Here is a 144,179-nt window from a genome sequence, read left to right on the forward strand (position 1 = left end):
ACACAGCATCCTTCTATAATTAATAAAGAATTATTCTAGAAGTCCATTTCTAACTTAAAAGGGACCTAAGAGGGGCATTGAGCTGCTGGAGTGGGTCCAGAGGACAGCCATGAAAATGCCTGGAGCACCAGCCCTATGAGGAGAGGCTGAGGGAGCTGGGAGTGTGCAGCCTGGAGAAGAGGAGACTCAGGGAGGACCTCATTGCTATCTACAACTGAAGGGAGGTTGTAGCCAGGTGGGGTTGGTCTCTTCTCCCAGGCAACCAGCAAGAGAACAAGGGGATGCTATCTTAAGTTGTGCCTGGGGGACGTATAGGCTGGATGTTAGGAGGAAGTTGTTGCCAGAGAGAGTGATTGGCATTGGAATGGGCTGCCCAGGGAGGTGGTGGAGTCGCTGTCCCTGGAGGTGTTCAAGAAAACAAATGGATGAGGCACTTAGTGCCATGGTCGACTTGATTGGCTAGGGCTGAGTGATAGGTTGGACTGGATGATCTTGGAGGTCTTTTCCAACCTGGCTGATTCTATGATCAGGGGTATGGAGAACCTCCCCTGTGGGGAGGGGCTGAGAAAGTTGGGGCTTTTCAGCCTGGAGAAGAGAAGGCTCTGGGAAGACCTTCAAGCAGCCCTGCAGTACCTGAAAGGGGACTACAAGAAAGCCCATTTTCACAAGGGCCTGTAGGGATAGGATGAAAGGGAATGGATTGAGAAGGGGAGATTTAGACTGGATATTAGGGAAAAAAATTACAGCAAGGGTGGTGAGACACTGAAAAAGGTTGCCTAGGGAGATTGTGGATACTCCCTCCCTGGAAGTGTGCAAGGCTACATTGGATAAGGTCTTGAGCAACCTGGGCTAGTGGAAGGTGTCCCTGCTCAGAACTAGATGATCTTTAAGGTCCCTTCCAACCCAAACCACTCTATAAATCCATCAATCTTCTCCCTAGTATATTCCTTACAAAAATAACTCTAAAATATGTCTAACTTGTTATTAAGTGTTTGTTATTGACAACTTTCTTCTGTAACTAAAGCCACACAATTTATAGGCTTTGGCAGTACATGCCTGTGGTTAGTTTTTTTCCAATCAAGGTCAAGGGGTGCTGGAGACTTGAACACAATTTGAATTTTAGTGTGCATTGATTTTGCAAATGCTTAATTTTTCAGCTGCAATCCACCTATATAAACATGATACCTGAGCCAAAGGAGGTACAGCTGAAAAGCTTGCTGATGTTAAACTCTACCAAAATATGTTACAGCCATTTCACAAATGAGTCATCAGTTTTCCTTAACATAATTCAGCTTGAACCATGTATATGCATATGCATTGTATTAATTATCACAGCCCACTAAGAATAGGCATACATTAATCATCCATGGAGACACCATGAAAAAGGGCAAAGTTTGAACCATATCTTGAATTATTTACATACTGGAGGAAGGAATTTTGATTTAGAAGCAAAAATCATCCCTGCCCCAAAAATAATAGCAATAAAAAAAATCTTACTGAGTTAGTTTAAAATAAATAAGGTCAAGAAAAGAGGCAGACTGCTTTTATGAATGCCATAAAAATAAACTATTTTAATAGATACATAAATAAAAGGTTTAAAGTAGAATTTGCCCTCAAAAAAACCCATAAAGATGGTCTAGCTTCTGTACAGAAACCAAACAGTATTCACGTGACTCCTAAATTAAATAATCACTTTGTTACATTCAAAATAACTGGAGGCAAATACATAAGGAAATGATGCACCTGAATCACTTTCTCATCCTAGCAGTGTGTACAGTATCTTCTTGGTTTACAGTACTCTGAGGATATGGATCTGTTAAATAAAACTCTGAATGATAGAGTGGAAATAAAATTAAAAATCAAAATAAACTAAAAACCAAACCACAAACCACCAAACCCAAACAGCTCTTGCACCCAAAGGGGTACTTTGCATCACCCAGTAATTAAAGTTTTCATGGCAGAGAAATAAGTCTTGTGCTGTAAAATAAATTATGTCTTTTATATGTTGTTGGAATCTTAAAGTGTTTAAATATTACATTCACTTTGGTGATGTGTTTTTGTCTGTGCCTATAATAAATTATACGTGGCGTGTGCTGGCTGTTCATCTGTGTTCACTAACAGCCTTCTGGGTTTACTGCAAGTAGGGGGACTTAGCACATCTAGCCAACTTTCAAAATATTTCTGATTTCTGTAAGACAAAGTCTAATTCAGAGCAGCTTTCCTCCTAGCATGGGTCCCTTTCCAAGCCCCTCTAAAAAGTTACTCTGATGGCTTCATGTTTTTGCTGTGCTGTATCAAGAAATGTCATAGGTTTCAGACCTACAGAGGTTCTCAGGTTTTGTTTTTCCTTTCTCTTTGTCAGTTTGAGAACATTTGCCATTAATATCTCCACGCTCTCCAAATATTCCAACTAATTTAGGCAAGGAGTCACCATTTGTCTCAAAACAGAGTTTAGTGAAATCAGGTGTTATTGCCATTGCTCTCTGGAATGTAGCTATGATGAGTGAGCACCATCCATCCCATAGAGGTGACAGCTCGTCATGTGGACTGAAGGCAGAGTGTTGAGATACCTCATGCTGGTGACAACAAAGAAAACATTAAAAGATGACAACTTTCATCTGTAGTGCAGAGCTAGCGTTTCTAGTATGTCCTGTCAGAAGTTGAAGGCAGTTGGGCCAGGCTGACTCAGACCTGGCAGAAGAGCATGCTTCCAGCCTATCCACCAGCGAGACGTGAACGGCAGTGTGGCAATTGCCCTTTTTTCCGATTTGCCTTTTTCTTGTTCTTCTTTTGCTTGTTTGCACCTTTACTTTTATCTGATTTCTTTTTCTTTTCATCCTCCTTAAACCATGGACCCCAGACTCCTCCGTTCAGCTTGGGGTTACTCCGAGGGTCCTTTGGCGGGTATCGAACAGGAACCGCAGTCTTGTTGAACTGTGAGAGCCTGCGCAACAGCTGCTTCACCACGTCTGGGTACCTGGCAGAGAGGTCCACTCGCTCGTAGGGGTCCGCAGTGATGTTGAACAGCCACACGGTTTTGCCAGCCGACCAGGAAACGCGCTCGTTGTGCCAGCGGTTGGGGCCAGCGTTGCTGAAGGCCTGGGGAGGTACCCAGTCACTGTATCCTGGGTTCCCTGTCAGTAGTTTCCAGTGATTCACTCTGATAGCAGATTGGATGGCAGTGTTCCAGATCCCATAGCCAGCTGCCCAGGACCCGTTTTTGGCTTTGGTGTAAATGGGGTCAATGTTGTGTAAGATGTCTACCCGTGGAGAACGTCTGCCCTCACTAATGGTTTCCCATATATCATAGCCATCCAGCTGGATATCTTCATCAATCTGTCCTTCTGCCAGTGTGATCAAAGTGGGGAACCAGTCTGTGATGTGCACAAGCTCCTTACACACAGACCCTTTGTTTTTCAGAAGAGGGCTATGGACAAACCCAATAGCACGGATACCTCCTTCCCAGTAAGTCCCTTTGCTTCCTCGTAGAGGCCAGTTACTTCCTCCAGCCATTGGCTGCCCCCCATTATCTGAAGAATATATGATAATGCTGTTGTCATAGTAACCATATTTCTTCAAAGCCAGGGTTACATTGTGGATGGCTTCATCCAAACAAGCCAGCATGGCAGCGTACCTCCGCCTGTTGATGTTGTTTATCGATCGATAGTGCTCAAAATACCTGCCTGGTGCCTGCAGGGGTGAGTGAACAGCTTGGTAAGCAATATAGAGGAAAATGGGTTTCCTAGGGTTATGAGAAGCTAAGATTTGCTCTACTTTTTGTGTGTACATCTGCGTTGAATAGATGCCATTGTCGTGATCCCAGGCCGCGTTGTCGTTCTCATACAGGTCGTAGCCACAGATGCCAGGGCTGTCACATTTGAAGTGGGTGTAATAGTCACCGCTGCCCAGCAGCGAGCCAAAGAACGTGTCGAAGCCCCTCTGCGTGGGCATGCACTCCCTGCGGTAGAAGCCCAGGTGCCACTTGCCCACCATGTGCGTAGAATAACCCACCTCCTTCAGCTTCTGAGGTAGCGTGACGTTATCTAGAGGTAAGCAGTTGGGCTGGGTTGGCCGTATTATGGAGTGCTGAAGGCCAGTGTGTATCTGGTACCTGGAGGCAGGGAGGAGACAGGTGTCAGGCTGGAGGTAGAAAAAGAAATGCTCAGGCCCTTATGCATGGACACTCATGCTCACAACTGTAACAGAAAATATTCCTGTGCATGCAGCAGTTTTCTCTGGGAATATTTCAAAGTGCACTCATCAAAAACTAAGGAGGTTGTGCTGTTAAATCTGCTGAAACAGGAGAATGGCATCTGGTTTGTGTCACAAGTGGTGAGGAGCAGTTCCCCCACCTCCTTCAGCCAGTGGGCAACCACACTGAACCAGCTACATCACACAGCAGCATCACACCTCCCTCTCTCTGCCATTTAAAATGTTTTCATGTCTTAGTAGCTATGAGCAATGTCAAAGCATCTCAGAGGCAATGTGCTGCCTGTCAGCTGCTACTTGGGCACCGCTGTTTTAAAGCTCATGGTCTTGCAGACCTTTACAGTGTCCACATGCACAATACAAACCCTGAACAGCAGAACAATTGCATTGGCTTTACTGGCATCACCAAGCGCTACAACAGTGATTGGGGACCAGCTCTCATGGCATGCACAAGACTGAAAGCCAGTGGTCTTTCACCATGCCATGTTAGAAATGTTTCTGGTCTTTCATCATGCCATGTAAGAAATGTGGGGCCAGCCTTTTTAGCAGAAGCTAAAAAGCAGAGGTTGTTTGGGGCTCTGAGCAACTTGCTCTAGTAGAAGATGCCCCAGCTGATTGCAGAGGTGAAGGACTAGAGATGACCTTTAAAAGTCCCTTCCAAGTCAAATCATTCTGTGATTCAACAATATGGGCTATGACTTAGCAGAGATACTAATCAAGTGAGAACAACTGAGTCAGTTGGCAGGAGGCACTATCAGTGCCTAGCTCCACTCTCTCCTCAAACACCAAAATCTCAGCATTTATCTCCTCAGTAAGAGGCATGAGTATGTGTAGATGGCAACAACTCAAGCCAAAACTCAAGGACAGAGCTTCAGTGGAAGAGGTTTATGACCCATTGCTCAAATGGGAGAGATCATTTCATCCCTGGATCTCTTGTTCAGCACTCGTTTGTCATTGCCTAACTGTTCCATGAAATGCTTCCTTCCATGAACCAAGCTATAGTCAATCATAGAATCAATCATAGAATCAACCAGATTGGAAGAGACCCCCAAGATCATCCAGTTCAACCTATCACCCAGCCCTAACCAGTCAACTAGACCATGGAATTACAACTACACCATAAATACAGGAGCACAGCTATTTTGAGGTACCTTTTTTCCCTCTAAAGAAAACTTTTCACATGTCCCTGTTTAACAATGATTATAGAAAATTAGGTGGATAAATACAGTTTTTACAATGCCTCATAACTTTTTAGTGGTAAACACATCTAAGGAATATAAATACTCTGGACTGGGAGCATGTAACAGCAGCATATTTAAAGGGCAGGATAATAAACTCTGCAGTGCAGTACCAGTCTGTGTGTAAAGAATACATATGGCCTCCATATGATTAGAAAAAGAATTCAGCATGGCTAGTAGTGAGTATCAAAAGTCAAGGACAAGTCCATTTATATTAGTTTTACACTAAAAAATAGACTGTAACAGCACATTGTAAACCAAAGACTTCTCCCCGAGTGTGAGAATAGTTTAAATCCACAGTCATGAATAGAAGAGTGAAGTCCACCATGAACATGAATCCTCCACAAAACCACATTTTTATTATTTTGTGGCAGTAGTTGGGACTTCCTGACACATTCTGCCAGCACTGCCAATCTGATTGGCCTCCTGAGCGATCTAAAAAATCAAAACCATTAGACTCTGCCTGCTCATAAATAACTTAAAGTCTGCTTGTATATGATGTCTTCCTGGCCAAGATCTTAGGAGGCACTGTGGATGTCCTTAATGCCTGCCAATCTGTAATAATTGTGTAACTCCCATTTCATTCTTGAACTTGTTTCCACAGAACCAGAAGCTCCAGCCTAACTAATTTCTTGCAGAAGCTTTGGGTGTTGCACTCCTCTGCTTTAAGCTCGTACACTGCAGTGCTGCTGCTTTTCCTTGTCTCCCTGGCACTTTTTCAGAGCATTGTATCTGTTACCAATTTGTGGACCTGGAGCCCTGCCATCCAATTGTCCCCAGATGCACAGGGTGGTGCTGACACAATAGATACTGAGGTAGTCAAAGCATACCCAAAATCTATGGGCTTCTGGGATCTTCTGCACTTGCTTTGGCAAAAGTAATGTCATGCACATGCAAATACCCCATCTTTGCCACCATTCAGTATAATACTATCCTTTTAAAACATGTAAGGAAACCACTGTGATTAATGACAGTGCCCCTTCCTTCAGTTCACCCCACCTCTGAGAGTCCTCAGGGGACTATGTTCACAAGATATTTCATTTCCTTCCCCTCTCTTTCCTCCTCCTCCTTGTTAAAATCTGTCAGCAAATTCCCCTTATTTGATCCAACTGAAAAAGTCCTTGTCCCCACCCTGCTTTTAGTAAATAGCTTCTGTTTCCTCAATGCTGACAGCCTCCTCTATCTCCAGATCAATCCCCAGCCCTAGCCAGTTCCTCCCCCAGTAAGCTAATCGTGCTGGAAGTCAGGATTTCCCCTGAAATGATCTTGCTGTAATAGAGATCTTTCCACTCCTCACCACAGAAGCTGAGCCTGGGGGGGGAACAGGCAACAGAATTTGTGACACATTGCAAACCAATTTGCCTCTTGACAAAGCCTACAGAGGAAGTTTGATATCCATACAAAGTTAATTCTCATAAAGAATTCATGAACAACATGCAGATTCCCCAGCTAGGGCTTTGCAACGCTGTATCTAAGCACGAAATTCCTATTCTGTTGGTCTGACAAATTCCCAAGCAACAAATATCAGGAATTAGCCTGTTACACACAGGCTTCTTTAGAATATGTAGCCTACAGCAACACAGTCCCCTCAGCAGGTTATTCAGTATGCCGTCTACAATGCACAAACAGCAGCAGCCCTGCTGCAAATCTCTGCTGCTAATTCCATGAGGCTTTGGTGTGATTCCTGTATGTGTGTGTGCATAGCTTCCCAATGCACAGATAAGCACATGTACAGAGAGCTGGCCATTGAAAAAGGGCCTGAAGAAGATTCAGTTTTAAGTGAAAGTGTTTTGGCTGTAGAAATGCTTCAAAGAATATCAACCTCTAATGTTCAGAATATTCCTCACTATAGTGCGTTCACTTCTCTGTGCCACCTGCCCTCCTAACTGATTCACGGTGTGCTGATAGTATTTCTTCACTGAAAGCATTCTGTTTTCAAAGGACTTGCATATCATCCATGGGAAAATAAAGTCATCTGAGCCACTGACAGTGATTATATGGAAGTCAATGGCACTAACAGCAATAGGAAAGGTGTCTCGTGACTGCTTCAAAACTGTGCTTAGACTGAGCAAGAGAAGAAAAACTGGGACAAGGCAAACACAAAGGAAATGAGAGGCCGATGCTGATTTAGGAGAGCTCTCTAGAAGACAAACTTATGGGCTCACTCACTGCCATGAGATGTCTGTGAAATACATCCTATAGATTTCATCGCTTTCTACCACAAGAGCAGCTAATTCTTTTGTATAAATTGGTTGACTTTAATCCCAAAAGCAGAAAGCAAGTTATGAGCATGGAGACTCTGGAATTCATTATGATAATTACAGCACTAGGAACCAGTCAAATATAAGCAAATGCTGACAGGCCACGGAATCTAATCTCACTGTTTTCTTAGACTTTGACCTTCATGGGCAGTACTTAGATAAAGGTAACAGATAAAGGTAATATTTTCTATAAAGCAGAGGGCTTCAAGACTTGAGAATGCTTGACACACATGTATTCTGCTCTCTTTCTCCTTCCATTAGATACCTGAAACTTGAACTTCACAGAACAAGGAACTAAGTAAAATGTAGGTGAAATGTTCAGCTATGAAAAAGCACACTAAAAATTAGTTCCTCCTGGCTACATGGGGATGTCTCTTAGCAAGTTTTCCACTCTGATTTCTGTTCTAATAGAGTGGAAGCTGTTCCGGTGGTCACAGTAAGAACATTGTGATCACTGTTCCAGCTAAGGCAGCTGTTTCATTCTAGTTCACTGTTGCACCACTTTCTTTACTTGTTTGTAGTGGACTTGAAAGCAACAGATCCCAGTGGGAGTATCCTGATGACTTCATAGGTCCTTTGCTTCATGGATGCCAAGAGAAATATTTCAGAGGTTTCTTAAAATAAATAATAAACAAATAAATCCTCCACCCTGAGTCTGAACTCATAGCATTGCTTTCCAACACAATTCTCCTTCCTGTTTTAATCTAGAAGGACACAAGGCTAGGACAGTGGCTTTTACATTAGTCCCACCCTTCACTCTCAAGGTGCAGAGACCATTGAGTTGTTACAGGTCAACTGTACATTCAAGTGCCAAAGTCTTTGTTGATGTAAATCACCGTGGGGACACTAAAGTCAATTTAACCAGAGCTTGAGGAATGCATTAACATTTGGAGGCTTAATTTTCCCTTTCTGATGTCCTCAGTTAAGCTAAATTAGTTTCCCAGTTCTCATCTGGAGAGCAAAACTGAAGGAGAAAAGTAGATCAATGGCAGTAATCTTTGCACATTTTCACTACTACTCCCCTGAAGCAGAGAGCAAGACTGAAGGTCTGTGCAGTAGGAGAGATTCTCCTGGCATGCCTCATATCCCCAAGGCGTTTCTGCAGTCATAAACATATGTAGGCCAAACCAGTTTTCTTTAAAAGTTTCCCTAAGGAGTTTTCCATTGAGTATTTTGCCTGCCTAACTTCAGGGTTGGGTTCTGCACTCAGCAAGAAGCTGGGATGTTTCTAATTTTGCAGTGTGTATGTACAGAATGATGGGGTTTGAGCTTTTCTGATGGTAAAATATTGCTTTAATTGTCTTCAAACTGAGATTCTTTTAAGGCTCACTGAAGATTAACAAAGAAGCACAGTTTGAAGTTTCTAATTTCAGGAACTTTTGCTAGCATAGTTTGCGTTAGCATATGTGGAAAATGTATTTTTATTATGCTTACATAGCTCAGTATGTTGAAAAAATGGTCTCCATGTTTAAAAAAATAAACTCTAGCCTAGGACTAAAGGACTATTAAATTAAAAGATTATTTGCCAGGAGGATCTGCAAACAAAGTCAAAGCACTAAGGTATGCATATGACATTAATTAACAAGGTCATTAATGATGAATATGCATTTCCTTGTTAAAAATAATAAAGAACAGTAAGTAGATACCAGTTCATAAGGTAGGCTTTGACATCTTACCTGAACCTGTTGGTATAACACAAGAGCTAGAAATATGTCTATTCCAGAGGAGTACAGACAGGAATTGGTAACATTTTTTCATGGAGGTCACCAGTCCTCAGCAGTCCAAGTTACTGGGGAGATTAAAAAAACAGCACCCCACTTGCACCCAGCAAATCATAGAATCATAGAATAGCCTAGGTTGGAAGGGATCTCAGATATCATCTGCTCCAACTTCCTCTGCCATGGGCAGGGATGCATCTCAACCAGACTCAGCTGCTCATCCAACTGACCCCCAGGGAGGAAGCAGCCACAGACTCACTGGGTAACCTATTCCAGAGTCTCACCACTCGCACACTGAAGAACTTGTTCCTAAGATTCAGTCTAAACCTACTATCCCACAGCTTCAAACCATTCTCCCTTGTCCTATTGCTAGACACATTTATGTAATCATTAGAAGCAAGACTCAACAACCAGAAAGAGAAAACAGATATAATAAAGTCTTCCATAAATGCTTCAGCACGGAGCCCAAAAACCCTAATTGTTTGAAAAAGCTGTTACTGTGGCCAGATGTTTACTTTTACTCGCTTCAAAGTTGCTTTGAGTGCTATAAGATGCTCACAGGGGAAGCAGAAGTTCTCCAGAAGCTTTTCAGCTTCCAGCCCTTCAAACACACTGGTGAAGAGCATGGCAGAGATGCAAAGCTCCTGATCAGACATGGACCAAGATGAACGAATCCCTCAAGAAGGGTCTGAAGCACCCCTCCTGTGGAAACAGACTGAGTTGGGGCTGTTTGGTCTGGAGAGGAGAAGGCCCCAAGAAGACCTTATGGTGGCCTTCCAGTACCTGAAGGGGGCCTATAAGAAAGCTGGTGAGAGACATTTTAGGAAGTCAGGTAGTGATCGGACTGGGGGTAATGGAACAAAACCAGAAGTGGGCAGATTCAGATTGGATGCTAGGAAGAAGTTCTCCACCATGAGGGTAGTGAGACTGTGAAACAGGTTGCCCAGGGAGGTGGTGGAGGTCTTTAAGGTCAGGCTGGATGGGGCTCTGAGCAACCTGATCTAGTGAGAAGTGTTCCTGGCCATGGTGGAAGGGTTGGAACTGGGTGATCCTTGAGATCTCTTCCAGCCCTGACAATTCTATGATTCTACGAGTGATTTTGCACCAGAAATATTTGGTATAAAACCAAAAATGTTTGATGCTGAACCCGCTGAGGATTTGTAAGCTGGAATTAGACAGGAAAGCTGGAGAAGGGGCTGGTTGATACAGGAGGCAGGCCTCTGGAATAATATCTCTGTTCAAGTCTGCTGTCAAATGTACACCAGAAAGAATTCAATGAATCAATCATTTAACCATCTCTACCTTCCAGCTTATAACATGAAGATTGTGAGGAGGATTAAGTTATGAATGCAGATGGAACAGAGAAGCAAATGTAACATCAAGTCCCAAGCAAATTTCACTGTTGGCTCACACCAAACCAAACTGAAGCTTTCACATGCAGACATGAACACACACACACACATACATTCATTTCATCTTCAGCTCTACTCCTTGAATTTTTATGTGCTTATAAATCAGAGCAGAAAAATATCCACTTCTAAACCAAGTGCTTACATAAAAAGTCTAACTGAAATTCTTTACAGTTTTATCACTCTGGCAGTGCTACTGCAAACATTTCACTGAAAAGGTTCTGAATCTCGCCCTGCTTTCAAGTTTTTGGGGGTTGGTAGTAGGGTTTTTTTGGTGGTTTTGAATCAATTGAGGCTCTTCCATTAAATACAGGAAAAGAAGAAAAAAAGGAATTTATTTGTGGACCTTTTTATTCCCCCAATTACCTTTTCCCAAGGACCTACAAGAGTTGAGATATCCTTGTTTAACCAAATGCCACTCAGGTGTTGATGCATTAACTCAACCTCAAAATCATTTGGAAATTCTGATCTCATACGAGCCCTGACATTTGGGCATGTGACTAATGTCCTTACACCACTATACTGCTTACACTGCCAATGTGTTTTTATCATCCAGCACCCAGAAATGACACCCAGAAGTTACATGAACACACACAAACATTTATCAACAGCAACAAGTTGGGGGACTTCCAGTGAACTTCCTGGGGTGGTTCAGAAGTCCTGGTTCAGAAGTCATGGTTCAGTGTTGGACTCTGCTGCTAAAAAGCTGGAGAACCAAGTCTGAAATTGGTGGTCTTAGTGGTTCTATACTCTGACTCATTTTGTGTCTCAGGTGTATGCACCAGCTCTACTCTCTCTTGTCTTCCCAACTCCTGCTGATACTTGCACCCCAGGAATGAGACAGATCTTGGTGAACAGGGGGGAAGAAAATTGTCTCTAGAGTTGCTGGCTTTAAAGGAAAAGTAGCTGCTGTGAAACCAAGCTGAAAGAGAGAAGAAAGAGAAACCTTGATATGCATTTCCCCAGGGCCACTCTCCCTGGCTGCAAGGAGCAGTTAGTACAGGGGAACATAAAAATCATATAATGAAACTCATGTGGAAGTTTTGACTTTCAGTCACCCCAGAAATGAAGCTGTAATTAGTAATTTCATACACTAATTCCTGTTTTTTACCAAACACTGTGCAACTGTTCCTATCTGCTCCTAACCTTTCCTGTTCCTATCTGCTCCTAACCTTTCCTCTCACTGACAATTTATCTGCTGAAATGAGAGGACAAAAAGGATGAAGGAGAAAGTGGGAGTTGGCAGCAGCTGGGGTGCACATGTGGATGTGCAGCTATTGTTTTTTTTTGCTCCCAGTTCACTACAGCTGTGGAAACAGAGCAGGACGTTTCCAGCTCTAGCACCAAGTGTTACTCATCTGGAAGTGAGGGGAAGAAATGTGTGATTGTATAACCAGCGCTCCCTGTTTCATGTCTACATATAAGTGACATGAAAAGAAAACAAGTGGACTAAATGCTTCACGTGCCGACCACATAGCAGACATTGCCACCAAATTCTGGGCTCTCAGCAAAAGCAGATCCCACCAGATACTGCACCCAATCAACATGTTACAGCAAAAAGAAATGTATTGCTGTCTGTTCAAGAGTTTGCTGGAGCTACACTCACGAGAGGAGAAGCTCTCATAAACAGCCCATCCCTGCATATTTCTATGAAGCTGAGGCAAAGGAAAATCAATTCACCAGTAAAAGATTACTTCTTTTAGTCCTTCTTCAGTCATTTTTACAGGAGGAAAACCAGAAGAAAAATTAGATCAATGGAGTATAAAAGCCATAAGAAGAATTGTGCCCTTCAGTACTTTAAAGAGTGGTCTTCAGACCCTGCTACAAGCACTGTGTGAAGCTGGAGCAAACCCAGTATGTCCGAAAGGGCTATGACACATTCCAGTTTGTAATATCTGAATATTGATAGCTGGAGGAGACCTACAGTAAGGCAGGGGAGGGACTGTTTAGAAGGGCTTGTAGCAATAGAACAAGGGGCGATCGTCTCAAGGTGATAGAGGGGAGATTTTGGCTGTACATCAGCAAGAAGTTCTTTACAATGAGAGTGATAAAATACCAGAGCAGGCTGCCCAGAAATGTGGCTGAGGCCTCATCCCTGGAGACATCCAAGATCAGACTTGATGTGGCCCTGGGCAGCCTGATCTAGTTGGATGTGTCTCTGCTGACTGTAGGAGCATTGGACAAGATAACCTTTGAGGACCCTTCCAACCTGATGCAATCTGTGAATCTGTAAAGATTGTTCTCTGCTACAAAATCTATCACCTGAGCACTGTTAAGTGTCTATAAGTGCCTTCATTTTAACCTGTGCTCAATGCCACACAGGAGAGAATATGATCCCAGATACAACTAAAATCCTGGGCTAGCCACTTCAACTTGTCTCACTGAAGTATTCTGTCCCAAAGAGTACATTAGTTGCTAATGACTCAGGTATTCCTCCATAAGTAGGAAAAAAATTACTTGTCTTGTACATATGTAAAATATCCTTCAGCTAAAGATCTCAAGGTTGAAACTCACAGTTCTGTGACAGTTTAGAGAAATTAGTTCATCCTTCTATAAGAAGAATTTATTCAGTGCATGCACCCAAGAGATGTGAAAGATTTATTCTATGGTTGCCTTTGATAAGACATCCTTTATAACAATGACATTCTTGGTGGCAGTCCTTAAGGTAGCAGCCAAACAGTTATTTCCTTACCTTACAACTTTAATTAAAGTACCCATTTTACCATTTATTACTATTTCTGAAGTAATATTGTCCTTATGTATTATTCATATATCCAGTACTGAGAGTTTGTATCCATCTAAATACTGTAAAATGACCTTGAATTGCCAGCAAGGCTGACCAAGGACAAACTAACGTGACGTAAAGTACAGGTTAACAACTACCATAGCATGGCTTTATATGGTATCACTTCAGAGAGATAATTGCTTTATAATTAAAGGCCATTATGCTATTGGAAAAGAAATAGGATTAGTCAGAGCTTCAGAGGCATCTCGAGTCTTTTAGATTTCACCACATAATATGCACATTCTGTGAAAGCTCTATTTTTTTATTAACCATGGAGCAATGACATAAACATAGCATTTCTGAGTGTGACATTGGAGAATGTCAGAGTTTCATCTATTTCACTAAGCTCATAGGCCATTGAGTTTCTTTTGGAACCTTTGGTTAGTCTCCAAGGCTCTTCAATTTAAAATTAGAGATAAATTACTATTGAGAGTATGCTAATCAAGTGCTAATGGCCACAAGTTCTCTTTAGTATCTCTAATATTCCTATTAGCCTACTCAAGCACAGCTGCCTCAAAGCACCTACTACAGGGAGAACAGATTCTAGCCCCTTTTATCAATATGTAGCTACCTAAATAGAAGGATGAAGTCCATTAGTTTCAAGTGAACAATCTTTTAGATAAATCTTTGTTCAGCATTATGAAAACAAGTCCCTGGATTAAGGCATAAAACTTCTTTCCTAGAATAGAGATTCATTGTGAATCCTGATTAATGATGAAATAGAATGAAATGATTATTTCTGCTGCATCTCAACTCTCTGTTCTGTTTCTCGGAATCACAGAATAGCAGAATGTTAGGGGCTGGAGGGGACCTTGAAAGATCATCCAGTCCAACCCCCTTGCCAGAGCACAATTACCTATGGCAGGTCACACAGGAAGACATCCAGGCAGAAGTCTCCAGAGAAGGACGCTCCACAGCCTCTCCGGGCAGCCTGCTCCAGAGCTGTGTCACCCTCACACTGAAAAAGTTTCCCTTCTGTTGCTGTGGAACCTCCTCTGCTCCAGCTTGCACCCACTGCCCCTTGTCCTGTCACTGGACATCACTGAGCAGAGTCTGTCTCCGTCCTCCTGACACTGCCCTTCACATCTAGCCTTGAGCTCTGTGGTAAAGGGTTGGACTTGATGATCTGTGAGGTCTCTTCCAACCCTGATGATACTGTGATACTGTGATACTGTGAGGTTGCCCCCCAGGCTCCTCTGTTCCAAGCTAAAGAGCTCCAGCTCCCTCAAGCCTTTGCTCGCAAGGGAGATGTTACAGTTCTTTCAGCACTTTGTGACTCTGTGCTGAGCTCTTTCAAGCAGTTTCCTGAGGTCCCCCTTGAACTGAGGGACCCAGAACTCTTGATCTACTAACCACACCCCTAATACATCCCAGGATGTCACTGGCCTTCTATTTGTTCTACTTAATGTGGTCAGCCAGATAACTTTGCTGTAAAACATGGACATTGAATCCAAAGGAAATTATCATCTCATCCTCCATCTCCCATGTATCACACACCAGGATACTCACCTAAAGCAATGCAATATAGTTGAGTGTTTAAGGCTTAATTACACCTTGCTAGACCCTTGTAATTGACACTGCTGACACATCAGTTGCATATGGGATGATAAACTGTTACCCAGCTTTATCTGCACTGACACAACAAAAGGCATTTTCACCATAGATAGCCTTTTGGGCTGACATCTACTGGCAACAGTAGTGGTACTGAATCATTAGTACAAGGAATAACCTTGATTTTAAAGAGAGGGCTGGGAGCCAAGAGACACACTTCTGGGTTCTGCATAGCTTTTAGCCAGAGTGTTGCAACAGACTTCTAAGTCTTTTGTCCTTCTGATGCTTTCATAATGGTTTCTTGGCCTTTTGTGTTTCTTACTGCTTTAAGCAGAGATGGTGCTATGGCCACTGTACATCACAGCTAATGCTCAAAATGGGCTTTCTGGTCTTCTGATAAAAAACACAAAGAAGCCTCACCTAAAGCCAGTCTGTAACTGGATTCGTTAAAACACAGCACTTTTTCACCATGATCACCAGCAGTTACGTATCAGCTCTATTTCACATTGCTGGCTGCTGAACTAGATCCTACTTCCTCATTACATTCAGACTGTTGTCAGCACTCCTGGATTTTCTTTTCTGCTTCCCAGTTCAGAAATATTGAATTAAAATTATTTGTCAAAACTGACCATGACATAGAAGTCCTTTTTTTGACTGAGAAGACGGCTGGTGCTGAAGGCACCGTGCTGAGTTCCCAAAGAAATTATGAATTAAGATAATGAAGGATTTTATTAATCTGGGCTCCAGATGAAAGGTTCTTGATTGACATCATGGGGAAATGAAACATCTGTGTTTATTCACAGGGGAGGCCCAACATGGAAATGAAATGCTTTTGCTGCCATGATCTGAGTGGATGTAGATGTAGGTGTGCTTTTGCAGTAAAGGAAGGAGTGGGGAGCAGGGTGTCAGGGCTGTCAATCATTTCTGTGACAAATTTTAACTAACACATCACAAACATTACAGGCTGTATAATGTGGCATAAAAAGGAAAGGAAAATGCCTCTATTCAAAGTGAGATTTTCTCTTACTTTAGGGATTTCCACCTTCCTGTAAAGCAATAAAAGCATAAAGATATGGATCTCTTTCCCACCTATCCTCACACTTTAAGGTTGTAATTTCTTTCTCTTTTAAGAGCTCCATGTGCTGGAATTCAAAGAGAACAAAACAACTTCAGCAGGTACCATGTCCAGCTCACCACAACCCATCCCCTTGAAGAGGAGCAAATACTACACTGCTCCTGAGATTCAGCTGCCTCTGATTGTATCAAGGCAGCGTAATGCTGGCAGATGGGTACTTTGGCAGGCTGCTTTCTGCTTCTGTACCAAATGGATTTGAAATGCTGCCTTTGTATTCTGTCCAAACTGGGCAAAGGATAGGCAAAATGTAAGGCTGCTATGCAGTGAAATCAGAAAGCTCTCCACTTCAGTGATTAATAGTAGTCCACATATTTGATAGTCAGAAGATACCAGGGCATGGGGCACTATGAAGCCCCCCCATTATCTTGCTACACTTTTTCCTTCCCTTCATTCTCCTACACCACTGAAGAGAATAAGCTAGGGTTAATAAGCAACAGAGCTTAAGGCCTGTCTGGTTTTAGACCTCCAAGCCACCAAGTAATGAAGTAATTTGAAAAAATGCTTCTTTATTTCCCTACTGAAACCATCTCAGCCAAACGAGTAGGGCAACCTTGGTTACCACCACTGGACTAATCCTTCCTAACAATCAGTAATTTCTCATTATATTGCTCCTCAGCCACACCTCGCTTTACTGTTTGCACTGGGGGAGTGTCCAAAATCTTCATCAAAACTGAGGCCACAGTGCAACAGGCATGGAAATAAAATAGAGCAGAAGATAGGGACTGAATGGAAGCAGGTGCTTAAGCAGTGTTAGTCCAACAAAAATCTAGAGACCACATCTTCCCTGTCTATAGCAATTGTACCTCAAACCAGACAAAGCTTACACAAAATATTTGCTATAACTCAAGGTGTGGCCTGACTCAACACTGGTCAGACCACACCTTGAGTACTGTGTCCAGTTCTGGGCCCCTCAATTCAAGAGAAATGTTGAGGTGCTGGAACGTGTCCAGAGAAGGGCAACAAAGCTGGTGAAGGGCCTGGAACACAAACCCTATGAGGAGAGGCTGAGGGAGCTGGGGGTGTGCAGCCTGGAGAAGAGGAGGCTCAGGGGGGACCTCATTGCTATCCACAACTACGTGAAGGGAGGTTGTAGCCAGGTGGGTTGGTCTCTTCTCCCAGGCAACCAGCAATAGAACAAGGGGACACAGTCTCAAGTTGTGCTGGGGGAAGTATAGGCTGGATGTTAGGAGGAAGTTCTTCACAGAGAGAGTGATTGGCATTGGAATGGGCTGCCCAGGGAGGTGGTGGTGTCGTTGTCCCTGGAGATGTTCAAGAAAAGCCTGGATGAGGCACTTAATGCCATGGTCTAGTTGATGGGATAGGGCTGAGTGATAGGTTGGACTGGATGATCTTGGAGGTCTCTTCCAACCTGGTTGATTCTATGGTTCCATGATTCTATGTTATACATTAATGAAACTGAATTTGATAAGATGGGAAGAATACTTGTGTGTGAATGGGAAGGCCTAATATGACAGTTGGGCTCTTAGAGTAGTACTGTGGCTTTTAAAATTATTTTTATTATTAATTTATTAGAAATATGTGTCCAAAGCACTTCTTTAGACACAGAAGGTCAGTGTATATTGTTTCTCTTTGGACTTGAAATCCTCTTGCCCCAGCAGAACTGTATCTGCTCCAAGTAAATACAGAAATGTAGTCCTTTCTCCCCACTATTTTTTTTCCTTCTACAAATGGGAAATTAAAAGGTCATAATCTGTATTCCTACAGGTTCCAAACCAATATTATCATCATCATCAGTGAAAAGCAACTCCTACATATTTGATCTTTAATCTTAGGGTTTCTTGTGAGAGCCAAGCATTTGGAAAAAGACAACAGTAACACCACAACACATCACCCCTTTTCAAGTGCAATTAACAGCCTGCAACATTACTCCATCAGTGGCAAATAACTTGTGGCTCCCAAGTCACTTCTGTCCTTTCAATGCTGTGAAATTATGGATTTCAGTGGTTAATAGTCATGGCAATAACATCAAAATGAGCACAAAGCTGTAATGGAAAACAAATGAAGCATCATCATTCAGAATCTGTTCTTGTTAGTTTCAACATTCATCTCAGTGTGGGAAGAGGAATATGGGAATTGTATGGATTGTGAAAGGAAAAGAGAGAAGAAGAAAGAAGAATCAGGCACGCTCTGTATCTATCACGGATGAGAAGACAGGAGTTGAGAGAGTGAATGGAGGAGAAGATTAGCACAACTGAACGCAAGCACAGAGATTTGCTGACACTGTGTTGTACCACACCACACATTGCTGATGAGTTGTGACAGTACCACAGAGTGATCTTCTGTTGAGAGAACATGAAGATGTTAATAAAACTGCCAGATATCAGAACATCACATCTGTTCACTTCTGTTTGTGGGAGACTTCTCCATTCACTAAACAAATCTATCTTTAGCTCTGATGGGTCGCATCAGAGGGGAGCAGCTCAGAGGAAGCTGTAAACCCTTCAGGGAGCCTGTCAGCTAACTCAGCAACAGCATTCTTATCTATATTTTCCTATTAGTAGCAACAATATATAGCTCATTGGCACAGCTTTTTCTCTGCAGTCTCAAAGTGTCCCACGAAACAGATAGATCAAGATCCCTGTTTTAAATAGAGGCGCACTGAGCAAGAGCGAAATGAAGCATCTCAAGGAAGGAACTCATAGGCATAACCATAGAAAGACCTCTGCTCTTCCCAGGCTCAGCCTGAGGCTCCACAATGTCATAAGAAAAGCCCATGATTAGGTTCAATGACACAAAAGTGGAAAGCAAGAGAGCTCTTAAAAAGGCAACCTCACACAAGGGAAAGTGAGAAAAGTTAAACACTGTTGGATATGTGACCCTAGCTGATTTGCAGTTACAAACTAGATCAAGTTTGTGTCTTGACAATTTTCTCTACATAATTTTATCCATCTACATTATCCAGACCTGAAACTTCCTGTCCTTCATGTCTTTGCTATGCACAACTTGAGCTTACTGAGTCATTCCCATGCTTGCAAATGCTGAGAGCTTATCAAGGATCAATAATCAGGTTTCTCACAAGGGTGGGTGCACACTATAAAACACATTTTTATCTTGGTCTGTGAATGTCAGCCTGCAACTTAACCAAGCTGCCTAAATGCACCAGTTCTTCAATATCTGTTCCAGCTGACTTCAATATTCAGTACATAATGCATTTTGAATTCTGGTCATTTGGTAAAATTCATCCACAGTTCATTTTATGTTGAGTTTTTCATGAGTAGTGCTTTAGAAACTGCAGGCCTAACTTGGTAGTTTTTCTTTCTGCTAGAATCAAGCATCTGCTTCTCCAAAGCTGATTTATGTACACAAGTTCAAAGTCAAAACGCAAGAGAGGTGCATGAAGAGTCAGCAGGAACAAAATAGGATAGCAGCAAAGGATCAGTAAAGCCTGAGCTCACATTTCTTGGCGAGCTGAGACTCTGAGCTAAACATACTTTTTGGCTCTGCCATGGGAAAATGAAGTTTCTTTTATCTTTCTGATATAATCTATTTAACCAACAGGGTCGCTCGGGGAAACCGCATCAATCTCTCCTCGTACGCATGGCGACTGCTGCACCATATTAGGAAGAAAGGAGATGAAAGAAGGAAGGCAAAGATGAAAAATTCACAAACCCACATTAGAATCAGAGTGGAACTCAGTGATTTCATTAAGGCTTGATCCAGTTATTAACATCATCCGCTGACATCAAGCCAGTAGAGAAGTTATTGTTATATAAGTGCAGTATTTGAGAAACAAAAAGCTACTTAGCTACAATTGAATTTGGGAAGCATCTAATCTAGACATGACAATATGTAATAACAGTGTAAAGGACACCATGAGCTAGCTAACAGACAATGTAATTACTTCTCAGGCTTTTACTGCCTGGAAATGAAGATATTTCTTTTTTTCCTGTTTTGGGGACGTTGAGGGGTTTGGGGAGGCTTTTTGGTTGTCTGTTTGTTTTTAAATCTCATTCAAGTTTAAACTCCCCAGTAAATTTTCTTATGTTGCTTCTCTCCTGCTCATTCTTCATTTGCAGACTGCATTATTATGTACCAAAAAAAAAAAATCTTGTGGGAAACTAGTTTTCTGCACTTGGTGACAATGAGCATAGCTCAGAAATGATGCATTGGCTTAAGCACAAAGAGCAAAGAAGTGTATTCTTCTCTTTGGAAATGGCATATTGGGACAGTTGCAGAAAAGCCAGGGCTGGGGCACACTTTCTCCTGAAATATGAAAGTCAGGTTCAGTTGTGGGCTATGAAAGAAAGTTTTATGCTGGCTCTTCAGTTCTCTGGTGCGTTACATAAGCTCCCTTTCCCCTTTATTTTCATAACAGTACATAAATATTTTATGAACTGTGGGTCTTTGAACTGTGTTTTTCTAACCCACCGAATGATTCACATTTGTCTCTTTGCAAGGGTATCTTAAATGTTGTGAAAAATTGACTGTCAATGGTTGTCTGTCAAGAAAATCCCAAGTAAACATCTACAACAGTAATTCTGTTTGTTGCCAGTGCTGCAAGTCAACTGGACAATACATTTCCATATAATGTTGGTAACAAGGTTGCATGGATATCATTATATTCTGATAGATTAGAGACAGTAAAACTCAAACAGTTTTGAATTAATTCTTTACATACCTTAGCTTACCCACTCCCAAATATACAATTAAAAAAAGCAACAACGAAAGAAAATCCTCCCTTTCAGCATGGATGAATGTAAATCCTAATTTTCATCAGCAAACATAAACATGTGTCTTGTTGCACACCTGGAATTACAAATGAGTGATACACAGGCTGTTATGAGGCTATTCCAGACCCCATGCTTGAGATGACAGTTAATTGCAGTCCTAAAATCTAAGCTAGTATGATTGATTTGACAAGAAAATACCTACTCTCCTGCTGAGATTACCTGCATTCCCTGTACAGGATCTGAAATAGTTGTTCCAACCATTTCTCAGTTGAACTCGGAATTAAGACATTAGCTTCACTATGACTTAGAGCAGTTGCCTATGAACAAATCTCCCTTTTATTTGATTTGTGCAGGAAAAATCTCTCCTTAGTATTCCTTCTGAGCATACAAATATCCTGTGCAGCATTGAAGGATTTTATGTGCTGGAATAAAAGCCTTGCTGGGTCAGCGGTGTTCCTTACTGGGTCACTGGGACCAAACTAGTATCAGCTTCACAAATTGACCAAAGAGAAGCCCAAATTTTGCCTTCTGATCTGGTTTATATGGCTTTCTCCTGTATGAATGCCATTGCTTTGCCTGAATTCACTTATTTAGCTCTCTGTATCTTCTAGAGGTTTCCTACCTTTCCAGTATTGCATCTTCAGCAGACAGTTAGGGTGGACATTCATGCTGCTACTGTTTCCAATGCATGACAGACTTCTCCAGCACACTAAAAGCATTTTTGAGAAGTCACAGAAACTACATCTGATCAGCTTGCTGCTGAAATAATATTTCCATAAAAAAAAAAATTAGAAAACCAAGTGAAATTCAACCTTTTAGTGGAAACAATACCAAAGTGTAAACTGAGAAACGGCTTAGAAGAAACAGACCCATCAGCCTTGATTATGAGCAGCATGGCCTGAGACAAAACGAAGCCGACTCTGTATCAGCTGCTCATTGCTGTCTACAACTACCTGAGGGGAGGTTGTAGCCAGGTGGGGGTTGGTCTCTTCTCCCAGACAACCAACAACATGACAAGGGGACACAGTCTCAAGTTGTGCCGGGGGAGGCTGGATGTTAGGAGGAAGTTGTTGCCAGAGAGAGTGATTGGCATTGGAATGGGCTGCCCAGGGAGGTGGTGGAGTCACCGTCCCTGGAGATGTTCAAGAAAAGCCTGGATGAGGCACTTAGTGCCATGGTATCATTGACTGGACAGGACTGGGTGATAGGATGGACTGGATGATTTGGAGGTCTCTTCCAACCTGGTTGATGCTAAGTTTCTATGATTCACTGAACAGGGTCTCAAGCTACATTGCAAGTGAGAGCTTGAACTTGCTCTACAGATTCAGTCTCTAAGTCAAAGAACAGTGCAGCCACTTTAATGATGAAATGGAGAGACTCGTTCTTCTGACAGCAACAGGACAAGGGACATCGGACAGGGTCAAACTCCTGCATTCAGGTTCCTGATTTTGATCATAGTCTCAAAACTAGGTTCTCTAACATCAGAAGTTAAGAGTTTGCTCTGTCTTTTGCAAAAAAACACCCCAAAATTCAAGGCCACCACTATCTGAAATTAATTTTTCTCTCTCATACATCAGTACCAAGTGGGCCATATTTCAAATCTCAGAGCTCTGCTCTGAGATATAAACAGAAGCAGAAAAGCAGGACTTCAATCAAGGAGGTCACAGCTTAGAGACAATCTCTAGTATAGATGAAGATATTTGGGTGGTAAGAAACAGAACCCTGAATCCAACAAAATAACCATCACTGTATTTTGCTCACCAACCTAATTTTCATCTGCTTTTCTAGCTACTAGTTTTCTTTTCCTTTATTTTTTTCCCCTATCTTCTCTTGCAACAGGGAAAACAAAAAGGAAATTGCCTGTCTCTCCTACAATCTGCAGCTTCCAAGGTGTTCTTCTGAGACAGGAGAAATGAAACAAAACAACAATCCCACAATGTTAAAAAACTTAAGTGTGTGACTGTTCTGGAGCTCTTGATTTGCCTGGAGATGGAGCAGATAGATTTAAATGAGCTTGCTGAACAGGTGGACTCATGTGAAGCAAACTATAGCTTTTAATAAAAGCTCCCAAGAGCAGATAAACTATTTCATGCTTTCATCAGAAAGAATGATTTCTCCCACTCACTCCCTCGGGAATGTGCTTTCAAAATTTCACTGCTCCTGACTCAAAAACTCCTACTTCAAAATTCTTCCCAATTATGGCCATTTTCAGTTGCTTGTTTAAAGAGTATTTGATGGCCCTTTTATTACCTGCAGATAGTTTATTTTCTAGAAAATAAAGCATAAAAATTAAACAGTCTGCCTCCATATTGCAGTTTGCCATCATAAAATAAACTGGCAGATGAAGAAGCAAACTGTGGACTCAGGAAAGGTGGAACCTCTTGATTTGTCTCTTGGGACACATTTTGGTGGCACAAGGTTGATGGTTGGACTCAATGATCTTAGAGCTCTTTGCCAACCAAAGCAGTTCTAAGATTCCCTTGAGATGCAAAGTCCATAGGACTCCCACTCTCTAATAAACAGTGGCATCTTCTAGAGATCTTAGCCTCTCTGCTTTCCCTCAGAGGTTCCCACCCATGGTCCCAGCAGAAACCTAGCTTCAGTGACAATTTCAGCTCATTTCCCAGACTGTTTGTCAGAGCTGGCAAAGCCGAAATTACATTCCCTTTTGCTCCCTCCAGCATCTGAGCTGTAACCAATGAGTTCAGAAAGAGGACGGATTTGAGCAAGACAGAAGTATCCTAAGTCACATAGATAAGCCAAATTGAATTTGCCCATCACAGCTCTTCAGCCCAGAATACTAATTCAGTTCCCCTCTTCTTGCAGAGCACTGTGAGGCCAGCTTTATTCATGTTTCTAAAGCTGAATGAAATCCTTTGACAGAAGTAGCTATAGAGGGATGCAGCTTAAGACTGAAGTATCTGCAGTTTCCATGGTTCAGTGGCTTTCTCAGATGTCTGTAAAGATGATCACAAACAGCGGGTTTCTCATCCTTTACCCCTCTGAAAACGGCTTTCTAAAACTCCTAGCACAAGTCCGGGGTGGGAAGGTAGGTTACAGCAAAGGACAGAAAGAAGAGGAAGTCAGACCCATCTTTCCTGTGTTGTGTTGTCATTGAAGAGCAAAGCAATGCTGCTAGCGCTACTTTTGCCCTGCATGAGCACAGGCAGTGCAAGTGCAGCAGCGCAGCCTCCTTCCTAGGAGCAGTTCTGCTCTTGGCACAGTCACAGGCTGTCCTCTTGCTCACTGGCTCTTGCATTATCATCCACCTACACAAGGAGGTGGGTTCTTTCTTTCCTCACTTCCTTAAATACTGAACGGATGAGGTGCAAATTTAGAAGCAAATGGTATCAGCAAACACACGCAGCCTGTGGAAGGGTTTGGAGGGTTTTTTTTCCTTAAAGGTTAAACCAACTATTTCAGAGAAGGGAAGCAATCTGCTCTCTCCCTGTCATGTCTTCTGGCATGCCAACCTCCGCTTGCAACACACAAACACTCTGTTTTTTTCCCATCGTGATCCTCAGTCCCAGCAGGGGGCAGAAAACAGGACAGGCCACACAGTGAAGCTGCATTTATTTTTTTGTGTGTCTGTGCGTGGGCATTTCTTTGCATCTTGTGCATTACCGCTCTCAAGTTTCTACCACTTACCTAAAGAGACTGAGTTTATTTAGATTGATTTAACTAAATACTCAATTTGAGAAAATCCAGATAGTTATTTGCAAGCAACTTAAGTTATAGCTTTAAGGGAATGCCATTTTGTGTCTAACAAATCATTTCTATTTTAATAAGTCAAATCTTTTTCATGAACCATGGGAAAACTGTATGAAATCAAATCTTGTAAGTAACAGCTTCCCTAGCTCTTACATTTGGTTTCCTTAGCTAGATGAACCTAAGATATAATAATGTGAAATACACTAATGGAAAAATGCAGCTTCTGAAATGTACACCAAATACTAGGAAGAGTGCAGTCACTAACGGTTCAGAAAAGTCATGAATCATCTAATCAGGACTTCAGCTCTGAGGATAGGTGAAGTTTTATCTCAAGCTAAAGTCATTCACCTGCTGTTTCCACCATGCAAGAGGTGGCCTCATATTACATTATCAGCACTCCACATTCCATGTCTGACTCCTTAACAGCTTTGTAAGGCTGTCCTGACCATGTGAAGAGTCATGATGACTGTCGAAAAGGTAAATATCTCCTGTTTGTTTGTATATCACCTTTTAAACATCCTTTCTGAAGGCATAGAGAGGACACTGCCACAACAGGAGGTGGCATGGGCTGAGCATGTTGCATTCCTAGTGCCTGAGGCTGGCTGAACATCACTTGCTCAAAAGAATGGGAATGTGGAGGAAAGCATGAAGCATGTTTTCCCACATGAGCTGCAGCGGTTGACTCAGCATGACCCATACACGCTACACAGGGTGTACAGTCCTGGGTTGTCTTTGGCAAAGAGAATGACATAAACTTCATAAGTGGGAGAAAAAAGTACATTTTTTAACTACTGTGCCCTTGTATATAGTGATTTATATTTACAGTAAACATTTCTAGAGCTTGTTTCCAATGAAATGATAGAAATTGATGATACAAAGTCTGCAGTGTTTGTAGTATTTGCATAAAACATGTTATTATACTTTTAAAGGCTAGGAAGGCCATTCATGCTCTCTGTCTAGTTCAGTTAGACTCAGAAGCTGAATACTTTCCAGTGTGACCTCACTAACCAGTCTGCACTGTACCTCTGTGAGCCTGGAGTATTTCCATTCATGTCAATGCAATTGATGCTGTTAATTGTGAAGGACAGGAGATTTTGATGCAGTGGAGGTTTTGGGGGCAAGACAAATTGACTGCAATTAAATCATAATCATTCAAGCCCAAACTGCTGAAAGATTTCTTTGAAAAGAAAACTGTGCAGGAAGATATTTTTGGTTTGCATCAGTGTACTCCAGACACCATTCCTGTGTGCCATTAGCATCTGATAAGCCTACAGCAGACGGCAGAGGGGAAATGTTTTAGTTCCATTCTTGCCTGGCCGGTATTGTACCAGCACCAACTGTTTCAGGCACTGCTGCAGTGTGGTAACATTTGCAAGTGTTTGCTTCAAAACTGTGCAGGATTTGATTCCAAGTACACAGGACTATTTTAACACAACTTATCAACTGCTACCAAACAGCAGATTCAGACCACACTCATTCCATTCGCTAAATTCAAAGTTTCCCACGTGCAAGCCAAGGGAGTTAGGCTAGACAAGGGTGAGGGCTTTGTACACTTGTTGTTTAGAGCCAACTACTACAGCCATGTAGATCTGCTGCCAGCAGATTGAAAGTTCAAGTGAGACAGCAAATTAATTTTCCATAGAATGGTAGTAAAGAAAATGAAAACTTGTATGTCTGCCCTGCTAATCTTCTTCTAGATACCAAACCTTTCCTTGCTATTCAGCATTCCATTATAAGCCTTTTGAACCTGGACACAAGACAGTCCTTTGGAAAACTATTTCCAGTTACACACACCATCACTTGGTATGAATCATTTTAAAACTAGACTTCTTCTGTCATCATCTTCAGTTGGATGACAACTCCTAATCCAGTAGATGCACTTCACAAAAAGCAGGCCAGGCAATCCATTCAGAAGGCAAACAGACTTCTCTTCTACAGGCTGTTCTGTCAGCACTGCAGGGAAACGACAGCAATTCTTTTTAGGAGTGATGTATTTTTGAGTACAGATGTTTTTCTTCCAGGAAGCCTTTCTTAAAGGCTGAGTACTTCTTTAGCACCTCTTATTTTGAATAGTGAAGGTTTAAACACTTCAGCACTCTTCTGAAAATTCTGAGGGGCACTGAACTACAGCACTGGGCACAGAATCTGGCCATTTCACAAGGATGTTTTGCGAATGTTAAAGGTAAAAGACAACAAAACCCACTGATACACAAACCCCAGGAATCCCTGGCTGAGCACAGACTTTGCCTTCCTCAGTAATGTCAGTTTAAATGAAGTAACTGGTAGCATTTCCTTTTTTGTGTGTGTGATATAATAATGATGCTTTCAATCTAGGATTGTTTTTCCTACCTTCCTCATCATAGTTGCAATTTCAGTGCTCTTGATGAGGAATTAAGAGCACAGCATCAGTAAATTTGCAGATCACAGTATTAGGGGTTGGAAGGAACCTCTGGAGATCTTTGAGTCCCACTTCCCTGCCAGAACAGGACCATAGAATCTAGCACAGGTTGCACAGGATGCACAGGAATGCATCCAGATGGTCTCCAGAGAAGGAGACTCCACAACCTCTCTGGGGAGCCTGTTCCAATGCTCTGTCACCCTAATGGTAAAGAAGTTCTTCTTCACATTGAGGTGGAACTTCCTGTGCTGTACTTTACATCCATTGCCCCTTGTCCTATCACAGGGCACAAGTGAGCAGAGGCTGTCCCTTCCTTCTTGACACAGAGCCCTCAGATATTTATAGACATTTATTAGATTCTCTCTCAGTCTTCAGATGACAGCAAGTTAGGTGGGAGTGTTGATCTGCCAGATGGTATAAAGGCTCTACAAAGACTTAGACTGGACCCATGGGCCAAGGCCAATGGCATGTGCTTCAACAAGGCCAAGTGATAGGTCATGCCCTTGGGTCACAACAACCCCATGCAACGCTCCAGACTCAAGCAACTTCATCCTGAGCAACAAGGCTTGGAGCAGTTCTGAGATTCAAACCATGACAGCCTGGTTTCCCAGCTTGTACCAGTCTCATTCTGCCAGCATTAGGACAACAACATGGCTGCAGAGAAGGTTCTGTTCACTCCTGGTGATAATTGTTTGCCTCATTTCTTGGGAGAAATACAGAAACAAAATAAGATGGAACAATCCACCCATTCCTATCTGCATTTAATACTTGCAAATGACACACAGTAATACCCTAGCATAGCAGAATGCATTGGCACTGGCATGGTTCATTTGACGTTGTAATGGCAAACCACAAGATAATTATGTTGTTTGGTGAACCAGAAACACAGAAAAGGGAGAGCAGAAACACCTTAAAAACAAACCAAACAACACCTAAGACTCCAAAAGCCAAAGGCTGAAAAAGCATTCATGAAAAGCCTGTGTGATTTCTGTAATTAATCCTGATCATATTCTGCAAATTCAGTTTTAAGTTCTCAGATGAAGAATTTGGAATAAGTATATTTAAACTACAGGCTTGAAATACATCTGTGAGGAATAAATAATTGGGTTAATTATGTTTCTAGTGATTATTTTCATATGGATTATGAATACATTTTAATGTAAAGCTTAAACATAGTGAATGCCATTAGCTGTGCACCAGCAGAACTGCTGCATTGCCTTTTGGAGAGGAGAGTTGAAGTTCAAAATGAGCTTGAAGCAGAGGACTACCCTGAGCTAAACAGAAGGCAATTCACTTCCCACAGCTGCAAAGTAAAGCTCTTGGGAGGAATAACCAACTGCATGGACTTCCCTCACCAAAACAATACCTGGGGATTACTGATAACCCAGCTTCAAGAAGAGTCAGCAACATCTTGATTCATAGATTCAGAGAATGGTTTGGGCTGCAAGGGACCCTCACAATCATCCAGTTGCAGCCCCTCTAACATGTCATGGGCAGAGACACTCTGCGCAAGACCAGGCCACACAAGGCTTCATCCAACTGGGCCCTGAAACACCCCTAGGGAGTGGGCATCCACAACCTCCCTAGGCAGCCCATTCTAGTGTCTCATTATGAACAGGAACAACTGATTTTCTTACAAGCAAATAAATCCCTACCACAAGAAACAATCTTTGGAGATCCAACCAACACTAGGTGCTATTCAACAACCCCACAGCTCAATATTTTAGTAGAGTAAAAGGGAAAATACAGTACTCAAACCCCAAACACTCAGGTTTGAAGCAAGTCTGCTTTTTCTGGGTTTTTTTAGGACTAGAAAAAGTTGTGGGGAAAAAAAAGTGTCATCCCATTGGGATGTGTAAAAGTGAATGGCTGAGTAAAACATACAACATCTTGTTTAAAGTTGGGTAATGAAACAGCTGACAAAAGTTTTTCAGATCTGTCAGAGGAAAAGGAAAATGCATTTGCTTCACATCCATTCAGACCAGAGAGGGGACATTCTCTGTGTTTGGCTGTGATCTTGCCGTGGTTTGGGGTGGCTCAAGTGCAATTTGACCAGCGCTGCACCAGAGTGTGGGTGTTCTGACAGGAACAAACCCATAAGGATAATCATCTTGGTTTAATTTTCAGATCACAGTTTAACTGGTAAAAATAGTACAAGGTCTGTTCCTGTGAGATTTCCTACCCATCAACAGTGGAAAGAGTCATACACTCTGAGACACAGATGCTTTGGCCAGATCTTCTGCAGAGGTGAAGTCATGCCAGCAAAGGAGTTCATGCACTGCCTTCCAATTACTCAACAGAAAAAATATTTTAGAAACCCTTGGATTCAGAAGAAAATATCAAGGCAGTGCTGGTCAAATTTCAGATGTAACATTGTGTCCTGTTCTGGGCATTGCTGTTCATGACAAGCCCAAATTAAAGGAGTCCAGAGGAGAACAGTAAGAGTCATGAGAAGCATACAAACCAAGATCTCTGTGGACTGATTTGACTCAGTATAGAAAAGGGAAGAGCAGAGGCATGATAGCAGACCAAAGACACAGAGGAGATTTATCACATTTTGTGGCAAAGTTGAGTTCTTCACTTGGGAATTATCAAGAGATTACAGGTTTAAACTGCAGCAAGAAAGAGGAAAGTTAGAGTTGTAAAGCTTCTATGACTGAAATAGACTGCCTGAGGCAGGACGGAAATCTTGGTTGAAGTGTTTTAGGAACAAGTTATTCCCACATATTTTAATAACCTTTTTGTTACAATTTCCTAAAGGTAACCAAGATCCTGTTTTCTACAGGTACCTGTATGGATACAAAATGGCAAGTGCCAGTGTGTTCTCTCCATTCCTAAAAGGCCAGAAGCATCCAGCTTCAGCTCAGGAGCCAGAAAGGAAACCATCTGCAGAGCAGTACCTGTGCCTAAGCCAGTCCACCCAGCTGAGATGCTCTTAAACACAGCCCACTGCTGTGCAGCAAAAGCAAGGGGACCTGCACAGAGGAACTGTGACAAACGAGGCAGAGCAGCTCAGTGTTAATTTGTTCCTTTAGCACTAAGACAGCAACTCCATCAGAGCCTGCAGCAGCTGGGTCCAGCCAAGCCAGCCATAGCTAAGAGGGGCTGAGCCCAGGACACTGCAGTTGGAGACAAAACATCTGCTTTCTTCAAACAACTTCTTCTCCAATCAGATTGCAAAGTGGAGTGTAACAGATTTCCCTGCACTGCTGAGACAAGCTGGCAGTAACAGAGAACTAAATTTCAGGACTTGTAGTAAGTCAGTGAAGCATGGTTTGGTTCACATAAAGAAGGGTGAACTTAAAAGGTGAAGAATCCTGCCTATAGATTGTGTCACATAACATCTCATTTCTAATTAGAAACCCCTGAACTGCCTTAGGTTTGTTTTCTTTTTCAAACATTCTTTGGAGTAGCACAACCTTCCTAAAGTCCCTTCTTCTCCTTGTCAGCACATCTCCTCTCTTCCACTTTTCAAGTGCTGTGCTGATAGAAAGCTATAGGCCAAAAAAGTCAAATATTGATTAAAAAATCCCTTTCATAGCAGGCTCTGAAACTGTGTTAAAAGACTTTCTGAGCAGTGCAAGGACTATTACTTATGATACCCTTTAAAGTGTATTTACTACTGTGATCAACCATAACTAAGCCAGGGATTATTCACCATTGCTCATGTGTGATAGGCACCTTCACCCTACAGGGAGAGCTTCCAAACACATGAACCTGGGCAAATGATCCCAAGGTCAGAGAGAAAAATCTTTGCCATGTGATTCACCACTTACATTTTTTCTCTCCTGCATCTGCTTCTGACCCTATAAGGAGAGGCTGAGGGAGCTGGGGATGTTTAACCTGGAGAAGAGGAGGCTCAGGGGTGACCTTATTGCTGTCTACAACTACCTGAAGGGAGGATGTAGCCAGGTGGGGCTCGGTCTCTTCTCCCAGACAACCAGCAACAGAACAAGGGTCATAGTCTCAAGTTGTGCCAGGGGAGGTGTAAGCTTGATTTTAGGAGGAAGTTGTTGCCAGAGAGAGTGATTTGCCATTGGAATGGGCTGCCCAGGGAGGTGGTGGAGGCAGCGTCCCTGGAGGTGTTCGATAAAAGCCCAGATGAGGCACTCAGTGATAGTTTGGACTCTTCCAACCTGGTTGATTCTATGATTCTATATTGATTATGAAGATCAATAATTTTCTAAGGAGCAGAAATGACCCCCAAAGCCCTCCAAAAATGCAACTATGGCATGAAATAATTTCAAACAGAAATGCATTAGTCTGATTTTTTTTTCCCTTTAAGGAACCTGCTTTAGCAGAAAAGTTGGACTAGGGTCCCGGCCAGCCTCTGCCATTCTATGATTCTGTGATATCAGACTGTGACTTGTTTACTAAGAAAAACAAAGCAAAAGAGCCCACAAACTTAATTTTGCCTTACCTGAGCTGACTAACCATGATTAACAGTAGCAAAATACATGTTTTTGTTGCTGAAGTGAGTGGGTGTGACTCAGTTACCTAGAGAAAGCATGCTGAATGAAGTGACAGGACAGTTTTTTCAGACTCAAAAGTACTTTGAGGACTTGCACAGAAAGGCTGCAACTATACAAACAAAACCATTCCATCAGCTTACTGGTAAAGATCATGCCTGGTTTGCAAATGTTGCGTAGGAGATAACAGCAGGAATCAATGCTATTAAACTCCAGTGCACTTCAAGGTCACATTTAGAAGCAGCAGGCAAAGTATCAAAAGGCTGCTGTAGGAAGTCACTTGGCTTCTAGTAGTAACACAGATAAGAGCCTTGAGAAGACATTAAGATGCTACTTGAGCTTTGTTTCCCTAGTGGGAAACAGCCAGTGGTTGGCATGGGAGAAATAAAATGAACTATAGAGAAAGCTCTGAGCTCATGGCAAGCAGAAGCACTTCTACTAAAAATGTCTATGAAAACAGTTGACTCCTGAAAATGAAAGCTAAAAAGTCTACTGCTTCTGGGTACCTTAGCCCTGGCAGGAGTCATTGCAGCCTCATCACCACCACATAAAGCGGTCTTCAAATTTCAAATTGATGCGAGGAACACAGAATCAGAAGCTGGTAAACAAGGGGAAACCCAACAGGTGAGCCATGGAATTGTCTCAGGTGGCAAAACCATAGAGAACACTGAAAGCAGGAGCTAACTGTAGCACTTTGAGAGATGCTACGTGCAGTTTCACCGTGGGAAGCACATTACTGCCAAAGGTTACAAAATGAAATCTGTGACAGAGTAAAGACTCAACAGGGCTGTAACAGTGCCAAAGAGTATTGCCTAAGCTCTTAATTGTTACATGACTGCATCACTTACAGCAAATATAGCCGCTATTACCAAATATTCCTTGGACTATCACAGAGGCTCATTCTTCTTAATCTTAAAAGAAGGCTTAAAGGTTTTGCAATGGAAAACGGGCCAAAATGGTATAGTTATCAAGTTAAGAACCAAAGGAATGTTATCTTCCTTCTACACTGCATACAGGATCGAATTCTCACCTTCCTGTTCACATCAGAATGAATTTCAGCAGGGTAAGTACAAAAGACAAAAGCTCGGCTTTAAAAGAAATCAGTAAATGTACCAGAACACCTTTCTCTGTGGGCTCCAGAAAACTGGACCATGAAACAGTTAAGGAAGAAGCTGCCATTATGCTGTGGTCATTAACAAATTCACCAAACTAATATCATTAGTTAAAAAAAAAAAAAAAAAGAACATAAAAGAACCCATTTAAAAGAGCTGATTGGAAATTGTGGATGTAAATTTCCTTACTCTGCACTTGGCAACCTGGTAAAGCCAGGGGATACACTAACAACAGTCCAGATTCCAATTTCTTGACTATTTTGTAATATTTTCTTATTTCCAGGAGGAAACAAGCATTAAGAGAGAGTTTGTAAAGTCACTGCGGCCCTGCTGTGTAATATAAGTTGGCAGAAGGCCTAATGAGCCAAGCTCTGGAGGTCCTCCCAAACCCAGCTTTCTGTGATTCGATGAACTATGAAACATGCCAGCTAAACCCACAGATATAAATGTGATGGCAAGTATTGCTTTGACAAAGTTCAATGCAGGGAGATATGATTTGAGAGGTAACAGTAAATCTGTTAGAGTACATTTAGTCTAAGGATACTACATTGCTTCCCCTTTCCCCAGGACTAATTTTCTCCTCTCCCTCCAGCTTCACATCTTCCTCAAACTGCTTCTTCAAATGTGTAATTTTCTCCTTCTTCAAAACAGAAGGGAACCTCATTTCTTATGAGAGCTTATTATCAGAGAGATTGCCTCCACAAAAGAATCTTGGTACCCACTTGTGTTCTCTCAGTGTTAAGAAAAATTACATAACATTATGTCATAACAGTTCAATATTCCTTATCAGAGTTAAAAAAACCCTCTCTGAGTTGTGGAAATAAAGAGAATGCCTGGATCTGGAAATGGGCACAAGAGTTGTATCTAGAAAACAGCTAATATTCTGATTAATGGGTGTACTGGAATGACAATGTCCTCCAAAAAGCTGAATTAATATTTCTTTCATTTTCTCAAAAGTAACATTAAAAGGAAAAATAAAAGCCAGAGCAACTTAGAACCCTGCGTTTCTGTGTAATTGGATTAAAATATCACTGAGAAATAAGGACACTGCTTTGCTTTCAGTGCTGGATATCAGGTATTTTTAATTATTAGAAGAGAGATGTTTGATTCTTCTGAATATTGGAATAGCCAGCAATGGGAAAATTCAGTTTTGCAGTATCCATCATGGAAAGTGGCTGTATGCTATCACTCTGTGCCACTCAACACTACAAATACTACTGAAGGGGAAGAGAACTTGAGAGCATTAATAAACTGTGCTTATGTCACTTCATAGAATCATAGAATCAACCAGAGTGGAAGAGATCTCATAAGATCATCCAGTCCCACATAGCACCCAGCCCTAGCCAATCAACTAGACCATGGACCATGCCTTGTCCAGCCTTTTCTTCAGCACCTTCAGGGACAGCGACTCCACCACCTCCCTGGGCAGCCCATTCCAATGCCAATCACTCTCTCTGGCAACAACTTCCTCCTAACATCCAGCCTCTACCTCCCCCAGCACAACTTGAGACTGTGACCCTTGTTCTGTTGCTGGTTGCCTGGGAGAAGAGACCAACCCCACCTGGCTACATCCTCCCTTCAGGTAGTTGTAGATAGCAATGAGGTCATCCATGAGCCTCCTCTTCTCCAGGCTGCACACCCCCAGCTCCCTCAGCCTCTCCTCACAGGGCTGTGCTTCAGGCCTCTCACCAGCTTTGTCGCCCTTCCCCGGACACGTTCCAGTATCTCAATATCTCTCTTGAATTGAGGAGTCCAGAAATGGACACAGTACTCAAGGTGTGGCCCTACTGGCCACACTGTTCCTGATCCAGGCCAGGATGCCCTTGGCTTTCCTGGCCACCTGGGCACACTGCTGGCTCATGTTCAGCTACTATCTACCAGTACCCCCAGGTCCCTTTCCTCCTGGCTGCTCTCCAGCCACTCTGTCCCCAACCTGTAGTGCTGCTTGGGGTTGTTATGGCCGAAGTGTAGAACTCTGCACTTGGCCTTGTTAAATCTCATCCCATTGGCTTCTGTCCACCCATGAAGCCTGGCAATGTCCCTCTGCAGGGCTCTCCTACCTGCCAGCAGATCCACACCTGCTCCTAGCTTGGTGTCATCTGCAAACTTACTGATGCTGGACTCGATCCCCTCATCCAGATCATCAATAAAGACATTGAACAAGACTGGGCCCAGCACTGATCCTTGGGGAACACCACTAGTGACTTAGTGCCATGAGCAGGCTAGAGCAGGAGGAAGGAGGTTAGACCTGATTCTACACATCTGCTGGGGTTAAGATGCATGAGACTCTCTTTTATACTGTTTTTAATGTAATTTAAAGTTTCCAAATATTGGAATAAACATTTCTATGCTTAGGCTTACAAATCTTAATACCCAGTCACATTTCTATGACTTGATATATGGCTTTCAAAGGAGGCACTGGACTGGGTTTTTCCTCTAGTGCCACTTTAGCAGCCTTCCCCTTTCCCTTCACATCCCTGTCCTGCTGTTCATCTGCAGATCTTAGTCACTCACATACAAACACTAGGGACTGTAACAGTGAGAAAGTTGTTGTGGCACAAATGTCTTTATTCATCAGGTGTTTGAGGAAAAAGAGGTGTAGGTTTTGTTCCTAGCCATTGGCTTTCTGCCCCTAGGTTGAAAACAAAGGCTCTCTGCATGCTGATGATATTAATAATGTCTATTTTAATGCTTATTATCTAATACAGTCTCTCCATTTATGCTTTTTGGAAGGTCATTTTGTAGTTGAAACATTAAAAAGTATTTCATGATCCCAGCTTTGTTTTCTAGCTCTAGCAATGCCCCATCCCCCCCCAGCCTAGAGCTTGATAATATGGTGATAAGAGCCTGAATTAACAAGCAGGTGAGAGCTGACACAGTTAATTAACGTTATTACAACTGCAGTTGAACTAGACTCATGAAACATGTTTAACTTCTTATTACGAGCCAGCAGGCACAATAAAGTTCCCTATTTAAAATTTTTCAATTCCAGCACAGACCACAAAAAGTCAAAAGCAATTTTAGCCCAACCTCAATGGATAAACCATCTTTTATATCAGTATTTTAAATTTGCTACCCATTAGTGTTACCCTGATTCCCGTCTGACCTCTCCAGATTGTACTTCAGCCTACCAATTCACACTGACAGAGAAGCTGAGGCCACCAGCCAGATCTACTGGCTTTTAAGTAAGAAAACTAATAAATTGGGCAGCTATTATAAAAAGACTGATGTAAGGGAAGCAAACACATCCCACACAGGATCGCTCACACAGGCACAAACTTCTTTAACCTCGTACTATTTATATTCATCTAATGAATTAAGGCTGCTGAAATTGCCTCATTTATTCTTAAGAAAACTTTCTAAAACTAAGCAAATCCACCTCAGGATAGAAAATCTGATTATGAATCAGTACAAAAGAAGGCAAAAATTATGGGAAAACAGGGTATCTCAAAGATTTACAGCTGGGCTTTCATGGGGAAGTGCTAGCTCCTCACTGTGCTAGTTTGAGCCTAGCTAGAATGTTCTGGTGAGAAGAACTAGATTACAGGCTGTGAAAAGAAAACAATGGTGATGTCTACTTCACTCATAGGCTTGCTGAGATGTATAGAACAAGAACACAAACATAGATAAGGGAGTCAATGTCCGGGCTTTGGGCTGCACTTCTCTCTCTCTCTAACCTAACCTGCTGTCTGTGTGACTAATCCATCTGCTTCCTAACCCCCCTGGCCGACCCTCAAAACCACCTTAAACATAAGGCAAGATCTGGGGTAAGGTATTGGAGTAGGAAGAAGGTGGCTCCTTGTCCTATCCCTGTAGGCTTTGCAAACAGTCCTGCTGCAGCCTTCTTGTAGCCCCTTCAGGTACTGGAAGGCTGCTCTAAGGTCTCCCTGGAGCCTTCTCTTCTCCAAGCTAAACAACCCCAGCTCCTCAACCTGTCCTCCTAAGAGAGGTGATCATTTTCATGGCTCTACTCTGGCCCCACTCTGTCAGGTCCATGTCCTTCCTATGCTAAGGATTCAGAGCTGGACACAGTACTCCAGGTGAGGTCTTACCAGAGCAAAGTGGCAAAACCACCTCTCTCCATCTGCTGCATAAGAACACAGAGCAGTTTGGTACCTGGATTTAATTTTCTGCAGAAGAAAATAAGAAAAGGAAGCCTTTGCATTTAATTATTTACTCCTCTGTGTATGCTGCACAGATCTATCTGGACAATGTCATCCTAAGTGAAAGACATAACTAGAACATGGAAAAAAGATACCTCAACATCTTTGGCAGCAATCCCACAAATTGTCGTGAAAGAAGTCAGCAGAAATAAATAATGACATACCACAAGAGTTACGAAGGCCTAGGGGGGAAAACCTTGAAAATTCAGAGAAAATGAGGATATGGAAATGAGGAATTTCTAGGAGGAAAATGAAATGCAGCTTACACACAGACTTTCTCTGAGAATGAACACTGAAGTAATTTCTAGCATTTAAAATCCTCTACGAACACTCCTTCAGAACGCCTTCTGTAGTTGATGTGCTCCTCAAATGAGCCACAGATGAATACGAGCCAGAAGAGAAGCCTTCCAGTTCAACCCTTTTCCCCAAGACAGATTTGAGTACATTATGTCATTCTTGACATATTTGTCTTGTCTGTTCTTAATGACTGTGAATGAAGAAACTCAGCAATTTCCCAAAACCAGCCCTTTCAGTGTTTCACAATCTTTAGCACTGAAAGTTGTCCCTGTTATCTAACCTGAAGTGTTTCCGCCACTCAAGCAAGCCCTTCAGCTCCTCTACCATCCACCACAACACTGAAAGCATGATGCCCTTTATCTCTGCATAGTTCTTAAAATACTCAGCATGGCCCTTTCTCATTTTTCTCTTCTTTAGACTAAACAACTCCATCTCGTCTGATCTTTTCTCTGCCGTTATCTTCCTGAGATATCTGATCACCCTTACCTGGACACTGTCCAACTCTGCACACTGCTGTTGGAGAGCAATGCCCAAGTTTGGGCACAAGTGCTCCAGCTGTAGAGCAGAAGGGCAGCCTCACATATCTCCAAGGCCTACACAAACTGGTATGATGTTTGCCTTTCCTGTAACAGAGTGACATTGTTGACTTTATACCCAGAGCATGATTCACTATAATTCCAGCTATTCTGCTGCAGAAATGCTGTCTAAGCAGTTGAGAACCATCCTCTGCTGGGAAAGTTATTCCTGCTCAGCACAGTATCTTCTATTTATCACTGCTGACTTTAATTCTGCCTTTTTTTTTTCCTTCATATTACTTCTCTAATTTGTCAAGATTATTTCAGTGTCACTACACTCCTTTGATTCTGGCAGCCCCTTGATTCTGGCAGTCCCTCCTGTCTTGGTGACATGTTTAATCAGAACATTTTATTTAACCATCTGGGTTTTTAATGGAAACACAGATCAGAATTAAACTCAGGACTGATGCCTGCCAAGCCTCTTTACTTCAGGACAGAAAAAGTATCAGACCATCTCTTGATACTTAAGGCTGATATACTGCAGTCCTTCATATTTTGTTAACTCCAGGATGGGGAATACATATAATGGAGTGTTGCATACATTTCCCAGTATCCCCATCAAGTCTCTGAGATAACATCCCAGTCACACACCACTGCACTGGATCCTTCTCAGAAACTGCAGTTTGAACCATTACACACCCAAGAGGCAGGGAAAGAGAAGCTTTTCCATGAAGCCTGCACAAGGTATGTGTGCTTTCCATTCCTCTTTGTCAAAATAACTCTGAGTTTGCTGAGACATTGCTATTTTTCTGGTGAACAATGTACTGCTACTCCAGAGAGTACGTACAAAGGAGATATATATATATAAGTGTGCAATATTCCTATAATTAGACCTTTTATTCCTATGAAAACAACACTTAGATTATGCTTACTGCTTGTACAATCTATTTCTGTCTGATCTGGATGAGCTAATTCTCAATATTTCATTTTATCCCAGGGAACAAAAGGATTTATTTCCCCAGCCCTTCAGTATTTCTCAAAATCTTCTTTCTCCACATTCTGTCCATCATGGAAAGCTCATTCTTAGGATTAGCATAGGGCTTCCACGACTCATACATGCTCACTGCAGAAGAGAATTCAGATCCCTTGGTGATCTGTAACTCTAGATTGAGATCCCTTCTCTTGCATAGATCAGGAACCTTCCTGTGGCCCAATGGGATTCCAGTGCATGCAATAGTCCTAAAGTTACAAGTTTGATGGTCAGCAGAAAACTGGAAGCCTAGATGAGGAAGCAGTTGTTTGCTGCCTATATAATGCTGAGCAAATGCATGGCATATTACAAATAGATTCCTTCTTTTCTTATCAGTCTTTTTTTTCCTCAAATTTCTTTGGTATATTAAGTATTGTTCCAGCAAAAACAACCACACTGCATAGCACCCCTAGAGAACGGCATCAGCTACCCCAACAGATGTTCATCTAACCTTAAAGCCTTTTTGCCTGACAAGCTCAAAGGAATACTCCTCTTCCTGGTCATCATCTCTCAACATTTCTTAAGAAACTCTGGGAAAGCATCCACACACTGCCTATGCCTCACTAAGTCTTCATTTAAAAAGGAGATGACTCTTCATGATAGTGTAACTTAACAAATTATCTATACGAGCAATTCCACGTGGGACCATATCAAATCAACCCCACACTCTCTACCCCACCTCAATCCACTCTCACACAAGCAGTGCAGAAAACTTCACACACAAATACCTGCAGATTTTCCTAGTACATTGCATGACTTGTTATTGCTCCATAAATCAGGATCTTCCAAACCATCCTACCAAACAGGCCCACAAGATTATTCGTGCAATGAGCAATCACCAAGGCCGTGAAGCAGATACAAGCTCCCTCAGGAAGTGCTTGGCCACCCTAGTGCTGGGATCAGGCTCAGCATCCCTTCTTAGGTGGGGAACTTGAAGGCTGAGCCACCACCTTTTATGTTCTCTGTAAATTATGATAACGTAAACAACAGAAATGCATTGATGTGTTAAAAAATACTCTGTTAACTTTGCTGTGTTATGTACTACATTCATGTCTCTGTATCTTAAGCATGGCTGATGTGCACACAGCCCCAAATTTCTTCTCACTTAACTCAGTGTTTGTGTAAAATAAGTTTTGTCTCAGCTAAAAGTCAGGTATCCTGGGCTATTCTGCTTAAATGATTTAGTGTACTGAAGCACACCTATTCATTTCAAGAAGAAAACAATAAAAATACTGTATCACACAATACAATTGGTCTGGAGGTGGGGGGGCTACAGTCCCTACCATTTAGCAGCAGGTCAATAACCTGTTGAGTACATGCAGGCCACTGCCTTGCTCAAACCGGCACAAACCAACACGGGATGAGTCTTCACAAAGGCTCTGATGATTAAGTTTTGAACCCAGCTGTAGCAGAAGTGGGGCGGTCTCAGGGGCAGCACAAGCCAAAGCAAAGTCCCTCGCCCAGGTCACTTCTGTGACCACACTAATGCAGCTGTGGAGCAGGGCCTGAACTGCTTCCCAAGAGCCTCCTCCTCACCTCCCTGCCTTGGCCCCAGCACAGCCAGCCGGGAGAGTACATCGCATGTGGCACTCAGCCCACTGGCTCATGCTTGTCTTCTCCCTTCCCAAGGTTCAACTCAACTGCAACCCCTTCCCCACGCCCATAAATAAAGCCCAAAATAAAAAGCTGTGGAAGCCAGCCTTGCCATTAGCCTAAAAGCAAGAGCTATTGATGGAGTGAATGGGGGAAGAGGTCATACTGGTGGAAAGCAAGACACAAAAACCAGGCCAAAGCCTTAAGCACAAGACATGAGAAAGCAAACAGCAGTCATAAAGACAGGTCACCAGCTGGATGCTGTGGTATAGCATGAAGAGGAAAAATGAGCTAGTTCTACCTCTACACTTTAACATGGTGCCTCCAGCCCCCTGCCCCATGCTCACTTACCAGCACAGACAGCTACCAAAAGAAGGGTCTCTTTACTAGCACAAGCCTTAGAGGGACTGTCTGGAGACCTATGAAGAATTTGGAACATTTGAAGTCTAACTTCAACTTGGCAAGGTGAGTCAGTGCTCCCTAATGAGCCTGGTTTACACAAGTCCCTCTGTTTTTCACAGATCAATCAGGTAAATGTTTGGAACACATTTAGTGTGGTATGTCCAGGAGATCCTTCACTGGATGAGCAGGCTTTTAGCCTTGAACTAACACACATTTTGGATTCAAGAAACAGCAGCATTTCTCCTGGATTAGAAGTTTCTGAGGGCTGGCATTTTAATTAAGGTGCTAAGAAAGCACTAGAAGTGGTTACCACCAGCATTTCTCTCAAGCCAGAATCCTCAGGATCTGCCTTGTTAATACTCAGCCCAAGCCTATTAACCCCTCACCATCGCCTCCCTCATTTCTCAGTCATGCGAGGCAGTTCTTTCTCTCTGCTGCTCCTTTTCAGCGAAGTAGAACAACGTGAAAAAACCCAAATGTTCTAAGGGTTTTAGACCAGCAGACTAGGAAAATAAAAAATGAAGCATAAGCAAATTTCCTTTTTCCTATAAAAGGTTCCAAACCCAAAGTAGGCAGATTTGAAGAGCCATTTCCGCCTGGGGAGGGGATGAAAGGCACAAGGCTCAGAAGATGCCCACTGTTAACATGCATTTACACACAAACTGCTCCATACTTAATGAAGAATTAAAACGGTTGAACTGAGTTACTGTTATTCCTCACTTCTATCCTTTTCTGGGTTAGACAAGCTCAGTAGTCTCCAAGAGCCAAAGCAGCACTCTGGTTACCCTGGAACCCAGTTGTCCCATTCCTGCAGCTGCAGCGTGAGTCATTATTGTGCTGCATGACGTTCCCTTTGTAAAGCACTGCTTCCCAAACCACCATCCTCAGAAAGCTGGCTGACTGCACGTTGCTGGCCCAGCTCCTTGCTTCCAATTGCTGCGTGCTTTACAGACAACCAGGAGCTATTCAATTCTAGCCTGATATGCCTTTTCCTTGTAAGCTTCAATTGCTGCAGGGCAACTGTGTTCTTGTGAAGGACTAAGTAGGTGCCTCAAAATAACTGCTCTTCTACGACAGTCCACACAGCAGAAAAATAAAAACAAACCCCACCACACTAAAAGCCTGTGTGGAGAGGTCTTGCTCCAGATAATATGTCAGCTCTCCAGGCATGTCTCCCTAGTTCACTAAGTCTGGGAAGTAGACTGAGCCCAGGAATTATCTCCAGCTTGACCATATGGAGATGCAAGACATCAGACCAGTTGCTTGTTTTATTTAAACATGTGTTTCTTTTACCAGCAGTATTAACATTGCCTTGTTCCTGTTTATACTTAAGGAAAGGAGAAAATAAACTAAGTAACTTTTTCCCTCTCATTTTGTTTTGCTCTTTTAAGAGTGCCCTGTTCCTGTCAAAGTGAGTAAAGCTAAACAGAAACAAGGCGGGTTTGTTCCAAAGTCAATGTATCCACGCTTGGAATTACTTGGGAACCATTCCTACAGCTCAAATACATATCCCCTCCTTAATCCTTATTAACCTTCACATGTAAGAAGGTCCTTACATTGGGCAAAATTGGTTATTAGAATCACAGACTCGTTTTGTTTGGAAAAGCCCTTTAAGATCATTGATTCCAATCATTAGCTAACTCTACCAAGCCTGGTGCTAAATCATGTCCCTCAGTACCCCACGCCACTGCATCTTTCAAACTGAGCAGGCTATAACAAAGCACAATTTACCAGAGACGGCAAGGGACGCAAAGCCACCCCACTGCCTTTACCATTTCGGTGAGGCAAATACTTGAGGGGCTTACAGAAAAGTTTCTAATTGCCTGCAGAGCAGCAACTGCATCGTGACAACAGCTATATGGCAGGTCAGAGGATCCTGAGAGAGTCTGGACTCCCTGCACTCACCCACATGTGACACACTGGGCAGTCATCTCATAAGCTCAGTGTAACTCCCAGAGGGAACCCGCATCAAGTCCAGGCTCAGTGTGACCCGTGATGCAACGTGCAAACTGCCATGAGCATAGGCAACGCTTCCAGATCCCCTGCACCATCCCCTCCTGGAAGTCAGTCTGCAATGGCACGGAAAACCAAAGCTGATCACTCCCCAGTAAGAGCACCAGGACTTGACGAGTAGCACGTATGTTAGTCATGCAGCAAACGTACAGCTCCTCCGGCATGCTACAAGGGCAGCCCGCGGTGCTGAATCCTGCCTGGCTCGCCCAGCGGCAGGTTTTGTTTCACTATTTCAAACATACTCATTCATTTTGCGCTTGGTTTTAAAGTGAACCAGACTGGCATCTCTGTGCCCACAGGATAAACCTGAAGTAGACCTGGACAAGTTTGTCCCCCTGCTCTTTTTGACAGGGACAGAGGTTAAGCTAGTGAGGTGAATGATGAAGGAGTAGTAAACTTACTTTCCAGTGATAAATTGGCTTCTGGATGGTGTGCACATAGGCTGAACATAGTAGTTCTCCAGTTTAACCCCTTCAGCAGCTAGCTTGTCCAGAGTGGGTGTCCTGATCTCCGATCCGTGGTACCCTACGTCTCGGAATCCCTGATCGTCAGCCAGGATGAAGATGATGTGAGGCTGCGAGCTCAGGCCGCCGGCCCCCGGCTCCTCTCCCAGCCCGGTGCTCGTCGCCTCCGTCTGCGCGGGGCCGAGCCCGAGACTGTCCCAGGCCAGGTAGCCGTAGGTGAGGAGGCTGAGCAGCGAGAGCCCGGCCAGCACCCCCGCCGCCACCATATTCCCCCGGCAGAGGCGGTGAGGCCAGCGGCGCCCACCGCGGGCCATCCACCTTGGCTGCGGCGAGAGCGAGACCCAAGAGAAAAAGAGAAAGAAAAAGAAAACAAAAAGTCCCGAAACAAACCGAAACAGCCTCTGAGGCGGGGGCAGGGGCCGTCAGGGGTCCCGCCGCGGGGGGGAGCGAGGAGGAGCCCGGCTCATAGCAGCCACCCCCAGCTCCGGCAACCTCAGCCGCTGCTGCGGGAGAGGTGGCGGACGCCGGCCCGCACGGGACTGCTGCTGCAGCCGGTGCCGGTACTGGCCGGGTGGGCAGGGCCCCGGCGGGGCTCACAGCATCCTCGGCCCGCCTCCGGCCCCGCTCCGGGGCGCCGCTGCCTGCCCGTCCCGGGGCCGCTGCCCATGGCGGGACGGGCCGGAGCGGACCGGGACCGAACGGGCCGCCTCCCGCTCCGTGCACACCGGCCCGCCCGGCGCCCTCCGCCCGCCCCCTCCAGGGCTGCCGGGCCGGGCCGCTCCCTCTCCTTCCCGCCCCTCCTCTCCTCTCCTCTCCCTCCCCGCCGGCCCCCCGGCAGCTCCCGGAGCCGCAGGGCAGGGGGATCCCGGCCCCGTGATACAGCCGCGGCCGTGAAGCCCCCCCCGGAAACCCATCTCCTGCCAGGCCAGCGCCCTAGGCAACTTTTCTTTCCTCTCCTGGCCTCCTCCCGGTCTCCTCTCTCCACACTTCCTCTCCTTGCTCCCCCGGGCAGCAGCCCCCCGCTACCTCCCGCGTTTCGGAGGCGAAGCCCTCCGCCCCTGGTCGGTGCCTGCTGTTATCTCCCCCCTCCCGTTGCAAAGGGCAGCCCTTCCCTCCAAGAAGTCCCACGGCTCTTTCCCATAGCTAGAGGTGGTCGTTTTACCCCCCGCCCTCCCGAAAGATCGTTTCTAGCATTGCCACAAACATCTGGAAGGTATGAATGCACCGGATTTGTTTTCAGCCACAAACCAGTTCCATCAGCCCGAACCCTCCAGCTCTGGTAAGGCTGTGGCGAAGGCGAGGAATGCTCCTTTTCAAAGCACCATCACTGGCAAAAGTTTGGGTTGCAGTCTGACTGCGCTACAGTTGCAAAACACAACTTTGCCCTGGTTCTGACAGACACTAAAGCAAGCAGAAACCTACATTAATGCCTACTAGGCTCAACTGGAGTCAATGTGCAGGTCTGACCTGTCTAACATGAGTCATCATGGCAGGAACAACTTTTACTCAAAGGAGGTTTTATAAAACATTAACTCTTCCACACCTAACCTGAGGAAATCCTGCAGATTTTGTGCAGAGAGCAAGGGAGGCTTCTTTTCTCCTAGAGCTAAACTCTCCTCTTGCGCAGTGTTAGCTTGTGAAGTCAGATCGGCTGCAGGAACTGCTCTAGTAAAAAGCTCTGGATGAGGAATCATAGAATGCACTGGGTTGTACGAGACTTCTAAAGGTCATGTAGGTCAACCTCCCTGCACTGAACAGGGACATCCCCAACTAGATCGAGTGGCTCAGAGCCCTGACCTTGAATATCTTCAGGGATCCAGATCTGCAAGGATCCAGATCTGCAGGGATCCAGATCCATTGCTCCACAAGCAGATCAATGACAGAAGGATCCACGTCCTCCAGCTCCCATTGCCTGTGCTCTACATCAGCATTATCACATCAGAACCAGTTTAGTGGTGCTCAGAGTTCTAATTTTCCTCCCAGATATACCTTCCAACGGAGACTTGGAAGAAGTTTCCATGCACTAAATTAATAGTTCTGATCCTAGAAGCTGCTTCCTTACTGAGAGCCTTAGTGTGTGTATTACCTGTCACACGTTGGCTTGCATGCTTCAGTTACCTTCAGTAACACTGTCTAATGCAGGTGTCTGGGGTTTGCCTGCCCAAATGTCTTTGTCACTTTCTAATTGCACTGAGTGTCCTTGTTCTCGACACCCTTCCCCCCCCCCAAAAAAAAAACCAACCAAAACAAAAGCCCAAAAAACCAACAATACCCCCTGAAACACCACCACAAAACTAAAAACCCATCTTGATGGAACTTTAATTTGGGTCAGATCTAAGTGAGTTTGTGCAAAGAAATACAGAAATAGCCTCACTATAAAATTTCAGCTGAAAAAGAGCTGTTCAGAAATAATGAAGCATTGTGCTGCAATTTGCAATGCTGCAGCAGGGAGAAGATAGAAGTAAAACCAGATTTAGTGATTTTAATGTGCTACCTAAGGGCTTGTCCAGGCTGGAAGGTGACATTGATAGTATTACAACCGCACTGTAAAGCTTGCAAAGTTTAACTCCTGGGGTAGAACATGTTCTGAAATTAGGGGAACTTTACAGCTTGTTACCTCAAAAGAAAACCACTAAAACCCTCAAAACCTTAAACTGAAGGAGCCTTTAACATTTTCTTATACCAAAATGACATTCCCTTTAAAAGAATTCCTTATTCACATTTTTCAGTCCTGCTTTTCCTCCACGTTTACAAGACCAAAAGAATGTTTATATAAACCCAAACCCATACATGGTAAAACACAAATTGGATCAGCAGTGCTATTTTGCCTTTAACTCATCTACTGTAAAATGCCAAACAAAATATGATGTCCTTTGACCACATGCTGTAACAGCACCCAGGACCCAGACAAGTGTTAGAGTATCATACTTAATATCAGATCAAAAGGGGGTCATTCCCAATAAACAATGAACCCAGTAAGCAGAACTATGAAATCACCTGGAAAACAGTTTGGAATTGAATTTGGTCAAATAGTAAAGAATATATATGTATACACACCATTAAGCAGATGCAATAGCTAGCTGTCCTAGAGAGGGCAACAGGAGAACATCACCTTTGATATGCCCCATGGCAGTGCCCCTTTAGTCCCCCTGTAGGTCACCACTTAGCTGCAGATGGCAACACTGGAGGGCAATCTCTATCAAACATCTCTAAACTTGAGATTCTTTCTTTAGGAGCCCAGTGAAACTCCCCCCCTTTTTTTCCACTCACTTTTGTAAAAGCAAAAGGAAGCTAATGTCAGTCAAATGCTCTGCTGTCCTTTAAGCAAAAAGGCTTGGAAGATAATGTGCTATTAATATTCCACTTAAAAAAATATTTGTAGACACTCAGGAGTTGCCAGCATGGTTTCTCCAACCCATTCAGGCTAAGAGTTGCCAATGTGGTTTCTCCTACCCATTCAGGTTGCTCAGGGAAAGAAGCAGGAGAGTTGTGAAAGTTGGAGGAAGTGGTTTTCCCTTAGGGAAAAGAAATCCAGAACCTTCAGAGGTATTTAAATTTGAGTGCAGTGAATACATTGACTCAAATATACAGTAGTTACAATGACATTTATTATACCACTAGGAAATGAGATGTGTTAAGTACTTGTTAGTCTCTGCATACATTGAGACTATATAATTAACTCAAATGTGTGCAGAGGATGACTTCTGCTAGAAAAGCATCTGCAGTTGCCTTTAGTCAAGCTAGGGGTTCTTAAACTGGTTCATTTCTTCTCATTCCAGATCAGTCTGACATCTCACTTTTCCATTTCTGAGACTTCTCTATTCGACACAAATAGCAGTCCAAGAAGAACACCTTTCTGAAGTTAAGTGAAAATTTAAAGGAGATTGTTACTTCAAAGCCAATCACAGCAGAGAGCAAAGAGCCAGTACCAGCATGGACAGCAACAGACTGGTCTGGTTGAAGGTTCTTCTGTCCCATGCCTGGGTTCTGAGAATGGCCCTGGGAGTTGTGACTGTGAGGGATGTCTCTGACTTAGACACTTCTGTTCCCTCCATGCCACCAGCTTGCTGCTGGACCAGGTCAGGTTCAGGGAACAAAGAATGTAAGTGGGTTTGAGGAGGAAGAAAAACTGTTTTGAAATGAGATGGATTTGGAGGATGCAGATATAAATGCCCCAAAGTATGACATATATTATATTTTAATTTTTGGCCCAAACTAGCCTCTCCTGCCAGCAAGGAGACACTCCTGCAGTGTAGGACCCTGGCACAGAGATCCTGTGAGAGCAGCACAGCAAGGCTGGGAGGATGCAGGATCTCATTCCTTAGGTCATTATACATACCAAGAAGGAATCTCACTCTGAATTCAAGAGAAGCAGGAATGACAATGGCACATGAGGTCTTGGGAAGACAGTTTTTAGGCATAAATAAATGATAATGTTCTAACTGCTCTTCTAACACTTGATTCAGTCTCAGAAAGGCAGTTCTCACTAGCTGTAGACTACATGCTTTCCCTTACCTTCAAGTCAAAGCTATCAATAAGAAGGAAGACTGCAGCTGAGGACCTGCATTCCAGTGCTCCCTCTTTCTGCCTAAGCCCAGAAAACTTTATCTGCTTAAGGAACAGCTTTTTGAACTGTTATTTTTAGCTTACCAGCTACTACTACAGTAAGAGCAAAGCAGACTCCGGCCTACACACACACTTGATAGTCTTCATCTTTCCAAGAGCAGGAAACAACTTGGCATTTCCTTTCACCCTGGATGGTTTTTGCACACCCCTGTCCTCAGCGTACTTCCTGGTGAGGACTTCTCTGCACTCTGCTTCCCAGGTGGATGCTGTGCTTTTGCCAGGCGCTCATCATTGGAAACAGTGGGTTAGAAACATGACTGAAAACCTGGTGAGTCATGGGACTTACATCATTCCCTTTGCCTTCACTGGTGGACTTGGTCATTAACTTACAGATGTGCTACTTGTGAATATTCAGATTCCACCCGCGGCTCACTCCCTGTTTGATGATGACATAACCAGAGCTTTGCTCTTAACTCATTCTATATTTAACACAGATTTTCCTCAATTCCCTGCCGTAGTCTATAGGCAAAGGTCCAGATTCTGATCTCAGCTGCCTGCAGTGATGTAAATGTGCTGTCACTCAACTGGTGCCAGTAAGCTCATCCTGGAAATTCAGGATTTGACCTTAGCTACACCTCTCATGTCAGTAATGACCGAAGCAGTGCAGCTTTAGCAGAACTGGTGGTCACCTTCCCAGAGGACCCTCCAGTTTCCCACCACTAGTTCTCAGTTAAGGCTGCCCTTAAACTCAGTTACAAAGTCTCCTTTGAATTTTACTTTTTAATTCCTCAGTCTGGATGTCAGTGAGTAAGGACACGGACATTATTCTGGCTTTACTTTGTTTCTGAAGAGCTAAATACTCTGAATAGGTTACAGCACACATTTAGAGGCTGCCACAGCCAGCAGCAAGGCTTCAAAGCCTCTTTGCCAGAGAGTGGCTATCATCTCCAACATGGTCTCCTTGCCAGAAAGCTGTCACTTACTCCTAGATCTTTACACACACAGTCACTTGTCTTGTTCAAAACTTAGCGCAGTTAGAAAGGGCAGAGCATTAGAACTGGGGCAAGGCACGACCTTACAAAGCAACATAAATCTAGACTGTTTAAGCAGGATAGGTCTTTTCAGAGTGACTAAAGTTTTACAGTGGAAGAGAAATCTCTCTCTTTGGAAAGAAAAAAATTCTTTTCTAGTTTATGAGGGATAATAGCACAGCCAGCTGCAGGGATTTTGCCAATTGCCTGGCAGCCACAAAACAGGACTTTTTGGTTGTTTTGGTTTTTTTTTGTCCTTTCTCCTAGACAACAGTAAAGTTGATCATACAGATCGGCCAAAGGGTGAAACGGTGGCAAAAAGTGATCCTAGTATTTACTGTCAAGGTTAGAGGCACACAGCTGCAACAAAGCTGCCCCATTCTAATGAGAGCTTCAAAGGGAAGGGATGCTTTTAACCTGGAATGGTGGGTGGTTTTCAGAGGGAGGAATTCTAATGAAGTGCTTGTAAAGCTGAGGATGCCTCAGATAGTTGTTAAATGCTAGAAATGGCTTTTGGATGACTCACTACTACATCAACTAGGAGCTTCGGGTCACATATGTAGATCTTTACACATTGTCATGTCAGAGATTAATTTGGTAATAATTTTTCATTATACCTTATAATGATTGGCAATTAAAACAAATTACATGCAGTTCCAGAAGGTCTCATAGTGCAACCAGCTGTGCCTGACCAAAAGGGAGGTTATACCAAGCACATACAATTATGTTTGCATACATTCATAAGTGCTTCCTATAGACTTTTCTGTACACAGCTGGAGGGCAACGGGAAAGATATTGCACAGTTATGTCTATCACAGTCTTCATTTCTCCTTTTCACAGTCTAATATTACAGTTCTGTCAGTTCTTAATTCTTTTGAAGTCCCTTTGTCCTTAGCTCTTTAGGAAATAGAGTCAATATTAGTTTCATCCTTTCAGATATATTTAAAAATGGTGACAAATATTCTGCCACAACCCACACCTACTTTGATATTTATAGATTTATCTTGCCCCAAAAATGTTTTAGCAATTGCTGACCTCTTAGGAATCCACAAAATTTTCAGGCTATGCAACTGTTGGAACTCCTGTTACAGAAGACAGTGGCTTGAGAGCTTCTGGAAATTTCCCCTTCTCTGTGAGGAATAGCCATGGAATGTGATGAGCCCAAATTCACTGCAATTTCTGCTGTTCTAAGTGCACACTGGTGCCATGTGCTTTCATCTCTTGCTGTTTTATACTAGGCAAAGCAATACTCACTAAGCCAACTGAATCATTTTATTTGCACAGTGCCAATATCACCCTGTGTTGTGTTTTATAGAGCAGTCCTCTCCTTCTTCAGCTTCATCTTGACAGTCTGTGATATACCCACTGAACAGCATTGCTGTGCTGAATGCTAATGTTCAAGTAAAGCTTCTAAACAAATTTATAGATAGAAAATTCCTCCACATCTGGTCCAGATGGCCCATTAGACAAGTAGAGATAAAGATGGAGATGTGTAAGTTTTATTCCTATTATGCCTTTGCCTCTCTCATTCTTCCTACATCACCATCCTCAAGAACATTTCTAATAAAGATTTGATTGAACATAACAGTGCTGTACCCAACCAAAGCCCCAGTGCAGGACAAATTGCCCAGTGTGGCTGTTTTATTTGGAGAGCATTGAAAAACTTGTGCCTGAACTGAAACACTATGGTGTTAGAAACTTATTTCAGTGTCAGTGAGGAAGCGTGGGTATGTAAAAAGGCAGCGGTCATTATAAGAGATGTCTGAGCCATATCTAGTGCCTAACAAGGTCTGGCAATAGGTGCAGAGATGTCCTAGGAGGTCCTGAAGGTCTTGTGTAATAGCACAGGGAACTCAATAGACTGTTATTAAAGTCTACCAATTCATTAATTTCGTATGTGTGTGCATATATATATATATATATGGTTTCTCTGCCCATGGAAAATGACATTATAAAGAACCAGCTGGAACTATCAGAGTTGTGCTGAGCCTCATTTCATGCCATGTAGGTTCTATAAAACACAGGAATTGGGTTGATTTGCATTAATTCTAGGCTAATACTGGAAGATGCAGTGTCAGAAAATACTGAAGAGCTGGCCAAAGCAGAAGCAGTTGCCTGTGTTTACATTCAGTGTGCCAAGAAAGTATACTGCCAACCAGTAACACCTGCATGGAATCTGAAGTGTACCATTTCCAAAAGCTTACAGCAATAATAACTCTTCTTTTCTTTAGACTTGCATTCTCACAGCTATCACTCTTCACACCAGTCTGAAATCCCCTGTCTTCCTATACCATAACACTGATCAAACACTTCCTCTTGCTTATGGGCTTTTTTCGGTCTGGCAAGTCTGAAATACCAGATGGGTTCTTTGCTTCTTCCAATGTGAATCTCTGAAAAGTTCTGTTTGAGATAATCTCTTCTGTTAAATTGGTACACCTGCTTCTATAGCTCTGATAGAATGAGCATATAACAGACAAGAGTTTTCTTAACAATGGGATAGATGAACTTTTATCTACAAGGAAGATTAAGCAACAAATTCTCAGTGTGCTAAAAAAGTGTGACACAACAGTCACTGGGCTCCTGTTCCCAGGATGTATTACTCATATGAACAATACTGGACTCAGTGCTTCCTTTCATCCACTTCTCAATTCTTCTAATACACTTGGTGCAAGTGGAGGAAAAAACCCTCACAATCTTTTGCACTTAGCAGCAGTGTCTCAGGTTAGGATTTACATGGATTAGGAGGACAGTACTACTCTAACTCACTAAAGTCTTGCAGCCCTGGAGAATGTTACCTTTTGAACACACAGGAGCAATCATGGGCTGCAACAACGTGTGTAACAAAACCATCTCTTCTGCAGTTTGAGCCTCAGTTCAGTGCACAAAGGTAGAAAGTTAAAAGCAAGATGTTTCTCAGTGAGATTTTTTTGTTTTCCTCTGAGCTGATAGCAAATGGTGCAATGGAGCTGGGCAAAATGCTCACGTTTCTTGCCCTGTCTTATCCCTTCTCTTCAAGGGCAGGTGGAACAATCACCTTGCCACACTGAGGTGTCTCTCAGTGGGCTGGCAGGGGACTACATTAGGCTGCTGAATGAAATGAAGACAGATGTATTGTCCAGGACAATGCTGTTCTTTTCTAAGACCTTTGCTTATTTCAACACCAAACCACTATTACTCATCAAACTATTAGTAACTATAAATGTGGTGAGGAAAGTCAATAAAGAAGACACAAAGAGATCAGAGGTTTTACAGGAAATCTTTCTTCCTCTTTTTGCTTTTTCAGTTAAAAAATAAAAAAGGAAAGAAAAACCCAACAGCAAAAGCCCCCAAACACCAAGTCTTTCCCATCCCCCAAAAAATCCAGCAACCTCAACCCAAACCCACCCCAGCACCTCACTACTCCAGCTTTGACTATACCACTTAGTTCAGCTAGTTTCTAGGTCAGAATCATTAACTGACAGAATATAATTCCTGTAGCAAAGTGTTAGGCAATAGATCATAAAAGTCATCTAAGTATTCAGTAACTGGAGCTGCTCACAACCCAAACAATAGGACTAAACTCAAGAGCAGAGCTAAGGAGTCAGATCAGAGAAACGCCAGTGACATTCCTGCTGTGGGCACTGGAAAATGCAATAAAGCCTGAGCTGGTGTGTTCCTTGTCTATCTAGAGCTAGCAACAAATGCCTCTTGTCTAAGAACTGAGCTCCTTCCAGCAACCAGCAGTTTGGGGATTTCCTGAGCTAGAAGCTGTGTCACAATCACTAACTGAAATGGAAATGATACAGTTTTATATCCAACCTGATCATATTCTTGATCATACATTTGGTGTGAGTGTCACAGTTTGGCTAACATGCTGCAAGAAATTCTGTCTTCTAGTCGTTTTTAACCCCCTACCTGCTGGATTGCTCTGCATCCTTTCTGCTTGTATTGCAAGATAGAAAGAGTGACAGTTCAGTATACCTCTTTCCTGCAAGATCTGGGACTTCATGAATAGCCATGATATTCTTCCAGACTTTAAGAGAAAACTGCTGAGAAGTTGTTCAAGTCTATTTAGTTTCTGCTCACCCAGAAATTGTTCTATATACTAATTAAGTTGTTATAAAGTGAATTAATAAAAAAAATTAAACCCAGCCGTGTTCAGGACACATTGCCTCTTGTTATATATTCCCTGAATTTATGCTCTTATGAACACAGAATTATAGAATGGTTCTAACCCAAAGTTGGAAGGGACCTCCAAAGGTCATGCACTCCAACTCCCTTGCAGTCAGCAGGGACATCCTCCACTAGATCAGGTAGATCAGAGCCTTGCCCAGCCTGATGTTGAAGATCTAAAGGAACTCAGCTATCTCCCTGGACAACCTTTTCCAGTGTTCCACCACCCTCATGGTGCAGAACTTGTTCCAAACATCCAGTGTAAACCTTCTCTTCTCTTGTCTAATTTCAAACTATTGCCCCTTGTCCTGTCCCTATAGGCCTTTGTAAGTAGTCTCTCTGCAGCCTTCTAGTAGGCTACCTTCAAGTACTGGTAGGCAAGGCTGCTCTTAAGTCTCTCCTGAGCCTTCTCTTCTGCAGCTCCCTCATCCTGTAAGCAAAGGTTTTAGAAATTAATCCAGACTTAGTTTGAAAGTTATAATCATGGAGTATCCATAATAGGCTTGCTGAGTCACTATTCCACTTGTTAATCACTATTACTTCTGTTTCTAATCTGAATTTGATACTGTTCTGTCCATGAAGAAACTACTTGTATTCCTTACCTGTTCATAAACTCTCTGCTTACACCTTAAAAGGTGTAACCAAAACACACCTTAAAAGACAGAACATGACAGAAGAGGAAAACCCAATTGTGCTAGTTCAAAGCTAACTAGAATGTTAGGTAAGAAGGATTACATCATAGGCCATGAAAGGGAAACAATGGTGATGTCTCCTTCGCTCATAGGCTTGCTGAGCTGTATAAGAACAAGAGTTCTGCCTGGACAGATAGGCAGAGTCCAATGGGATGGCATTCAATAGCTCCAAGTGCAGGGTGCTGCACTTTGGCCACAACAACCCCATGCAGAGATACAGGCTGGGGTCGGAGTGGCTGGAGAGCAGCCAAACAGAGAGGGATCTGGGGGTACTGATTGATACCCGCCTGAACATGAGCCAGCAGTGTGCCCAGGTGGCCAAGAGAGCCAGTGGCATCCTGGCCTGCATCAGGAATGGTGTGGTCAGCAGGAGCAGGGAGGTCATTCTGCCCCTGTACTCTGCACTGGTTAGACCACACCTTGAATACTGTGTTCAGTTCTGGGCCCCCCAGTTTAGGAGGGACATTGAGATGCTTGAGTCTGTCCAGAGAAGGGCAACGAGGCTGGGGAGAGGCCTTGAGCACAGCCCTATGAGGAGAGGCCGAGGGAGCTGGGATTGTTTAGCTTGGAGAAGAGGAGGCTCAGGGGAGACCTTATTGCTGTCTACAACTACCTGGGGGGTGGTTGTGGCCAGGAGGAGGTTGCTCTCTTCTCTCAGGTGGCCAGCACCAGAACGAGAGGACACAGCCTCAAGCTGTGCCAGGGGAGATTTAGGCTGGAGGTGAGGAGAAAGTTCTTCACTGAGAGAGTCATTGGACACTGGAATGGGCTGCCCGGGGAGGTGGTGGAGTCGCCGTCCCTGGGGCTGTTCAAGGCAAGGTTGGACGTGGCACTTGGTGCCATGGTCTAGCCTTGGGCACTGTGGTAAAGGGTTGGACTCGATGATCTATGAGGTGTCTTCCAACCCTGATAATACTGTGATACTGTGAAATAAAGCAGTTTGGGCATAGCCTGAGCTCTAGGCTGCATTTTTCTCTCTAACCTCACCCTTTGTCTCTCTGATTAATCCACTTGCTTCCTAACCTCCGTGGCTGACCCTCCATTCTTCCTTGGGGCACAAGGCAATGTGTGGGATAAGGTAGAGGGGTGGGAGAAGGTGGAAGGGCAGTTGGGAGCCCCTCCTGGGGACTCAGGTTTCTGGGAGGGCTGTTGTGTTTCTGTATTACCTTTTACCTTGTCTATTTCTGTCTATAACTGTATATACTGTAGATGTCTGCCTGCATATTGTGCTAAGTTGTAAATAATAAGCTTCATTCAATTTCCAGAGCTGGCTGAGTCTAGTCTGGGCGATTTCCAAAGTGTGTGGGGAAGACCCAAACCACCACAACAACCCACAAGACTTTTAAGGTGAAGCATTCTCTAAATCTCTTTTGGATAATTAAATAAAACAGCACTTGATGAAAGTTTGGTAAAATCTCTATGTGTGAAGAGAATATATTTCAAAATAAATGCTGTTTGTTATGAATATGAAAATGTAGTTTGAGGCACAGAGCGTCAGGTAAAGGGATAACTGATTTGGCAGAAAAGAAGTGTTGCTTAGGAACCAAAAGGTAAGGAGGAAAAAGAATGCACATGTGTAATCATAGTGCAGAAGCTGGCCTGAATGAAGTTCAGTCTAACATTGCACCAAACAGAGATGTTAAATCTGTAGACAGCAGTGTGTTCTGAACACTAGGACAATCAAAAATTGCTGATTAAGTTCAATTAGTAATTAAAAAGCATAAAATGTGACCTCTTGGATTCTACAGAGTGCAATAAGTTCCAGCTGAAATGCTGTATAAGAGTATGTCATGCAAATTAGAGCCTCAGGGTACTATTACGGTGTAAGTAATAACAATGAGCTTAAGTTCTGCAGGTAGGGGGTTTCTGTGGCTTCCTCTGGGAATCTGTGAGCATTTGGAAAGTCAGAACAGCTCCAAACCTTAAACAGGATTTCAGCTGAGCTTGGCTGATTGCCAGGACTGATGAAAACATACCATCTACTTCCCCAGCTGAAAGCATAATAAATTAAGAATTTTCTGAGCCCCCTGCTTTGGTAATATCACACGTATCACTGCCTGGATTAATTACAACCCCAGCACCGTCCCAGGCTCATGGATGGAGCCCCACTGGTTCCCCCCTCCACAAACAGTGCCACCCCCTCTCCAAATTCCTGTCAGGCATGTTTAATGGCTCGCATCAGGCTGTCTTTTCAATTACACACAAGCCTTTTGAAACATCTCCACCAGCAACTGTGGGGAAAGGGGACACTTAAATCCTATTTCAGGAAGATCAGTGAAAGAAAGATTTCCTTTACTATAAAAACAAACTTGGGATTCATCACCGTGGGCTATTATCTTACCCTCTAACCTCAGCATAGATCAGTTCTTATCTAGTCTCATTAATTGCTCATTCCTTCATCCTCTTTCCAAGCAAGCAACATTGGACAAGCCTCATTTATACATTGGCCAGCTCCTGTGAGAGGACTTTAGACAGACACAGCCCTGCAATAAAACCAAGTTGCTCTCCCAGGTGGGTTAGCATTTCCTCCACCGCAGATAGGGAGTAATTGAAACGAAAACCTCCTGTCTCCTCGCCTTCCCGTTTGGGATGAATTACACAAGCAGATACTTCACTGCCAGCTCTGTACTACTGACAGTATCATTAAGCTTAGCTCCACCAGGGACAAATCTTTTTTGCACTGAACAGTAATACTTTTATGCTACCTAATGAGTTTTGTGGTGTTGCACGTTGCACAGTGAAGCAGATACCTATCCCTGTGCACAAAAAGCACATTTTGTGGAATGCCTGTGTGTGCTCTATAGAGCAAAGCCTTCCTTTTCTTTTAGCAGAGCTCACCAGATGGAACAGGCATCTTCTAGTTCTTTGCAGGTTCCTTAGCGTTCACAAGAAGTGCCCGAGCTGGTGCACAGGCTGCAGAGGAGATGATATTTTGTGCAGGTAGAATCATAGAATCAACCAAGTTGGAAGAGACCTCCAAGATCATCCAGTCCAACCTAGCACCCAGCCCTATCCAGTCAACTAGACCATGGCACCAAGTGCCTCAGCCAGGCTTTGCTTCAACATCTCCAGGGACACTGACTCCACCACCTCCCTGGGCAGCCCATTCCAATGCCAATCACTCTCTCTGGCAAGAACTTCCTCCTAATATCCAGCCTATACTTCCCCTGGCACAACTTGAGACTGTGTCCCCTTGTTCTGTTGCTGGTTGCCTGGGAGAAGAGACCAACCCCTACATAGCCACAACCTCCCTTCAGGTAGTTGTAGACAGCAATGAGGTCCCCCCTGAGCTTCCTCTTCTCCAGGCTAAACAACCCCAGTTCCCTCAGCCTCTCCTCGTAGGGTTTGTGTGAGGTATTCTTGTCAGCAGATGCAGGCACATTGACATGTGTGGGGAACTTCCCAAACACAGCCTCAGAAAAAAATCATTTACTTTGCAGTGTGTCATTAGAGACACACTATTTCACAGTGCCTACAGATAGGAGGAACTTATCTGAACTCAGCTTGTCCAGAAAAACCCTGAGGTGGAACACACTGCAGCCCGTGGAAATGGTCCTCTCTGGTGAGCTGTGGATGAAGCCTTTGAATGGCACAAGCCACTGGAGCCTCATGATTCTGCAGCTGTTAAAACAATCACCATGGCTTAAGGGCAATGTTACTGCTTTTGTTTTCCCTTTTTCCCCAGTGCTAGGCCTTAGAAATGCTGTGAAATAGAAACTATCACCACATGCAAGAGAGGAAAATGCCCCAAGAAACCGTAATTTCCTCAGCTGAGAGTCAGCAGGTTCGGTATCAACCTACAGAATCTTGAGTTGATTTACAGGTTATGTTTCTTCCCTGGAAATGGGTTTTAACTGTGTGTATTTGCCAAATAAATAATATGTAGCTGCTGGTAGGTCAATCTGTATGTATATACATTTTAAACCACATATATACAACCTATAGATAAAACCCCAACTGTTTCTGTTGGTTTTTTTTCCCTTTATTCCACAGGTTCATTCATTCACATGATATGATCAATAATTCTTGCTACCACAAAACCTTGGAATTTGGGATACACTAACAATGTGTATAGTCTAAACATCCACTAGTGCAACTGCCATAAGTTAAAAACATGTGTTTGATTTTGTGCAGCAGAACTGTGTGAAATAACAGGAACCAAGAAGGAATGTATATAAAGCTGTATGCAGAAGTCCACTGAAGCTGTATTTCTCTTGGTTTTGGGAGAAGAGATCTATAGATGCAAGAAGACCTTTTTCAGTGTTACAGCAAATTCCTTCCAATATTGTCTCTAAGCAAAACCACAGAATCAATCAGGTTGGAAGAGACCACCAAGATCATCCAGTCCAACCTAGCACCCAGCCCTATCCAGTCAACTAGACCATGGCACAGAGTGCCTCATCCAGGCTTTTCTTCAGCACCTCCAGGGATGGTGACTCTACCACCTCCCTGGGCAGCCCATTCCAATGCCAATCACTCTCTCTGGGAAGAAATTCCTCCTAACATCCAACATCCAGCATATATCAATTATTAATGTATTTGTAGACACTCATAATATTGCCAAAGCTCTATGCCTTCAGCTCATGGGTCAAGCATGAGCATAATCTCCATGGCATTAAAAAAAATATATATTCTTCTTTAATACATTTTGGATCCTCTATGCCCTCAGAATTTGCAGGTTATAGTGCAGTGTATTTTCAGCTTTTTGTTTGTTAAGAAGAAAAGCAAGAACACACCCTCCCCATTTTTTTACCACAAATAATGTCAAGTGATGTTTCTTTCTTCTCTCACCCACAGGTGTGGGTCCATAAGTAAATTTTCAGATAGTGATAAGACCATAAAAGCCAGCAGCCCAGCATTTAGCTGTGCTTCACCTTCTGTTTGCATGCCTCTCCCTGGAGTTTTGTTAATAGAAATACTTATCAGAAGCAAAACCCCAGTGTGATAGCCCAGCATTGATGATAAAAAAGGACATCTGTTTCACACAGAAGCAAAATACTGAGTTTAGAACAACCAAAGAGGGAACTCTGTAGGTGACCTATGGCTGAGATACACAATGGCAACCTTAAATTTTGATTATTTGCATACTCACCCCAGAATGTATTTTTATTTGACTAGTAGAATGCATTGATTACAATGAGATTTTCAAATTATTTGGTTACCTAAACTCATCCATAGCAACCTTAGTCTATGTACAGGTGAACCACACAAGCTGCTACCTGAAAAGTAGAGAGCCCGTGTTTGCTTAATACACAGGCTGCCACTGATAAAGGATTTACTTGGCAACAGCCTAAATGTGACTCAAAAATGCAATTGCCTATTATGGCAGAAACCTGGAGCCAGAAAACCTAAGAGTTCTCTTCCAGATGGTCTTGGTTGCAAGCACCTCCTCTTTTTCCCCTTGTCTAGTTCTAACTGTACTGAAGAAGACACTCATGTCAAGGTCTTGGCTTACAGTAAAGCAGACTAATCTCCTGGTTAGAGCAGACCTTCCTCAAAGATTAACAATAAATATCAAATCTCCTGTTCTGTTCTTAGATGGCTCATTTCAAATACACCAAACAAATGGTTGCAGGCCTTAATTCCACAGATACAGGAACTTGGATCTGCTTGGTAGCATGAAACAGGAAACTTGGTTATCTTCCATATTCTATGACCTATACTGTGCCTGTATTAACTCTTGTGTGGAAGGTGTTGTGCTGATCAGGCTTTGATCTGGAGCCTTGATCCAGGTCTACTGTTTTCAGTGTGCCAACTAATACCCAGAAAGAGAGTTCCCTGAGTAAAATCTGGAGGTAAAAATATTGAAGCATCCAAGGCTGGATCTAACTCACGATAATGAGTACTATACTGTCAGTGGAGACTCATGTCACTTAACACAGAGTTGCTGGAGGTTTAACTCCTGTGTAACTCCTATGGTTTCCAAACTACCGGACTTCCTCTTCACCTGTTGGTTACCACAGACTGCTGAACCACAGAATTCCAGTGCCTCACACAGAGAGAGCTGTCTGCTTAGGGATACACAAGAAATTTCAGAGTTAGCCACAGCTGGGAATGCTAACATGGATTAAACTCCCCATGAGGTCACTTGCAGTCAAAGTTAAAATGACTTTAATTTGATTTAGATTGCTCCAAGGCATTTTTAGATGCATCCTGACATCTGAAAACTGCCAAGATACCCTAGTGGAACCAGTTTGTAATTGCTCGCACCAGAGAGCCTGTCTCTGCTTTTCCTCCTTTGTAGCTCCTTAACATCATTCAAACAGATTATGCTGACTTGGCAAGTCAGGCTACTTCAACAAGAAAACAATTATAGGTTGGGTTTTTTTAATTAGAAGTGACAGGACCCCAAACATTTTCTGCTGCAATCATTTCGACACCTTGTAAAGAACCATTACTCACCAATTTGGAACCCTGCCTAATTAGGAAGGTGGGAAATGCAAACCCAAACAAGCTGTGGTTCAGAAAGCTATGTACTGGGGACATGATGCTGTGACAAAGGTTTTGGGTTGGAAGGGACCTTGGAAGGTTTTTGTCTGACGACCCTTAATGCTGAGATTCCAAACTGTTTTCTCACACTTTGCTTATCCAGGTTGCAGCCAACTGCGTGTCATGAATAGCTTTGTTCCAAGGCACAGGAAAAGCACTGAGAATTCCTATTTTTTGAGATACACTTGGCCCCACCTCTCTAACCTGATTTATCATTGGCTCTGGAACACTGTAGACAAGAAAGATGACATTCCCAGTGGGACTTCACAGAGCCTGGAGATTATCCCACTGACTCTGATATCACTCAGGGTGGCCTCTCGGATCCAGATTATTTTGCATTTTGAAGAACCCAGTGAGGTCATTACTACAGCTTTAAGATACCCAAATATGTTTTCTATTTATGACTTTTTTCCACATTTTGCATTTTAAGCGTTGCTTAATGATTTTTTTGCCAGCTGTTCACCCCTAAGGATGAACTATAAAACCAGTTTCAAACTGTGGATGGTTTTGTAATCCTACAAAGTTATGGGCCTCAGCTAGGGACAGTAGCACTCAATAAAATTTAACTAGTTAAAGTAAAACTGGCACCAGTGTTTTCTCTGTTAATATGATTAGCCCTTTGGCAATTACTGCACGACACATCGTGCTTCAAGCAATCTGCCTCCTTTTTTTAATGGCTTCACTGATGGTAAAGATTTGCTCTAAGATGTATTTATTTGCTTTAGAAATTCTTCAGGAAGGAAGAAGAAAATGTAACTGAACACTGATGCAAATTGCTGTAATATCACATACCAAAAGGATTTTAGTGTATGTCTGAAAATTGCTGTTTCTATGGTAATTGAGCACCAGTTTCTGGTTGTGAAAACTAAACTCACATAGGCAAACCCCAAGCACAAACATGCTCATAACACACACAACTCGCTGAATGCTCTTGGAACCCGCTCAGGATTATTTCTTTTCCAATACTAAATTACTGATGCATGTAACATTCTCTAAACACTGTGAGCACTACATACAACACTTTATAGGCTGAGCTACACCCTGGGAAGCTTTTTTAATGCCAGGATAGAAGAATGTCAGCCAAAAGGTAAAATTGGAGGAAAAATCCCCACCCTTATTCCTGTGTTCAGGCATTGAAAGAGGGGGAAATAAAAGAAGAATGCCTAGAAATAACTGCTTATTGCTGACAAATAAGCAATCTGAAGAGAACAGCTAGGAAATGCACTTAAGGTCTAAGAGAAATCTGCTTGCAGAGCAGTGCAGCTATGTGCAGTCATGTACTTTCTGATGGTCTCTCTAGTGACACATACTGTGATCATTATAATTCTATACAAAACAGGCATGATTTTGCTAATGCTCTTTTTAAATTTAACTGAGCTGTGCAATGGCAAACGGTGAGGATGCACTCGAGGGAGTGGTTCTAGCATATCTAGTGGGAGATTTAACAGCAGAACTGGATTTTCCTTACACTAGAAGTGGAAAAGTTGCACAAGAGGTTATGAAAACAGGTAAGCTTGAAGCTGGCTCCTTAGTGACCTTAAGGAATTGGATTTCTGGTTTTGCATTTCTCAGGCAGCAGCAGTGTTTTATGGCCATCCAATGCATTATGTGGTTTATGATTGAGACACATCACAGATCTATTACCCACTATGACAAGTAATGTGAGCAGAATTTGCTTTATTGCCTCAGCTTATTTGAGCTGGCAAATGGATTGCGGATATGTCTTAATTCCATGAAGACAAACAATTTTATAGTCATCATTAACACAGGTTTTAAATGCTATACATGGAATTCTGTGGAAATCCTTACAGGCATGGAAGAAAGCCATTACAGCTTACATGGAATACAATACACAAATGTAAGCTCCTCAGAGTGCCATCCACAAAAAGGGAAACAGCAAACACATTTCGGATCTGCAGCAATGTAGCAAGTTCATGTAACTCAGTACATGTGTAACCCTGGGGTAAGTCTCTCAGCATAATGAGGATTTTCACAGCATCTGAGTGCTGCCTCAAGGCATTTGGAAACACCTTCTCCGTGCTGATTCCTAACAGTGCTGAGGAGTGTAATGAAATGGAAGCTGTGTTCTGCACGATCTCTTCTACCATACACTGCCTGTGACCCTGATCCTGAAATGCTTGCATACATGCTCAGAATTTCTGTCATAAATAGTCCCACTACTCATGTGAAGCAAGTAAAACACATATGCAATTCCTGGCAGAAGTGGAAATCCCTCTTTAGGGTTACCACCTAACTGCTGATGGGTTAGAAATGGGTCAGGTCCTTGAACATGTTATAGTACAGGAGAAAATAATATGAGGTAAAAATCAAATTGCAGAATCTGTATTTTAATCACAAAAAAATACTACCAGCCTCAATGCCCTCACTAAGAGATAAAGATCTGTCAGAAAAATATTTACTAAAAGGGAAAGAAGAAATAAGATTTAACTAGTCCTGCCTAATTGAAACAGAGCAGGTCACACTTTCTCCTGTCTCTTTACGTCTCTTATGTGATTTGCAAAGCTGGATGAGGCAAGCAGAACTAAACAGTGGACATTCATTGGTCTTATTCTTCACTCTTGTTTCTGGCAGACCCAAACCATTGCAGCATGATCTCCTTCTGCTTCTCTGAACACAGTCATGGGCTTGGAGACCATATTTGGGAAAGGTGAGAAAGAAAGGAATGTAAAAAAAGTGCAAAGGGCATGGCTTGCCTTATAAAGCAGTTACATTTCTTCTCCTTCCTTTTACAGAGTCTCCAGCCCACAGTGCTGAATGAAAAGATGTGGCTGAAAAACTGCAGTGGAGTTGAGGGTTCACTTCCATGTTCTGGTACAGATTACTTCTACGATGGTGAGCCATTAGATATTACAACAGTATAAGCCAGTCAAGTGTCACCATGTGAATCATTTTGTTCCCATGGATAGAATTATAGAATCAACCAGGTTGGAAGAGACCTCCAAGGTCATCCAGCCCAACCTAAAACCCAGCCCTATCCAGTCAACTAGACCATGGCACTAAATGCCTTATCCAGTCTTTTCTTGAACACCTCCACGGATGGTGACTCCACCACCTCCCTGGGCAGCCCATTCCGACAGCAAATCACTCTCTCTGTGAAGAACTTCCTCCTAACATCCAGTCTATACTTCCCCTGGCACAACTTGAGACAAAACCAGCCTAAATGTGGAGCAAATCCAGTTATTGCCTTTAAAAAAAAAAATTGAGTAATGAAAGAATGATTGGAAGTAATTAGCAGCATCATGTAAGAGGAAAGAGCAACTTGGGCACACATTCTGATGCTCAAATGTGATACAAGGTGAGCAGATGTGCAAAACAAAGGAAAGACAAAAAAATGGCAAAGTTTCTCTAGTAAGAAGTTGTATTAATGGACAAAAAGAAGAATTAATAACCAGACAACATTTTCAGATGGTAAGAAAGTCTTATGGCAGAGATGAAGAGAAAAACAGGCTTAATGACTACATAAGGAGGAAGATCAGATCAATGAAAGGAAGTTTCGAGTTGATACAGTTCAATTACTGGAAACAGTGAAAGTATTTTAGTTGGCCAAATGAAGTAGTAAATGAATATAGAATTGCAGAGGTTTTCTGGGCCTCTAGAGATAAATTAGTGGCACTGGCTGGTACTGCCATTTGTTAAAATTTGTTTGTTGATTCTGTTAGAAAACACAACTAATTGCCTTCCATTTTCAAGAGTAAGCAAAAGTGGAATAGGCTGAGTTCATAGATGTCAAGCATTACCTCCACTCTGTCCCACTTTTCCTCTATACTTAATATTCTGTATGAGATCCAGTGAGTTCCACTGGGCCTTTTGAACCTACAGTCTGTCATGGGTGGGCTGCAGCACAGGGATTACTGACCTGGAGGAGATGTTTTGAAGAAGGATAATTTCTTTTTTATGAGAGTTGCTGTAGTACTCTGTAACAACCAGGGAATCAGAGCATTCTTCTGAATCAGCAGGTACTGTTTGAGCAGTGTTTTCTGAATCCTCTCCTCCATTTGGGAACAGGGGTCTTGGGCACTTCACACCAAATTGCCCTTTGCTTTTAACAGTCTTAGTAGTGATCATGTGGGTTTTTGAGGAAAAGAAAAAAGAGAAAAGACCAGGTGGTTCTGTTGGTGGCATTCTGTGTGTTTGAAACTGCAAGTGGGCTCAGACTAAAGTTTCAATGCACGTGTAAGGAAGGAGACTGCGGTAACTGCTGGAAAGGGAGTCTCAGTTAGACTAGGAACAACAAGATCTCCAGAAACAAGCAGAGAGAGAAATGGGAAGGTTCGTTGGGCATCATCCAGAAACAGCAAATTCTCCTTTCAACTGCAATAACTTCCATGTAGTTTGTGGGGCTTGCCCTCCTGACATAATTTGTTCCTGTAGACTACAAATTTCCTTACTTACGTCACTGTGCACAGGCCCTCATACGTAACAGCTTCATCACCAAGCTGTCAAACCCCTCTCTACTTCTATGTAACATTACCAGCCTATATTCCTCTGGAGGAGATAAATCACTGTCCCCTGACAACTCCTTACTCACTGCAGTACCTATTTTCAGTTTCATATTCTCCTGAAAGTAAGGCTGAGGAAAAAAAGGTCTTCTGTTTTTGTGGTGATTAACTTTGGGAGCAGAAACCCACAAGAATTGAATCTGTGATAATTCTTTTCTTTACAGCAGTCACTTAATAGCAGCACATTTCATTCCCCCATGAGCAACAAGGAAGCTTTGGCCTCTACCTGTTGATGCATGAAGACAGGAAATTTTGGAAAGAAGAGGAACTACTGAAGCTAAGGCACTCAAGTACAACAATGAATGCCACATGGGTTCTGTGATGCAAAGCCTTATTAGGCTGAGAATGTGAAGGTCTTACTCACTTTGCAAAGCAGCATTTGAGGAGCTCCTCCCTGGATTTCTTTCATTCCAGACCTCTTGGTAAATGTGGGGGAGGGTGCAGGAGTTAGATGCAGATACTGTGTCATTGCACTGCTCTAACATGGTCTGCAATTAATGTGATTTGCAATTGCTGAGGAAACACAGTGGGATCTTGTACTAACAGTGAGAAGAGAATTGGCAGCAAGAATCCAAAAAGCAGAACTGGTTGCTTATGCAAACTGATACAGTGATTTAGAGGAATCTTTTATGCAACAAGTGACAAGAATTTAGAACATTTTTTACTCTCTGAGGAGAAAAAGAATGAATGTAGAAATCCTATTTAAAAAATCCAATAAAGATGGGATTATTTTTAAAAGTAACGAATTAGGTTATCATTGCAGCTTTTCTATTCCAAAACAATTTTCAAAACAAGACAGAGAAAACTCCATCTATTATTAATTCATTTTTTCAATGGAATACCACAACCATTAAAAACATTATGATTGACAACTTCCCCAAATGAGAACAGAGGGACATGGCCTAGGGAGAGATAAGGGGAGGGGAGGGGGGAACCTCACAAAAACAAAGAAATAAATGAACAAACCAGAAGCTTTAAGCTCAAGTCCAGTTACCTGGCTGTGCAACTCCTGGGCCTTAAGTGAGATGTCCAATATCCCTTTGCAAAAAATGGCTCAGGCATGGAGAAAGCACCTGGAGGAAATTATTTGCTTTGTGGTGAAAGAGAAGAGACCCTTCTCTCCCTCTCTGCTTGTTTTCCTTTTGCCATTTGCCTTTAAATAACATAGAGGTTGACTACTCACACAGAGAAGGAATGTAATCTAAGTAGCCCATGTCTTGTTCTAGCCCCAGAGCTCCTGGATCATGTCAGAATACATCTCGTCTTCCAGGGACATTTGAAAAGAAGGCATTTCAGCTGCCATACTATGAAAAAAGCCATTAGGCCTAACCTATTGGAGTTACTGCACAAGATTATGATAACCTGTTCCAGGATAATCACAACCAAGGTGCCTGTGGCCTTTGTGCTTCTAGTTGTTTGCAGTTTACATAGCAAATATACCTACATTTCTGTCAGTTTATAGCAGAACCTTTTAGTAACTTCCCACGTGCTTCTGTCATTCCTTTTTCATAGAATCAGTTAGGGTTGGAAGGGAACATCCAGTTCCAATCCCCCTGCCACGGGCAGGGACACCCTACCCGAGATCAGACTGGCCAGAGCCCCATCCAGCCTGGCCTTAAACACCTCCAGAGACGTGGCCTCAACCACCTCCCTGGGCAACCCGTTCCAGCCTCTCACCACTCTCATGATGAACAACTTCCTCATGTCCAGTCTGAATCTCCCCACCTCCAGCTTTGCTCCATTCCCCAGTCCTGTCACTCCTTGATATCCCAAAAAGTCCTTCCCCAGCTTTTTTGTAGGCCCCCTTCAGATACTGGAAGGCCACAATAAGGTCACCTCAGAGCCTCCTCTTCTCCAGACTGAACAGCCCAAACTCTTTCAGTCTGTCCTCATAGCACAGCTGCTTCAGCCCTCATGGCCCCTCTCTGGACACACTCCAGCATCTCCACATCCCTCTTGTAATGGGGGCTCCAGAGCTGGATGCAGTATTCCAGGTGGGGTCTCACCAGAGCAGAGTAGAGGGGGAGAATCACCTCTCTTGACCTGCTGGCCACACTTCTCCTGATGCAGCCCAGGCTCTGCTTGGCTTTCTGGGCTGCAAGTGCACACTGCTGGCTCATGTTGAGCTTCTCATCCACCAGCACCCCCAAGTCCCTCTCCTCAGGGCTGCTCTCCAGCCACTCACTGCCCAGCCTGGATTTGTGCTTGGGATTGCCTCGACCCAGATGCAGGACCCTGCACATGGTCTTGTTGAACCTCATGAAGTTGGCTTGTGCCCACCTCCCCAGCCTGTCCATGTCCCTCTGGATGCCGTCCCTGCCCTCCAGCCTGTCTGCTGCACCACACAGCTTGGTGTTGTCAGCAAACTTGCTGAGGGTGCACTCAGTGCCTCTGCCCATGGCACCCACAAAGATGTTGAACAAGACTGGTCCCAGGACTGATCCCTGAGGGACTCCATTTGTCACTGGCCTCCACTTGGCCATGGAGCCATTGACAGCCACTCTTTGGGTGTGGCCATCAAGCCAGTTCTTTATCCATCTGGTGGTCCATTCATCAAACCCATGTGTCACCAGCTTGGAGACCAGGATGTGGTGCAGGACAGTGTCAAAGGCCTTGCTCAAGTCCAGGTAAATGACATCAGTTGCTGGCCTCTCATCTATTAATGTTGTGACCTGTTCACAGAAGGCCACCAGGTTTGTCAGGCAGGATTTGCCCTTGGTGAAGCCATGCTGATTGTATCCTAAAGTCTAGGGTTGTAAGCTTAGAATATCTCCTCCTTGTTGTCCTTAGGATCTTAAATTCAGCTGCTTCATGGTCACTGCAGCCAAGCCTGTCCCCGAGCCTCACACTGATCACCAGCCCTTCCCTACTGGTGAGAACATGGTCCAGCATAGCACCTTTTCTTGTTAGGTCCTCTGCCATTTGGAGGAGGAAGTTGTCATCATGTAACCCAGGAACATGCTGGAGTGCTGATGCCTTGCTGTGTTGTCCCTCCTCTCCCTCCAGTGATCATTTTGAAATGATCACTGTGGACAGGAAAAGAAAATTCACCCTCTTACCCCCTGTTCTGCTCCAACAAAAGGTAAAGTTTTAAAACATGATCGACTAACAGACTCTGAAGGTCTCCTCAGCTAGGATGTCATAAACCTGGTGCAACAGAACTATGGATTCTCCTCAGGGAGAATCATCTCAGGGCAGTTTTATAAGCCCACAGTCTCTGGCCAATGGAGCATTATGTGAAAGCTGTTTCAGTCAAAAGGAATGCTGCTGGATCTGATACTGCTCTAAATTTTGCTGTGCAGGAATTATGATATGAGATAACATCCAACATCACCTACCCAGAAGCCTAAACCAGACACAACTGTGGATTTAATTTGTGAGTTACCTTTGATCACATGAAGTTGAAAACACTGAATTATTTCATCTCCACTTACAATGTAAAATCTTTGGTAAAACCCACTAACAAGGAGCAATGGAAATGAAAAAGTAAATGCAAAGAAAATATTCAATCACTACACTAAGAGAAACCTTGGCACAGCCTAAGATAAAATAAGGAATGGTGTTTTAATTATGGGTTGGATTTGGTTTTTCAAAGCAACAATGACAGCTATGTGCAGTGATAGAATGTGGTGTAAAAACTCGCCTGATGAACTGGCAGGCATCTTCAAGCACAATCCTATTTACAGAGCAAACCAGCATATGCAGCTCCAGGCTGCATTTTCATCTTACAAAGGGTTTGGTGACAATTCCCACCTTTCCTCCTGGCACTGATTTTTTCACTTTAAGTTCCAGGGCACCTTTTCTGTGACAATTTGAAAGGCTGCACTCTGAATTGTCTTAGAGAAGTGTTGGAGGAAAGACAATAGAGATTTTAAGTCACATCAGCCCATCTATATCACAAAAAGAGCCTGCAGACAAATTAGATTGCGTTGGCATGAGTTAGGAGTAGTGAGCTACAGCAACGAGGGCACAATGCCACGAAGCCAAATCACCGCCAAACTCTGGGCATCGTGAAACCAGGTCCTCAGCTAGGAGAAATGAACTAGTGTAAATTCAGCTGTCAGCCACTGGAATTGCTGCACCTCTTTGCTCAGACAGCACCATGACTTAATTAAGTGTTGATGTGTTTTGGGTGGAAGCCCCTGGGCAGCACTGTTCCTGAATAAGCCATTTCATTTTTAAAAGGGTATGGGAACAGGGGCCTCTCCCATATTAGACAACTATTTTGGAACTGAATTTGCATTCCACTTATCATTGTTTTCATAGTAGCTGGATTTATACTCCAAAGGAAAAAAAAATGACATCACAAATTATATTCCTATAACTCATTAAAGGTGATCATGAAATCAGTGGAAAACTATTACCAAATCTCCCAGTATTGAGGGATCGTTAATATGTTTTGCCTCTCCTGTACTGGTTTAGGGAAGGGCCAATGTGCCTTGGTCTTTGCATGCTGCATAGACAAAGGTGTCCAGTTGGCAGAGAGAGAATAATAAAGAGTTGCTGTAGGATATGTCCATTTTCCTCATTAAAAATGTTGTGGTTTACATCAGCAAGCCTCTGGAGCAGATTAAAAATTAGCACAAACAACTCAAGGTGGAGATTTACAGCTACCTCATTATGTGTTTCTTCCCCTAAACCACAGAAACCACCCCTCTCTCCTCCCTGCATATATCCTAGAATCTTTATGGTATCTCATGCAGGCCAAACGAACATATGGCAGTCAGATTTCTTCTGGATGAGGTCATTTTGAAGCGAGGGTCTTTTTTCTACCACTCTGTCCTCTGAATTTGCCCATGACATTCCAGATAAAATTATCACTTTCCTGGTCCTTAGCATCTTCTCAATTTTCTTTTTTAAGTCAGCACTGGAAGGATCACCATATCACTGCAGAATAGCTAACAGATTTCTGGATTCTGGCCAAAATACTGTTTTAAAACTGCCCTTTTCTTTTTTTTTCCCCTGTATTCTGGATGCATTTCATTCCTTGAGCTGCCAACGTAGTTGGAGTTTTGGGGGGCTTTTCAGGAATCATATAAAATGACCTCTACACTGGAGTTACTCCTAGTTTTGAGACAATTTAGGCAGCTCATGTTAGAAAAAAAGAATTCAGGTAGCATTGCAGGAATTTGGGTCAAGACTTCAATGTATCCCCAACAGTAGAAACAGCGAACATCAATACAGGTTCCTCAGCCATACATCATGTGAACCTTGCTTTGGTCAGGCTGCTCTAATAAGAGGGCAGGTTGGTCTATATGATCTACAGCATACAGAAATATGAAATTGCATATTAAGAGGGATTGTACTGGTATGTATGTTGTGACACATCCCAGCTGTACCAAAAATACCAGTAACTGTGCAGAGGGAACAAAGAACTGTAAGAAACAGGTTTTTGTGCACACACTAATCACACAGATTGGATTAGAACTAGAATTGGCAAGCAAAAAGAGGCTATCAGCAAAGATGAAGTTACTCTGATTAAAAAAGAGTGTAAAAGGAGAGAAGACCAATCTACTAATAACATACCTTGAATGATTTCTTTTCTCTCATTAGAAGACATCCTCTGTTTTCACGTTTCTGTAACCAGAAATGAATAGTCAATGTAGACAAAAACCTCAGATATTATTACTCTTAATAAAACAATAAACCCAAGTGATCAGCAGTAAAAGACATTATTACTTAAATCCAGCTTCTAGCTCATGAAGTCTTCTACTGAACTGCACATTAGCTCACATTCATGGGGAAAGGTGTGCCACAAGGGCAGATACAAGAGACTGGGACTCCTCTCTATGAAGAGTGTTATCTGTGAATTTAGAGAACTCATTTAGCTCTCTCTACTTTATCACTCCCACTTGTGAAGCCCTGAGCTGCCCCACAGGTGCTGTGAGGCTCAGTTAGATTTGGTTAGAAATGCTGAGGTTTTCAGCTGAAAGGCACTACTAAAAATATTGTGGTTGCCATAGAAACAGAGTGTGCAATACAATAGTGTGGCTCTTTGCAGGATATTGCCAAAAGATCACAGATGAGAAACTCTTGCTTCGACTGCCACAGCTCAAACAGACCCACAAAGCCCTCATTATTTATATAACCTTGTCTTGCTCTGGTTTGTACCTTTGTGAAAATCTCTTTCTTCTTTCAATGTAAAATTCCAAAGGTAAGTTTTGCCGTCACCAAATACTCCATGTACCAAGTATCAACTGTAGCTAATGCACTAACTAGTTTTCTGTTTCCAGAGGTTTCATATTAGTTACCAAAATGCTTTCTAATTAATTTTAGTACAATTCCCAGCACCTTTAGAGTCATGTCAATATTGATATTTTTGAGGGGCTGGTCTGACAGACTTTATAGAATCATAGAATCAACCAGGTTGGAAGAGACCTCCAAGATCATCCAGGCCAACCTAGCACCTAGCCCTGTCCAGTCAACTAGACCATGGCACCAAGTGCCTCAGCCAGGCTTTTCTTCAACACCTCCAAGGACGGTGACTCCACCACCTCCCTGGGCAGCCCATTCCAATGCCAATCACTCTCCCTGGCAAGAACTTCCTCCTAACATCCAGACTATACTTTCCCCGCCACAACTTGAGACTGTGTCCCCTTGTTCTGTTGCTGGTTGTCTGGCAGAAGAGACCAACCCCCACCTGGTTACGTCCTCCCTTCAAGTAGTTGTAGACAGCAATGACGTCAGCCCTGAGCCTCCTCTTCTCCAGGCTAAGCACCCCCAGCTCCCTCAGCCTCTCCTCATAGGGTTTGTGTTCCAGGCCTTTCACCAGCTTTGTTGCCCTTCTCTGGACACCTTCCAGCACCTCAACATCTCTCTTGAATTGAGGAGCCCAGAACTGGACACAGTACTCAAGGTGTGGCTTGACCAATAACATTACCACCAAGATTTTGTATGTGCCTGCAGACAGGCTTCAAAATTCATAATCTGCCTCCTAAATAGAAGTTGAATATTTTAAAACTGCTGAGCACTGGGTAGCTCTTAAGATTGTGACTGGGGTTTACTGAGAATTAGTAGAAAAGTCATTACTGCAACTAGAGCATTGTCAGTTGACAGCCTGAGTGGATGTTAGAACTAAATTTCCATCCTGTTCTTGAAAATCATTGCACAAAAAGTGGAAGTAAACTGGGAAATCTATAATAATCTTGGCATTTGTGAGAGCTAGGCTTGCTCATTATCTCTGTCTAACTTGAATAAACATAGGCTTTGATTTGTTGTTTCTGAGCAAATAGCCTATCTAGGCGAGAATTTAAGGAAGCTGCCTTCAAGTCCTTTGCTCTGAGTTATCCAATTCTCTTACCTACAACTGGTCAAGCTGCCAAAGCTTCATACAAAAATACAACTAAATGAGAACATTTCTGGGGATTTTATCTTTTGTAATGATTAAAGTAAGAGACCATTTGAATCAAAGTGCATCCACTGTTTATTCTTCATGTGCAGCAACTACATGCAGAAAGAGATTTGGTTTATGTTATTGTCAGTCTGGCTGGAGTTGAGTAACTGCTGGCCAATGAGCCTTGTGCAGCTATTCAAGAAACAGCATCCAGCAAAATCTTCCTACAAATATCTAATTGGCATCTCATGCTAATGTAATTAAATCAGCCTCAAACATTCATGTAATTGGCAAATTGTTCGAAGTATAGTAGAACACAGAGAGGTTGCCAGGGAGAAAATGTGGATTAGCAGAAGAAAGAAATATAAAACTTCAGGACTGAAAATAGCAGAATCATAGAAACACAGAATCACTTTGGTTGGAAAAGTCCTTTTCGATCATTGAGTGCAACCATTATCTAGCTACCAAGTCTGGTGCTAAACTACGTCCCTTAGAGCCATGAAGCATTGCACTGAAATAAAAGAACAGTTGTCAGTGAAGAATCATATCAACCTTGGTGATACTGTGATACTGTGATATCATCACAGGATGGCTTAGGTTAGAAGGGATGTTAGAGATCATCTACTCCAACCTCCCTGCCATGGGCAAAGACACGTCTCAACTAGACTCAGCTGCTCAAAGCCTCATACAACCTGATCTTGAACACCCCCAGGGAGGAGGCATCACTGACTTCCCATGGCAACTAATTCTAGACTCTTACCACCTTGTACTGAAGAACTTCTTCCTAAGATGCAGCCTAACCCTGCTATCCCTCACATTAAAAACATTCCCCTTTATCCTGTTGATGGGCACCATTATGACAAGTCCCTCTTCAGCCTTCCTGTATCACCCCTTTAGTTACTGGAAGGCAGAATTGAGACTTTATCACTTAACAGCTGATTTCATGATAACATGAAAGCTCTGTGGCTCTACTGGCACAGAGAGGGTAAAACTGAAGAGGAATCATATGGGGACAGTAAATGCATAATCTGTAATCTACCAGTAATTTTCTGGTCTGGCAAAATGCTATCTATTGGTTGTCCCACTGTAGTTCTGAGTCATCAAAGCACTTCATCATGTGATTTCAATGGGATGTAAGCACGTACTTAAAACTAAGCCCATGTAAGTCCTTTGGTGGGAAGGGATAAACTTCAGCATATGCTTAAATGCTTATTGAATTGTGACCGACGCTCCCCTGGCATTCTGCCTACCCTGCGGGGTTAATCTCATAGTTTGTTTCCTTCCTCTACAAGGGATTCAGTGTTTATCTGTGTAAAATACTCCTCTGCTTAATATGGATAGACCAACATCAGGGATTAAAGAAAAAAGTAAAAAGAGTTAAAATAATGTTTTAAAAACCTTTTCAAGCTTGCCATCACCTAAGGCAGAAGCCCCACAAATCCATTTGCTCCTTGTAAATCTGTAAACAAGGATTATTTGTGACCACATGTCACTGGGAAGAGAACCTTCCCCCACCTTCACTTTCCTTGCACATTAATCACCACTGTTATTTTGCTGTCTGGCAACAGAGAAGACCTCCCTCAACGTCTGACCTAAACTGAGTCTTGATCCCAAGGTGAACACTTTAAGGTGCATCCCTCCTGTCCTTCACATCTGACAGATTCTGGGGAAGGAATTACTGGGTAAAATCTGGCAGAAGACCAGGCTGCAGTAAGAACTCTTAACCATAAAAACAAAGAGTCAGTGAAGTTATTGCTGTCCCACTTCTCTGTAGCAGTTATCTGTCAGTTGGGACAGCACTAGTTATGATCCAATACAAAGAATCCTGAACTATTTTATTTAAGGACTGAACAAAGAATGCTGAACTATTTCCTTGCTGTCTACAACTACCCGAAGGGAGCTTCTAGCCAGGTGTGTGTTGGTCTCTCCTCCCAGGAAACCAGCAACAGAACAAGGGGACACAGTCTCAAGTTGTGCTGGGGGAGGAAGAGGCTGGATGTTAGGAGGAAGTTCTTGGCAGAGAGAGTGATTGGCATTGGAATGGGCTGCCCAGGGAGGTGGTGGAGTTGCCATCCCTGGAGGTGTTGAAGCAAAGCCTGGATGAGGCATTTAGTGCCATGGTCTGGTTGACTGGCTAGGGCTGGGTGCTAGGTTGGCCTGGATGATCTTGGAGCTCTCTTCCAACCTGGTTGATTCTGTGATTTATTATATAGGAACAGAAGTGGATATGAATTATTGTGTGCCCATAATACAAATACAGGAAGAAACTATTTTTTAGAAACTGTTGTAGGGGGATCAACACAGCAAAAATTAAAACCAGAAGAACAAAATATTTCAGAAAAATAATGAAAATTCAAATTTCAGCAATTGCAGCAATCTGAGAGCTAAAACCACTCAGAATCCCTGAAAACTGATCTTGCAAGTATATACAGAGCATTCTAAGTGTAGCTTGACAGGTCTTTCAGGGGCTTTGGAAACACAATCAAATGCAGGTTTTAAATATTTTTATTAAGAGTAACACATCCCATGCAAAGACTTAATCTGCCAGTTCCCAGCCTAGACTGAATTTTTACAGCTGAATTTGAGACTCTTCGAAAGACGGGTTTATATAATGGAAAGGCTGACACAAGCTTGACTTTGGTGATGAGAACCATACCGTCACATTTTCCTCTCCTGCTGGAGAAATTAGGAATGGTTTCAAATGAAATAGTGGTAAAGATAAAAAATGATCAGGAGCTCTTTTTTGATGTATCATAAAGAAAAAAAAAATCTGAGTGGCAAGATTTTTAAACAGAATATAGGAATCATAGAATCAATCAGGTTGGAAGAGACCTCCAAGATCATCCAGGCCAACCTAGCACCCAGCCCTACCCAGCCAACCAGACCATGGCACTAAGTGCCTCAGCCAGGCTTTTTTTGAACACCTCCAGGGACAGTGCCTCCACCACCTCCCTGGGCAGCCCATTCCAATGCCAATCACTCTCTCTGGGAAGAACTTCCTCCTAAAATCCAGCCTATACTTCCCCTAGCACAACTTGAGACTGTGTCCCCTTGTTCTGTTGCTGGTTGTCTGGGAGAAGAGACCAACCCCCACCTGGCTACAGCCTCCCAAAAGAGATGTTTGCCAGCATCCTAGGAAATAGCAGAAAAGAATTATGCTTTTCCCTGATGGAGACCTTTGGAGATACTCTGTGAAGGTAATTGAGCTTGATCCCAGTCAAGTTGCCCCCCAAAAAGCAGTAATAGGTGATTGTCATACCAGAGAAAGAAGAGACATACTCTTTCAATCATCTTTTGAGAAAGATGGTGCATGGTATCAACCAGAAATCAGTCATCCTGTAACATAACCTCTGCTTTCAGCAAACATCTCTTGGCTTCCCTGCAGATGTTTGCAAGACCAGAAATAGGGCAATGCTTCAGCACCTCAATTTCTGCAACATTATAGGAAGATGAGGTATTATTTCTAAGCTTTAATCTTCTAGTCTGGATGATTGGATGAGGTACTTAGTGCCATGGTTTAGTTGACTGGATAGGGCTAGGGGATGGGTTGGACTGGATGAGCTTGGAGGTCTCTTCCAACCTGGTTGATTCTATGATTCTATTCTAGTCTAGTCTAGTCTAGTCTGTGCTTACAAAGAGTTAATTTTCTTATGAAAAACAGCCTGGCAAACATTAAAAAAAAAAAACCCAAACAACACAACTGTTTTAAAAACTGTTCCATTGTGTTCACCATTGTATAAGGATACAACTGGATCAGATGTTTTTTTCTGAGGGAGAAACTACTTATGCAGGTGGGCTACACGACCATGCTTGAGGAGAAAAGGTTCAAACCACAGGGTAAATGAGGCACAAGCAGAAGCAAACGTGTGATAAAGAAGCTTCTGAGGGACTTGGTGTAGTGCTGCCAGTCAGAAAGTTTCTGAGTCCACTCAAGTTCACAAGCTAGGACTTGCTTAGTAAGGCTTGGTGGGCAGTGTGAGGCTTGTGTATAAACTATTCTTTTTTATCTGCTGAGTTTATATTCAATCTATGTAAAATAATTTCTACTTTTATATTTAATAAATATTTTGGGAGTTGGATTGTAAAATCATCTTTTTCTCCTTTTAGAGAATTCACTACAGCAGACATCCTAGGATGTTCTACTGCAAAGTTCTGGCTGGTTTTGGATACTCAGCATCTCAGCCTGTGAGTTTTACTTGTCCCAGTGACTTGGGGTGACAATAAGAAATACAAGAAATCCACACAAACACAGGGATTTTAACTGTTACCTCATTCCACACATCCACGATGGTGATTTTCAGAAAAGCAACTGACTGAATGGAAACTGAGAGTTTGTTTTGGAAATCCATGACAGGAGCTAAGCAAATAAACAAATGCTGTAGACCATAACATTTGAACTGGTGCCAAAACAAACTCAGACCAAAACTGTAGCAACTCAGCTCAGGAACTGTATATACAAGAGTGCTCACGAATATTCTTACTCTCACAAGAGTAACACCAGAAAGTTTCCTCAAGCCTTGTATGCCTTATCTCAGTTAATTCTCTAAAGCAGCACAGGTCATGGCTGTGCTGTGGTGAGGAGATTCCAGGACACACTGCTGCAGCACAAACCATTCTGTAAGTGCAGCAGCCCCACAGTTAAGCTGGAATTTTCTGCAAAGCTGCCTATGCACACCTTAGCTTCAAAGCCTAGAGCTCCTTGTGTTCCATCCCCTAATCTCTTTGATAGCTACAAAATAACTGGAGAACAAACAAAAAAAGATATAAAGATGCATTTCTAAGATTAAACTGGACAGTTCTTATAAGTATATTCTATTTTTGTTTCATTTTACACTGCTTTAAAGGAAAGCTTCTGTGCACAGCTATCTAGAGATGAACAGGTTGCTGAGGGGAAGGGCCAGGACAAGAGGTGAGATATTCTGAAATGAAATCAAATTGGGTTGGATAAAATCAAAACTCAAAGCTTATATAAATGACACTGTTGTATGTCCATGAACTTCACTGGAGATGCACTGGGTTTTGTCCAAATGGAACTGCCACAAACCCTCCCTGTGAGGAAACTCCCCCAAGTTCTCTCCAAACCCTAGGCGTGCAGCAACCATTTGACATTTTGCACATTTGGACTTGTGAATTTTTGGAAGGAACTAGATAGAATGATCATTGTTAAAAGCCTCTTTTCTGGTTTTTTTTTGGTCTGAGGCTAGAGGTCCACTTCATACTGTGCCTTTTCTGCTTGTTTGGAGTGAAGTGTGGAACAGTAGAGGCCACCTAGGAATCACAATGTGAGCAAACACACAAGCTGGGGGAGACAGCCACACTTTAAATTAAGAAATTGTGCTAGCTTGAAGCAGGCTAGAATGTTTTGGTGAAAAGAACTAGATAATTGGCTGAAAAAGGAAAACAATGGTTGTGTCTCCTCTCACAGTCTCGCTGAGATGTATGGGAACAAGAAGGGTAAACATTAGATAACTTTTGCCATTTTCTCACTCTGCTTCTGGCTTTAGACGAAGCTACATCTCCTTAACCTCACTGCCACTAACCTTGCTCCTTAACCTCTTTTCTTTCGCAGGATTGGGGTAAGGTTGAGAGGGGCAGGGGGAGGTGCAGGGGTGGTTGAGAGCCCCTCCTGGGGACTCAGGTTTCTGGGAGGGGAGTTGTGTTTCTGTATTTTAACTTGTCTATTTCTGTCTCTAACGGTATATACTGTAAATAGCTGCTTGTATATTGTGTTGCTGTAAATAAACAGCTTCATTTATATTCCCAGAGCCTGTCTGAGTTAGCTGGGGCATGTCCTAAAGTGTGGGGGGGCAGATAGAAGCCAAACCACCACAGAAATCCCCAAACTACTGTAAGGTAAAATAAAAACCAGTCTAAACAATCCAGAAAGCAAGCAGCAAATTCTTCTCAGATTCAAAACCTGCATTGCCTTTTTCCTCTCCTGTTTATTTCTTTATTTGTTTATTTTTCTGCACCTCCTTATTAGGTCTGGAAGCAAAATGCTGACTTTTGCCAAAAAACCCTGTTGTCACAGGATTTCCAGTATATTTTGGCAGGTGCATAAGGTAGTTGACTGCCTGTGAATATCTGTCTGTTCATCCAGTTAAATTGAAAACTCCAAGCCTGTAGAGATCCCTCCAGTGTGAGCTAGAATATGAGGCTAAAGCAATTTCCATGCTTTTATGGAAGAGTCAGGGTCACCTTTGAGTTGAACAGAATCCAGAGGGATTTTCAGCATAGGTTTATTTCTTGTCATTCCTATTTCCTTTCTGTGATTAATGATCACAAAAGTCGCTGGATTTTAGCCCAGCAGGAGGATGCCATCAAAAATAGGAACCTATGTTAATAATGCTAAATATTAGAATGATCTGCTCTTGCTTTTTTAGTTGAGGTTTCTGAGAAAATCAGTTTTCTAACTCTTCTCTGTGAGATGCTCATTAATCATAGTTATTTTGCTAATCATGGTAATGTTTACTTTTCTAAAGACTAAACCTCTCATACTGCTTTTGAGTATATGTACCAGTTCCTTACTTTTTTAAAAGCAGCATAATGTGCCCAGTTTTCTGTCCTGTGTTACTGCTATAGGCTGGATTAGCACCTGCATACAGAAATACTCTTGAAAAAATGCCAAGATGAGTGAAAAAAATTAAAGCAGCTCACAAAGTACATAATTTTCTGGGAAAACCACCAAGCCTACAGATCTCGCTTCAAATCATTTATAGAACATTCTTTTGAAGAAGATTCTCCAGGCCATCATTTACTTTAAGGTTTTGGTTGACTTTTTTTTTTCTTACACTTTATTTTCAGTAGCACAGAAATCCTTCAGAAATGTCCTATGAAGTTGTAGCAGATGACAAAAATGTATATGAGATGCATGGTTTTTCATGTTTCAGTGTCTCTCTCCTACTTCAAAGTGTTCTCTCAGCAACCTTTGAAAATATTCACTGCAGTAATCAATTTGCTGAGATGATCTTATACTGAAAAATAAATGACTCAGTGTTGTTGTCCTTGTTTTCTGTTGCTAAGAAGCTGGATTTTAGATCTAATTTCTGGCTTTATGTTTAGCGCTTCACTGACTCCTTTGCTCAAAAAAGAGTTTTTAAATATATTATTAAGGGAAGAGGTGAAGTGTAAGAAGATTATATCTGGTCTACTTTGTTATCAAACAGGGCCTCACTTACCCCCAGGAGTCTCACAATCTGTTTATCATTTGAATTATAGGTATTTATAGCATATAAAGTCCATCCACATACAAAAGGTGCATACAAAACAGTAAGGGAAGCAGATTAGTATGTTTAAGACTTGCTAAGTAATATGTTCATGTCTACAGTGGCAGAAAACACTGTTCTAATTGTACCACTAAGACACAAACCTGATCTATCTTTTAAAATGCATGTTGATTAAAAAGGTAACTCATAACTCTGTTTTTCACACTGCTTCCTAATATTGCCCATTTGGAATTCATTGCCTATCCTAGACAATGTAGAGACCCAACATCAGTTTTATTGTGAAGCAGAACTTCAGTGTGCATTAGATTTCTTTCACTTCTTAAAGCAAGTTTCACAACTGTGCTAGTTTGAAGCAGGCTAGAATGTTTTGGTGAGAGAAAGTAGATAATTGGCTATGAAAGGAAAACATGGTTGTGTCTCTTCTCTCACAGTCCCTCTGAGAAGTATGGGAACAAGAAGTAAACATTAGATAACATTCTCCATTTTGTCTCTCACTTTGCTTTTGGCTTCAGTCTGAGCAACATCTCATTAACCTCGCTGCCTCTAACCTTCCTTCTTAACCTCTTGGCTGCACCTCTATTCTTTCTCAGGATTGGGGTAAGGTTGAGAGGGGTAGGGGGAGGTGCTGGGGTGGTTAAGAGCCCCTCCTGGGGACTTAGGTTTCTGGGAGGGGAGTTGTGCTTCTGTATTACTTTTCCTTTGTCTATTTCTGTCTCTAACTGTATATACTGTAAATAGCTGCTTGTATATTGTGCTGCTGTAAATAAACAGCTTCATTTATATTCCCAGAGCCCGTCTGAGTTAGCTGGGGCAATTTCTAAAGTGTGGAGGGGTGGGTTACAGCCAAACCACCACAACAACAAAATGCATTTAAGTGAGCCTAAAATGCTTTTACTGACCTTTATGGGTGGTACCCAGTTATAGCTGCTGACTATAATGTAACACTATTTCAAGTGCTACTTCCACTGTATGTAAAGTCATTTGACAGATGTAAATGTAATTCCTGGTGGGGTTGTGACAAAGTGCAAGTGTTTTGCTTATTGTTATTTGAAGCATAGAGGTTATGCAAGGAATGAAGTGGGGAGCACTATTTGGTAGTCTCTGTGAATGAGGACTACAGCAAAGCAAGGAAATATCAAGGACCATGCTGGTTATTACACTGCTTTTATTCTGTGAATAATGATAGCTGTTTTATCTCCAGAGTTAGTAGCTACTTGAGTGCCTGAAAAGTACAGATCACTTGGGATGACTTACACAGAATTATGTCACAGGGCAAAGAGAATCATTTCACTGCAGTGGCTAGAGCAAGAAATAGCTTGTTTGTACCATAAATGTGTAAAAGCGACGGAAAGTGAAGCTGCAGAGCTGAGGAAACCTTTCATAGCAGTCCTGAAAGTGGCACACAATTTGCAAGTGTCAAAAATCTCTCAGAGTTTTAGAGCCTGACACTTTGACTCTGAGCTTCACATTTTTCATTCCTCTATGCTATCTCTTCCAGTTACCATGTTTGACTGGAAAAGCAACCTGAGCCTTAATTGCTCTTTGCACACACATCACAACCAAAAAGCTTTTTTACCCTAATGGAAAACCTTGAGTAAAATCTGTGTTGCACTTGTGAACTACATCTTTTGGATCCACAAGGATCATAAACTGCATTCATCTCCTTGGGCCCATCCAAGGTGCAGTCTCTGTGGTTACTCACACATGCAATATCTCCATAACTGGCCTAAATTTTTGCTACTTCTTTTCTAAGTCCAGCAAAGATGCTTCTCACCAAACACCATTTTCTCTGTATTCCAGCTTCCTTGTACTCTGTTTTGTGTTCTCCCAGTCCTGCCTTCTCTCAGACTTCCATTCCGTTTCTGCACCCTTTTTAGATCACCCATTTCTATCAGATCATCAGCAGTACAGCACCCTCCCTGTGGCAGAAGCCACAGAGAGGCAGAAGCACATCCCTTCAAACAAAAGGAAAACTCCTGGTGTCTTGCAAACTATTAGGGAAGCTTTGAATTATTCTGAAAGATTCCAGAAGTACCCTGGAAATTAAATGACTGGGTTAATGAACTCATAAAAATAACAGGAACCTGCACTGGAAATGTGATCCTTATTAAAGGCAACACACTGCTCAGTAAAAGAGCCTCTCATTGTGAGTTGCAAGTTCCTAAAACAAACTGGCTACCAAAATCCAGCCAACAGGAATGTCACTCAGGCAGCTCTCTTATCCTGAAGTTGATTCTCCAGTGAAACATTACCCAGGAAGCTACCAGCATTCATTGCTGTGAGTTAAAGCAAATTGCCAAAGCAAATTGCCAGCCCCAACTAATCTTTCCAAAATGACAGTGAACCTACAAGTGCATCTCAACCCACCCTTCCCACTGAGCACAGATGGGTGGAGGCTTTTCCATTCAGACGTGATCTTTGCCACTGTGCATCCAGCAGTTTTTGCTAAAAGGCAGGAAGAGAGAAGAAAATGGAAGGGGTGGAACTTCTTTGGAAAGGATTTGCCATTTGTTTAGGTGGTAAAAAGCTGAGGACAAAGCATGGACAATTGAAAGTGAAACAGAAAGCTCAGCCAGGCTGTTCCTCTGGATTAAAGAGAAGAGAAAAGGGAAGGCTTGACTTTATGCAACTGGTATGAAGCCAAATTGCTTGAAGAGTTTGGTGGTTCTACTGAAAGGGATTTGAGGAAGGTCTCTGAAATGGCTGAGGCAGTGTGGACTTCTGCCATCACAAAGGGTGGCTTTGACATTGCTACATGGTCCCACCTTTTCCTAGGCCAATTCTGGTCAAATTGGATGATTGTGACAGTGCAAGGTAAAGAGGAAGGGTGTACAGTGGTGAGGGTAGGGGATATTTCCCTTTGAACAGCAATAAATTTACCATCCACGTACAGAATTCCTGCCTTCATTGAAATACTCAGAGATGTGCCTACCTGCCTTTGAGAATGCAGACCAAGAGCCTTAGCTAGCTCCTGAAAAGCCAGTTTAAAAAAGCATTAAGCACAGCTGAAATCAGAAGAAAATCTGCCTCAGAAACACAAGGGGCTCTGATCCACATACAGCCATGGAAACCTCCCATTAAAAATGTGATTTGACTTACATACCAGTTCAATAAATCATCTCTGGCTCCAGTGTCTAACTTATAACAGCTGCCTGTTTTGTGAGCAGTAAGTAACACTTAGTCCTACACCTCTTTACTGGTATCCTTCTCCACTGGAGAAGGTTCAGGACATGTGCACCTATTCAAAGGGATTTTGTTTTACTTCAGGAGCAGGACATGTAGTAATTCTGGAGAGGAAATGAATGTTAGATATTCAGTCTTGGCCAGGAAACATCAATTCAATGGAAGGAACGTGGGGTGAGAATAAACAAGGATGTTTAATATACCTCCTTCTACATTCTCCTCTATCCAGTTTCATTCTTGTTTTTTGCCTGACTTACACAAAATGGTGTGTTGTGGTTGGTGGTTGGCGTTTATATTTTTACCAAGCACACATTCTTCAGTGCTTCCAGTGGGAATCAGATTACTCTGAAATTCTTGGAAAGTCTCACAGACCACATACAGACGAGTGACTTCAAATAAGAATTGACTTCAAGAAATACATTGCCATACTAGCATGAGAAAGCAAAGAACTTTTCTTCAGCGGGCACATCACATCTTGATTTAGCCAATAATTTAACAAGTGTTTTGGAATTCTCCTTCCCTTAAGAATCTAAACTGCTCTTATTCCCTAAGGGCCCAACGATCATGACCCAGCATCTAGTGGTCCTTGGCAAAGTGAAGCATCTAGGTGGCTTCTGAGCAAATCTTTGATGTGGCGTGCTGGAAGAAGTCGGGGGTTTAATTATTTAGCAATAAACCACAAGGCATCCTGCTTTTGCAGACAGCAATTTGTTCACTTTGTAACAATATCCTGGTTCTGGTGCACCAAACCAAACATTGTCCCAGGTTTTTACTGAGTAATTTGAGCACAAGACACATTGTCTGGTTTGTAAAGGCAAAATATGTGGCATGCCTGTGAAGGGCAAAACTGAAGCTAGTGTCCAATTTCTGTTAACATAGAATGGCTGCTGTTAGGTCAAATAGAAAAGGTTTAATTATTTTAATATTGAATTAACATTGTGCTTTTTCACCACACAGTAAATCCACAGGCATTTAGATTCATGCAGTGGCAAAAATTGTATGTGTTTTGAGTAATGGGGGAAAGAGGAGCCAGAATTTAATGGCAGGAGTATTTTTGGAATGTTCACAGTGGCAAGACAGTCAAGAAAAAGCAAACCACACTTTTCACAAGTTATTAAGTCTTTGACTTTGTCTTAGCAAATTGGATTAGCTTGGATTTGGAGCAATATGGCCTAACCCCCAGGAGATTTTCCAAAAAAAGAGAATAATAATTCAAAATCACCAGCACAAGCACAGGAAAGTGATTTTGGCTTAAATACTGACTGCATGAGGTAGCAGCAATTTGCTTACAGTCTCATAATGACATCATTAGAATGTCATAGAATCACAGAATCAACCAGGTTGGAAGAGACCTCCAAGATCATCCAGTCCAACCTAGCATCCAGCCCTAGCCAATCATCTAGACCATGGCACTAAGTGCCCCATCCAGGCTTTCCTTGAACACCTCCAGGGATGGCGACTCCACCACCTCCCTGGGCAGCCCATTCCAATGCCAATCACTCTCCCTGGCAAGAACTTCCTCCTAACATCCAGCCTATACCTCCCCTACCACAACTTGAGACTGTGTCCCCTTATTCTGTTGCTGGTTGCCTGGGAGGAGAGACCAACCCCCACCTGGCTACAGCCTCCCCTCAGGTAGTTGTAGACAGCAATGAAGTCTGCCCTGAGCCTCCTCTTCACTAGACTAAACAACCTCAGCTCCCTCAGCCTCTCCTCATATGACAAGCTTCACGTTTCTCCTGCTCTGACAAGGAAGCTCAAACACAAAAATGTCACAACCATATTTCCAGGTTTGTTTCACCAACTCTATATTCATGGGTACAGTGGAGTCCTAGGTGAAAATATGTCAGAAGATGAACAAAAAAATGGGTTTTGTTTGAATAATCTTTACCAATTAATATGGTTTCTGGTTCTTTTACTCAGACTGAGAAACTCTTCTGCAAGTTTTTGAAAGGTTTTGAAACTCAAACATACCAAATTGATGTTTTATAAAGTGTATTTGTTTTTCTCTCAAATCACCCCTGTTATGTATTCATCTTTAACAATCCATCAGACAAAAAGAAACTGTTCATGCCAACCTGTTGCCCATGAACATCCAAGAGTCAGATATTGAACTGGAAGTTCAGACTATGGAGGAAGGTATTGCTAGAAGTGAGGAAAAGGCTGAGGTCCTGAATAGCTTCTTTGCCTCAATTTTCAACAGTGAGGAGAGAGGAGTTCAGGGCAAGTGGCCTCTTGAACTGGGGGATGGGGCTGGGGAGTGGTGTGTTGCCCTGGAAATCCATGAGGAATTAGTTCAGGACCTGCTGAGCTATCTGGACACCCACAAGTCCATGGGACCAGATGGGATCCACCCCAGGGTGCTGAGAGAGCTGGCAGCTGAGCTGGCCAAGCCACTCTCCATCATTTTCCAGCAGTCCTGGCTCACTGGAGAGGTCCCAGAAGACTGGAAAATGGCCAACGTGGTCCCCATCCACAAGAAGGGTCAGATGGAGGAACCTGGGAACTACAGACCTGTCAGCCTGACCTCAGTGCCAGGGAAACTGATGGAGCAGGTTATCTTGGGGGTGATAAGAGCTCACCTGAGGGATGGCCAAGGTCTCTGGTCCAGCCAACATGGATTTAGGAAGGGCATATCCTGTCTCTCCAATCTGATCTCCTTCTATGATCAGGTGACCCACTTGGTGGATGTGGGGAGGCCTGTGGATGTGGTCTATCTGGACTTCAGCAAGGTCTTTGACACTGTCCCCCACAGCAAACTGCTGGCTAAGCTGTCAGCCCGTGGCTTGGATGGCAACATTCTGTGCTGGGTTAGGAACTGGCTGGAGGGATGAGCCCAGAGAGTGGTGGTGAATGGCGCCACATCCAACTGGCAGCTGTCACTAGTGGTGTCCCTCAGGGATCTATGCTGGGCCCCATCCTCTTTAACATCTTCATAGATGATCTGGATGAGGGCATGGAGTCAGTCATCAGCAAGTTTGCAGATGACACTAAGCTGGGGGCAGATGTGACTGGGTTGGAGGGCAGAAGGGCTCTGCAGCGGGACCTTGACCGCCTGGACAGATGGGCAGAGTCCAATGGGATGGGGTTCAATAGCTCCAAGTGCAGGGTGCTGCACTTTGGCCACAACAACCCCATGCAGAGATACAGGCTGGGGTCGGAGTGGCTGGAGAGCAGCCAAACAGAGAGGGATCTGGGGGTACTGATTGATACCTGCCTGAACATGAGCCAGCAGTGTGCCCAGGTGGCCAAGAGAGCCAATGGCATCCTGGCCTGCATCAGGAATGGTGTGGTCAGCAGCAGCAGGGAGGTCATTCTGCCCCTGTGCTCTGCACTGGTTAGACCACACCTTGAGTATTGTGTTCAGTTCTGGGCCCCCCAGTTTAGGAGGGACATTGAGATGCTTGAGCATGTCCAGAGAAGGGCGACGAGGCTGGGGAGAGGCCTTGAGCACAGCCCCACGAGGAGAGGCTGAGGGAGCTGGGATTGTTTAGCCTGGAGAAGAGGAGGCTCAGGGGAGACCTTATTGCTGTCTACAACTACCTGAGGGGTGGTTGTGGCCAGGAGGAGGTTGCTCTCTTCTCTCAGGTGGCCAGCACCAGAACAAGAGGACACAGCCTCAAGCTATGCCAGGGGAAATTTAGGCTCGAGGTGAGGAGAAAGTTCTTCACTGAGAGAGTCATTGGACACTGGAATGGGCTGCCTGGGGAGGTAGTGGAGTCGCCGTCCCTGGAGCTGTTCAAGGCAGGATTGGACATGGCACTTGGTGCCATGGTCTAGCCTTGAGCCCTGTGGTAAAGGGTTGGACTTGATGATCTATGAGGTCTCTTCCAACCTTGGTGATACTGTGATACTGTGAATATTTATGAAACCTTGCTCAGAGAATCTACCCTGTTCTTTACAGGATGTCCTTGCTCAGATTTTTAAATGAGATTTTTGCTAAGATGTTTTTGTTGTTCATATTATGGAACTTTGTTGCAATCATGTTTCTTACAGCCTTAGCTATTTTCCACTTCATGAGTCAAGCAGCTGAACTGCTTTTCAGACAGATAGTTAAGACATTATCCAGCTTGGGTATTTCTGTAGGAGAGACTTTTCACTAGAAAGATTTACTTTCCTGAGACAGCATTCAGTTAAAAAACATCATCATGTAACTTACATTAACCAACTTTTTTCTTTATTACCAGTGGCAGAAAGCAGCAGCATCTTCTATACATCAGAAGGCATTGTGAGGAAATAAATCTACCATTTGTGTGTTAAAAGGTGGCAAGGAAGGCAAAACTGAAGAACAGGGCAAACACAGTGCAGGGAAAAAATGTATTTAAAAGTTTTGTGAGACTTTACAGGCTGACGACTTAAAAGAGAATGGCCATAGATTATAATCCTTCCTTAACTGTAGATGACAGAATATGTGAAAGTAAGAGAAATTTTCAGTGTCAGAAAATGTTCTCTAATACTCTTTCATCTGAGGCTGATCTAGCTTCAAACAGGTTCTGCTGCAGAGTAAACCATGGGAATGAACCAGTTCTTGGAATCTCTGCTTGAGAAATGCAGATAGGAACACTCTGAAGAAATCTAATGTGCCTACACATCTACAACTTTTGAAAGATGAACCAGAATTAGAAGAGTTAAGGATAGAATGGACCTATGGAGAGCAGGGTGAGCTTCTCACTGATTCAACTATGAGTTTACTGTGAAAAAAAAAAAAAACAGACAGTGGGATACAGTAAGGCATTGGAAGTATTCTATAGCAAAATTGCAAAGGGAAAAAAGAGTTATAAATTAAACCTCCAGCTCCAATCAGCAACAGTCAATAGTTCCTCCCAGAACCAATTTGCAGATTTTAGCACAAACATACATTTCATCTCATCTCCTGAACTGGATGACTTATGTACATAATTTCCAGCTAGATGTAAATGGTCCAAATCATGCTGCTGGACTAGGTACAGAGTGGACTGGCAGCAGAAACAGAGATCTGGGGTAAGACTGCTGAGAAAGTTGGTCTCTCCACATCAGAATTAAGGAAATTGGCAAACCGCTGGTGGGAAGTTAATCGTTGTGGCTACCCACATTTGGTTGAAATACTGTGGAGGTTTTGGGTTTGCTTCTCCAGACTTTCTTGCCAGGTATGTGACTGTGAAGGAGGGTTAGCACATTCCTGGACTCCTAACTCCAGAGGCAGAGCAGGGAAGGCAGTGTAAAGTGAATTCACCTCGTACTGATTAGCACTCTCAACCTGTGAATCCTCTATACGCAAGGAAGACAAGGCTTGGACATACAACCACTTTGAAATAAAATGCAAAAAAACCAAACCAAACCAAACAAAAAAACAATGGTGAGAGCAGAGTCAAATTACCTCTAGATGTCTACCTACTACTCTTAAAAAGAATCTAGGGTAAGCCCTCACTCTGTAGAAATCACAGTGACTGATGGCTTTTGGTGCTAGCTGAGCAGCTTGGGATCTGACAGCAGTAAATCATACTTTTTGCCCATGGATCCAGCTTCCCAAAGTTCCAGAGAGCACAAGATGACTGTCTTGTCCCCATCACTATTTTTCACTCCATGAGTCTTTATGTCACTGGCCAATTTTATCAGCAGTGACTCAGTGTTTGCTTCTAAATCATGGCAGAGAATGTAGCTTTGCCTGGTGACTGTCTCTTCTCCTTAAACCACACTTAAACAAACAATTACATTGCTTGAGTAGCTAAGCTGGAAGCTCTTTCTTGTCATTGTGTTTGTTTATTGGGCCCAGGTTTCATTAGCATTTCTAGAAGACAGAAACTCCATCAACAGATTGAAAGGCTGCCAAACTCATAAAATCCAAAGGAGGAATGGACCCCTAAGGGGTAGAATTCAGTGCCTATAAAGGTACCAAGTTCTGTTACCCAGCTGGATTTCTTTTATGGAATTCTGCTCTATAAACCGCTTATGGTGTAATACTGGTGTCACTGGGTGAGACCTCATTAGCTGGGAGATAACTGGGCTCTTTGACAAAGAGAGAGTGAGACCTTAGGGCTACTGAGTATGTTAGAAAAGTGCTTCAATTAAGAACTCTCAGGTCGAATTGTTCCCACTTGTTACGTTATCCAGCTGTGACAAATACTACTATGTGTGCTAGGAAGAACAACAGGCTACATAAATAATAATTAAAAAGTTATCTTTCAACCTTTGGGGTTTTCTCCAGTATTTGTGTTCAGTAAGACAAGACACCTGCTAGGAGAACCCTTCTCATTAAAGAACAGCACTGACAGCAAAGTTTGAGTGACTGCAGTAAACAATATCCAGTGCTGCCAGCCACTCTACACAATCCAGTGTGTTTGCAGAGTGGAGGCAAATGGAGGGGAAAACAAAGGGAATATTCTTGGTAGCACTGTAAATATTTGTGTTATACCAAAGTATCCTCCATAGTTTAGGTAGAGATTCATAAAACATGAAGAGAGAAAAGCCCTACCTTCTGCCAGTCTGGGTTTGGCAGAACGTGACCAAATAATTTGTGGATTATGTAAAGAGATTTCTTCACTCATCCTTGAAATACAACAATCTCTGGACTGAAGAGAGGCAGCCCTACAGATGATGCAGTTACTTAAGAAGGGAAGAAAGATTCACTTAGGGTAAAAATATGCCTGGTTAGCTACACTGCTCTTCTGTGAAAGATGTATTTTAGTCTCTATTAATTCAGATTCCTCTGCAGAGCATGAAGGAGGGAAATTCCAGACAAATATGCATATTACAACTGCTACAGTTCAAGGTGCATCTTTTATGTGCTGCCCAGCATCAGTACCTAGGTTACATATTGCAAACTGGTAGGCTTAGCAAGAGATCAGCGATGGAAAGTAGCTAGAGAATGGAGAGACTCATCTTCCAATCCTCTGCATGCATTGTCACTGCCTGGGTAAGTACTAAGAGACTGGAAAGTACATGCAAAGTTCTTACTGATCCGTGTGAACAACTGTATTTAGTTCATGCTGACTTCATACATTTCCACACATGAACTGGCAAAAATCCTGAATTAATGAAAGGAGGTATTGGCCAGATGAGGCTTTTTGTTTGGTGGTTCAGGGTACTGAATTTCCCTCTCCTTAACTTCTCACCACCAAGCCAGAGCTAGCAGGCACTGCCTGGTACATTCTGCCATTCTTCAAAGGCTAACAGACAAGGATGATAACTGCAATGACTACATAATATATCTTGCTGTTCATTAACATATTTTATTAACCCTGAAAAAAAGGTTCATGTTACTCTATGTAGTTGTGTGAGAGAAGTAAGGCCACATCAATCCAAACAGCCCCATGGAGTGATAGGCAGAGAACATGAGCTTGGGCATTACATTGAGCAAATAGAACCATATGTTTGTTCACAACCAGCCTGGTTCAAGCATAGCCTGAGTTTTAAAGCCTGTTTGCAGATGCTTAGAACGGAGGAACCAACCTGACCTGAGATGAAGCAGAGAGGGAGAAACAGGAGTGGAGACTTGACTGCAGGGCAGGGCCTGAACATTACAGAGGAACAGTTGTTCTGATGGCCTCTCAAAGAAGCAGTGTGTCTTGTGCCCATGCCTGGTGACATCCACCCTGAGGATCACTGGAGAGTGTTCACAGAGTGGGGTGCAAGCCAGATGACTTAGATCCCTCCCCTTTGGAGGGGTCCCTCTGGTCTCCTCACAGCCCACTGTCTCCATCACACAGCGGGGCACGAGCAGTTCTGACCTGGGCAGTAAATCCTCCGCGGGCCAGGAATGCTAGATCCCTGCATAGGAGTGGGAAGTCTTGACATGCAGAAAGGTAAAGATAGGGAAAGGAGAACATTATTTTCTGTAATCCTTAAACTGAAAAAAGTGAAGAAATGAAGTGGTCGACAGAAAAGCCACTGTGCTGAGTGGCCAACAGACATCTCCTACTGCTGGCTCTGGGGAGGTCTGTGTGAAGTGAGCTTTGAAAACAGGCACTTCAGTGGAGGGCAGTTGTTTGCTTTTGGAATCTGGCTTACCAGGTACAGTGCAGGTTTCTTAGGCTTAAATGCAATTACCTGAGCAAGACAGTTAATAAAAATTGTCAGGAGGAAAAGGAAGGGACTGTCAGTTAAAAATCTGTTTTGGAAAGACCTATTCAGAAACCTATCTCCAAATTTACTTGGTATAACAATGGAAGATCTATAATAACCTTTGTTCTCACTCTGTGAAAATTACTGATTGTTTTTTGTGAGCAAAACTTCTCAGCTAAGCGTTGCTCCTGGGGAAGACTAACTCCTAATCTCCAGAGGAAATCAGTGCAGCAGGTAGCAAGCTGTGGCACACAGTCACAGCTCAGAGTTGCCTGTGCACGGCACGACCATGCTCTCAGAACACCTCTGTGGAGCACTGCTCATGTCACAGTGTGACAAAAATATGCACCTAAGGTTTTAATACATGCTAATTACATGCAATAAATCCACACCCTTGGTTACTGTGTGTGTGATTCTTGGATAAACAAACCCCAGCAGGAAAGTCTCTGGCTGTAAAACTCTAAGCCATTGCAAACAGGTGAGAGGAAAAACAAATTCAACAGCTGCAATTCACATGATGAACAGCATATGGCTGCCTTTAGGTGACTTCATCTGTGGTCAGATTGAGTAGGCTACAGAATAGCAAACATTCCACTCCTAGGCAAGCAATCTAGTCATGGAGAGTCTGAACAACTGGCCAAAGGCAGTAGGGTAGATCAGGGGATAAGGCAAAGCAGAGAACAATTTCTGCAGACTGTGCATATGCAGGAACAATACTCCCAAATTCTCTCCAACTGCTCACTAACACAGATTCATTGTCCATGTCATCATTACATTTATGCATCCTCTTATGTAATACATTTATACATATTGCATCCTCTTTTTTATTGATTAAGTCCCTGAGAAATGACTCAGAATACATAAACTTACATATTTTGTTTCTGGTTCTTCATAAGAATGTTAAATATTACAGAAGGTTCTGAGTTCTCATTATTATTACTCCTTTATGAATTTTCAGTTATCATTTTTTCCTTTGGTGCAATTGTGGGAGGTTGCAAAAAGGACAAATTTTGACAGCCTTGGCTCTGTTCCTTTATATTATGAAAACTAGCCCTGCAAAACAGAAATATTCTTTGTTTTGTAAATTATAATTAATATCTAGGAATGCAAATGAGCACGTGGGAACTGTGCCACTGCAACAGAAAGAACAAAAAGTTCTTTCGTTCTGAACTGAGAAGAAAGTGCCTACCTGGCAATAAGAATCAGCGCATAAACAAGTAGCAGTTTCCTTTGTGATTGCAGAGGCCACAAAATAAGCAAAATCTGAATCTTCATACTTCCAAAGTGAAGCTTATATCACAGGCACAATGCAACATCTCGCTGAAAAAGCGAGATTTTGTGTTTCTCCTTTCCAACTCAGGGAGCAATGCACTGATAATATGCTCTTTAGGACTGATGGGCCAGCTCTATGGACCACAAAGCTCTAACTTCTATGTGAGATTCTCCTATTTTTAATTCTGTAGTGTCCCACTGGACAGAAGATGCATTTTCTTTAGAAACCTTTCAAATCTGCATCATATTAGACTCTATTCTCACTTCTGTTACCCTTTGTTTTACATTTAAAAGCTTTAGAAGGCCACCCAACACTTTTGTCAGAGTGCAGACAGAGATCTACACTTTCTTTTTCCTCTACACTGGTGCAAATAAAAAGCAGTGCTGTTTAAGATAGGCATAAATAAGAGGAGAAACAAGCAGAACTTTCAAGTGAAAAAGAATGGCACACTTTATCAGGAAAAAGAATCCCAAGTCTCAGAATGGATAACCAGGGACTGTAGCCAGAAGAAGGAAATGAATAAAAGCCAGCATGAATTTGTTAGGGAGAAATCCTGCCAAGCCAATTCAATTTACTTATAGAGCAAACTAATGAGTCCTGTAGAAAGAGAACAATTTGAAAAAGCTTTCAACATTTTTTTTGCAGTGGTATTCTTGTGAATAGGTAAAAGGAGCCTGAACTAGAGAGCTCATACAGGCTGGTGGTGGAAAGGCTGTTAGAAAACTTTGCACAGAACTGTTAACAAAGATATATCAGTAAGCTCCAAAGGAACCAACACTGGGTCTGGTCCTATTCAGTACTTCCAGTGATGAATTTGTATGAGGTGACAGAGTACATGCCACATGCACTGTGAAAACTAGAAATGGGTAGATTCAGACTGGCTGTTAGGAACAAATCCTTTACTATGAGGGTGGTGAGACCCTGGAATGAGTTGCCCAGTTAGGTGATGGAAGCCCTCTCCCTGGAGGTGTTTAAGGCTTGGTTGAATGAGGCTCTAGACAGCCTGATCTAGTGTGAGGTGTCCTTGCCCATGGCAGGGAGGTTGAAACTAGATGATCCTTGTGGTCCCTTCCAACCCTGACTGATTCTATGTTTATGGGATGACATCAGACTGGGGGTGGGAAAGAGAATGGACTAAATAATCTCTTGAAGTTGCTTTCAGCCTCTAAGTTCTTGGTACATTCCTTAGTACCACAGATTTACATGTTTAACTTTTTACTGTTTAGAGCAGTTCTCTGAGGAATTATATAATTTTCTTTTATTATTTACTCTCATTATAGTGCATTCACTTCACATTCAGCGTAAATATTGTAACATTGCACTCTCCTACTTGAAGTTTTCACTTTTATTTCAACTTCTCCTTGCTTAAAAACTCTTTTCAATAAAGCATGGCAGCAATAGTAAATGACCCACAGTGAGAGGAGAACTGGACTGGGAATCATATAACAGGAGGAATTCTCTTGTTTCATAGGCATTTGATTAATTTATTTTCAAGAGGAGAACTCCATTTCCCTCTCACCAGTGTAAACCCTAGGCCTGTCCCTACAGCTGTGGTTCAGGAAACACTCTTACAGTACAGACTCAAAGAAATACTTCACAATTTCCTACTGACACTTCCTCTATAGTTAAAGTGGTTCCTCTGCCAAATGGGTAAAGGCACAGAGTTCAGATTCAATTTCACTATATCCATCAGCAACACAAAGTGGAGTTTCGACATCGTGGGGTGTTTATGGAAACCAGAAGAAATCGTGCTGAAATGTAGTGGCTGCAAGCCTAACAGGTGACACCACTTTCCTAACCCCAAGGCACCACCCACTGCTGATTCACTCCTTATTCCTTGTATATGATTAATAACACAGCATGCAGCTCTTCCAAATGCTCTTGGCATTTAGCTCTATACCTCACTTCTGAGGTGCTTCCTGTCCCCTCTTTTCAGCACACAAGTCTCAGACCCAAATGAAAAACTAATAATCAGCATGAGCTTTCAAAACTTAGCTCACGTAAGGAGTGAATACACACAGGTTTGTACAAGGCATCATTTTGGCCTTATCTTACATACATTCAGTCTTTGTTCCTTTGACAGCAGAACACTACAAACTGAGAAAGAGAACGTCCTTCAGTCTTGATCTTTTAGAATTGTAACTGCTTCAGGTCAGGAGCTGGAAAGTGCTTTACTAATATTTATGAATGAAGACTCTTAATGTTTCAGCATTTTCCCATTTTCCCCATGCACAGATCACTGACAAGAGAGCAAATCCAAGAGGAGGTAAGTGATTTTTCAGAGTTACAGAGTGAGCTTATGGGAACATAAGTTTCAACCACTCTTCACTCAGACCTTGCTGTTGCTGCTGCAGCCCTCACTAAACATCCCTGGGATGCTCAAAAGAGCTTTAGCATGTTACTCTTTTTACTTTTACTACTATTTATGTGGAGGCCATTCCCTTCTGCTGGAATACCACATATACTTATTTGTCTAGGCCATATTATCTCATCCTGTTCCTTCTTTCCTGGAGTGAGTTGTCAAGGAGAAACCTTTAACAATCCCCACTGCAGAATACCTCCTCTCAAGGACCTAGAAGTCCTGGGTCTCCACTGTCATTCTGAACAAATTCCTTCCTCCCAAATCCAATTTGGTTTCTTGCTTTTTAAAAACCACACAGATAAAATATCACTTCTATTACAATGCCAACATTTACAAAAGAAACTTGCAATTCATTTTTTCTGTCTTAAGAGAGCTTAGAGAGAAGAAAGATTTTTCAGAGGTTTCAGAAAAGTAAAAGCACAGTCTCTGCAGGAGACCCATCCATAACCATCCACTTTTGGTCTGGTTTGATAAAGTGTTCTGAAATACAATAAAGACTGTTAGAGGTTTAGGTAATTCAAGTCCCATTGCTGCAACACTCGAATGTCAAACATACTCAGAACAGAGTCCAGAGTCCTTAACTGAACACTTCTGTTCAGAGGTAAAGGCTGCCAAAGGCCACTGCCATATCAGCAAACAAGACACCAGAGCTGGTACCTTAAGGGGTTTTCCCTTGTGTGTAGGTAGCTTATGCTAGACAGACTTCTATTTCTATTGGAGTTTACCTGCCATAAAAACATTTGCTGAGGCAAGTTTTGACTTTTCCTCTCAAAAATGGTAAAAGGTTTTGCCCTTTCTGGTAAAGTTAGAGGAACAAGTGCTGGTTTTATCTTTTAACAGTTGTCAGAGCTTTTACTCAGGTGCTAGAAAAATCACTTGAATTTGCTGATAAACCCTTTATCACATTTCTCTACCAGGCTAAGAACTTATCAGTAGGTTCCTGCTGAAGTTCCATTTTGAGACTGCAGAATAACAGTTTGGGATTTCAGTTGATAGGAGAGATGCTCAAGTGCCAGTCCTTCCAGTGCATAGCTGATATTAAGCAGGCACTCTAACATAAAACACAGTGGCAGCCGTGTGCAGCCTGCATCTACTGGATAGAACCTTTCAAAGAAAATATGCAGATCACACAATGACAGGAGATGGAAGGGACCTCTGGAGATCATCTAATCTAACCCACAGAACAGGTTCATCCAGAGCAGGTTGCAAAGGGCAGTGTCCAGGTGAGTTTTGAATGACTCCATAGGTGGGGACTCCACTACCTCTCTGGGCAGCCTGTTCTAGTGCTCTGCCACCCACAAGTAAAGAAATCCCTCCTCACATTTTAGATGGAACTTCTTGTGTTACTCTAATCCTGTGGCTGGGCACTACTGAAAACATCCTGGCCCCAGCATCACATGGAAGTTCAGGCAGTTTGCTGTCAAGGCAGAGCCATTTGAGCCTTGTTTGGAAATGCAACATTAACACACAAAAAGTCAGTTAAAATTTTGTGTGCTTTTAGAGTACTGCAGCATAAACCAGAAGTGTATTTTAGGACTTGATAGCCTAAGTGGGAACTGGACAGGTCTCAGATGCACAGGTCCTTCTATACATCTACCTTAAAATCCTCTCCTTGCAGCAAGAACTTCTTTTGTGTTTCTACACAAAGATCCCTGCAATTCAGAAACTAGGTAATCTCAAAAGCAGATGAAATGAACATCTGAGGAGTGAAAAATTGGTGCCTATTCTGGAAAATGAGCTCAGAGAAGTAATGAAGATGTTTGTCTGTTTCCTCTATCAAGAGAGATTCTGTGAGCCTGTCATTTTTCCATCCACAGGGAGAAAGATAAGATCTGTGTAAGATTAGATCTTGTGATTTTTATCTACTGAAACTATGGTGCTTCTCTGATGCTTTTAAGAGTGAATGTCAGCTTTGGTATATTTTTAAAAACCAGTGAAGTGGTAAGTTCAAAGAAGCTTCCAACCATGCTGTGCTCTAGAATGCTTAAGAAAACCTAATAGACCATTGAGTCATTATTCTGATATTTATAACATTACAAATAATAACATACTGAGGGATGAGAGAACATAGAGAGCATGTAGTCATACCCTAACCAGCACAGCTTCAGCAGAGGAAGATGCTGTTAAAATAATCTCCAAGATTACACTGAAGCAAGGATATAAATTGCAGAATGCATCACATCCCTCTCAGTGCTTTGGGAAGCTGCTGAGGAATTTCACATGACGAGGCCCCAGTGAAACGTTAGCATAAGAACCCACGATAAGATAGAGTTCAAATGAACCCCCTGGTTATGCACAACACCTAGTCAGTGCTCAGACTTCAGAGTTAGCAGATTGACTAAGGATGAAGAGAAGACAAGTCAACAGCAGTGAGGGGAGAACCTCTTCAGCTTTATTTAGCCTCTGGTAATGGAGTTTCTGCTGTGGCTGTGCCCAATGGTTTCTCAGAGTCTCACCAGTTCTACAACTTCACATTTAATTCTCTACTAACTGGACAGTACAATTCTTTGTAAATGTCTTTCTTTTTTGAAGTCTCTACACTGTGTAACAACTGATCCTGATCTATAACTAGAGCTCCTAGGGGCTGGTAATGCAAATCTATAACATGAGAAACCTGTCTCAGATCTAGGAGATGTGTATTATTCCAACATTCAATAGTTTCCATCACTAAAGATGTTTTGAGACTCTCTGATAATCATACGGGTGTTTTCTTTCTAATTAGATCCAGTCACCTAACTAGTAACTGATTATCTGCACACATGCCATGTCTTTGCTCAGAAATTCCTGTTCAGTTCTTCACTCTTCTTGAAAGATGTGGCATAAAAGGACTTTTAAAGCAATGATAGAACTGTTTTGGTTGGAAAGACCCTCCAGGATCATCAAATCCAATCATCAACCCAAGACCACCATGGCCACTAAACCATGTTCAAAGTGCCACAGCCACACGTTTCTCAAACACCTCCAGAGATGGTGACTCTACCACTTCCCTGGGCAGCCTGTTCCAATGCCTGACCATTCTTTCAGTATTATTACTATACTCAGTAGTTAATATTAGTACCACTGCAGTTTCCCAGGCATTGTAGACCAGCAGCTTCAAGAATTCCTGCCACACAGCTCTGTTCTCTTACTGTGTCTGCACAGATCTGCTCCAGCCACTATCACATACAAGGACTCATTATGTTAAATGCTCTAAGTAGGAAAGGGGAGGGCAGCCAAAAGTTCTTGAAAATCCTCTGCTCCAAGCATTTCATTTCAGATCTCATTTCCAAAATGCTGAATTTAATTTGTGTGTCACTGTGCTAATACATACTTCATAAACAGTTGTTCACTGTGGAGCCAAGGAGTCAATTCTATTCTTTGTTGGTAATGAGTGGAAACACACATTCAGGGCTGGCTCTGTTTGTGTGACAACAAAGGTCGCACAGACCAGATGCCCTTCCTCACACTGGCTCAGCAACTCCCAGAGCTGGGTGGGAGCAGAGATATTGGTGATGATACTGGTGATGCTCAGGTGCTCAGTGAAGAGAAGGCCTGGAGCTAGAATGGGTCACTGGTGTAATCTCTGATCCCCTTCCCCAGGGCAGCCAGGTATTTCCATGCTTAAAATATCTCTTCACTGCAGGTTGCAGAGGTTCAGTGTAGTGACATCAGAACTCAAGAAAGGCAGAGAGGAGCAGGAACCTTCATGCATTTCAAAGCTAATTTTTGATTGCAGATAGAGGAACAGTTTTAACACTATTAAGCTGATGAGAAGTGCTCTATTTTTCTTGCTGCTTGCTCTACACAACAGGAGGTTACTTCGCCACTATTCACAGCTCTATTTGAAGCTCTCCTTTAAACCAGGATCACGGAAGAAAAAGCACAGCCCAGCCTCCAAGCAGCTGTAAAAATCCCGGAGCCCTCCAGTGGCGAGAACTGCTTTAAACCGTGACACAGTCGCTGTTCCCTTGGTTTACCTCCCCCGTACAGAACTCTAATGGAAAGATGCACTATTTTTATCCATTCTGACACTGTTGATGGATGGAGTCTCTGGCAGGAGTCAAAAGGCTGCTATTTTCTTGGGACTTCTCCCTGGCTTTGAAACTCTTTCGTCCTGCTTTCAAATAACCCAAATCATTTTACTTACTGTGCAGCCTGGAATGCATTGCTTTATCTGCAATATATTACTTTAGCTGGGCTTTTGGCAAATAAGGAAAGTGAATTATTCTCCGATTATTTCGATAAAAAACAAGTAAATTACACTGGCAGAAAGCTTAAGGATGTCAGTAGAATTTTAAGTTTGCAAACTAAGTATTGTAGGAGGCTAACATGTACCTTTGATTCATCCCCAAACCACCCTCTGGTGACTCAGAAGTTACTGTGCACTCTCTTTTTCATGATGTAAAATCAATTCTGCTTCCATTCAAATGCAAAGAATACTTTTATCCCATAGGTTAAGGGAACAGATCCGAACACTTTACACTGTGCAGACAGGCCTCTGTGGTACTCAAGGTTCCTCATCCCACTGACCTTTAGAAGCACATAACCACTACCTCGAAGAGGATTAATGGTCTCTTCTGACAGTCTTTCAGATGTTGAACTGTGCTGTCCTCTGTGATACCTTCAGCTATTTCACCAAGTTAACTTAGGAAGTGAGGTCTTACCCTTTACAAGACTACACTTGCTGATTTAACACTCCCATAGCTTGAGGATGAAAAGAATCAAGCTTCATCAGATCTTACCAAGACACAGTATAATCTTAGGCACAATGGAACAAATGGGGAGCTGCTACTTATTTCAATTAAATTGTTTTCCTTTTCTGGAGCTTCACAAGGAAGAAAACAACACACTGTAGTAAGAGGAAACAAATCTCCTCCCTGCCAACCACCTCTTTATTTAATGTCATTTTCATCAGTTACATACCTGCTAATGAGGGACATGATTGCTGCTCAGGGTTTTGGTATGACAGTGAGGAAACTCTGAAGTTCCTGCAGTTCTTTCACAGAGGCATGAAAATCAAAGACAAGCTCTCCTATTTCAGGTAATCCCCAAGTGGGAATGATTTTTTTAGGCCAAAGCAGCAGGTAATGCTGTGTTACTCAAAACCCCCACAACACCCCACAAGCAGATTAGGGATTTACAGATAGGAATAGCTGTATCCTTGCCAGAACCATAGCTAGGTTGTCACCTCTTCCAAGGGAATTGAATGACTCAGATAACTTCACATGTATCTGCAAAGATGCAGGCAACACTTTCCACCTACCACCACCTTATAGCTGTAGTGTCAGAGTGTCTGTGGTATCTTTCAATCTCTTTGTAGACTTTAGGCCACATTCTCAGCTGATACTGATTTTTCACTGTTTTACTAAGCTGCAGACCAAAATTGATGCCTCCTGTTTAACAGGAGATGAAGAATAACATTCTGTTCCCTACCTAAACATCAGGCTAGATCAAATTCTGCTCCTAGTTGTGCTGCTCTGACTCTGCCAAGCTTAGATGGGGTTTATGAGTGTTCACCAGGTATGCTTAGCATCAGATTCCACCCACAGCTAGGAGATACCCTAATAATTCAACAGAGGCTTTGAGCTTGCAGCCTGTGACATTTGTGTGAGTCTTGTTTGACAGCCTACTTTCTGTTAGCCCAGAAACTGCCTGAGAGGGCCAATGTAAATGATTCAAATGATAGACTTTCTCTGACATACATACAGTCACCCGAAGGAGTTCATGTCAGTAGTTTGGAAGAAGAGTTTTAGTCATTACAGTTGCTAAGTAAATACATTTAAAACCTCAGCAAACTATTTTCATTTTTTTTTACACAAACATCATTTATCAGTCTCCTTTAGCTGAGAAAGGCTAATGAATCTCTTCCATTCTCCTCACTTCCAATTCAGCCTCATTCAAATCACTGGTTTTACGCTGGGGCTGAATTTGCTCTTTTATCATTTGAGTCTGCAGGGGAAGGCTAGGGAGATATAAAAGGTAATTTTTTCTCCAAATGATTCACATCTTCTGCCCTCTTTTTCTTGCTAATTAGTGTTTTATGAGATACTAACTTGTTATTCTTACACATCAATATGATTACAAAGACTTGGAAGACTTTCCCCTGCTATAAAAGGACTGAGTTAAATATTTTTAATCATTGAGATGATTTTCAAGTCCCTGTTTCAGAAACCCAGGGAAATACTCTTTTTATTTCAATAATATATCTTTTAGCTCTGCAGAAGAATATTGTGTTATAAATAAGCAATAGCTCTTTCCTACTTTATAGCATGCAAAGATTAGCTTTTTCCAGAGATCACTTGCTATGAAGTAAATATACTGGTGCCCTGCTAAGTCCATTTTTCCTTTGTAATTGCAAATAAAGCCTGTTCTTCCCCCCCCCAAACTTTTGACAAGCTCTTGAAAATATGCTTCACACAACCATTGCCAGTGAGTCACTCACAGTATTGACCTAATTGTACTTGAAACATCTGCACTTTTGAGAGCATTCCCAGAATCTTAGATAATCTTCACAGCCTGTAGACTAGGAGTCAAAATTTGTTGGAGGGTTAACAAACCCAGCCAACTGTCACTCATCAGTGGGAAGTGAGTTTCAAAGGTGTGTGTCCCTTTCCAAGAGAGCCTTTCCAAACAACCCAATTTGAAATGAAACATCTCTGTGGATCAGGACTGTGACGGCAGCTCATGCTGTGTATTGCTAGTCTGTAGCCCTAGGTAAGAGTTGGTTCTTCTCCAATTATAGGCTCTGGCACTGACCTGAGGGATTCAGTTCCATCACTCCAGGTGCAGCTGGGAAAGAGACAAAGTTTGCCAAGAGTCCAAGAAATGTCAAGACAGCAAGTACTGCAGGTGGCTCTTGACAGCAATTCAGCAGGGGAAGATTGTTTGATACAGGACCAGATCTGCTGCATCTGGAGTTTGCTGGTAGACAACAGATCCATTCTGAAGGAAAGGCAGGATGGATCTTTCTAACAGGCAATAAGAAAGGATTTTATTTCGTTTAATCAAGGGCTGCATAAGCATTATGCTTATTGTTTCTACCACTGCTGATACAGAATTTATTTCACAGAATTTCACAGAATCAACCACGTTGGAAGAGACCTCCAGTCCAGCCTACCTCCCAGCTCTATCCAGTCAAATAGACCATGGCACCAAGTGCCTCATCCAGTCTTTTCTTGAACACCTCCAGGGATGGTGACTCCACCACCTCCCTGGTCTTCTGGGGCTGCTATTTCTGAGCCTTAAATAGTATTTGAGTCTCTTAGCTGGTGTATTTTGTGTTACAAACTCTGACCTCATGCATGCAAAGACCAGGTAGAATGCTGAGGGAGGGCTGCTGACACTGAACTGGTACAGAAATGGAGATGCAAAGGGAAGCCTGGCAGCAAAAGCATTAGATAAGTGATTCTGAAAATGGTGAAGCACACATTTGAAGATGAAGATGCTGATCCTTTCTCCATTTCAATTCTCTTATAACTGGATCTACTACACAGGCTCTGCCTAAGACCCTGAAGCACGTGCTACAGTGCTTGTGGGCTGAGAAGTTCTTGTCATTCTGTTGTGGAAAACTAGACTTCGGAGCACACCACAGGTTTGCTGTGTATGCCAGTGGCCAGTGCCTGTGTGAGGCATTGAGCTGCCTGGATAATCTAAATTGCTAGTGATGGTAGTTGGGGAACTAAAGGCACTGCTGAGGTGACGTGGCCCACAGATACTTTGTGATTTGGCTGACCATAGAATCACAGAACTGTTGAGTTTGGTAGACACCTCTGAGATCAAGTCCAGCTACTCACTCAGCTAGCTCACAGTTCTGCCACTGCCGCTAGGCTTCCTGTTTGGCAAGAGAAAGGTTGCTTGTCAGGGTCTGCTGTGGCACATCCCTCCTGGATTCCTTCCATCTGATGGCTGGCAGGAGTGCAAAACACACAGCTGATAGAGTTTTAATATGTGAAGCCAGTTATCTAGCTACCTAGATATGGGAGGCTTCACTTAAAAGGTGGTCAGTAACCACATCTCCCAGTGACATCAGCCACACCTGAGGTTTTTCAGTACCTCCTAAAATGCCGTATTTGGTTTCTAGCTCTTTGAGCAGTGTCCATATGCTGAGAGGAGGAGGGGAAGATGTAAGTAAATGCAGATTTTTCACTTTTTCAACATGGAAAAGCATTGCATGCCAAGAAATGTCCTCTTTGTATTTCTTCAGACAAGTTGCTAATGCCTATATTGCAAGATTGGAGAGATAAAATAATCTCCTTTCTGTGTGCACATGTGGAAGGAAAAGGGATAGCATCCCATGAATTCTGACTGCTGAAAGCACAGCCCTAAGGGACTAAGATCTTAGCATGCCCAGCTGCAGTGAGGCAGCACTGTTTGAGAGAAAGAACAGGAGAATCTTTGTGAATGCTGCCTTTTCCCCTCTGCGCCTTTTGATATTTAATGAGTCCTTCCCCACATTCTTACTGGTTGGGTTGAAATGATCTGCTCCGCAAAGGGGTGGGAAAGGATGATCTTTATTTTAAACATATGGTGAAAATCTTGACTATAACTTTGGGAATTTGCAGCTGGAAACTGGATAGCAAAAGGAACGTGATTTTTTGGAAAACCCACGACAATTAAATCATAGCTCCAAAAGGGGTAACCAATAAGGGAAGTCTTTGCAGCTGGAATAGGTCAGGAAGATAGAGTAGATTTGCACATTCAGTTCATTTATTCTTATGAAATAAAGTGAAAACAATATTCAGAAGTGCAAATCTTCAGGAGAGAAGCAGAAGAGTGGGCAATAGTTGAACAGAACATTTTGGAAAGAGTAGTCACTTTATATGCCCAGATATGGATCTTTAAAACTGGACCAGCTTCTCAGTGGGTGTAAGAGACAGCAGTTCATAGAATTCTGTTGTTTATACTAGCAGAGGATCTAGCTAATATTTTCACTGCTGGCAAACACCAAAGTATAACAACTTCACCAAAACACACACACATAGAGCAGCGAAGTGGGGAAGAGCAGAGCTTGCAAAAAAAGTGCTTCTCTTCCTTGCTAAAAATACACAGTGTGTTTTCTTTTTAGTTTAAAAAGATTTTGCTCTAGAGGCCTACTTTCCTCAAGCTGTGCAGCTAATTTTAGTGGCTCCCACATGTCACAACACTAAACATTTGTGCATGCTTTAATAGGGGGTATTTTTTGGTTTATTTTCAAAACAGTGACAAAGGTGAAACCTACGCAGCAATATTTATCATTGAGAGAAGAAAACCAGCTCTGCTATTCATATATATATATATACATACTAGGCTCTACTTCTGGAGACTAACCAACTTAACCAGCTCCTATTAAGAACGTCTCTGTGAGTACTTAACGTGTATTTTCCACTGCAAAGTGGAGACACACTCACAATAACTCCAACTACTGTGGCTGTCCCATATTGGCAGGTCATCTGTCCTGTGCTGCTTTTGGCCTTTTCTCTGGTTTATGACCTCCTCCTTCTTGAACTGTGCTGTTATAAATTATCACCATGAGAAAAAAAGACCTATGCCTAGGTTATCCTAAATGTAAAAAATGGGAGTAACACCCCCACAGATAGCAATCTTGCTTGTTTTCTCTAATAGTGGCCATCTCAGGTAATTCAGAGGAAGGGTTGAGGTTCAAAGACTGCAGAGCAGTGCTAAGGCTCTGCAGAAGGGGTAAGATGTTCTTTTAATATGCTTTGGCATGCCAAAGGGTTTCTAGACATTTTACAAACCAGATGCTGTAACTTTAGCTTAGAACCAATGACTTTCTTAGCAACTGGAAGGAGGACAAAGTGAAGGAGGTGAATATTTTGGCATGCAGAAGAAAAGGTAGCAATTTCCTTGGCATCACAGGACATGGTGCTCCAGAGAGGACACCTGAAATATCTGATGCTGTGACAGTTGATCCTGCTGGGATGCTGCTAAGATGCGCAGGGTTCACCCAGCCTGAGCTCTGTCAGCCAGAAGCCTCTATGTGCTCTCTTCTGCTGAGAATTCTGTGCCTTGCTGTGGGCCCTGTGTGCTGCACACAGCAACTTCAGTTAAAAATAAGAGGCCCTGTCATATTTTGTTAAAAGTGAAAGGATTCAGCTTTGACTCTTTGCCAGCAAACACCTGTTTTTCTTCTTCTGGGAAAAAGAAAACTGAGAAACTTAACTAGTGGGTAATGTTTTGACAGGTCCCTTTGGATACTCCTTTGGAAATCCACATCCCTACTTTAAGTTTCCTGTTTAAAGATAACTATACATGTGAAACTCTAAACATAACTCATTTGTCTAGCACTATCTGTGAGTTATTTAGCATCCACCTCAGCTGATAGTTTTCTTTAGAAACAATCAACCAATCTCTTCAGGTAGGAGTTTTCTTCTTTTCTATCAATCTCAATTATCATGTGATCCTACGATTCTAAAATGAAACCATACCACATCACATTGCTTTCCTTGTGTTCTTTTGATCTCCAGCTTCTCTCCACCTAAGATTCTTAAATGCCTGAGCATTCTAAATTCTAAACTAGACAATCTCATAGAGACCTCATGATTTGCAGTTTTGAGTCTTTAACTTCTAAAGTGCACTTTTGCACACATCTGAGCTACTATTCTAGCCTTGACCCATGAGAAACTAAGTGAGGGTGAGGAAGAAAGAGAAGAAGCAGAGTTATAATCAAAACCCCATTAATTTATCAGGAAGATATTTCCTATTCTTTTGGTTGGTTTGGTCTGGTGGTTTGGGTTTTTAACATTCTCTTTCCTATATTCCATGAGTCGCTTAGTGTGCTACCTGGCAGCTAACAATAGCAGGGAGAAATCCTGGAGATTAAAGCCACAGCACTAAATAACAAAGAAAACATACAATTATCAGAAAGCATTCCACTATTTCCCATCAGAAAGTACTCCACTATTTCCCTGAAAGAATATTCATTGGGTAAGTTACTTTCTTTATAGAAAAGGGAAAACCCTTACATCATTGTAAAGGACAATTAATATTTTGCAGTGGTAATAACTATTATTTTTATAGGATTTGGAACTTTTGTGCAAGTATCTACCAAATAAAACATCACACGGCACACAATGACCCAAACTTGCTTCTCAGTTTACAACTGTGCAAAGACCAACCCAAATCCTCCTCAAATATAAATAATTCGATAAAATTTCTCTTACAGAAAGATGTGAGATGATGAACCTGTTTGAAAATCTGCACTAGAACCCAAGAGAAAGACTTCTTCTAAATAACTCTTATATGGAATTTGGACAGCTGCTTAACAACAACATAAAAATCCTGCTAGTTGAGTTATATTATAGTTTCGACTTGTGCTTCCAGCTGGCTGATGCCTGGTCTAAAGGGAACAGAGAGGAGAGCCAAAGATACACATAGCTCTGTGCAAGAGTCAGAAAAAGGAAAGGCTGACAGCCAAGTCATTGCTCTGCTTCTAGGTGCCTTGGGGTGGAATTTGCACAAAGACTGACCAGATCTGGCCTGGAATTCTGTAAGGATGCAGATGTCATACTTCTATGCCTGTGGTCCAAGACCACAGCAGTTTCTTCATGTCTCGAGTCTTACATGCTGATGGATGGCTAACCTCCCTCTTGGGATGAGGCTGCTCATCAAAGGGATTTTGACCTTCCTGGTGGGAAACCCAGATCTGCAAGCTTGCCAGGTCTCCACAAGTGAAAACTGACATTGACCTGTTCATAGGAAACCTGGACTCAGAGTCTACAACAGGAAAATGTTGTGGTACATAGAAGTTCATTCATCTTTAGATAAACATAAAGGAGAAATACATCACATCATTGGGCTGTGTTAAATCATCTGAAAAGGAAAGTTCATTTCATACAGCTTCTTGGGAAAACAGCACTGGAGGCAGGTTTTATTTGAATATGCAGATCTACTGAAGTCAAACCCATGAAAACACATAGATTTCATCTTTGTGTTTCAGGAGAAAGCAGAACAAAGCTGAAATGTATGCACTGTAAGAACAGAACTTTTTCATGTTTAAAATACTAAAGGCTTTTCCACAAAGAGTTCTGAAGTGCTAGCATTTTGTTCTACTCTCTAAAGCAGCCAGAGTGCAAAATTTCTGCATTTTCCACTGAAAGAAACTCTGTCTTTGCAGTTTTTTAGTCTATAAGAGAGGAGAAACAAGGCTGACTGTCAGGATGTTCATGCCTTATTTCTTGGCTAGTCTTGCAGCATATACTGGCTTGCATTTCTAATAATAGTGCTACTATCACATGACAGAATTCAATATCAGCTCAATCCCTCAGCTTCTTTCAGTCATAATCCTTGCAATATTGAGGGTGCACAGAGACAATGGACAGAAGTAGTGCAGGGCAAAGTCTCTATTTGACTCAGCTTGACTATGCATATATTTCAATGACATGTGTTAGCAGTAATGGTATATTAAACCTCAAAACTATTTTGCCCTAACCATGAATAAGGTTTTGTGTAGAGAACAAGGAGATCTAGCAGCTGATTTCTCAGTACATGGAACTTCTCTTTCCCCTTTGCTTACCATACTGATTTATTCAGGATTCTGTCTGGCTGCATTTGCCTGATGCTGAGTCTCTGCATGACGCCTTCATCTTTAATGAATGTTCTACAGAGCCTTGCCTGTCGTCATCACCTCGAAGAGAGTTCCCAGTAAAATGAGAAAACATTTCAAATAAGAGTTTAATATAAATCAGGTGTGATTTGATATACTTCATGTGGAAAGCTTCTCACTGATTTGGGCTTTTGCATATTTAGCTTCAGAAGCCACATAACTGGGTATGAGCCACCTTAATGTAGAGCACAAAAAGCAGTGGTACCTCTCAGAAGCAGTCACCCCAGGGACTGGTCTGGGTGAATTCATACTCTGCAGTGCATACTCAGAACTGACTATGTGATGCATCATGGTCTTAACACTTACATAGAATTATCTCTGTTCTTTTGTAGGCAAGCTATCATTTTGCAGGAGCAGTTATTAGTTTCATCACAGAAAAAAAAAAGTCACTATTATTTTCTTATTTTTTTGTGCATTTAGAATTACTTTTACCATTAATGGAAGAATTTTACAACATTCTCAGCTGCTCCCACAAGCAATTTTTTAACCAACGTAGTTCTCTAAGTATCAACATTCCAAAGTTCTTTTGTGCATATCTACTTCAAGGGAGTGTATATTAGTTTTAGTGCCAAAATAATACCAGATCTGACAGCAAAGTAGCAAAGTGCACCCACAGAGGTGGCACATTGACCCACTGCTCTGAGGATATCCTCCTAATCTTTACAATATGTGCTGTGTTCTTAGAAAAGACACTAAGAAATACTCCAAATTAGGTTATGGCCTAAACACACATCCTTGTCCAATAGTCAGTCCAAAGTGTAGCAATACAATATGGGTAGACTATCAGTAGGTCTTCTGTGAGACTTTCAGGTGCATCCTGAAACACCAATAAAGCTTGGTTTTGACAGAAACATCAAGCCACCCACAACTAACTGCATTGCCTTGACTAAGCTTCTCTAACTCATGATGAGTACAGTGACACATGCACTGACCACACATCAGTGGTGGGCTCTGGAGGCTGCTTTGGCCATGGCATTTTGCTCTGACTGTATCTTCACTGCTCTGAGTGGGAGAGGCAGGGTGCAGGAGACAAAGGCAGAGAGATGCTCTTGCAGCTGGTGTGTAGGAGATGGTGCAGGAACAATGGCAGGAAAAAAAGGTTCAGAACCCTTTGAGCATGTCTGAACCTAGAACATTGACAATCTGTTACAGGTTGCCCAATGAATTTGTGGATGTCTCATCCCTGGAAGTGTTTAAGATAAGGCTGGGTGAGACTTTGAGCAACCTGGCCTAGTGGGAGGTGTCTCTGCCCATGGCAGGGAGGTTGGAACTGACTGATCTTTAAGGTCCCTTCCAACTGAAGCCATTCTATGAAACATATGTCCAGGCAGAAACGTGGCTCGCTCCTCACAGTTCTTTATGCCTCTAATGGTTAGTGTAGAGAGCCAAAGATGCTGCAGTATGCTGTCTTGTGGTAGTTTTATTTTAAGGCATGCACTGACAAGCTGAGTGGATGCTCCAAACACACAAAAAGTAGAGAAAATAAAGCTGGACAGTGATTTTTTGTTATTTTTTTAAAAGAGAATGTTTGCAGAGCCCAGAAATACATCGAGCTCAAAGCTACTTTGCGAAGTTTGCTGTTGGACTTGGAAAAGAATTGCTTCCACTGAGATGCATTACAGCTAGTCTAGACTGCTGCAGAAATGATGACTGCAGAACAACATGAAGTACTGAACATGAATAAAAGAAAGATTTAGATGGAAATAACTCTACCAGTCAACCTTTCTCTTTTTACCAGTCAACCTCTCTCTTTTTGCCACCCGGAGCACTCTTTGCTACAAACCGAAAATGTGGTTCTACATGCAGACCCATTTGTGCTGAGAATGCTTTATAGACCTTGAAAAAGAGGGCAAAAGAGTGAGTCTTTTTAGTCAAAAGAAGTAATAAAATGTAGAGACAAACTGACCCTCAAATACAAGCTGTGTGTTATCACAGTAACAGAAATCTGGGGAAGAACATCTAGAATTTATCAGCAGCTATAACAGGAAACAACAGGCTGGCTGAAAGAATCTTGTGGCTCTAAAGAGCCTCCATAGATTTTACAGTGACTTTGCATGACTTTGGCATCAGCAGCATAGTGCATTTGGGATTTAGGGGAGGCCAAATGAACAATTGAGGCAGTACAGAAATGAGGACGATTGTGCCATTTTCTTCAATAACTCCAGCAAAATCCCTCAACAACATTAAAGAGGAGATTGCAATAAGAAAAGAAGCAAACAGGATAAAACTCTTAGCAAAGAGAGCAACAATCCAACCTATAGTTTTGGATTTGGGTTATAGCAGGAAGATGACAGATCTGTTTTGTTTGCTCTGCAGCTCACAAACAAATTTGCAAGTGAACACAGTGCACCTGAAACATTACGCAACAGGGGTCTATGCTTCTCCTTTCTTTTAATTTAGGCCTTTGGCAGAAGCTCTCATGCATAAAAGCATCTGCAGAGCACAGAAATACACCTGGTGTGCCAGCAGCACAGGTCTCTTCTGAGCAATCTTCCACTCCAGTTTTCTAGTCTCAGCATGCCAGTTTCGTTTCAGTTTGTTTTCAGAACGTAGAGGAATAGGCAACAGGAACTACAGTTCACAAGTCACAACCTCAAAGGGGGTTCTGACAGGGCACAACAGCCACCTGGCCCAAGAAAGCTGCTAATGTAGCCTTTGATGCATCATCAAAATTGTTCCTCCCAGTGTTTTAAGACGTAATTCCTTTACTATGTTTTTTACTACGCTGGTGGTAAAAAAATCAAACCCAAACCAAAGCCAAAAAACCCACACAACCCCTCCCTCCCAAAAACCCCCAAACCAAACAAAACCAACCCAACATCACTTTGCTAGCAAATGGTTCCTAAACAAGTGAAATACTGTAATGACAGACTCTTCAGATGATCAAGTGGGAGACCAGAAAATGACTTGTAAGGCAGCCTTATTATTCAGGAAACTCATTTGTTCACCTGCAAATCCTTTGGCATATATAGTTACGAACCAGTGGGAGAAAATGAATCAGTCTCACAGGGAGTTATTAACAATTTACTGAAGGCAGAGAGGGAAATGCAGCTACACAATAAAAACACAGACTGAGAGTCTTATGGTTCTCTAACCTTTATCTTAGAAACAACTACAGAACTGTTTCCTCTGTCAGGGACTGTGGCTGGCCAGGAACTCACATTTATTGAAAAGGGGACACTGCAATTCCTCTACAATTTCCCATTTCCCCCCTGCACTCTGGGTTGTTTATAGGTCCAGCATCATCTTTTTGTTTAGTTGATACCTGTGAAAAATGCAACCCTGATTTTTGGCCTGTGGTTTCATTGCTATTTCACTCCAAATAAAACTCAGCAGTCAAAACCTGACACTTTCCTGGTAATGTGCAGGCACACATCAGGCAGCAATTTTTTTTTTAATAATATAACTATTTCTCTTTGCAATTTATTCCCCAAATGTTTCTGGTATCAAAGCAGCAGCTTGATGTTTTTGATAAACACATTGTGCTAAAGAGCAAGAATATCAAAAGAGAAAACAACCCAACACTCTGAAGAGACTGATGCTGAACTATTCATGAGGAAACAAGGTGCAAATCAACGAAGGTGCTTGGATGTAATCCAAGAGAAATACAGCACCTGTATAGTATTCCCTGATTTCTAGTTCTCCTAACAGTGATATGTGCAGAACTGGTCTTGCATGGTAACAGGAATGAAATGAACAAAGTTCTGGAGAAATTAGAAAGACCCCATAGTCCTGTAGCATTTATTAGAGCATGCTCTTTTCCTGCAGCTTACAAACCACCATGCAGATGTCATCATGGAAGGAATTTCTGCTACAGAATTCCCTAGAACTTCTCTGAAGTTGTTTGTCTGACAGAACCTTGAATTCCATGATTTAAGAACCCTGGAGGATGGCAGAATCACAATGCTATCAGTGTGCCAACTCCTGATACTATTGTGAGATAATTTCTTGGCATACAACCAACTGGTGTTCTTCACAAAGCCTGCTCAGTTCTGCTTTGATTATCTATTTTGATCATCATGATAGATTTAGCCTGAAAAATGACTGGAGTGTTACTCCTTTTATGTCTTTTTCAGGCCAAGAGCTAAATGTTTGGCCTATATTTAATGCAGCTAGAATTATTTCACCTCTCATTTATAAAGATCTGTGAGAAGGAAAAAAGAAAAGCACCTCCTGACCAAAATCCACAGAGAATTTTAGAGTCTAGGGTTGGAGAAATAAATTCGAGCCTGACTAGGGGCACTGTATCTTTAATAATGATCTCTCAATGCACAGACATCCTATGCAACTCATGCTTCACCTCTGTTCAGAAAAGCAGAAAGGACTTCAGGTTAGAACCAAAATAAAGTGCTTGAGCTTAGTAAAATTTGCAAGATCAGTTGAACTCTTCCACTTGCTAAAAAGCATCTGAATATTTCAGTGCTCTTTAAAGTCTATTTCTGCAGCATTTGAAACAACATGAGTGCAATGCAGTTGATGTAAAAGTTTCAAAAGCAAATCTGACTGCAAGCTTGGCATTGGTAGTCAGACCATTCCTTTCTGCTGTTGAGGAGAGCTACACCAGGAGCTGTATTTACACAAGTTACCACCAAATGACCAAATCACACTGCATAAATAAAACAGGAATGCAAAGAAATGCATGGAACTGGTAGCTGAGTTTCACAGTTCTAGTCACCAGTAGCAAGTGAAGAAATCTGTATTTCAAGGAGTTAGGATCTGTGCTTGAACTTTGGGATCTGAAAGTATTGTCCTACAGGACTAAAATTCCATGCATGCAGTGATGGTTAGTATCTGGCTGCAGGAAGGAGAGATTGAAGTGAACACAGGGCTTTACTATTCAGTTCAGCAAAGGTCTGAAATGTTCATTTTCTATTAACCAACAGAGTCATCTAAAATATTTTGCTTCCAGGTATTTACACTGAAGGCCAATTTTAAAACAAACAATTGAACAGAACTGTTTAATGAAATACGAAAGTGAAGCATTTTGGTCTTAAAAAATGGGACTCGAATGTACTCTACAAACCCCTGGTCTGGATCCAGACACAGTCTGCATCCCAATGCCATGCTGAAGCAAGGATCAGCATGCACTTTCATTTCCTTGCCAGTCTACACACAATTTCATTTGCCTGGGAAGAAAACCTGAGCCTCCAGGGCTGAAGACAGTCATGGCAGACTGGAGATACAGCCTCAGTGTGTGGGGTAAAGCAAGCACAACCTTGGGTACAGTACTGGAGTACAAGTGCACAACGCTTCAGACCCTGCCAAGTCAATGTCAGTTTTCCAGGTCTTAATTGGAGTAGCATTAGGACACTGTGACAAAGCTGAGGTCTTCTTACATTGTATCCCCTTTATTTCTGATGGAGTTTTAATGCTTTAGAATGGAAATTTTGTTGACATAGGTTATGAATTTTGCTATTTCATAATGCTTTTGTAATTCAAAGCACCCCTGTACTCTAGCTGCTTTATTTAGCAAACAACTAACAGCATTCCAGTACCTGAAAGGGGCTACAAGAAGGCTGCAGATTGTTTGTAAATTCCTGCAGTGACAGGACAAGAGACAATGTTCTGAAATGAGAGGAGATGTAGACTGGATGTTGGGAGCAAGTTCTGCACCATGAGGGTGCTGAAACACTGCAACAAGTTGCTTGGGGAGGTAGTTGAGCCCCCGTTCCTGGAGATCTTCAAGGTCAGACTAGACAAGGTTCTGAGCAACCTGATCTAGGGGAAGATGTCCCAGCTGACTGCAAGAGGGTTGGATTAGCTGACCTCTGGAGGTCTCTTCCAACCTCAACCATTCTATGATTTCATGCTATAGCAGGCATTTTGCTGGTTCCTATGTGCTTCCAATGCCATTACACTTAGCACAGCTTAAACAGATGCTTTATATAATTTTTCCTAACTTCTCTGTTATTAATTTAAGCAGAAAACTATTCAGGAGCTAAAAATCAGAATATATTACTTCTTATTTTCTTGGAGTTGCATTCTGCTTTTGAAAACTATCTGAAGATCTGCTTTGATTGAAGGTATTCTGCTTTCATCAGACAGAATAAGTTCATGTGGAACAGAAGGTGCTTGATGGTGGGTGTATTTGACTGCTACAGAAATTGGCAGATAATAATGACTTTCAGGAAAGATTTGTCAAATTCAAAGTGGTACTTGTTAAAGTTTGTTGTTCCTGCGAACCTTCTAGAATAACAGAGTATCTGCTTGTCAAAGAACTACAAGTTATCTCTTTCCATCTACTTGGGCCCTTTGAATTTGGGGGAAAAATACTATTACTTAAAAAAAATAATAAAAAGCTCTCCTTTAAAAAAACAAGCTCCTTCTAACACATAATTGCTTTTCCTCTTCAAGTCAAGAAACCCTAGTGAGTAACAATCAACACTTCTCAATTATTTATACCAACTAGTAACCTGTTACTGTAATTGAAGGAGAAAGTTTAATTTCTCTTGTTTCATTACTGGCTCCTGAACAATCTTATCTTACAATGCTAATGTGGTAGCTACAAGAAAATCCCTTGGTAACATCAGAGAATTTTACCCATGACTGTATTAGGAACAGGGTTTCACTAAATATTTTAAAATCAAAGTCTAAACAAGGAAGAGAAATATGAGCAAAACTGACTCTCACTGGGTTGTATTTGCTGTGTCCTGATGAGTGTTTATACAGGATTTAAAGCTGAAGAATTGGCAAAATAGTATGAAAACAGCTATGCTGGTGCAGTGGAGAAAAAATAAATTTGTGATGTCTTGAGTTCAGGAGAGAACTGACAGCTGCCAGGATGAATTTTTCTTGTAATTTATAAAACAATTAAAGATTGCTGTCTGTGGTGGAAAGCAAAACAAGACACAAAACAAAACAAAACAACAAAAACTAACTAAAAAAGCTTTCAGTTTGAAAAAAAAAAGAAGCAGCAGCTCTGATATGAATTTATCTTGGGAGAAGACGCAGAGAAAGTTCATTTTTAACCCTACTCCTCGGAGTAGCAGTTTCTGGTCTGTACTTGTGTGTATTTAGCTTCAAAAATCTCCTTTCCTGATTCAAATTCTGAAGTGTTAGATATTGATGTCTTTGAAAGACAACCCTTATGTTTGTGAAGGTGTGCTAGTTTGAAGCTAGCTAGAATGTTTTGGTGAGAAGAACTAGATTACAGGCTGTGAAAGGAAAATAATGGTGATGTCTACTTCCCTCATAGGCTTGCTGAGATGTATGAAGACAAGAATCAAAACATAGATAAGGCACAACTTCTCCTGCTGGGGAGCTCCGAGCTGCATCTCTCTCTCTAACCTCACCCTCTGTTTCTCTGACTAATCCACTTTGCTTCCTAACCCCCTGGCCGAACCTCCATTCTTCCTTGGGACTGGGGTAAGGTTGAGAGGGGCAGGGGGAAGGTGAAGGGGCAGTTGGGAGCCCCTCCTGGGGACTCAGGTTTCTGGGAGTGCTGTTGTGTTTCTGTATTACCTTTTACCTTGTCTATTTCTGTATATAACTGTACATACTGTAAATATCTGCTTTATATTGTGCTAGCTGTAAATAATAAGCTTCATGCAATTTCCAGAGCCGGCTGAGTCTAGCCTGGGTGATTTCCAAAGTGTGGGCAGGGGGTGGGGAGCACCCAAACCATCACAGAAGGAAAGGTTTTAGGGGCAGAGTACTAGAAAGGAGTCCTCAAGTCTGTACCAAAGCTCAGAGGTCTTTGTCTGCTCTTCAGGGATGGTTGTGCAGTTGTAAGCCTGTTTCCTGCAGTCTGAGGAAAACATCCCTTCAGAATAACAAAAAAATTACCTTTTAGCTCCTATAACACACTTCTGACCTTCAGCTAAAAAAGAACCAGAGACCATAAAAATCAGAATCTTCTTATAGAGGTGGAAATCAGAGAGATCAAGAACATTGTCCATGTACCAACATCTCATGGTTATTTTAAGGACTTAGCTGGGTTTAGGTAGCATACTGAGCTGTAAAACCTGGTAGTTAACATTTTCTACTCAATATACTCTAAATAACTATAACTCAGGGGAAGAGTCATGTTTAAGAATGGGATAACTGACTGCTGTCAACCTAAAGCTTGACCACAACTAGATTAAATGCTCTCCATTCATCTACACATTGCCATAGTGTCGAAGCTTGTTGGAGCAATGGAACTTTTCCTGAATAAAGAGTTCCTCTAAGGAGCTGACTGTACCAACTGCTAGCACAAGCCATCCTTATCTACCCAATTTATAAGCTTATTTGAAAAGCTCCTGCAAAACCTAGTGCATTCCCAATATTCAACTGGAAATGCTCATAACTCAGTCCAATGAAAACCAATTTTCTCTAGAGAACTCAAAAGCCTTTCTTCTTGGTGAGAGCAATTTTCCAGCCATATTTCAAGTTTCAACTTCCAGTGGTTTTGGCTGTAAAGAGAAATCACTCTGTACAAACATAAATGCATATAAATTATATACAGTTATGTTTTATCTTGGTATAGAGATTTTTTTTACTTCTCAGTGTAATTGGACTCAAGAACAGCCAAATTGCCTTCACTCAAGACTTTCAGGCAAAATAAAAACACCATCAATTTCAGGAAGAGACAGAGTTGAATATTTGAGAGTCAAAGGTGAAAATTCAGGAGGTGGTTAAACCTGAGAGGCAGAAATGGAAATCTTTGTTATAGTTTTGTCCTGCTTTTTCTGTGTGTGTTAGTTTGAGCCTAGCTAGAATATTTTGGTGAGAAGAATTAGATTACAGGCTGTGAAAAGGAAACAATGGTGATGGCTGCTGCACTCGCAGGCTTGCTGAACATAAACATAGATAACAGAGTCACTCTCTGTCTCTCTGGAGCTAAACCTCTCTCTCTAACCTAAACTGCCATCTGTGTGACTAATCCATCTGCTTCCTAATCCCCTGGCCAACCTTCCAAACTACCTTGAGTGTAAGGTAAAGTCTTGGGTAAGGTAGAGGGGTGGGAGGAAGGTGGAAGGGTGGTTGAGAGCCTCTCCTGGGGACTCAAGCTTCTGGGAGGGCTGTTGTGTTTCTGTATTACCTTTTAACTTGTCTATTTCTGTATATACTGTAAATATCTGCTTCTATATTGTGCTAAGCTGTAAATATAAAGCTTCATTCAATTTCCAGAGCCACTGAGTCTAGTCTGGGTGATTTTACAAAGTATGGGGGGTGGGTATCAGCCAAAGCATCACACTGTGGCATAACAGAAAGCTCTTCCCCTTCCAGCACTTTTGGTCAGACTATGCAAACATGTCAATGTCTAGAAGTTTGTCCAAACTCATATAGGCCCAAAATACTCTTGCATCACCATCTGTCAGATAGCATGTGGTGTTTACAATATGCTACATACACGTGCAGCAGAGTGTGCACATTGACATGGAAGAATAGAGACAAATACTGCAAGTCTTGCAAAAGACTGATTGCAACAGCTTGTTAAATCTGATGGGTCAATATGTCAAGTGTTTTCTGCAATACTTGACAATAAGATGAGATCTCCACCACTGAACATAACATCCCTTTATACACTTTTTTGTCCTTCCAGCTCAGTACAGCCAGTTGCCTAGTGCGAATTGCAGAGGAGTTCTTGCTGACCTAGCCATGTTGTTTTAAATAGGCAGGGCATGGCTAAAAAAGCTTTCTCTTAGTTCACTTGTTAAGGAGAGATTAATGGAACTGACATTTCAAAGAGCAAAGATAATGCTGAAAGTCAAGAGAAAATCAAACCATGCATCAGCAAACCATGCTATGACAAATTATTTTCTTCTTCCATGCTGCTTCATTCTCTGGCCAGAAGTAGAGTTTTACAGAAGCTTTTCTCTATAATCTGACAGACACAGGGGAAGTAGGACCTCTAACAAACCATTAACAACAAACCATTAATTTTATGCTGGACTTGAGTCTCGCTGTTGGAAGAGACAGGATAAGAGAAAGAGTTGTACAGAAAGAGCAGTTACACTTCTCAGAATGAGTTTTAATACTTGAAGTTATTACAAACTTGTAGGTGACTGACAGCAAAGTAAGGAGAATTAGAAGCAAGTCCTTTCAGAGTCTAGTAAAACAGTCTTTCAGTGTTACTTATTTTAAAACCAAGCTTGGCAAGCATGAGTAGGCTATACAGAAAAGACTGAAGATCAAGTTTAGCAGAAAATACAATTGCTGTTTCTGCCCTGAATGCCTTTTGAAGTGTTCCACTTGTTGGAGGCAACTTCAGCATCAAGCAGAGTACTTACTGCTGAATGAAACACAAAAGTCATGGCCGTGGTACTAAGAAGTGTGTAATCTAGAGGCTGGCACTTGTAAGCAGAATCCAAAACAGTATTTTTATGGGCTAAATATAAATCTGGTTTTGCATTCACCTACATAAAGTTGGCATAGTGTAGATGCTTTTAGAATGAATACCTGTTCCTGCTGACAGCAGCAAGAATAGGTCTAGAAGTTAAAAATCTCCCTACAGCACATGTATCTGCTCTTCTGCCACCTTGCAGGCAACTAGCTTAAATATTACTGCACTTCAAAGAACACAGGAACATTTTTTAATTGTATTTTCAAATTGGCATCCTTTATGTTTATAAATCACTAAATGGAGATGTTCCAAAGCTGTTATAAATAATAAATGAGTTCTATTTTGTTAACAGATTAGATGAATTAATTACAAACCCCAGGCTTTTAGAAATGCATATATATTCTGTATAATCTCCTTTGATGTGTTTTAGCAATTAATAAGTGAATGTTTATGGTTTCCCTTCCCCTGTACCTCACAACTAATGTGCTCATCTGTAAAATACAGCAGCAGGAAAGGATAATTATCCTTAATAGCAATACACAGAAAAGAAGATACAGAGAGAAGCTAAGTGCTTAGGACTTCTCCTGCAGATGAAGCTGAGTTCAGTCTTTCCAAGTTATAAACCAGCCAGACACAAAACATTTCCAGGCTGGGAAGTTCCAGTTTCTGAGTTCCCCAGATTTCCATCCCTGGAGAGCACAGAGAATAGGGAGTAGAATGCCAGGTTCATGCAATTGCTTGTATTAATCACAGCAAGACCAAGATCCCATCCTTCTGGGCTAAGCCTGGAGAGAGTAAACCTGTGTCTCTGCAGTTGATCACAAAAATATAGCCTATATTTACAGGAATTTGGACAAGTAAATGATCCAGGTCTCCCAGACCCCAAACTCACAGTGTCATTCTCAGAATGATATTGTTTACCAATAACTTTGCAGAGAGCTTAAAGATTTCCTTCTTATTTGATTTTGGGGTAGACAGGAGTGGTACTTATTGCACTTGGAACTTCTGCTTAGTGCCACTTAAGGAATTGGCTTTAATCCAGGCTGTTTAAAAGTGTGATCCATCAGGGAACACTTTGATCTTGATATATTTTTCTTTTAAATATTATTTATTTCTAATTGATGGCTTTAAAACATTACAACAATCCATTAAAAACATCTTTCATATATTTAATATACTTAATCCAAATATAAACTATTGCAGTTGTGTCATGAGACATCTGATCTCACGGACAGAGTTTTTAGGAGCAATTTGTTTGGCTTAATGAGATCTCTGCCATGGAATAAGCTGAGGAGCTCTTAATGTACCATTCTACCAAATGGTCCCTCTTTCAATACCTCAAGAAGCAACAAATCAGATTTCTATTTCCTTTGCAAGCTTTGAGCCCCTACGTTTCAATCATTCTTTTTTCTTGATCTCTTGCTAGGCCTCTCCTCCTTTCATGTCTCAGAGCTGTACCACATCAGGTATACCTTAGAATTCATACTACTAACAAATTCAGTGGGCAAACTGCCATGTAAAAATGAAGAGGAGCCATTTCTTTGCATAGATTTGCTTTCACATAGTCTTCAAAATCTTCATTTTGAAAAGTAAACATCAGCACTCTGTGCAGAAAAAGAACATCCTGCATACTTTTCCTTTTAGAAATGCCACTTAGAAACCTTAACTCTCTGTCCATATGCATAATCTGTATGAAATGGATCTCTTGCTAGGAGAAGGCTTCATGTGCAACACACTTCTACACACCTTTAAATACAACAAAAGAAATGGACATGAAATTTAAATAATTCTAGCCTTGATTCAGTAAAAGGACTCAAAAAGATCATGCAAGGAAAGGATTTTTTCCAGGATATAGAGATGCCCAGAGAGTAGGCTATTCTTTATATCCTCTCCTCAGGTGAAGCTTCTGTTATGTTTTTGTGTAGACATAGAATCATAGAACTATAGAATGGCTCAGGTTGTAAGTGACCTCAGAGATCATCTACTCCAACCTCCCTGACATGGGTAGGGACACCTCTGACTTGGCTGCTCAAGCCTCATCCAACCTGGCCTTGAACACACCCAGGGACAAGGCATCCACAACCTTCCTGGACAACACATTGCAGAGTCTCACCACCCTCATACTGAAGAACTTCTTCCTAAGGTCCACTCTAAACCTATCTCTGTCATCTTAAAACCAGTCCTCCTTGTCTCATTGCTAAGCAGTGCAGGAGTGACCAAATGCTCTAAGAAGCCCTGGCTATTTTTCTTTCAGAACAAGTGATCCCAAGCTGGGTCACTCAGATCCTTCTGCAGCATTCCTGTGAGTTTTCTAGTAAACAGACAAATGATTTAGAATTAAAACCAACTGTTTGACAACATAAACTGTCCATGGGACCACAATACTAACACTGATCTGTACTCCTTCCCACGTGGCTCTGGAAACTTGGAACACCACAAAACTCCTTTGTGGACTTTAGTGCTTAGAGCAGTTGAGTGCTTTACCACACCCTCATTAAAAGCCATTAACACCGTGCCTGCATATTAGTATACAGTTCTTGGGACAATTTTAATTCCTTATCTGAAATATGCTCTACTTCTTAACGTAGAATATAACATCTTCAGCACAAAAAAGTCCTGCAGCACTTCAAAATCATCAGAAACCACTTTGAAGCATAAATGTTCAGTTTACTTCCCATAGCACAAATTTAGCTCTGTCAATAATGGCACAGAATTTCCCTCACACAGGTGTTTTATATTGTTTGATATGGAAAAATAGATCCAAGATTATCACTGACATTTTTAGCAAGATGTGTGTGAGAACCCCTGAATGTAACATCAGAACACTCTTGGCAATGACCACTACATCTGGCTATACTTAGTATGAACTAATACCTCTTCTGATGAAGAAAATAAAACCAGGTCTGTTTAGAAAACTACACCTTCATTCAAAAATCAAATAACATTTAAAAAAATCAAACAATTAAGAAACCATAGTGTTTGATTTTTACATTTATGGACAGCCTCTAGGTAACCCTTCCAAAGCATGGCACAATTTGTCCAATGACTTTACCTGTGATTGACAGATCACAGCATTAGCATCAGGCAGCACCAGCTGGCTGATGCCAATAAATCCGTATGAATTCCTGCCATTCTCCAGGGAATGGTGGCATTAAAAGCCTCAAAAAGAGATTAGGCAAAAGAGCTGACCCAAAGAACTGAAGATTCAACAATTAATTGAAAGCTGCATATTTGCTTATAAGTCCAGCAGGGTTGAATTTGTCCTGCTTGATCCCATGGCTAACAGAAATGCGAAGAGCTTAAGAGGCAAGACTGAAAAATATTTCATTTGACAAACAATGGTACAAAAAGCCAAAACTATTCACTGAGTTAAAGGCAGCAAGCATGCTGGCAGTGCACTCCCACCCTTCCCTCCACCCATCCCCCCCAAAAAAACCCCTCCAAAAACCTACTAAAAAAAAACCCACCAAAAAAAATCCACCAAAAATACTCCAACAAATAATAATACCCAAACAAATAATAATAATACAACAATAAAATACAAAAAGGGTCAAAGTTTCCAAATTAATCTTAAGAGAAAGAATATTCTGTGTGAAGTTAGTATTGTTTTTCTTCTAGAAAACTGCAAATAATTTCAAATCATGTATTCTGTGAATATCATCTGCCCAGCAGGCAGCCTTATGTCTAACTTTCTTCTTGTGATATTCTTTCCTTCTTTCATGCTCACTCTTTTTTTTTTTTTACTGCATTGAATTTTCAGGGAAAAATAGCCTTAATTTGGGGGCTGAAACAAAGTTTGTGCATTTGATAATGAAGACCATTTGAGAAAGCAATTGGCAAAGCTGGTGATAGGAAATGGACATTAAATTCCCTTTTATGGCTTTACACCTGAAAATTGGCAATAGGACATGGAGATTTAATTTCCTTTTATAGCTTTGCACCTGAAATCATAGCTTTTATACCTTTGTGGCTGTAACTTAAAGGATGTTAGCCAGAAAAGGTCACATTTCAAGATCATGACAGATAAAGTTTGTGAGGAATGTTAAGAGTCATGAAGAGTGAGTGAAACATTTCAAACACAGCCTTCTCCTGCGTGTGGCAGGAACGTGGCCATTGCTGGCACAGATATTTTGGAAACCTGCAGTGTGCTCCAGAGCTGAGTGGACTTTTTCCATAGCTGTCTATATGAGCATGTAGAAACCCTTTCATTAGCTATAACTGTGTTGGTGATATGGGTACTACCAACATGTCTCCACGTTCCTTAAAGACTTCTGAAAAGCAGCAGTATTTTATCTTAGCACTACCATGTCCTAATTACATTATTGTTGCTACCTTCTCACATTTCCCTTTATTTTATCTCTTTTACAATTCTTAAAGTAGTTGTGAAATGCAATTTGCACACATCCTTCTATGATTTACAGTCCCTGCAGTTTTCTGCATTAGTTGGTGACAGGCTCATGAATCAACATAGATCAAATAGTGTTATTTGGCTTAAATGTCAGTGCTCCCCATGCTAATTCCAGTTAGTGAGCCTCAGTTGCTAACTCAGTTTTTGAGCTTGTCATAGTTTGAAATGTGAGACTTGAAAAACATAAAAGGATGACTGCAGTGTTAAAGAGTGAGATAAATGGCAACACTGTCTACTGCTTGGCATCACCCTCCTCACTGTTAAATTTGTTGGCTGGCAAGATGACACCTGTCAGGGCTATCTCCACATACCTGAACTAGGGTGTCCTCAAAGCCTGGACTTCGCTTTCATAGATTCATACAATGGTTTAGGTTGGAAAGAACCCAGAAGATTGTCTTATTCCAAACTCCCTGCTATGGGCAGGGACACCTTCCTCTGTGTTTCTACTTTGTTCATTTTTGTTTTTCAGGCTTCAGTGAATTCTTCAATTACTGCTCCCTGAAATTAAGAAAATACATCAAGTTTAGCATTTAGATAAGAGTCAGCGAAGCCATTTCTGTCTGACTGTGACACTGTGAAAAGCTTAATCATGATCACATGTAGCAGAACCATCTTTCGGCTTTGTTAGTCCGGATATCGCATTCTGAAACCTTTATAATATTTCAGTTGCCCTACTAGAGTATTGTGTCCAGTTTCGGGCTCCTCAGTTCAAGAGAGATGCTGAGATACTGGAATGTGTCCAGAGAAGGGTGACGAAGCTGGTGGGGGGCCTGGAACACAGCCCTGGGAGGAGAGGCTGAGGGAGCTGGGGGTGTGCAGCCTGGAGAAGAGGAGGTTCAGAAGTGAGCTTATTGCTGTCTACAACTACCTGAAGGAAGGCTGTAGCCAGGTGGGAGTTGGTCTCTTCTTCCAGACAACCAGCAATAAAACAAGGGGACATAGTCTCAAGTTGTGCCAGGGGAGGTACAGGCTGGATGCTAAGAGAGAGTGATTTGCCATTGGAATGGGCTGCCCAAGGAGATGCTGGAATTGCCATTCATGGAGGTATTTAAGAAAAGCCTGGATGAGGCACTTAGTGCCATGGTCTAGATGACTGGACAGGGATGGGTGGTAGGTTGGACTGGATGATCTTGGGGGTCTCTTCCCACCTGGGTGATTCTATGATTCTATGGAGATTGCAACAAAATATTCTGGGAAGACTAGAGAAAGGAAAGTGTCTTTTAATACCACATCTGGAGTGTTGGGGGGTGTGTGTGTGTGTGTGTGTTTAAATTACAATTTATAATTCGAAATGCCCACAGATACTATAAAGCCTACAGAGGAAACAGCCAAACAGATGCTTATGATGCAATGCTAAATTCATGGTGTCATCAGCCTAATGATATTTGTGCCTTTAAGGATCTTGTCATGAAACTTAAGTGCATTTTTATTATGAATGTTATTTTATTCAAATTGCTTCCTTTCCATTTCACTCAGTAAAATCATTACCATGATGGATTTGCAAACAAAGGGAGGTAGAGGATGTTGAATTGCTGTTGAAAGTGCAAGAATTTGTAATAGAGAGGAAGTTTACCACATTGAATTTGCCTTAGACACAATACTTCAATAAGAACTGCATTGTTAAAGCCAAATTCTGCCTCTGGAAAGACGTGAAAGGTAAAGACAAAAGCTCTACTCATTCTAAAGACAAATTCTAAGCTTGTTTATCTTTTGTAAGGGATATGACTTCATCACTTCCCATCCTGTATTTTGTAATCACATTTGTGTACTATAGCATAGTGTACTCTCGTAGTGCTATATGAACAATGAAGAATATATGGCATCATTATCCAACAGCTATAGCATGATTTCAGTAGTTACCTGGAAACCACCCTGGAAAACATCTGTGCAAAAATAGAGTGAAGTAGGCATTCAGAAATTAGATTTCCTGTTCCCCTAATTAGACTCCATCACAGCCTCATCTCTTTTCAGAAGATAATAAAGGATCATTACCAGAAGTGCAATCCTGCTTGACAGAACTGTTGAATTGCCTTTAATTTATAACCCACACTGCATACATCTCCTAGGTCTGCTGTGAGCCTGGCTGATTTGGTTCTGTCTCACTTTAGATCCAGCTAGGATTTGTGTGCCTGCTGCCTCCACCAGGTGCAGCCATCTGGGCAGGAAGGTCATGGAAGCAGGGATGACACTTCCAGCTGTGACAAAGGCAGTAGAAGACCCTGTCAGGCAGAGCTGGCTTACAGTCTCCAGTGAAATACTGCCTGTTGCACTCTACCGGGGAGAGCTGGAAAATGGCATACAAGTCCTTGATGTCTTGCTTGGTTTGGAGGGGCATTGTTTGGAAGTGGCCAAGTCTAACCTTAAATGATCTGGTTTTCCAACTGGATGGCAATCACCTGTTTTTTTTCCAACTGGATGGCAATCATTGGTTGCAAGGCTGAGCCAAACAAAGGCTTAAATCAGATGAAGTAGCCTCAGTTCACTCCAACTCTTTGCTTGGAGGAAGCTTTTCTGGGTTTTCTGAGAGCAGCAGATTTCTGAGAAACACAACCACATGCTCAGGAAAAGAAATGTGCTAAGACATAGAGGCTGCATGACTAGAAATGTGATCAAATACTGCCCATAAATCCAGCTGCCCAATTACCTACAAAATATGCCAGCCAGCCAAAAAGTGTCAAACACTTCCTCAGGGACATGGAAGTTCTGGAGACACAATGGTGCCCGTGGATCAGTCTGCTACTATCCTGCTTATTGCCATAATAATCCCTCTCTTATATCTGGCAATTTCAGCACATTTTTCCCAAAGTTAGCAAACATTCCAATTCATTTCAGTGGTTCGAGGTTATTTCCTTTGTCAGTGATTTTGGCTACTCAAGACCAAATGTTTCAGCTTCACTGAAGTCCAAATAAACTCGTGACTGCAGAGAGAGTAGTAAGCAAGGGCACATGCCTGGAGATCTGGCCCTGCTTGTGGAGTTGGAAAGCAGAGCAACAAAAGCAATGGTGGAAACAGGAGGCAAATATTTGGCTTCATGCATGTAGACCCGAGGCTACATTTATGACAAATGACTGCTCCTGGAGGTAATTTATTAGAAATCACTCTGGACACAAAATGTTCTATGTCTGCACCACAATCATAGTCCTCATACCGCAGAGAGTGGGGTGGGGAAGATGAGAGCAGCTCTTCTAGCACATTAGGAACAGCTTAGAGGCCAAACCACAAAATGCAAGTTAAGTCTATAACCCCTCTGAAGGCAAAATAAAATTCCAAGGGCCGTATTAGGTCACTTCTTAAGCACTTTCTACTTGCTTTTCTTGGGTTTAACTGACACAATTGAGTCCATATCTCAGCATCTGTTATTAGGGAAACAGCTGTAGACTTGCACTGCTCACGCTTGTGTAGAAGACATCACTACATGCTGCTGTCCTACAAAGGATGTGAAAAAGCTCAATTCAAAGTATTCAGTAGTTACTTCTATGAGCTATTTTAAGTGGAGACTGTCAAACTCACACCTTTGAGGGAAGGTTTTTTGAGAGTTTTGTGTGTGTGTGTCTGGTGTTGTTTGTTGTTGTTTCATCATTCAATTGTAAATATTTATATTTTAAAGCAATTTCTGTGGTGATTGAGGAATTCCCATGTTGATGTGTGTAGGTACAAGTGCTGAAATCATAGGGGAAGTACAAGACACATGTATCAATTCTTTATAGCCTACTCATTAAATGATGATCTGAAATTACAGAAGTGATGAAAAAGACATCTGGAGGATATGCAAAACTGACTTGTGTGAACTTTGAAGCTACTGTTCCCATTTGAACAAAGTACTGCAGTAGAACAAAGAAAGAGCTCCAAGTTCCGTATCAATCCTCTGCCTTGACATAGTCTTTCAATCCAACTGCCTCACAATACCAAGAACAACTATTTTCCTGGCTCTTGATGGTGCTGCACTCACAACTGTTTGCATTTTAAGGCAGTTCAGTACACTTCCACCCAGAAACAATTACCAAAGGCTAAGATTTTAAGGTTGTGTCAAAGTTCTGGATCCTAAAAGCTTAATCCTCAAGTGATTTATTATGCTGGTGGCACATTAAAAACAGCCTGATGAGACAAGAATCTAGGATTTCTGTCGTGGTCTTCGAGAAGTGACAGTTGAACCACATACTTAGTTCATGCTGCTCTCTGGTGTCTTTGGGAAACACAGGAGCTACTGTTTCTATCAGTTTCTCTTACTGCTGATGGATTCTGTGGTCTTTTTACACAGTCCTTGCTTTAGAAAGACAAGTGTGCTTAGATGAGAAGGACAGCCTGTACTCTATCCACCTCTACATGCCTGTATCAGGTTAAATCATGACTTTACAAGCTCACCACACAGTGTGAGTGTAATTTAGAGTGCAAATAATCACACGAGGAGACAGAAGGGCACATAATATACAAGCAAAGAAATGGATTTACATTCTTGTGTTTTATTTGTTGCATGTGCTTTTATTTCCCTTCTCCCTTCTGTGTTGCCTCTGATCCAAACCTTAACTTCCTCATTTTCAGAAACATTGAACTCATTTTGGGAGGTACAACAAAAGAAGGGTAAAAGCAATTAGCGATAAAATGCCTTGAAAGGCATCTCTCTGCCTGTATAAAACCTGCACCTCAGCCTTCTGGGGATACATCCTCCCCTTTATTTTCACCCTTTGTAAGGAATAACAAGCAAATGCAACATATTCAGAGTAATTGTTGTTGTGGCACCAGCGTTCTCCTGAGTAAGGGTAGCTGAGTTATGTTACACAGCTTGGGTTTCTTCAGGCATATAGGAGCTCATTGGGTCTGAATGCCAGATCTCTGCCTCTCTCCTCCAACTATTGCAGCACAAAAGCACCTCAACAGCTTTTCTCTTTCTGAAGATAGATCTCTTTCATTTCTCTAGAAAGTGGAAGTACTTCTGAGTTTTGTATAATCACTCCTGTATCTCAAGTGAACCCACACAGCCTTTCTGCTTTTTCAGTCTGCCGTTACTTCTGCACTCCATCTCAGAAATCAGTCTCATCAGACTACTAAGAATGTTTCAGGGACTATGTGCATTAATTACTCCCAGGCTCTGTGGCTAAGTGAACTGAATAGCTGGCAGTCTGCACAGACTTGAGGCATACAGCATTAGCACCAAGCCTGTGAAAATGGCTGATGTAGCATGGCAGAGCAACATCTCCAAGGCTTTTAGTGGCAATTTCTGTACAATGCCAAACAGCGTAAAATCCAGTGTAATCCAGAGTGCTCCTTTGATAGTAGAAGGAATAATTAATGCAAACTGTTATTATGGAAAGCACAGCCAATCCCATTTGCATCAACAGTACTCTGCCAAACTCTTTACTTTTGTGACAAATTGCAATTTCCAGGCCATTTTAGTGTCCCTTTGCATAAGCGGTGTGAAGGGCAGGAAGATAAATTAAAAATGAGAAAGCCTGAAATATAAATTAATTTTAATGTGAGAAGTCAGACTTTTCTAGGTACATTAAGTTCGTATTGAGCATGAAAACACTGAAAGAACCCCTGAAATTTGGTTCTGGTTTGATTACTGTGTAAACCTGTCTCTCAGAAAAGGGCTCAAAAGAGTTGATGCCAAAGATTTGCCTATAACATAATGAAAAAAACATTTCATCAACTTTCACTTGCTTGGAACTGTATAATCAAAGTCAGTTAAATCATGAATCCAGCTTTTGGTGAGAAAATGTGTGAGACATCTGCTGGCAGCCTATTAAAAAGCACAGCTTCCTTTTTTCTACTGGTTAATCTAAGAGCAGATACTCAAGTCTAGTTCAAACTCCAATAAGATTAGTGGAATTGGTCCTATTAGCTTCAGTGGATATATCTTTTAATCAGAGTCCTAATATGCAAGAGGTTCAAAAGATGACTCAGATGCTTAAGTCATCCTTGGTTGTTTTTTTTTCTCTGGTTAGCTATACCAGCTTCATCCTTTCTCTGTACTGATTATAATGAAGACTTACAGTGCTACCAGCATGAGATCAGGAGGGTAGAATAGAGAAGCAACAGGATTTGTTTCAAAAGACACAAACATATATTAATGAAATCTTCTACAAAGAGATAATTTCCTTTCTGGAAGAAAGGAACTGTAGAAATTATAAAGCAGAAATGGTATTTTTTTTTTCAAATACAGTTTTCAAAAAGACATGACTGCAGAAGACTGCATTTAATATTGGTCAGGAAATAGGAAAATAGTTCTTCAAAGGGATTTTTTTCCTATATGCTGCAAAGTGTAAGAAGCCCAAACAAAACTCAAACAACTCACTCCAAGATTATAACCTGACATACATATATATATATATATATATATATATATATATATTTCCCTCTTAACAACTGTACAAACTATGAGTTAAGACTGCACAGAAGAACTAAGAGGCAGTAGGATTTAGTTCTCCAGACACTCATATTGTATTCCCAGTATTAGGGCTGCCTGGATGAGCTACTCCAGACAGTTCATTTCAGTCACCCAGGAACCCAAGTGTTGCACGAGCGAATCCTGCAATATCCAGCTTCTACATAGCCTCACATTAAACTCCCAGGCTCTCTGCAAATGCCTAAGAAATAGGCCAGTCAGCTGAGAATGGAGTAAGGAACAAATGTCACGAAGAGGTGAAGCTAAATCCTGCTCTTCAAAGATGACTGAACAGTTTATTTAGTTTTAGCAAGTAATGCTTATCTTCACTACAGCCCTTTGTCTCTAGGTGTTTGTGGAATTAGGCACTTCTTCAGTGTCCCTGATTTTTCTCTAGTGTTCAAACCTCTCCCTTCTGTTTCAGATCTCTTTGAATACTCTCAGAAGGATCTATCTGATTGGAAAGTGAGTTGGTTTTATTTATATATATATATATATATATGTATGTATACACACACACACACAAACACCCCTCAGGCAAACAGAGCAACCTGGAACAAGCTGGTGAAGCTGCACAATGTTACTAAAAACAGAAGATAGACTGAGCCAAAGATTTAAGCCAAACTCATTTATGACTTCAGAGTCCTGGCTCTCTTTCCTTTCCTACTCCTATAAGTACTTCTTTGTAAAAAGTGTTGTTGTTTGAAAAAAAGACTTCCTTAAAATACTTCAAGCATATTTGGATACAAAACTCTGCTGCAATACAGGCACAGCAGAGTTAACATCTTTCACCTTTCTCATAAGCATACAAACCTCTGTGCCAATGAAAATGCCAGTTGCTGCCAAAGCAGTGATGAGAATTCATCTCACCTACACAGCCTCCATCACGTTGTCTTTCAAGTGGTCACCACGTGCCATGCAGGCAACAGAGACAAGTGTTTATCATCTTTTGTAATTATGAGATACCAATTCTTTGGGGCTTTTGTGTCCGTGAACTGCTTTCAATCATGTCCACCTAAGTGAGTACCACATGGTATGTGAAAAGGCTGATCTCAGTTGGGCCTGAGGCCATTGCAGAAGAGAATAAAACCATTCCAAAATCCCATGCACATACTTTAGCCCTTTCATGAAAGAGTATTTTTAAATACTGGATTTGTCTCAGATGTTATTTCACACTGAGCACATTTGATGCTATTGTCAACCTGCCTCTCTAATTAAAGAGATTATTTTATGGTGACTATGAAGAACTTTTTCCACCATAGCCAGATACAGCAAATTGCTGGGCAAGCGACGGTGTTAGAATTTGCCAGACTTCTCCAGAAGGCAGATCCATGATGGAAGAGGGAAGTCCTTGTGTGGGAGACTGGACTGCATGTATCCTTTGTCAAACAAACATATCTTTCTGGGTTGAAGCCTCTGACTGTTGTGTTATTTCTCTTCATACTGAGTACTTCAAAAGACCTCCTCAATTTCACACATCACAAGGAAGAAACAACACATACCATCTGAAAGAGATTTTCAAATGGCTCTGCTGGATAGGAAGAACATTTCTATCAAAAAAGAAAATAAAAAAGGCAAGCTTGCCAGAAAACTCTCTGAAGAAAAAACATAAAAAAGACCACTTCAGCAGACTGCTGAATAGACTAACTTAGCTTTGACTGACAGCAAGGTGTTCAGCTCTGCTGGCCTGTGTCAGCACAGCAAATACTGACAGGAATGAGCATGAGTCTTCAGCTCTTGGCAGTCACATTCTTGTCTGCAAACAGGCCTAAAACCAGAATATATACAATTCTTGTTTGTGCCTTCCTACGAAGAGTCAGTTAAAAGCACTGCATCCAGATGTTTCAATCAGTGTTTTTCATTTCCTTGTGCTCACAAACCAAATGTCTCTTGGAGACGACTTTTACATCCCTGTGCACACTTATGTATGACCTACTCCTTATAGATATCTATTGCGTGAGGAATGCTTTGCCAAAAGGATTATCCCTAACATCAAAACCTAAAAATCATTATTGCAGGCCCATTTTGTGCAATTTCAGTCACACACACCCCAAAAATGTTTTCTTAATTATTTTTTTTCTCTCTATATATGTGGTGTACTGAGAAAAAACCCTAGGCGAGTCCCCAGGACAACATGCTCTTAACTGGTTGCATTTTCGTTCTAGCACTGCATTTTTTTTCTCCACTGGGAATCTTGGCTATCCTGTCTCCTGTCCTGTCTTGGGACTTGGTGCAGGGAAAGCTTCCCAGATCAACTAGGTGCCTTTTCTACCTCAGCCTACGAATAAGCAGGCTGTTTTACTGTCCTTTTGTTCCTTATGCAAAATCAGGATTTGTAGGTTTTAAGAAAGAATGTAAAACTTCATGTGAGGCATGTGAGAACTTGTGATCAGCAGCAAAGAGGAGGCTGAAAGCAGAAGTGGACAAGCAAAAAGAAATGAATTTGATTTTTATGGAACTCGACAGCATCTTGACTTGCTTGAGAGCAATCCTTTCTCTGATTAAGGCTTGGGGATGTTCTGGGATAGTGCATTAGCACAGAATTTTTGCTGACTAACCAGGACTAATTTCATCCCTCAGGTTTAAGAGAAATTCTTGATGAGCTTTGCTAGTCACACTCTGCCAGGCTTGTGTGACTATACAAGTGCTGCTATCTCCAGGCTTAGTGGTTCTTCAATAGGCACTGAGGTAGCAGGGGAAGTGAGTCAGGGCAAGATCAAAGGCCACAGCATGTGCCATTGGCATTTACAAAACAACTCCCAAGCCAGAAAAACAAAGTGGATGGAGCTACATCAGGCCAGCTGGGGAGCAGGGAGAAAACAAATTAATGGTGTGAGAAATAATAATATTCCAAAGCAGATCAAGTGTGTTAGGATCAAAGGGGCTGGCAAATTAAAGCCATTCCATAGCAGTGACATTTATGAGTTTTTATTGTGCCAGGAGAGCTCTCTGCAGCCTAAACACTGCATATATATATATATATATATAGATATAGATAGATATATCTATATATTCTTATGCTTAGATAAGATTCTGGCACATATATATTTAAATAACCATATTTAATCTATATGGCCTCAGAACCTTTTCTCACTCTGAGAAACACCTGACATGTTTTGGGGTGCTAGATGAATTAAAGCTTTAAATAACATCTGCACAGCCTTCTCTGATTACAGTGTTGAGCTCTCCATACCTGAGATAATGACAAAGGCAAAGTCTTTGTGGCAACCCCTGGGATACCTGCCTAGACTTTAAAGCCATCAGTTTCTCATGCTGAGAAGCCAGAGATAGCCTATAAAGGCTCCCTTTCTTTTAAGAATGGATGGAACACTCCCTCCTGATGTGAATTCAAAAGTGAGCTTTCTAAATCTCTTGCTTCTCACTGTTATTTTCGTTGTCATTTACAGTAATCTGACAAAGAGAGGGGGTGAAACTCCACTCCACATGATTAATATGTCAGAATATTTTTTTCCTGGAACACAATGCACCTACAGTGAGGGAAAACATATTGCTGGGTGGCAAACAGCAGAGGGAAAGGTTTAGAAAGCTCAGGAGCTTGCAGACAGCACAGTTTTGTTATTGATTATAGATTGAGGTCTGGATGAAAGCTGTTCGACAGCTCCTGCAAACTAGTTTCAGCTGCATTACGAGAGGGGATGTTTAGGCAAATCCAGTGAGGTAAACTTCTGCTCTGAGAGAGTTTTGGGGTTTTGTTTTTTAAAACGTTGGGCACATGAAAGCTAAGATTTCCTATCTGGGTAATAAAGCTTAAAAGAGCAAATAATCCAAAAAGCAACAAGCCTCAGTGGTCTTTATTAAACTGCTGCTATCTTCTACATAATACATTAACCTCTGAGTTGTTTAACCTCTGAGCTTAGTTTAAAAAAACAATTCCTAGCACAACACTACCCAATCCTACTAGACTGGATCTGTACAGCCCCATTAACTGCTGATATTCCCAAGGATTTAGTAAAGTGAGACAAAATACAACGAGGGATTTGAGAACTACAAAAAACGCTGTACATTTTGGCTTTTCCTCCTGATTCAGGATTTTCTTCTCTTTCAAACAGCTCAATACCAGGCACTCAGGTTTTCCAGTCAAAATATATGCAGAAGGTTATACAGACCATGAGGAGGTTAAGAAATCAAAGCCATCATCTAAGACCAAGAGGCAGCTGCCAAGTATTTTAATTGCCACCCAGGTCTTTTTTCTCTCTTTTCCTAAGCATGTTTTCTTCTCTCACATCATTGTGTGAAAAATGACACATAAAAGGCACTCAAAAATGGGCAATGAAGTGTGTGATTCAACCTGGAGAGAAGCAGGCTCTAGGAAGATCCTAATAGTGGCCTTCCAGCAGGAAGACCTTAATAGTGGCCTTCCAGTACCTGAAAGAAAGCTGACATGAGACTACAAGTACTAGGAGTGGCAAGATGAGAGGGAAGCTTGAGAAGATCAGATTTAAACTTGAGATTAGGAAGAAATTCTTTACAGTGAGGGTACTAAAATACTGGAACAGGTCGCTCAGGGAGCTCATGGATGCCCCTTCCCTGGAGGTGTTCAAGGCCAGGTTGGATGAGGTCTTGAGTTACTTGATCTAGCAGAAGGTGTCCCTGCCTATAGCAGAAGGTTGGAAGGTGATCTTTAAGGTCTCTTCCAACCTAAATCATTCTATGAATCTATGAACACTGACCAAGGAGAAGAGAATAATATGATAAAACACTCACTAAACTCATGAGCTTTAGATGATTTAGCTTCAATGGCATCCACACTGAATTTTCCTCATTTAAAAGAAGTTTATTTTGGTCAACAAATATAAATCTCTTCTAATATAAATATGCTGAAGGTTTTCCACTAAGTTTAGCATTTGCTTTAAAGCGCCAGGTAGTAAAGTGAGTAGTGATAAGAGTGGATTTATAAAGTTTATCATGGTAATAGTAATGATGACCATGACTATTCTATATGAATAGAAAATATTGTATATTTAAGAGAAAATAATTTTGCACAAACCCTGTAGCTTGGCGAATAATATGTAAAACATAAAACTACAGTTAATAAATCAGTATTTTAAATTTCAGATTCAAAAGCACTACAATTCTGTAACAGATAAACAACTTCATTATGAGTATAGCCATGATGCTGGAGTGCCATCTACTGGCCACTGGTGGTACAGCTGGACCAGCTGGACCCACCTAGTATGGGGAAAAAACATAAAACTGCTAATTCCTTTTCTTATCTTTGTGATAAGGAGGGAAAACTTGAATTTTGAAGAGGAAGGGGAGAAATTTATCTGAGATCTCATAGCAACTCCTGCTCCAGCGACTTCACCTTTAATTTTCATTTTTCCCACTAATGAAATTAAAGTGCTGAAGGTGTGGTGGGGTAGCTAAGTAGACATGACAATGGCATGACATACTTAATGACAAGAAGCTGCTCCACTTATTGACACAATCTCTTCAGGACCAGCAATGTTTGCAAAGCAGAGTCTGCACACCGAATCCAAGAGCTTTACCTTTCCTCCAGTGTAGCAGGGATGCCCAAGGACTTGGCCATGATTATTCTGCCATTGTCACTTCTGTGAATCTGAGCAGTCATGACGTCAGCTACAGTGCCAAATTAGAGGGATTGCTGTGTCTTTTTAAACACTGGCTGCCCAAGTATGGAAGTTACGTTATTTGTAACCTGCATCACAAAGAGAAAGATTTAGATTGCTGAATGACAGGAAACGTCTTTGGAAAGAGAGGTTAAATGAGGGAACACTCGATTGTCTTTGGGGTTTCTACGTCAATGTCTGCTTAGTTTTACCATGAGATGCCTTAGCAAAGGGGCAAGGCACTTGCTAGCTGATTATGCTCTCAAAGCTGACAGCTTTCATAAAGTATTTGACAGCAGCCACCCAATTTGTTTCTCTTCCCTCTAGGTTCCTTAGCTTTTATAATTTCAGATTATCAAAGATATTTGACATGTGCTGAACAATCCTAATTTCTGCTTTTCAAACCTTAACACAAACATGTTCTTCTACAACAAATTAAAGAAGAAAATTAGAGAAAGAATATAGGAAATGCAATCAAAGAGGAATCATTTAAACACCAGGAGAATTCTCTCAAGAGCATACTGAAGAGTCTTAGACATTTATTTTGACAAGAATACTTTTCAGGGCTTTAATCACTTACACATTATCTATTTCACTAGGGTTTAGTTCAACAACTGTAAAATACTGACATCTTCAGGTGGAAAAGATATTGAAGTGCACAAATAATAGGAGAGGTTGAACACAAAACATTCAAACTCAAACCCAATCTTGAAACAGGAGAAGTTTTCCTTTGAAGATGTTTTACTTTGTCTCTTTTCTCTTTGAATGAATTACGTAGAGATGCTCTGTAGCTGCAGAGCTGTATGCAGCTCTGTTAACATTTCAAAATGTTAACAGAGACATGAAAATGCCTGAAGCCTTTCCAATAAGTGATTTATCTTGTGAATAGGTGTAAAAAGACATGAAGGTTCTTCACAACATAGCCTAGAAAGCACCAAGGAAATCAACAGCTGCTGATGAAAATGTCTCTCAAAGGATTTACTTTTTAAAGGGAAAGCCAGCTTCTAATCAATCTATAATCTTGATACGAGGGAGCAAAGCATAGTTTTCCTTTAATTTCCTAATTTGTTTCCAGCAGGCCTTTTTCATCTTGTGCACTCTCCATTTTTGGATTAATCTGACTGAAGTCAAGCAAGCAGACTCATTCTGCATTTACAGTTGTGACAAATAAATTAAAATATGACTTTGTGGTTTAGTTCTTCTCCTCAGATTCAGAGGTTCAGTGGAGTTCAAGGCTAGAAGGGATCACTACTTTCTTACTCATAAACTACTGCCCACTTTTCACAGATCTGACTGGCTGCAAAGTCACAGTAAAATGCTCACTCTGGCTCCCCATTTACAGTGAATGCCGAAAGATACTCAACTCCTGGAGCAAAAAAAACCACATGGGTTAATTTAGCCTTAAGAGGAACTACAGCAGAATGTGAATAATCCCCCAGATTCTTTCTTACCCAGGGAAAATGTATCTTTCAGCTCCAAGTCTTTACCTGTCCAGTAGCACTAATTTCAGTTTAACCTGGGAGCAGTACTGAGCACACAGATCCTTATCTGACACTTCAGGCCGTTGTTATTAGGGGAAAGGATAGATTTGTCATAATAAGGACTTCTGAATGTTATTCTGGAATTGAAAGCCTAAATTACATAGGAAAGCAAATAAGTGGTGGTTGTTAGATGGCTCAATAATAGGTGATCCAAGACAGGTTAATCTACAGTGTTGAAATCCTTATAAGTTTCAGCATTAATATTTAACCTGGTTACCTATAAGATAAAGTATTAGCCCAGTGATTTTTATTAAACCACAGCAAAGCAAGCTTTTGTCTCATCTGCACAGGACACTGTCAGTGAGGGACTCTGGGAAATACTCCACTTATCTGCAGGCAGCTCAACAGAAAGTATATATTCAACTCTTTGTTTAGAATAACAGAATGAAATAAGAGAATAATCTCAAAAATGGAAGAAAATGCAGAAGATACTGACTCTTCCCACCAGAAGGTGTTAGTTGGCAGCCTGGCAATGCTGGAGGAGCTCACCTTTCAGAACACACTGCAGCTGCAGGGGCACAATGGAGTTTGCTCGAACAACTCAGATGAATAACCCTCTTTAAACTCTCAACGTGTGTCATTTTCTCCATGCTGAGGAATCCAGCAGCTTAATGGCTTTCTTGTTTAGATGATGTGATTCCTCTCAGTGACCCACAGGCCCAGATCATCCTGTAAGATTTTGCTTGGCAGGCCAAAAGCTCACTGCTGACCACTGGCTTAAATTTAGAGCTGACAGAATAAATCACTTAAGTTCTAATCATGCAGTCTGCAAGCTTCAGCGTTCCAGGAAGTTCTTATTTCACATACTAAAGTTAAAATACTACAAAGATGGTACAGGAATACTCATTCTGGAGAAGAGAAGGCTTCAAGGAGACCTTGTAGTAGCCTTCCAGTATCTGAAGGGGGCCTACAGGAAGGCTGGGGAGGAACTATTTACAAGGTCTTGTAATGACAGGATGATGAGTAATGGGTTTAAACTGGCAGAGGGGAGATTTAAACTAGATGTTAGGAAGAAGTTCCTTACAGTGAGGGTGGTGAAACACAGGAACTGCTTGCCCAGGGACGTTGTGGATGCTCCCTCCCTGGAGGTGTTCAAAGCTAGGTTAGATGAAGCCTTGAGCAACCTGTTCTAGTGGGAGGGGGTCCCTGCCTATAGTGGCAGGGGTTGTGTGTGTGTGTGTGTAACTAGATGATCTTTGAGGTCCCTTCCAACCTAAACTGTTCTATGGTTCTATGATTCTATATTAATCTGCTTAATTTTCAGAAGAAAATCACACCACAACAACTCACCATAAGTAAACACTGTCCCTACTCTCAATCAAAAAAAAACCAAAGGGTTTTCAGTTTTAAAATGTGCAAGAAGAGGGAGAAAAAAAAAAAAAAAAAACACAACAAAACCAAACCACTGTCACATCTGGAGTAAGCTGTACCCAAAAGTTTCAGAGTCCTTTATGCTATTTGTTAGTTGTTCAGCTAACTTATTGCAGGACTGTTGAGGTTGTTTAGGACTTTGAAGAATTTCAGACAAAAGGTTAAATGTGAACTGTGACTGGTTTTTCTAATCTTATCTTTATAAGAGGATATAAATTGATAGATAGAGCATATCATTCACTTCATACAAAAAAAAACAGACAATGAAGGAGTTGAAAAAAGCATCTTAAAGACTGAGAAGGTCTTTTAATACACTCTTGGTCATGTTTGCAATGCAGCCAATAGTAGTCCTGGCCATCCTGCAAAGATGCAGCCCACTCTAAGGCTGCAACATCAGTGAAGACTGATAGGTTACTAAATGCTAGCTACACTTAGATGATAGCAGTTAATGAAAGCTGTAATGTCACTGAAATCTTTGGGCATTTACTTATAAGAGTGTGACTGTCAGCCACACACAGAGATGAATTTCAAGTACCAGTGCAGGTTGTCCAGCATCCAAATTCTTGAGCAATCACAAGTTAAGGAAAGATGTTATTTACATGCTCATTACACTGATAATTTGAAAACAATTTTGTATAAATCAGACAAGGAGATTCAACTCTTGTGTAAATACAAAAATCTCTTAGACTCCTAAGGATTTCTTATCATGACAGTACTGTGATCCTGTCTCACTATTCTACCTGCTGTAGGAACACGGGATCGTAACATACAACTCACTTCCTTTCTGTAGAGGAATGACAATATACTACTTTTGCTCTCTAGAGGTCCTCCACGAGTTGTAATTGTCTTAGGTTTAAGGTTCTGTAAGGATTTATGCTGATGAGCAGCATCGGAAGACCTGCAGCTTCACGCCTCTCAGTCTGTAAGATACAATCTCTCTTTCACCTGAACAATTACTCATCACGCTTGCATTTTAATACATCACCGATTTTAAGATTACAGTGGCAATAACTATCACAAGTCACCACAACTACGTTCCAAACTAGCAGTTACCACTGTCCCAGGTTTGGGCTAACCCCTCTCCCAGGAAGAAAATTCACAACACAAACCCCCCTTCTTTTTTGAAAGTCAGGGAAAGATGAAATTGTATTTTCTTAAAGTATAACAATCTAAAGAGAGATAATAACTAGAGAAGGAAGGGAAAAAAAAAAATATAATAACCTTAAGGGAGATGAAGGAGGGGTCAAGCGTCGGCGAAGCAGCAGAAGCAGCAGTAGCCAAAACAGCAGCCGGGGAAGATAGGCGAAGCTGAAGCAGCCGAAGCCAGCGGGAGAAAAAGGGGAGAACAAACTGTGCTTCTAGACATTAAGTTCTTGATGCTCCAATGAAATTATAGTATCTATTGTTGCCATTTATGTGGCCTATCCCTGGAATGTTCATCTTTTCCCTATGTCTGAGCTAGAGGATCAGCTCAAACGGCCACAACCACTAATTCAGAAGACACTTGAGTGAACTCCATTGTAACAGTGGAAGGTGGTTATGGGTCTGCCTCATAACTTCATTTTTGCCATATAAAGGAGCCCCTGCTTGTATCACCCTGGAAGTGTTTGAGAGGTGAAGGTGTCTGTGGACTCCACTGAACAAAGTCTGGAAAAAATAAATCAATCATGTAAAAATGTCAGTTTCTCTGACTGAATTTCAGCAGGGAATCTTGAGGCTACATACAGCAAAGTCAGAAGAGTGCAGCAGAGGAATGTGTTCTCTCGCTAAAGACTTTAAAGAAGGACATGGGAAATTCTACAAAGCTAACAGCCTCTATGGGATATTATCTGATGACTGCAGTCATTTGATTGTCAGCAGACGACAAACAAATCCCATTTTTGCCTTCTGTATTTCATAGGATATTCTCCTTTCATTTTCCTTGTAGGGCTATCTAAATAGAGCCTCATTGCTCTCTAAGACTGCTCGTGATTTCCTTGCTCAGAGTCATGACTTCTTGTGCATATCTAGCATGTATTGACCCAACCTCATTTTACAAGCAGGACAAATATGTAGAGATACATCATAAGCATGCCGCAGAATTCTTCCTGTTAGTGAGCTGGCTTAACTTTCTCAGGCTCATTAGTAACATTCTGTTCACCACCACTAATTAAGCAGAAATAAGTGAAACTGAAAAATAATTTTACAGGGGATGCACAGCTCCATTAACTTACATTTACTGATTTAGAGTTGATATATACAATGAGATGAAAAAAATAAATGTGAAAAAGCAAGGCTTAATGGATATGGGCATTTCTGGATTGTGGAAGTGTAAAGTCCTGTTTTTCACTCTAATCCTCTGGAGTTTGAAGTTCTAATCTCATAATCTCTAAAGCACTCTTCCTTCCTCATTGACAGACTTGCTTTATTCATAGCTGCATAGCAGGAGTCCCACTTCAGGTCTCTGAGTGCCAGTTCTGACCCCATCAGTATTACTGCTCAACAGTGTAACATTTCCACCCTGGAGCAAAGGTATAAGATCTCTTTCGGATCATCAATCTGAGAAATAGGAACCTTGTAAGAGCAATCAGTTCTGCCTTGGTCATTTGGCAGATGTTCCACATGGCCCAGCTTCGTGGGTGGTGGGTTGATGCTTCTCAGGCTTGTGCTTGCTAATAGCTCTGGTAATTACAGCCTCTTGCCCAGTGCACAGGGTAACCTAACTCGATCACACTGGCAATTACTCTTATCCTCAATCTCATCTTTCCCACCTATAATGTGTCATGCTTATATATCATTTCTAGTTAGATGGGAAGAACTTGAAGGCAGGGACCATGTCTGTCCACATACAAGAGCTTGCATACTAGGATCTCCGTTTTGCAATACAAATGACATCCTACATTTCCAACTAACCTCCAAAACGTAGCCTCCATCTGAGATGTTAAGGAAATGTTTCCTGGATGTTGAAAGGGCTTTAAACTAGGCTGGAAGGGGGAGGGGATTAAACACACAGTACTGGAGACAAACCAAAGGAGGCTAAGGGTGGGAGTAAAAGCAGCAGTTATGTACACTAATGCACACAGTATGGGTAATAAACAAGAGAAGCTGGAAGCCTTGGTGCAAGAGGAAAACTACGATGTTGTTGCCATCACAGAAATGTGGTGGGATGACTCACACAACTCGAGTGCTGTAATCAATAGCTTCTGACCCTTCAGGAGAGACAGGTGAGGTAGAAGGGGTGGAGGAGTGGCTCTATATATTAGGGATGCTCTGGATGTCATGGAAGTAGAGATTAAGGATTATTAGGTTGAGTACCTATGGATGAGAACTAAAGGGAAGGCCAACAAGGCTGACATCCTGGTTGGAGTCTGTCATAGATCACCCAACCAGGAAGAAAAGGTTGATTTATCATTTTTTAAGCATCTGGAAGCTGCCTCAAGATCACTTGCCCTTGTTCTTGTGGGTGACTTTAACACTGCAGAGAAGAGGCAGTCTAGAAGGTTCCTAGAGTGTATGGAGGACAACTTCTTACCTCAGCTGTTACGTGAGTCTACCAGGGATGCAGCCCTGCTGTTCATAAATAGAGAAGGGCTGGTGGCAGATGTGGTCAGAGACTGCCTGGGGTCCAGTGACCATGAATGTAGAGAGTTTTCAATACATGATAAAACCAGGAGAGGCATCAACAAAACCTCCAAGCCTTCCAAAAGGACAAACTTCAGCTTAAGGAACTCAGAAAGTTCCCTGAGAAGCAGCCCTTAAAAACAAAGAGGTCTAGGAAGGTTGGACCTACTTCAAGAAAGGACTCTCAAAGGCCCAGGAGCAGGCTGTGCCATTGTGCCAGAAGATGATCCGACAAAGGAGACAGCCAGACTGGATGGGCAAGGAGCTTCTGAAGGAGTTAAAGAAAAAAAAAGGATGTATCACCTTTGGAAAAAAGGAGAGGTATCCCAGGAAGAGTTCAAGGATGTTGCTAGGTCATGTAGGAAAAATATGAGAGGCAAAAGCCCATTTAGAACTTAGGCTGGCCACCGATGTTAAGGAGAATAAAAAATGGTTTTATAAGTATATTAACGGCAAAAGAAGGGGCAAGGACAACCTCCACTCCTTAGTAGATGCATAGGAGAATATAGTAACAAAAGATAAGGAAAATGCAGAGGTACTTAGCACCATCTTTGCCTCAATCTTTAATAGCGGGACAAGTTGTCTCCAGGGCAACTGGCCTTCTAAACTGGCAGATGGAGTCAGGGACCAGTACAGTCCCCCCATAATCCAGGAGGAAGAAGTGATCTGCTGAGCCACTTGGATCCTCACAAGTCCATGGGACCAGATGGGATCCATCCTAGGTTGCTCAGAGAGCTGGCAGATGAGCTGGCCAAGTCGCACTCCATCATTTATCGACAGTCCTGGTTTACTGGAAAGGTCCCCAGAGACTGGAAGCTGGCCAATGTGATGCCCATCCACAAGAAGAGCCAGAAGGAGGAACTGGGAAATGCTGTCTACAACTACCTGAAGGCAGGCTGTAGCCAGGTGGGGTTGGTCTCTTCTGCCAGGTAACCAGCAACAGAACAAGGGGACACAGTCTCAAGTTGTGCTGGGGGAGGAAGAGGCAGGATATTAGGAGGAAGTTTTTGCCAGAGAGAGTGATTAGCATTGGAATGGGCTGCCCAGGGAGGTGCTGGAGTTGCCATCCCTGAAGGTGTTAAAAAAAAAAGCCTGGGTGAGGCACTTAGTGCCATGGTGTAGTTGAAAGGCTAGAGCTGGGTGACAGGTTGGACTGGGTGATCTTGGAGGTCTTTTCCAACCCGGTCGATTCCATGATTCTATGATTTCAGATGATATTAGCATACTGAGCTTTACTTTTTAAGCAGAAAATTATCAGATTCTCAGGACTTTTTATTTTCAAGAGCTACATAAAATATTTAATGCAGGACTGAAAAAGTGCTAAAGATTATTCAAATAATTGAAACTATATCCAAAGCTTGTTTGCTTTTGTATTTAGCTGTTTAAATAACCTCAATCACACTTGAAGGTTCTAGTCATTTTTCAGCATCCTGGGCTGCATCAAAAGAAGCACGGCCAGGAGACTGAGAGAGATGATTCTGTCCCTCTACTTTGCTCTGGTGAGACATGGAGTGCTGCATTCAGCTCTGGAGCCCTCAACACAGGAAGGACATGGACCTGATGGACCAGGTCCAGAGCAAGAAAATGAGGCTGGAGCACCTTTGAGGACAGGCTGAGGGAGGTGGCGTTGTTCGGCCTGGAGAAGAGAAGGCTCTGGGGAGCAGCCTTCCAGTACCTGAATAGGACTACAAGAAGGCTGTAGAGGGACTGTCTGCAAAAGCCTGCTGTAATAGGATGAGTGGCAATGGTTTCAAATCAGAGGAGATTTAGATCGGATGTGAGGAACAAGTTCTGCACCATGAGAGTGCTGCAACACTGGAAGAGGTTGCCTAGGGAAGTAGTTGAGGCCCCATTCCTGAAGATGTTCAAGGTCAGGCTTGACAAGGCTCTGTGACCTGATCTAGGGGAGGATGTCCTGTCTGATTGCAGAGGGTTTGGACTGGATGATGTTTGGAGGAACCTTCCAACTCCAACCATTCTATGATTCTATGGTTCTATGACCACATACATAAGTCATAGGGTTTGCACTAAATGTCATAATGAGAACTAACATATGAGGACTCAATTCTGCATTGCATCCTCTGAAGTGACTCTGAAAGAGTCTTTACTGGCAATTCTTCCCTATTCAAATACACATCTAAAGATAAAACACCAACAAAACAACACAAAAAATTGCAGAGAGGTCAGGATGATTTTCCTATAATTCATTTGAGATTTCTTTCTGCTTTTTCCATCAGATTAACTTTCAGATGGATCCACACAGTTATCTGACCTGGCTTTTTCTGAAGCTGTTATATTGACAATAGCATGATGAAATTATAAATATGACAAAAAAGAATACAATGCACATACATAAAGTGTTGGCTGAGGCCTGTGAGAACTTGTTTCAACTATTCAGTGTCAATGCTAGCATTGATAGGTGGAAATATTAGCCCCTACAAACACTGCAGCCTGTGAGGGCTGTGTTCAGTCTTCAGTAAGATTTGTCACACTGCTCAGAGTCATCCCTGCCAGCACTTCCTTTGGGAGAAGGAAGGTGCAAAGGAAGGTGAAGTGCAGAAAGCCCTATGTGAAAACACACCTGGAGTGCTGGACTGGCTGTCTCTTTTAGGAGTGTGTTGATACTGAAAGGACATCTCATTGTCAAGGAGTTTGGGTGTGCTTATCAGGTTATCTATCACAACACTGCAAGTCTGAGAAGCCACTCTAAGAAATGGGCACAAACTAAACCGTGGAGATATGCAGACTTGCTTACCACACCAGTACTTTTATTTTTCTTCCTCTTCTCATATAAAAATGATGTACTGATAGGTCTCTAGGCTGTTCAGAAAGCAAAAATCTCTCTTGCTATCTCATGGGCTGGAATGACATTGAAGTTCATTTTGAAATGCAGAAGATTGTGATACGTCTCTCCAGAAGCTGGCCCATGCTGTTAGATGTTGCGCTGTTCTGTAACGAGGTCACTGAGAGCTATTTGTCCTAAATATGGTGAAACTTGTTCTGACAGCTACCCAACATATGCAGCAAGCTACTTAAAAGCAACTATGACAAAGAACTCAAATAAAATTTTCTCCTGTGCTCGCTCGCTCTCTCAAGCTTCACTGTCACTCAAAACTAGTCTCAAGGACACACCTATCTCACCTAAGCAGTACACAAGGAAGCCTGAACTTCATTCTATATTCCTTTGAAATTAATTATCATTACTCCTTAGAAGAGCAAAAATTTAGTCTACTAGAAGACTACTGTTACTCTCAAATGTTTTGACTTGCTCCATTATTTCCCCATTACAAAATATCTCAAGCATTCCAAGAAACAGACTACAAAAGAGAATAATTTATTCTCTCTCTCACACAAAAAAGCTTTCTTTTATGTAGCAAGGGGGTGTAGAATATTTGTGATATTGACATTTGTAACTTTGTACCGTGCCAGCCCACTCAGTGAAAATTCTCTGTCCATACTCGGCTACACCAAAGGAGACAAAAAGGAGCCATTGGATATCAGAATTGAAACTTTAAAAGCAGGATATGGCAGTTATATCCGTATCTTCTGCACCAGTAGTAGTGCATTTAAAAACAAAAAGAAAGCTTTCCAACTGTTCTGATAAGCTGGTAGAACTATGCCTTCTATGATTCAAAAGTGTGCACAAACATGATGGTAAAGAAAATCCTGGGATTTGCAAGACTATGAATACATCATTTAGTCTGTGGGATTCATGACACGTCTAGAATTATCTAATCATGGTCGTCCCTTCAAGCTGAGCTGGGAAATGGCACATTTAGGTATTGAAGGAACCTAAATAGAGTTTTCCATTTGTTTCTTCACTAGGAAATCAATGTAGGGAGAAAGCAGATGGTTTTATTTACAACTGCAAAAGTAATATCTGAATCTCTAATGGATCCATTTCTGGATGGCAAAAACCTTTTCTGAAGAATGTGTGTGCATTTGAGACGAAGGCACAGACTATGGATAAGTTAGAATGGCAGGTTGTACTTTAAAAAGAACTAAATGTTTGAGGTTTCTGTTGAACCTGTTTTAAATACTAGATAAACTGGCATATATTCAACAATGTTACCAGAGATTAATGACACTCATATGTTCTTCCTTCAGGAAACAACAAGAATAAAAGATCTAAAATAACCAGGTGAAAGGAGTACACAAAAAGATCTTCCCTAGATTTTCCTGGGTCTTTTTTTTAGCAGTTTAGGACCTAATCTGCCTTCACCAGTGGTAGCTTCAGGAGTAGTAACTGACTATTCCCTGTAGCATAGATGCAGGTCAGCATTTTCCCTCCTACATAACAGTGCTTTTGAGATGGCTTATTACACATTTTGTAACACTCATGCTGATCATGCCACCACATTAGCTCCTTTTACCATTCTCCTACGTGAATATAAATCAATCTGTATT

At 42.0% G+C, this 144,179-nt stretch overlaps 1 protein-coding gene and 1 long non-coding RNA gene across 2 annotated transcripts; both read right to left on the reverse strand.

Moving 5' to 3' along the window:
* Positions 1-1,542: 1,542 nt before the first annotated feature.
* On the reverse strand, positions 1,543-43,478 carry ARSJ (arylsulfatase family member J). Its single transcript, XM_064149852.1, has 2 exons — positions 43,102-43,478; positions 1,543-4,111 (listed from the first exon to the last, which is right to left on the reverse strand). Exons 1-2 carry the CDS (start codon positions 43,476-43,478, stop codon positions 2,716-2,718), a joined length of 1,773 nt encoding a protein of 590 aa, XP_064005922.1. The 3' UTR covers positions 1,543-2,715.
* A 22,150-nt stretch (positions 43,479-65,628) lies between these two features.
* On the reverse strand, positions 65,629-70,409 carry LOC135178706 (uncharacterized). Its single transcript, XR_010303696.1, has 3 exons — positions 70,294-70,409; positions 70,141-70,191; positions 65,629-65,687 (listed from the first exon to the last, which is right to left on the reverse strand). It is a non-coding gene; the product is annotated as an uncharacterized LOC135178706 (long non-coding RNA).
* Between the last annotated feature and the right edge of the window lie 73,770 nt (positions 70,410-144,179).

This window comes from Pogoniulus pusillus, chromosome 10 (genome assembly GCF_015220805.1).
Source record: "Pogoniulus pusillus isolate bPogPus1 chromosome 10, bPogPus1.pri, whole genome shotgun sequence".
NCBI classification, from domain to species: Eukaryota; Metazoa; Chordata; class Aves; order Piciformes; family Lybiidae; genus Pogoniulus; species Pogoniulus pusillus.

What these genes read in the sequence shown, in the direction of transcription:
- ARSJ (XM_064149852.1), bottom strand. Translation starts at nt 43,478, where the DNA reads ATGGCCCGCGGTGGGCGCCGCTGGCCTCACCGCCTCTGCCGGGGGAAT. An exon ending in AGCCAATTTATCACTGGAAA is followed by an intron (nt 4,112 to 43,101) that starts GTAAGTTTACTA and finishes CCCTGCCTCCAG; the next exon opens with GTACCAGATACACACTGGCC.